At 35.5% G+C, this 134,291-nt stretch overlaps 6 protein-coding genes across 10 annotated transcripts; 3 read left to right on the forward strand and 3 right to left on the reverse strand.

The window, feature by feature from the left end:
* Positions 1–7,351: 7,351 nt before the first annotated feature.
* On the forward strand, positions 7,352–17,708 carry LOC132276201 (agamous-like MADS-box protein MADS4). The gene is made up of 8 exons (XM_059777529.1): positions 7,352–7,563; positions 10,099–10,180; positions 14,705–14,769; positions 14,925–15,024; positions 16,640–16,681; positions 16,795–16,836; positions 17,037–17,179; positions 17,336–17,708. Exons 1-8 carry the CDS (start codon positions 7,379–7,381, stop codon positions 17,433–17,435), a joined length of 759 nt encoding a protein of 252 aa, XP_059633512.1. The 5' UTR covers positions 7,352–7,378; the 3' UTR covers positions 17,436–17,708.
* Positions 11,926–12,966, reverse strand: LOC132280038 (AP2/ERF and B3 domain-containing transcription factor At1g50680-like). Its single transcript, XM_059782141.1, has one exon. The coding sequence runs from the start codon at positions 12,964–12,966 to the stop codon at positions 11,926–11,928; it is 1,041 nt and encodes a 346-aa protein (XP_059638124.1).
* A 4,081-nt stretch (positions 17,709–21,789) lies between the features above and the next one.
* On the forward strand, positions 21,790–26,081 carry LOC132276202 (uncharacterized). Of its 5 annotated transcripts, none has more exons than XR_009470851.1 (3): positions 21,790–22,484; positions 24,645–24,786; positions 24,890–25,401. XR_009470851.1 is itself a non-coding variant. In XM_059777530.1 (2 exons), the coding sequence occupies exons 1-2, from the start codon at positions 22,085–22,087 to the stop codon at positions 25,504–25,506; spliced, it is 432 nt and encodes a 143-aa protein (XP_059633513.1). In that variant the 5' UTR covers positions 21,790–22,084; the 3' UTR covers positions 25,507–26,081. The 5 variants fall into 5 exon arrangements, 3 of the variants coding, with proteins under 3 accessions (XP_059633513.1, XP_059633515.1, XP_059633514.1); XR_009470852.1 differs by having other exon boundaries at positions 24,938–25,401; XM_059777530.1 differs by lacking the exons at positions 24,645–24,786; positions 24,890–25,401 and adding an exon at positions 25,475–26,081.
* Positions 26,082–29,174: 3,093 nt separating this feature from the next.
* LOC132276203 (uncharacterized) lies at positions 29,175–29,804 on the reverse strand. Its single transcript, XM_059777533.1, has one exon. It carries the CDS (start codon positions 29,562–29,564, stop codon positions 29,355–29,357), a length of 210 nt encoding a protein of 69 aa, XP_059633516.1. The 5' UTR covers positions 29,565–29,804; the 3' UTR covers positions 29,175–29,354.
* A 6,505-nt stretch (positions 29,805–36,309) lies between these two features.
* LOC132276205 (calmodulin-binding transcription activator 4) lies at positions 36,310–60,163 on the forward strand. Its single transcript, XM_059777534.1, has 13 exons — positions 36,310–36,692; positions 39,610–39,735; positions 39,855–39,970; positions 42,501–42,589; positions 42,818–42,863; positions 43,483–43,924; positions 50,070–50,227; positions 50,789–50,879; positions 51,032–51,249; positions 53,707–54,386; positions 56,728–57,310; positions 58,363–58,656; positions 59,807–60,163. The coding sequence occupies exons 1-13, from the start codon at positions 36,683–36,685 to the stop codon at positions 59,897–59,899; spliced, it is 2,946 nt and encodes a 981-aa protein (XP_059633517.1). The 5' UTR covers positions 36,310–36,682; the 3' UTR covers positions 59,900–60,163.
* Positions 60,164–60,901: 738 nt separating this feature from the next.
* LOC132276206 (nuclear transport factor 2A) lies at positions 60,902–68,304 on the reverse strand. Its single transcript, XM_059777535.1, has 2 exons — positions 67,903–68,304; positions 60,902–61,195 (listed from the first exon to the last, which is right to left on the reverse strand). The coding sequence occupies exons 1-2, from the start codon at positions 68,197–68,199 to the stop codon at positions 61,124–61,126; spliced, it is 369 nt and encodes a 122-aa protein (XP_059633518.1). The 5' UTR covers positions 68,200–68,304; the 3' UTR covers positions 60,902–61,123.
* Between the last annotated feature and the right edge of the window lie 65,987 nt (positions 68,305–134,291).

Here is a 134,291-nt window from a genome sequence, read left to right on the forward strand (position 1 = left end):
TTAACTCCCCAATTTCACTTCCTCATTCCATAATACCTTATTTGTCAAAAAAAAAAACTTGAACATGCCAAGACTAATTGCATTTTAAGCATATTTTCCTCTAGTTTTCATTGCCTCCATTCTAATATATATAGCTCTAACTATATAAATATCCTAAAATTGTCTTGTTAGCTTGGAACATAGATATTGCAAAAAAAAAAAAATGTACCTTATGGGTCAAATTTTACATTTAACGAACGAAAATAAGATATATCGTAATTGATTTGTGGAGGATATTAGATAAAATTCAAAATACACACATTTAAAAAAAAAACACCTAAGATTGTTTTCTGTTCGGAGAGATATTGTGCACATCATCGATCCTATATCGGTTGTACAAAATCTTTTGACTTTGTATCTTTTGACTTTGTATCTATACATCAAAACGACGTAATTTGATGTTGGGGACCTACTTCTGGAAAATAAAAAATAAAAATAAAAAATAAAAAATAAAAAAACTCACATAACTTCACTAGGGTATACATACGTTTGTGATTTTAGATCAAACCTTGTATATTATTTGGTTGATGCATATATGTACGTCATTCACGTGTGAACATTAGTGCTTATCTACGTCCAATCCTTGTCTATATCTTTAGTGGCGTGAGGGAAGTGCTTTAACCAACTTAGGTTCTCATCCATGAATTAGTACATTGCTTTCAAAAGGACTTTTGAATAATCTCTGTGAGTTCAACTTTTTCCATTTCTGACCATTAGACTCTACAAGTTCAAAAGAGACTTTTTACTTTTTCCACATATTTCACAATGACATTACATTGCCCGAGTGGAGCGTACAAGAACCACCACTTCCGTCATTCAAACTTCTCTCAACTCTGTGTTTTGGAAGTATTCCCAAGAAAGTCCTTCCATCAAAACATTTGTACATTACATTTTCGGATTAGTACTTCAACTAGTCACCAACATTTTTACTCCGTATTCATAACCTGCCTAATTTCATCACTGTACCTAATATTTCTTTAGATCTGTTTGTTCCCTAGATTTCTCTCATCACACATGCATACACATGACCCAATTAGGTAATATACGATACATTTTATTATTATTATTTTTGCTATGGTTGATCATTTGTATTTCTAACCTTAATTTTACTCTACCGTTATATATATATATATATATATATATATATATATATTTTCAATTTGACGGAATTTGGTCAAAATTACTGAGTCTATATTCGGCTGTATAAAATTGAAAACTTAAAATTGAAATTGCTAAAATTAGAGAAAAGTTTAGTACAAAAAAAGACAGATCTACTGTGAGTTTAATGTGGCATCCGTCCCCACTTATATATATATATTTGGTATTATATACCACTAAATTATTATTTTTTGTGTTACATACCCATATAATTTTAAAATTACTACCACTGAAATGATAGAAAACCCAACTATATAACTTTTATTTTTTTTTAAGGGTTAGCTTTAATAAAATAAAAATATGTACATAGGAGTCATTTACGCGTAGCCAAGGAACAAGCTCCAAGGCAAGCACCACATGACTAAACCAAGCTTAACAAAAGACAAAATACAAACCGGAAGACTAAGGACCTATATCCTTAATTGACCAAGTGAACTAGAAGATCGGTGTCGTAGCGACAGCATAGTGAACACGAAACCATTTATAGGTCTATTGTTGGTACAAAGTTACACCAATTTTTTTTTTTTATTTCACCTATTCTAATTTCATGCAACTAAACATAATCTGAGAGATCAATGAAATCAAATGATGACGTGATTAAGTTGTTAATACACAAAAGCTGCTCATGGAACACGTCGATCATGCAATGACTTATAATATAGAGGAGAATAGAAGATACAATATACTTGTTTTGGTAGAACTTTAAATTGTTGCTTACATAGAAGTCACAGAACTATTAATCAATTGTTCGGAATGATTATTTACCATTTATGCCCATACACGAAAACAATGTACCTTTCTAATTATTTATTTATTTATTTGTTTACTAATTCATGTTTGAACTTTTAAAGATTAGTTTGTATCTATATGTGTTTTTAACAGTCTGTTTTGATGGAAATGAGCAGGGATGTCAATTTTTACAGTCCCGCCGGGGCTCCGCCCGTCCCGCCCCGTTAATAACGGATATTGAAACACTTTTTATACCGTTGAGGTAAGCATGGATACAAATTTTGTACCCGTCGCGGGTCATGGGGCAGGTAAGGATTCAGTATACATATCTTAGGGGCCCGCCCTGCCCCACCCCGCTAAGCATATAACTATATTTAATATATATATATAATATAAATAACTTATTTTAGCGGTTTACCTATTTACCCATCTCTTACCATCATAATTTGGGATGTAAATTTGGTATTAAATTTACTTTAAATTTGGTTGTGGTGGAAGTTGGAGCTTAGAACTTCTTGTGATTTAGTTGTATTAAACTTTTATTTTTATTTATTATGTTGTCTGAATTATGTTATGTGCATGTTATTTTTTTATTTTTGTTGAGATACATAATTTCATTTATATTGTGCCATTCTCAGGCTTTCCACATTTAAATAGCAGGAGTTTAAGTTCCAAAAAGTGGGAAAAAAAAATTTGTTTGCGGGGCAGGCATGAGGGCACAGTATTTCCCAACGGGGCGGGGCTGGACATGAAAATCCAACCCGTTACGAGTCTCGGGGCGGGCATGGACTTGACAAAAATTAAAAGGGGCGGGGCGGGATTTAAGGAAACCCGCTCCAAACCCACCCTGTTGCCATCCTTATAAATGAGACGGAAAAGGAATGATAAAAAAGAAAAAGAAAAGGGGAATGATATGGGCCAATTAGTAATTACCTCTTTTGTCCCTTCCGCAGTGACTTTCTTTTTCTTACCCTTTCTGGAAGTAGTGAGAACTAGAGGGAAATGATAGGACAATTAGTAATTACCTCTTTTGTCCCTTTTTTAAAAAAAATTTAAACTTTTTTTATTTATTATCCTAATATTGTATTTGGAAATGAAAATGAAGAGGAAAACAAAAAATAGGAAGGAAAAGAAAAGGAGAGGGATGCTAAGTTATTTCTTTTCCTTCAATTTTTTTTATTTTTTTATTTTTTTTTTCTCACTTTTCCTTCATTAGTCAATCAATCCTAACACTATCATTTCATTTCATAAAATATCATTTGAGAACCTATTTATTACCATTCATAATCGGTTAGAAATCAGGATCGATCCCATACCATATATTAGAAAAGGGGAAAAAAATAATATTAAATAGTTGTCATTAAACCACACCCTAATTTCACACTAAAATGGTAAAATGTAAAAATCCCTATTCAATTTTCTCAAATTTGCAAATAACCACTCTGAATTATCAATTTAGAATACAGGCCCTTACAATATTAAGGCCTTACTTGATTTGTCACTCTGAAAATTATTTTCTATTTTTAGAGAACTGAAAATTAGAAAACACAATTTTTTGAAATTCAATAATAATAAAATCTACTTTAAATAATTGTCTTTTATAATTTTTTAAAAATTATTCTTTATTTTTTGAGTTTCTGAGAACTATTTTTAGGATTACAAACCAAGCATGTCAAAAAATGAAAACAAAGTACTCCAATGGACTCTCAAACAAATGGAATGGTTATTGTGTCAAAAAATAGCATTTTAGATGAAATGCATATGGACGAATCTATTTTTAGTACTAAAAATAGATCATTAGAGTAGAATTGTAAAAATATAACATTTTGACATTATAATTTCTCTCAAAATATAGATTTGGTATGTAAATATAGCATTTTGTATTAAAGATGCTCTTATAGGGCCAATGTAACCTTTCAAGACCAAATTAGTCCGTACAATAATAGTATATGGACGGATCTATTTTTAGTACTAAAAAATCATGAAATCAGTTGGGTTATTTCAATAGTAGATCCTATGGTCTCAATTCAATTTTAGATAATTTTTCATTTCAAAATCAATTTTCTAACTTGATTTTTTCATTCTCATTTTTAAAGGCTGGTTATGGGATTTCATCACAAAGAGGAGTTGATGTGCAAATCTTTTATAGTTCAGGATGGTTTTTGAAGTTCAAAGAGTTATTCATAAATGCAGAATAATTCATGAGGGATAAAGTCACTAATATATAGGGGAAATAACATTGACCACCCTTAAGGTTTAGGCAAATTACACCTAGATAGGTTGTTCAGTATTTATTTTTTGACCTCCCCAAAATTTTAGCACATGTGCTCAACGACACTCCTAGCGTTCTCTTTTCGACAAAACTGTTGACCAAATTTTATAAAATGATAATTTTACCCTTCCCCTATATGAAAAGACAATATGATAAATTATACTGACCTCTCTGGATGTTTGGACAAATTACATATTGGTCACGTGATTTTTCAGATTAACAAATATATATATCTTTTTCAAAAGTTTGAGCAAAAATACACACCCACTATATATATTTTGCATCCACCGAGGCTCGAATATTACTCAACCTCCCAATTTGGGAAGGCTAACGCCCGTTGGCAGATTAACAAATATTTGCAATATAATATAATGATAAATAAATATAAGCAAATTATTGATTTTTTTACATTCAAAGTCATATTCCGACACAAACGAACATGATTAGAGAAGGTCAAGTAATAAATGTTGAACGCTATATCCATATTAAATTTGCACAAACCTCAGAGAGATCCAACATAATTTACCCTAATATCTATATGTCTCACCTTGTGTTTACAAGCAAAAGATACCAAGAATTTGCTCACTAACCAAGCAATTTTTTTATTTTTATTTTTTTGAAAATAAAAATGGTTTATTGAAAAGGAGAAACTGTACAAGGAGGTCTCAAGGACACTTTGTATTGGTTGCATTCATTGCCAGAATTAGCTGTACAACTTACGCCCCCACATATTATGAGCCAAATTTGTATCAAATATGTATTATCTAGCTATACAAGTAATCAATTGAAACCTGCAGATATGCCATTATTGTATTCAAATATTTGGCTCAACTAGGGCAAATGGTCTTTTCTCCATTGAGGAGGGTACTGGTCAACTTGGGGTGGTGTAGTCACACTACTTTGGCCAATGTTAACATTTTATTGCCTAATATGTAAAAGCAATATTGTTTGTTAATTTATATTGCTAATTGAGTTTTAAATATACCACAGATGACTTGACATTCAAAGAAATTGAAAGAAAAGAGTGCTCTCAACTGCTAAAGGAAAGGACAGAGAAGCTTACCTCATTGTTTGATTTGATTTTGAGACCTAGCGAGCATCCACACACATACAACAGTTTCACATGTGACATTAGAAAATAGTCTTGCATGATTAATAATTGCTCTATTTTTTTTCTTCTTTTAATTATAATTTCATAATTCACACCACCACCACCTATAGCATTATGTAAAGAAATTATATGCTATTTTCTTCTTACAAAAAAATAGTGAAGTTTGCATTTTAGCTCCAATTGATATTTCAATCTATAATTGTATAACAAAATCTATTTACTAAGTCCATATTTCTTTAAGGGAAGTCTTGAGTTTGAGCTTCATGTCTTTCGTAAAAAAATAAAAAATAAAAGAAAAGAAAAAGATCTACCAACTTTATCAATTGTGCTCTAAATATAGAGTTAAATTTGTTTTGATTAAAAAAATATATTATTATTATTATTTAGACACTAACCAGCTTTCGCGGTGTCTTAATATTTCTTAAATTTATCGACTTTAACCATTAGGGTTAGTTTGATTAGCGTGAACTAGCGAGAAAAGAAAAGAAATATAAAATTTTTAAGATTTTTAGCCGTTTGGTTAGCATGAAAATGAAAGTTTTCAGGAAAGTAATATTCCTGCAACTGCTTGATTTTTCTCAAAATGTTTCCTCTATAAAACACGCAAAAATTTTAGTTTGGCGTGAAGGTTATATCATTATATATTAATTTCCTCTTATATCCTTGTATAAAATGTTCTTTTTATTTCTTCATACTCACAAAAGGAAAGTTTTCTTACACAAATTAATACTCCTTAATTGATTACAACTCTTTTACTCTTGAAATTAAAATTCTTTGCTACACCTACAAAATATAGTAAACTAATCCAATAACAGATTCCTAATATAAAATGAAAACTTCCAAAAAAAAAAAAAAAAAACTATATAAAGAGACACATACATATCTAGACATATATATTTATTTATAAATCCAATTATATATATTATTTTATGACTATTATTATTATTATTAAATTCATAAGGGTAATTTAATTGTATATATTATTTTACTAATATTATTATTATTTAATTGTATATATTATTATTATTTTACTATTAAATTCATAAGGGTAATTTTGACATATAAAATCATTTTCCCGAAAAATTTCTTACTAACCAAATGCCCCGAAAAATTTCTTACTAACCAAATGCATAATAGAAAACTAATTTTCTTTTCTTTCACCTCACTTTCCTTTCTTTTACTTTTCATCATCAATTTCTAACTAACTAAACGAATCCTTAACGAATATATGAATTATTAAAACGTAATGAAAATATGAAATCCAATGTCTTACCATTGAAATTAGATTTTCATCCCTCCCAGTCCTGTTAGGCAAGAGTCTTAATTTGACATTGATTTTATCGGGCCAAATTTATGATGGGAACATGCCATGTGATCACAGAAAAGGGGTTAACTCTAGAAATGGTTAAGCATTAATTTTTTTATTTTTATTTTTTATTTTTTATTTTTTTTGGGAATAACAAGAAAAATAAATCGAAGGGCATTATGGTCAATAAATGACACAAGGGGGCGTTTCCGTAAATATATGAACCCAATGAGGTTTAACTTGTTTAAGGTTAGGTCACATGATTGCCCGGACCATCCTCGTTAAGAACTCGTCAGGATCCCTTAAGCTCTCGACACGTAGCACTTTACATTCAGTAACTCATCGGTTTCAAGGTTTCTCGCACTTTACACAAATCCTTTCCACTGCTTCGATTCCACACTTCATCACCGTCCGATTCACCGCCTAATCGAATCACAACCACTCGTCATGCAATGCATAACGTACAACTGAGAAGCACCACATTATCGCTTATTCCAATTTGCTTAATTAGAGTGTCTTATCATTGTTAGTGTCTTAAATATTCACTACTAAGAGAGAGAGGGGGAGTTTTAGAGAGAGAGAGAATCTTAGAGAGAGAAACATAACATTATAGTAGACTTCTAGGGTACTCTCGCATACTATGTACATTGCATATATATAGCGATACAAGGTAAGAAAACCTAAAAGCAGAGTGAGCAGCTGAAAAATCTGTGTGTGCATTTTAGTGAGAGAAATTGATAAAAAAAGGGGTTAGAGAGAGAAAATGGGAAGAGGGAGAGTTGAGTTGAAGAGGATAGAGAACAAAATTAACAGGCAAGTGACCTTCGCTAAGCGAAGAAATGGCCTTTTGAAGAAAGCCTACGAGCTTTCGGTCCTCTGCGATGCCGAAGTCGCGCTCATCATCTTCTCCAATAGAGGAAAGCTGTACGAGTTCTGCAGTAGCTCCAGGTACATATATATATATATGTGTGTGTGTATGTATGTCTGTGTGTATATATATATGTATTGACCTACAAAAAAACTAGACTTCAAAGCTCTCTCTTTTTCGTTCGTTTTATCATTCCATTTCTCTTTATATATGGCGATTTCTTGTTTCTTTTTGTTTTTTTTTTTCCTGACTGGATCTGCTTTTAGATCTAATTTGTTTAGTGAAAATATGTTTTTTTTTTAGATTTTTTGCTGGTTCAGGTGTTGTTAAAATTGTGAAATGAAAAGTTTAATCTCTTTTGCCGTTGAATTTTCCGTTTCTGTGATTGTTTTGGTGTTTTTAGAATTTTGTGCTTGTGTTGTTGTTAGATCTGCAAGTGGAAACCATGAAAAGTAGATGGACATAGCATTATATAACATAAGTTATAATTTGTGATGCGTCCTTTGTTCTAAGTACTTCTCTTAACCTTCTCTTTTAATTTCTTTATTATATATATATATATATATTCTCAATATTGATCTGAATTAGCAAAAAGAAAAAAAGTGATCTGATCTAATATTTTCTTTGGACATCTCTGAGAGTCGATGAAGCTAATTGAAAATTTTGATTTTGGTAAAAGAAAGCCTTAACATATTGCACTATCAAGGTCTCAGCTTGACTTTTTTATTCTTCTCAAAACAGATCAATTTTTCTTACTATTCTTTCCTGATCACATAACTCTTACTATCTGTTAAGATAATTTTGGATTATGTGTATCAGATATTTTATGATTTCCATGTTTTTAGGGTTTTCACTCTATTTATACTGTATTTTTCTCTTGTATTATCGTCCTTGATTTATTAGGGTTTTGTTTCTTAAGATTCTGTTCTAAATTCTTTTGTTTATTTTCTCTCTTTATATATATATATATATATATATATATATATATTATTTCCTTTGCTCAATGGAGTCATTTCAATAGCTGCATCTGAAGTTTGGCTTCCTTTGGTCCACCTAATCTCCTAATAGCCTTGATTAGTTCTCTTTCTCCGTAAAGGTTTAATCTTTCCAAAAAGATTCGACTGGTTTTTTTTCTTCTTCCAGATTTCCTTCTTTCCCCACCAAAGACAAAAGTTAATTGCTCGTATTTTCAATTCCTTTCTGTGGTTTTTATGTACATCTCTCTTGTTTGAAGTAGTTCCAGTTTCGCTAATATCTGGATTCATATCAGTAACAAAAAAATTAAATCGGTATTTTGGATGACTTTGAGTTAAAGAATTGTTCAGACTGAAACGATTTGACGTCTGTACCAAAAACTCTAAGTTCTCCTGTTACTAAATTTAACAGGAATTGTCTCTTTATTTTTTTAGGCATAAAATATTATTAGAACTATATATATATATATATATAGATATATGTTCATGATTATGGATTAACTAAAATGTTCAAGCACGTTTTACTTTTGGGTGTATTTTGAGTGTCTGTAGCATAGATATGGTAGTGTTATGCTTTGAATTTCGTAAATGGAGACCCAATTATCCCCCCTTCTTTTTTCTTTTTTTTTTTCCTTTTTTTTGATAGTATACAATACATCTAGTAGGACTTAGTGTTTGATTAAACTGAATTTGAAGTGCAGAAAATTTTAAGAACTAAATTTTGAACGCTAGCTATAAATTCAAATTTTAAATGCTAATTTAAGGGTTGAATAAGGTTATCAAACAACACTTAAGTGTTAAAGGATGATTAAAATAAGTAAAGAAGAGAATTTAATAGAACAACTTCAAAGGAAATCATGAATAAATAATAAGCAGTATACTCTCATTGTTCAGCAACTTCAGTTATATTTTTACAATAATACAATAAATTACCTTATCCAAAAATAATTCTAAACAAAGTAGTTCCATCATTTAAATAATTCTAAACAAAGTAGTTCCATCATTTTCTTTTCTTTTTATTTTCATCTACTGCTTTTTATGATATATATTTGCTGCAACCTTTTTTTTTTTTCTCTCTCTATTCTTCTTATTTAAATTTATTATTGCAATAAAATTCTGTATATATTTTATATTTTTGAATTTTAATTATTGTAATATTTTTACTAGCAATGACATACTATTTGAGTCTTGATTACTGTACTTCTATTTTTCAACTTGTGTCTTGTTGAATTGTTAATTGTCATGTTAGTTGAAAAAAATTACTTTTCATGTTCAATATGCCCCTGAAATAAATTTCTAGCTCCTTTGCTGCTTTCACCCCTATATATAGGTTAACTCACTAGAATAAATGCTCTCACTCATGTGTTTTATGAAAAAGAAAAAAGAAAAACCTTAACTAAAGCAACTCTAGTATAAACAGTACAAAGTGAATGAGAATTTATTTAACTACAAGTATAACATGTTAGAACTTTCCAACAATGTTAAAATGCAATCTGCTTTGTTATATATAGCCCATATTTCTAATGTACTTTTTATTTCTTTGAAGCAAGCGTTAGTTCTTAACTTCATTTGCATCTATATATATTTATGAACATATACAATTTTTCCATTTCTTCGAAATTGAAATGTTTTCTTCTAAAGTAGCATGCTCAAAACACTTGAGAGGTATCAAAAGTGTAACTATGGAGCACCAGAGCCAAATGTATCCGCGAGGGAAGCCCTGGTAATATTCATCTCTCCTACATTAAACTTTTAAATTGATCGATCATTATCATTTCTCTACTACATTTTCTTTTCCCTTAAAAATTGAATGACAACATAGATAAATAAAGGACATAAAACCTGCATAATGGATGTATAGTAGAGAATTGCTGAAACCACTTTGTATGACAAGTAGACTATTACACTAGTTTTGATCGAGTGATCGAATGTAATTCAATGTTCCTAGCTTTGTGATGTTTTTTTTTTTTTTTTTTTGTTAAAAGGTAAGCTTGTGAACAAATAATGGAGAATTGTACAAGAAGCCCCAATTATAGTAGGGACTAAAACAAGAAACGACACAGCTAATAATTACAACCAGCAACACATAGGAACACAAGATCAATAGCAACAACAAACAAAGTGGACAATACACCACCAAGATAGACAAGTGACAGCAACAGCATTTTAAACTTCACGTTAGCAACCAGCTTTGAGAATGGGAGGTAAAACAGGCCTGCAGGAAAAGATAATAGAGGTCTTGCTCTGTGGAAATGAGAGACAGATCAGAGGTCCTTCTTAGGTTGATTGAAGCAAGTTTTGCTCTGGTGCAAGACTTAATCTGAGAGTTTATATGTTGTGGAGGTGCTCCAACGTTTCTGAACACCCTTGCATTTCTTTCCTGCCAAAGGAAATAGATTGCACCAGACAACAGCAGCTTATGTGTCAAAAAACTTTGAGATTTCCAGTGGTTTGAACACCACTTAACCAGGTCTGACCAACAATTAAGGAGGATGTAAAAGCCTGCAATGTGCTGGATGAATCTCCAAACTTGAGTACTATAAGGACAGTTAAAAAACAAGTGATCCATGGATTCACAATCTGAGCAATACAAATAACACTTACTGACATAATGTTGGTTGATCATTGGCTTCGAGTCAAAAGTGTAAAGCCTTCGTCTCACAGCAAGCCAAAAAATACAACTGTGTTTGGGTATATTATGCTTAAACCAAACAAGATCATTCCATTCAAATGAAGGAGATGGAGGAGAGAAGTAAGACATGGTGTGAGAGAGAGTATTCTCCTGTGGAGCAAGGTAACCATACAATGCTGGTTAAATGATGGTGGAGGAAGAGAATGAAGCTGATCCAGGAAGTCGCGTGACTGGAAGAAATGTGGGTATTGCATTGAGTGTGGAATTAACCAATGATTTGTGAAAATTAGCCTATCAACTGTGGCAAGGCTGTCCAGTTGAAGAATTTCCATATCATTAAGGCCTAATTGAGTGACAATAGGACCATTGGGTAACCAGAAGTCCATCCATAAACTTGTAAAAGCTCCATTCCCAACCTTATGCCTTATGACACCTAGCTTTGTGATGTTCTTTATATACCTGACCTACAAACTGTTCCTAGTCTATTGGTCAAGTTCATATCTGAAAATTGTAGTAGGCTACTAGGTAATCTTTTGAGGAGCAAAATAGATCATAATTAGCTGCCAAAAGAATGAGTTCACAGCTGAATTAAGATTGCGTATCACTTTAAAAATGCAAAAGTTGCACATGGTTCTTCTTGCTTCAATTTTAAAAGAACCCTTCATACATGCAGTCCGACTGCAAAACTTTGACATTAGTGATCCACCACATTAGAGTGAATTTTCCACTTCACTTCTATAACAATCCAAATAAATAATAAGCTAGTACGTTGCACGCAGAGGTTCCATTGAGCAAAAAAACTAAAACCCTAGAACCAAAAAAGGGAAAAGAAACACCTAATCTATCTGAACCCCAAAAAGCCTAACACCTTTTTTCTCCACATTGGGTGTTGGCACTATATCTTTAAAGTCTTCTTTTTCTTGATTGACTAATATGCAGTTGAATTTTTGTCCCAACCTTAGACATAGATCGGCCTGTAACCCAACATTTTGGTTGAATCCTGCAGCCATGCCATTGTTGCTCGAGTCCCCCTTGTAACCTACATCTATGATGCAGAATGCTTGCCCTTCTTTTTCTCTTTCTCCAACTTCACACATGTAGAAGGCTACTATGTCATTTGTCTTTAATTCCTTTTCTTTGACAAATCGATTCCATCCCCTGGTGAATACAAAACTCTGGCTACTCTTCCAGTAGCAATACCTAAATTTCCACGACCTCATCAGCCGATCGTAAAATACAAGTTGAACATCATCCACCTTCCCACCAATCACATTTTCTTCTGGATTTTCAGGAATATAAGGGAAATACTTAACAGCATATTTCTTTGGAATGACAAGTCTATTCAGCTTACCCACATCACTTGGAGTTAGCTCCTTTTGAAAAAGTAGTTTACAAGAAAACCCCTCATTTCCATGCACTTTTGCCAAGTTTAGATGTAATTCTTTTTCTGCCTTTTCACTTGTCAAAAAATCTGCAAACTTTGACGGATAAGACCCATCCTTGATCATGTTCAAAATTTTATCTGTACTATAATGGCTTTGAAAGCTTGGTTCATGAATAGTAGAACTGGTCCATGGAAAGTTTCTATGAAAGTCTCCACTCCGAAGCTTTAGGGCAGCGCTGTCATAAGCCATTGCTGCATCCATCTCCGATTTAAAAGTCCCAAGCCAAATTCGTTGGTGATTGGCATAGATTTGTGCTCCCCAGTGTCCGTTTGCCTGCTGCACAACTCCTTTGAATTTTGCCGAAGATGGATAACCATCCGGTCTTGACCGATTGAGTGCATAAGATGAATAAGTGAAGTTGCTTGAATCAAAAGCTTCTGCAATCACATTTGTTTTGGCGTTGGAAATTGTGCTGTGCATGTCTTCTTCCATTGTAATACTGAAAAATTACATAGGCACAATATCAATAGAAGATAAAGAAAGAAAGGTAAGAAAAAAATTAAAAAGGGGCTGTTACAAAATTATATATATGATATCCGTTCATGTTACGAACTTATTTTCTGTTAGAAAAACAATAACTAACTACAAGAGAAGATGAAAAATATAATGCCTTTTAATTTTGGATGATGGTATTGAGATAGAAAATCAGTAAAACTGTGTAAAAATAACAATTTCTAAACCATGGCAAACCTGATTTCACTGGATGGGGAGACCTTTTGGGAAATGTTCAAAGAGAAGCACCGGCTAGGGTTTTAAACATGGTTGAGAGAAGGACAGAGATTAAATATTTACGGAGAAAATTTTGGAGAAAATCCGGCAATCAGAGATTTGCTGTTGCATGAAAAAGGTAGGTCATTATTTGGTAGGAAGAGGATTTGAGAAACTGGAACTAATTTAGTTATTGTTTGACAGCAAAGTTAACACATAGACTCCCATATTTGGTTATAGGTTAGTAAAGTTTGAAACGAATAAAACCACTTTTTGGCTTAGCTCTAGGCTATAGACATTGATTTTGATCAGGTGATCTAAAATTCTAATTCTTGTTAATAATATCATCATATACATACATATTACCTCCGTCATTCGAGCCTTGGCAACTTGGCACTGAATCATGAATGATGAGACTTCCTACTTAAATTACTTAATTAATATGCCCAATTAATTAACCCTTAACGTACCCACGAGGAGCACTAGACTTGTATCATCCCACGTAAGTAATTCTATTTGAGATATAGAGGACAATTGTACCAGATTGGCTACCTTAATTTGTGGTTCAGATCCATTGTTTAATTGTGTAATTTATTTGACCAAGAAAACTTATTCTTCACGCTAACTCGAAATAAGACTCCAGACACACAATTAAAATCCAAAAATATATATATTAATAAATAAAAAAATAAAATCTCAATTTAGAACCGCACCTAAAAATTCAATACTTAATATTGATGGAATTCGAGTTAGAATTTATTTTATAAATTTAAAATTCAGATAACAATATAAATAAAGGATGAAGAAAGATCTGTAAACTTTGTTGAATTGGAAACACCCCTAATATCAGTATTCAGTAATATACCAAATCTTCAATGATCTCGAAAATATTAACCACGCATCAATCTAAGATTTGAATAAACAAAAGTATTTCAATTTTAAAAAATTTGAATGAGAGATAAAAAGCATTTAGGTTTCAAACACAAATCTATTTATAAACAACATTTAGGAAGTAGTTGGTTGAGCAACAAACTCAAGTAGTTAAACCTTTTTAGGATTCTCGATCAATTCCAAGCGACATCATCGGACAACAAATGGACACATAATAGAGTCCTCTTTTAACACTCTAGTAGTCTCTGTTCTTTCATCAGTGAATTAACCTCAATCCATCTTTTGCCTGGTTGGGTTGCTTCTTCCTGGGCGTGTTTTTCTTTTGGGTTATGTTTATTTTGGTTAGCCTGGGCTAACTTGGAATATTTTTTTAAAAAACAAAAAAAAAAAAAAAAAAAAAACCTCAATCGATCCCGAAGTTTCCAAACCAATAATTAAAAAATAAAAAATAAAAAAAATTTACCAATAATCAATTGAAAGATATATTTACATCCTATCAGCATTATTTGCTTTTTGTTATTCAGATTTTAATTATTAAATTCCTGTAAAATATTTACACTGGTTTTAGGAGCTGAGTAGCCAACAGGAGTATTTGAAACTTAAAGCACGTTATGAAGCCCTACAAAGATCTCAGAGGTAAGTCATCTCACTATGTACATATATGCATCATATTGATTGAAATTGTCCAACTGTTTGAACAAATTATACGATAGAGAGAGATCTCATTCATTAAATAGACAAAAGAATTAAACTTGAAAATTTTGTCTGTCTTTTGACTGTTATGACATCAGGAATCTTCTTGGTGAGGATCTTGGCCCTCTAAACAGCAAGGAGCTTGAGTCACTAGAAAGGCAGCTGGATATGTCACTGAAGCAGATAAGATCAACACGGGTACTTGACCTAACCATGTTCAAATTAATTTAAAAATATACTAATTGATTCCTTATTTTTATGCTATCAATTATTTTCTATTTATTTTGTATGGATAAATCGAGAAAGTCATATTGTCAAAAGAGTAGAAAGGCCTTACGTAACTTGATATCCCTAATGTATGCCCTTCTACCCCTCTGCCTGCAGAATCTGATGAGCACCTTTTCTTTCATTGACCTTTTGCCCATTCCATATATTGGGCTATTTTCAAAATTCAAGTGGCTTCCATAAATACATATATTTCAGAATTGTATACATGAGAGTAATATTTAGTTATTTATAGGGGTCCATGATCTGATTGGGCTTGGGTTGGACATACCCAACCAGTCCAAACAAACCTACAATACAAGTAAAGAGAGAGAACCAACCCACACTAGACGCCCAAACTGAAGGAATCAGAGGCCCAACCCATACTTGAGTCCCAAACTAAAGGAATCAGAGGCCCAACCCATACTTGAAGCCCAAACGAAAGGAATTACAGTCCCAAACTTCGGTGTTCTGTCCACTGCTCTTCTCATTTCAAATCTAACAAATCAGCTTGACAAGAAATTAATTTGTTGGTGCTTGTGTTTATGGCATAATATGGAGGGAAAGAAATTAATGGTAGGATTTTTAGTTTTTAAAGCTTCTCTAATGTTCCTCTTGTAGTCTGTCCATTTTTAATCTCATCAGACGTAGACTTCTTAATTTCTGTTAAAATGGAACTGTGCAACAGCTAGATCCATTGCCTCGAATTGGAGACTCCCAAGCTCTTTCATCCGGCAAATGGGTCTCCATATTCTGTATGGAGGCTGGTATCATCTAGTTTTGATTGCTTTCCTGCTGAGAGGCTTTGGCTTCTGCTTTCTGTGCTTGATCATTTCTGCCTAGTTGCTTCTCTCCAGTTTTGGCTAGTTCTATCTCGCTGCTGTTTTGGTTAAAAAATATAGCTGCTGTCTTGTGGTTCTTCTCATTTTCTAGTTTGACAGGTTTTGCTGCCATATTTGGCTCCTATATTGGCAGTAGTGGCTGGCACGTTGCAGCTCTTTTTGTCGGCCTTTGAGGCTTCTTTTGGTGGTGGTTTTTCTTTCTATACATCTATATTGGGGGAATGCCCCCTTGATCCTCTATGGTTGTTTTCTCTTATAATCTTACCCTTTTACTGAGGAAATAGAAACCCTAAATCATACACTGAGATCCATAGACATCGTTAAAGCCCAAGGATACTCATTTTTAGTGCTATGAAATACTAAAGATAACAGAGGTCAGCTGCCAATTCAACTGAAGATATTTGTTAACTGGTGAATTAGCAACCCCTGAAGTGAAATTGTGCACCTCTGATACCATAAAAATTGGCAATTTAGATATTTGTTTTGGAAGATAAGGTACTGTAAATTAAGAATTAAATCAAGTGACTTCAACGTGCTTTTAGCTTTTAACAGGACAATTGAATTCATTATAAATGCCTTCACCAATAAAATGTGCAGTCTGATGTGAACACTGGACAATACAAGTAAGTGGTCTGGTGATGGACTCATGTACAAAAAAAAATACTAAAAAAAAAAGCTAATAACTTTTATATCCCTTCTTTGTTCAGACGCAATACATGCTGGATACACTCACAGATCTGCAAAGAAAGGTAAACAACATCTTGACGCTTCCTCATCTTTTATGCAGTTTATTCTCCTAATTTACGCATTCGTAATTTGTTTTTCTTTTCTTTTGGATAATAATACTCATCTATAATTACAGGAACACGCGCTAAATGAAGCAAACAACAGCCTGAAACAAAGGGTACGTAACGTTATCAACCATTTGCATACTATATAAATTGCTGAGGGAGATGAATTTTTGTAATTGATTTGGTGCAACAGAGCTGGGAAAGGCAAAATGGGCTTAAAAATGATCATTTATATTCTTTTATGTTTTTGGCTTGCTAACATTATCAACCACTTGGGGCTTGCTAACATAACTCTTTGAATGATGGTTGGCAGTTGATGGAAGGAAACCAAGTAAGTTCGCTCAACTGGAATGCAACTCATGCCCAAGATTTGGGGTATGGGCGACAACCAGCTCAATCTCAGGGTGAAGCTAATTTCTTTCATCACTTGGAGTGTGAACCCACGTTACAAATTGGGTAAGCCCTCCTCAACCTTGAACACGAACTAAAAGTATTAACCTTTGTTTATATATATTCTGTGCCCCAAGTGTTATATATATCTAGCTCATGTACTTCGGTTAGAATTTTAGAATCAGAGTATTTCTCTATTAGTTGAATTGTTTTGAATTTCAGATACCACCAGACTGATCCAATGGCTGCAGCGGCAGCGGCAGCGGCAGCGGCAGCGGCAGGCCCCAGTGTGAATAATTACATGCTAGGATGGTTGCCGTGATAAGAAGAGTAAAAGGATCAGACTTGATCATTTGCATAAATTCCTGTCATGGGAATCAGCAAATTTTATCTTTGATATGTTATTTGACAAAAAAACTAAGTACTTTCTAATTAATGGTGTGGATTTCTTCTCATAAACCATAGACTTGTTGTCTATTACTAGCTACTATTAGTCTGCATCATGAGAGAGAACCGTATGTAAAGTTGTGGCGTGCTCAAACATTGCGCTTGTTTGTGTTTCCATTATTCAGATGCAAGCTAGCTCCGTTTGTAAAGAAACAATATTATATTTCTTATGTCAAAGCATGCATGGCTCGTCTGTGAATATATGGTTAATTGCAATATATATATATATATATATATATATAAATGCATACATACGTGCATACATTACATAAACGTGTGTGAAGGAGTGGTTTAATATTTGGTTATACATGACTAGACAAAGATACATTTTTAGAGTTGAGCTGACTAATACATTTTTAAAGTTGCTTGGGAGGTGGGTGTGTAGGCCAAAAATCAATGGAGGGCCGGGCTTTCCAAACATTGAGCTGACTAATTCAATTGCTAATTTGAAACACATCTGGAAATTATTTGCTAGAAAGAAGGAAAGCCTCTGGGTTGCTTGGACACAGGTATTTAATTAAGAACAAGAGCTTTTGGTCTGTTAAGCCCACAGCTCTAAGCTCTGGACTGTGGAGAAGGTTACTGAAATTGAGAGATATGGCAAGGGGTCTGCTGAGGCACAAGGTTGGGAAGGGTACTGACACTATGATGCGGCTGGATTATTGGTTGCCAAATGGACCTATTTTGAACCAAATCAACCTTAATGAGAAGGAAATTCTTCAACTGGACTTGAGAGTCAAAGTTGATAGCCTAATTTCCTTTAATCGTTGGGTGGTCCCTGACTCACTTGCTCACATTCCATTTTTTTCAATCACAAAATTTTCTATCCCAATTAAATAAGATTCATCAACCTTCCAATGAAACTGATACAGTTGCATGGTTACCCTCATCAAATTGTAATTTCTCCCTTGCCTCTACAATCAAATACCTGCTACCTCCCACTTTCATTTTCCCATGGCACAAGATCATTTGGTTTATAACTTGGCTGGCCACAAAAGGTAGACTGTACACACTTGATAGAAAACCAATGAGGCACAAGCACCACATCAATGCATGTTACCTATGCCTTGCCAACAATGAATCGTTGGATCATTTATTCTTCCAGTGTGAGTACTCAAAAGGAGATTTAGTCATTTATTCAGCACACAATTGGACTTTACATTCAGCCTTCTTCATGGAGTGATTTGATCTTTTGGTGCTCGGCACATTGGAGCTCAAAAGGTTTCTTGGTTCATAAATTATTGCTCTCTGCTGTTGTTTACTTCCTTTGGCTGGAGAGGAACAATAGGGCCTTCAGGAATGCATTATCATCTCCATCCACAATCATTGGTCAGATCAGGAAATGTATCAGAGGTAGGCTGGCATCAATCAAATTGAGGAAAGCTTCGGACTTGAGGAATATCAGCAGGCTTGAAGACCTTCAGCAGCTATTCATGGATGGTTGTATCTATGCCAATGCACAGGCTTTTACTTCCTCTTAAGCTACTGCCTCTTCTAGTACTTTTGCCTTCTTATTGTTGACAGCTGTTTGGGTGTGTATTGCTGTAGCTAGTTACTAGACGTTTTGTTCTGGATGTTGTTCCATGTTGTATATCTTGCCTTGTACATTTTTGTTCCAATTAATTCAAGCTTTCCCTTCTTTTCTTTTCTTTTTTAAAAAAAAAAAAAGATACATTTTTAAACCATACATGAATTCCTTTCCTAAAAATGCCATTACTGTTCGGCAACCAAAAATCTTGTGTTCTTCCTGGTCAAGGAAGTCCCACTGGTTATGCCAAAAATATTTGGCAACAAAAAAAAAAATTGTGTTCTTCATGTCAGCCAAAGAAATTTCACTGCTCGTGCCAAAAATGTTTGGGAAACAAAAATCTTGTGCTCTTTCTGGTCAAAGAAGTCCCACTGGTTATGCCAAAAATATTTGGCAACAAAAAAAAAATATTCGTGTTCTTCGTGTCAGCCAAAGATATCCCATATATTAGACGTGCCAAAAATGTTTGGCAACAAAAAAAAAAACTCGTGTTCTTTCTGTCGGCAGGGAAATCCCACCGGATCAACTTGCCAAAAAAGTGTGGAGCACAAAAGAGCACAGCAAAAACCCATGTGTTTCAAATGCTAAAACCGTTGTCAAAGATTTATTTATTTTTATTTTTTTTATTTTCTAGAAAATGTGATAATACCTCTTGAATGGAGAGAGACAACAAATCCACTCCCGCAACAAAAGTGGGATGGGGCTTGATCTCATTCACAATTCACAAACACATGTGACAGGTTTTAAGCCTTTAAAATAATGAATAATATTTTATCTCTTACACGACCGAGAAAAGTAAGTTGTATTTGATTAAATGATTTGGGAAGATTCTCGATTAAAAATTTAATATAATTCTGTCGTTTAATGCATGGATGCTAATGAGATTCTTCCACGTAGTAACTCAAAATCAATAATTAGAGTTTCAAAAGTAATAATAAAGATTTTGAATATTGCCGCATACTATAATTAAATGGCGCTCCACATGTTTGTTTTGTAATCAATCCTTTAAGACAGAAATTCACATTATCTAGTTTTTGATAATTACATTGACTAATAAAATTATATTAGAAACAGCCACGAGAAGAAGTTAGAAATAAAATAAAGATTTAACCCAGCTCGGAGTCAAAACATGAGAAAAACTACGCAAGTTTCAACTACTATTACTGTAGCAAGCTCATTGTCAAGGTCATTGTTTCATGATTCGATTTAAAAATTATTAAGTAAAATTAATACTTATTTTTATATGTCTAAAACTTTTCACAATTCAAATTCAATGTTGAACAAGAATTTCATGACACTATGCCCCTTTTACACGTTTGGATTCGAAGGTTGTATTACAACTCATAAAAATATTGCTTTAAAATCCGATACGTTACTTGTTTGATGACGAAAAATATTTGAGTAATTGTCCTAAAAGAAGAAAAAACCCCAAGGGTGAACTTTTCAATTAGCTTTGGGTAAACATGGCGTGGAGCAGATGTGTTTTGTTATTTTTTTACCCTTTTTAAAATAGGAAACTATATGGACAATGGAGAAATTCAATGAAAGAAAAATCAACGAATGTATAAATCATTTAATAGAAAATGTCCCTAATAAAGGGTCCATTTGGTTAATGCTTTTGTTTTGTATTTTTTACTTTGTTAATGTACTGTAGCGAAGTAAAAATATGAAACATGTTTGGTATTATTTGTTGTCATTTAAATAGTACCGAAGCGTTTTCAAAATTAAAGTCAAAATCGGAAGAATTAAAATGATGCTTTTTTTTTTACTTCCGCACTATAACAAAGCACTGTTCAAAAAAAAAATTCTAAAATAACATTTTTAACTAACCATTCAAATTTTCAAACTATTAACACTTTATACCAAACATATTTTCATGTTTTTATTTCTAAAATCTTATAACAAATTTATATTACCAAATAAGTTTTAAAGTAGTATTGAGCACACTCTAAAGCAGAAATATTACTTTTACTTTGGATTAAAGTAAAAGTACAAAATAATTATAATTGTGAAACGGCTCTAACAATTCTATTATATAAAAAAAAAATTGCCAACTTGAATCTGTACTTTTCTTTTATTATCAATGCAAATCTGAACTTGGGAAAGAAATAGCGTGCTCTTTCTTTCAATTTTATACAAAAACTCCCTTATGTCCAATTGAATTTTAAATTTAACAGATAACACTATTACATCATCATATATAAATTTGTCATTTTACCCCAAATGAGAAGGAAAAATGAAGAGGCCTTGGGGGCATACTAATCAAAAAAGAGTGAAAAGAGACACCGTCTTTTGATCCCCACACTACATTATTTCTTGACTTTTAAAGCTTAAGAAAATGATGAGGAGGACCCACCTAATAAATATTAACCAACAAGCAAGTGTACAAGCAAAAGCAAAAGCAACGATGTGGGGTCCTCCTTGTAATTTCAACAAGAAAGTGTATGTATTACTTATATTTAATATGTATAGAATCTTCCTACCTACGTCATTCCACGCATTTCAAAGTCATCCACGCGCTTTTCTTGTGTTTAAAGTGAACGTGTGTTAAAATCCCAATCCGAAACAAGAAGTGCCACATCATCTGGTAACGTGTTAAACACGCGCGACTAATACGTGTCAGTCTTATCTGACCCGACCCATCCACTGACCACAATCCTTTATCTCTTAAGATAAAAACTGCCTATTCATACAACAACACAGCCGCGTCTTCTGCTATCTGCCCCCTATTACTTTCTCTCTCTACAATTCCACAACTTTTTCCCCAGAAACAAACAAACCCTTCCCTGTTGCAACTCTCCACATGTAATAAAAGCCTCTCCAACCAAACGGCGCACGGATAAAGCTTGACGGATAACATTGAGAAATCCTGTCAGCATAGTTTATCCATTTGCCTCGATTTAGCAATTCGATTTTCTTTTTCTTTCTCTTTCATTTTGCTCGGAATTTTTTTTTCCCTGGGGATAGGGTTATCTGTAATTTCATTTCATTTCAAAATGATGAGACGACAAGAACAGCAGTCGAGGGTTTTCTACGAGCTATCTACTCTCATTTTTAACCTCCTCCGATCTCCTCCTACGCCGATTTCTTTTTCCGATGACTCGCCGGTGATGCCAACACCGCCGCCGGCGGTATCTTCCTCGAGGAGGCGGCCGCCGCCGTCGGCGCCTCCACAGATCACGCCGGCGGGTTTTGCGTCGTTGCTTTTGGGGATATCGCTGGCTCTAATGCTATGTGGATCGGTCACTTTCTTTATTGGATTCATGTTGATGCCATGGGTTCTTGGTTTGGTGATTGTTTTCTACCTGGTTGGGATTGTATCGAGTTTATCGATGCTGGGACGAGCAATTCTTTGTTATACCACGGCACCCCCCTCGCCGAGGAAGGAAGTTCCAGGTAAAGGTTTCGTTTTTCAATCTCAAGGTCCTGTTAATAAAATCATGACATATCACATATCTGTTTGTTCTTGCGTAATTGTTTCTTTATTTTGTTTGAATAGTGGTCTCTTTGTTAATTTTATATAAATCTTCCTGCAATCTTAGCTCTGATCATCAGAAGTTATTGTGGTTATGAAGTTTTGTTTTGTTTTGTTTTGATTTTCCATCCTGTTAATTAGATGCCCTGAGTTCATATTTGGTTATGTTAGAAAGTAATCTGCAAGTTCTTTCTTTTGGACAATTTAGGTGATTAATCAGATTTTTTTTTTTGGGCAAGTATTAATCAGAATGATATGTTTGAGACGTGTAAAGAATGGGAAATGCTACCACGAGAACTATCTGATCTACCTATCCATGAGCTCTCTATTTGGTAAATCTGTGTACATAAAGGAAACTGTTGATAAAGGATTGCATAAGGATCGAAAGATTTCACAACAATTTATTGGGATATATTGCGCTGGTCAAACTTCTATTTTCTCTCTCTTTTGACTATATTCACCCCAACTCACATTTTAAGCTAAGTCGATTTGATCTTTTTTCTAGTTGGGCCATTTTAGTATGGACTAGATGGTGATCGCATGGTGCATGAATTCTGACAATAAGGGAAACTCATAAGTAAAACTTTGAGGTCAGCACTTTTTAATAATCTATGTACATTTGTTTTAAATAGGCTTTCATTCCTAAATGGTTTGGTTGGAAATAGGTGTGTAAGAAATATAGATGTTCTACAATTTGTAGCTATCTAGTGTTTGGTAATGGAAGGGAGGAAAGACCAAAAAAAAAATAAAGAAAGGGAAAACGAGAGTGGGAAGGGGGGTCATTTATTTTCACCTGTCAAAGCTTTAACCATCAAGAACCAGAGAAACCAACTCTGACTCACAACAAAAGCAGAGTGAACTTGAGTAAGCTCAATGAATTAAAGTGCAAAATGGAGGTGGATTATATAGAGCCAGGCTCCAAAGACAACTATTATTTCACAATTCAAGTAAATTTTAGAGTTGTTCCATAATTTTGAAATACTGGTCAGATATCTCTAGTTTGTCCTCTGGCATACATCCTTCTGATCTCTATGACTGACATATTTGTTTGTCAAAAAAGAATTTTTCTGTTGATGGCTTTTTTCATCTGCTTGATCCAGTATCCTGGGTTTGAAGACTAGTTTTTTAGTTTTTTTTAGTCATTTCCAACTTGTAAATCCTCTGTTCGTTTTGTTGTAGATCCTTCATAGAGCTATAACCTGAAAGTTGACCTTTTGAAGGTTTAATACTTTGATTGCCTTTGGCTTTTGCATTATGACTGTTCCACTTTATTTGGACTGTATGAAGCATTTGCTATTAATGCCTCCATATAAGGTACTCATGACATCTAGTTTGGTTTGTTAGCCAACTCAGCCTACCATTTTGAACTTTTTATATAAAGTGCCTACAAGCTAAACCCGATGCTTGAGATTTATATGGTTGGACTCTTGAATGGTTAATTTAAGTTTAGATGTTATTAATTTCAGTTCATTACAATATTTTCCAAGAGAGACCTCGTTATGGATTCTGGTGCATGCAAACATAATGAGTTGAATCAAATAGGGTAGCTGAATATCAGAAAAGGAAATATGGAATGTCTTGTGAAAGGCGCCTTGGACGTGGCACCACCATTTTTGGCAAGTGGATGAGAAGAATGATGTTGAAATTTGAAGTTTTGAAAGAGTACTAAATTTTCAAGTTGAGTGATTCTGATTAGTTCTTATAGTTCTCTGATTCTTTAGGATAAAAAACCCATAAAATGGGATCTGTATCATACAAATTTAATCATCGTGTTGTCACTTTCAAACATGATGTTCTGGGTAGTTGCCTCTGGTTTTAACTGTGGGATGTTTTTCTTTGAAAAAATATGAGGTTTTTCCAGACTTGCTCGTTTGAATGAGCAGAGTTCAACCAAGCTTAATCATGAATAATTTGCTACCCAACTATTTACATTCTTAAATTTGGTCGACTCAAGCCTGCTACTTAACTTGTTTACGCCTGCAATCTGTGTGAGGTTTATGCGTAGGAGGTGATTGTATTCAACTTAGTATTTTCAGCTTGAGAATTACGCGCTAATGTAGCAATTCTTTGAATTTTTGTAGTGCATAAAAAGTGGTTCTGAGGTTCCCTTCCCCCAACCCCCGGCACAAAGCGGAACAAAGAAAAAGGAAAAGAAAAGAATATTTCAATGAGCACTTTTCTCTACATATACACAGAAAGTGAACATACTGTGTTTTTTTTAAGGTGGTTGATCCATTTTTGAACCTAGTATGTTTTATTAAGGTGGTTGATACATATTTTAACTTATCCTTTTGCATGGCTTAACAAATATTTTTTATCTCTGTAGAAATTTGGTCTGATTAACTCCTTACACTTTCAACTTGGAATGGTGCAGCGTGGAAATTTTTGTGAATGTGTTGAGGGGTGGTTGGATTACCCATGGGTGGAGGACCAAGCAGCACTAGTGCTCTTTGTATAATGAATTGTCCAAGCTCCTAAAAGGATTGATACAGGAACTATGGATGGATTACAGTTTCTTAAATTATTACTGGAACACGTGGAACTTTTTATAGTTAATCGAGTATAATAGAACTGTTGAAGGTCTCCAAGAAAAGTAATGTTCCTATTAGTGATTACACTTTTAAGAAACAGAAACACACTGTTCTCTGTTTCTACTCCTATTTTACCTCCCCCCTTCAATATGTTATTGTTTTTGTGCTAATGGGGATATGTAAAACTTAACTAGGCATTGTATGTATATGTTGTTTGATCTGAGTATTTTCTACTTGCTTAGATTGTTTGATCCGAGTTCATTTCGTAATAAAAATGCAAGAAAAGAGAATTCCTTTATTTACATTACACATTTCTCTAATGTGGTAAATTCCTTTCATTTTGTTATTTATTTATTTATTATTATTTCAAAATTGGGCAGGTGGATCTCAAAGATTTCAGATTTCTGTCTGAAATCTGTTCGTCGGAACTCTTCTCTCTTCAATTATTAGAGCTGTTCCATAGCTGTCCTTTCTTTAAATGATTTGGAATTATTAGGTAAGGGATGAGGATGAAGATTGTAGTGGCACACGTCACACTCTTGAATTCTGTTTTTGTACGTAATAAAAGATGTGGATGGTAGTTTCAGTGGCTATGAAGCCGCATGGGTTGCAACTACCCCTTTATTGTGAACAGAGTTGATCAAGTCTTTTGATAGCGTTTGAACTTTTTTAGTTCTTCTGACAAGGGAAGGACCTGGGGTCCCTTCTGCAAGCCAAAAGAAAGAACTTATATTTTGGGGTGGTTAGACCACCATCGGTCTTTAGCACAGGGCATTCAACCTTCTAAACTAAGGTGTATAGTTATATTAATGAAGTATTTATGGCCTACTTATGTGGATTTATCTGTGTTGTGTTGAGAAGAAACTGACTTCAAGTCATGACTCTAATGCTCTGTTTGGTTGGAGCAAAAAATGGATGGAAGGGAGAGGGATGGAAAAGACATCTCTGGGAAAGAAATTGTGTTTCTTTTTGCTTGATTTGATGAAAGGAATGATAGAATGAATGGATTTTTTCTATTTGGTTAGAAGGAAAAGAAGGAGTGTTTGTATAATTTTTATCAACATACACAATTTCAGTAGAGAGTTCAACAAGTTATTTAATAAATAACTAATAAATAGCTAAAGGTTAAAATTGGCATCTCTCTTTTTTGGGTAGGTTATTCTTTCTTTTCCTCCTCTCTTCCGATCAAGAAACAACTTGCTTTCTCTTTATTCTCTTCCCTCCAACCAAATGGGAAAAGTTTCATCTATCACCCCCCCCCCCCCCCAATCCTTCCTCCCAACCAAACACTGCAAGGGAACAATGTCTTTTTCTTTTAGCCCAGTCTAAGAAAGTTATTGTCCCATATTGAATCCGGATGGGCAACCAAATGGGAAAAGTTTCATCTATCACCCCCCCCCCCCCCCCCCCCCCAATCCTTCCTCCCAACCAAACACTGCAAGGGAACAATGTCTTTTTCTTTTAGCCCAGTCTAAGAAAGTTATTGTCCCATATTGAATCCGGATGGGGAGGATCTTGTTATATAAATTGTCAATACATATAATATGAATTCCCAATAGAGAGAGATGGATTCTCCCTCCCTTGAGGTTCTTCCTAAACATAAGATTTTGCAGGTGATTGTTGTAAGCCAATCCACTAGTTATAAACATTTCGGTGCCTTGAAATTAGAATGGCTGAAATTTAATTCAAACATTAAACTATTTTTTCTCCGCCAATTCCGTGCCTCCAAACACAATATAAGTGTCATCCTGACACAAATCAAAACCTCATATAGACGCTATTGATGATCAAACACCAGCATTTCTGTGTGATTTCAATCTCAATTCGTCCTTGCTTTTCGCATGTCAGGTTACACGATCACATCATTACTTCTGAAAACATGAAAGAAATTGCATGATCTTGCAAATAAATGGTGGATGTTTTGCTTTCAAAAAAAAAAAATGTGAGAGTATTTTGGTAGTAAAAAAGTTAAGCCATATGCAGCCTGTTTCCAACTAAAGTTGTTCCAAGTTTTACTGAAACAATCTACAGTTTGCCAGCAGTTAAGCTATCTGATGGCCTTCAAGATGAATGCACTCTTGGAAGACACTAACGATACTCAAATTATCACATAGTTAGTTTCCTATACATTGCACCAGAACCCCCTTCAACGACTCTTGGTTTCAGAGACTTTCTTACTTGCTCTAAATACCTGTGACCTCGCAAGTGACAACGGTATATTCTGAAGAAGCAAGACAATGGTTTATTCTAAAGAAGTAATCAAGCTGACTCAACCTAACATGTTTTTGATAGCTTAATAAATCCATGGCATCACTCTTAAAAATCTCACCCAGAATTTTACTTGGAAGACCTGGCACAGTCTAGTGAATGTTATTACAATCTAATAACAGTAAGGTCAAAAGCAAAGGGGAAAACAAATTCACTTCTAAAGATAACGCATGATGGAACATTGAGAATATATCAACTCTATAAGTTCCACAATTAATGACAGTCAAGAGCAGTAACCTTTGCTATAAATACAATGCCATGATAACAATGGTGTAGGCATGGGAAGTCTACGACTACAAGGTTGCCTTGTCAAGATATATACTAGCAGCAAAGCATGGCTGTTGGAGAAGTGAAGTTTCACGTACATAGACATAGTTAATAGCAGTACCATTTTCATTACAATAGAACAAAATTGTGAGTTTTGTTGATAGAAGATTTAGCTGCAACTTGTAAGTTTTTTAAATCCAATTCCTACATATATTTTCCTAAGACAAACAGAGCAGCTGTACTTTACAAAAAGAACCAGACTACCATGAATTATGAATTTACAAGAAACTTAAAAGAGTTGGTAGCTCGTACATGTTTGCATTAGTAGATCTCGGATGCTTTATTGTATGTCTGGCACATTGGAGTTCCGAGTTACAGCTTTACCTTACCCATCCTCAAAACGGCTCCAACATACAAAATAACCCTGGCAGTCCTAGTCTAGGAAGAACAGGTTAATACTTTCTTAAACTGGATTTGATCTAAATTAGATATAATAAACAACTACTAGTCTAGGAAGAACAGGTTAATAGTGGAGATTGTGGAATAAATGGTGAAGAAATCTTGACAATGATTATGTGACATGATGGTGGCAATAGTTACAGAAGTTGTGGGTCATTGAGAGAGATTGTAAACAATTATATGATGTTGGAAGTAGAGATGGTGATGGTGGCGGCAACGACAGAGGAAATGATACCAACAGTGTGACAGCATGAAGGCAGTAGCAAATGGGGATTGTGGAATAAATGGTGAAGAAATCTTGACAATGATTATGTGACGTTAATAGTGACAATAGTTACAGAAGTTGTGGGTCATTGAGAGAGATCGTAAACAATTATATGATGTTGGAAGTTGAGATGGTGATGGTGGCGGCAACAACAGAGGAAATGATACCAACAGTGTGACAGCATGAAGGCGGCAGCAAATGGGGTTGGCAATGGTGGTTGAGATGACGGCAGTTATGACAGGTGGGTATTAGCAATGACAGTATCACATAGTGGTGATGGTGAGCAGAAATGGCTGGTGAGAGCAAAATTAAACAATGACAATGGGTGAAGCTGTAACAATTTTGAACTGCTGCTGTGAGTAGTGGCAGCAACAAATGTGGTAGCGAGGATGAAGACAGTGGTGGTGGCGGTGGTTGTGATATTGTGCTGGAAATGTTGTTGTCTTTTGTTTCTTTATTAGAAATAGATAATGGCAGTGTGATTTGTCTATGGTGGTGCTAGTAACATTGATGTTTTTTAACTTCTTTTTTTTCATCCATTTCTGCTGTAATTGCAGACCCTAAAGTTTGTAGATCTTGTTCTAATAACTAAAATGCAAATCTTGAGTTTTGAGAGGCTTCTCAAATTTGGAGGAAAAATTGCACCCCGAACACAAATGCAAACTACAGTACTATCAAGATCATTAAACTGCCAAAGAGTTACGAAAGATGTGTAGCCTAGTGGTATCTCTTCTACCTCAACCTCGTGCACTGGTATAGCCGTTAGCTAGCTTTATATTAAGCCAGATTAGAACAATCAACAAATTTGAAAGAAAAGTAGATAATGCTGAAAAGATTGCTTAAGTTTGCAATTGAAAAGATGAATTCTCAAGCCAAATACAACAAACCCCATATGATAAACACAAAGTAATCAAGATTATTGCCCAAAGAAAGACAGATCACAAATTTGTTACAACAGCAGATAACAGTAATACGAATAATGTGAGAAGCAAAAAGTGACATCAGCCAAGGTACAAGTGAAGTTTAATAGCTAGCAAGAAGACGGAGATGATAGCGAAATAGAGCAAGGAATGAACCATAATGGAGGCACCACTGGTGTGGAAGTTGCCGAAGTCCACACATCGATGGTGTCCAGGCACTTGAAACAGCAGTCCCGGAGATAACAGAACGAACAGCACCACGGCTACAAACACTGGGCCCCAGTCCGACATCTCCACTTCGTTCTCTCTCTATATATATGTATGTATGTATCGGTGACGGTGGTGGAAGGGAGAGAGAAGAGGAGGGACTGATTAATCGAAAAGATGAGAGGGCAATTGTGAGGGAGGATTGAGAGGGGTTTATGTAATTGGGGGAGACGAACAGAGGAGGATTTGGTGGGAAGAAAAGGTGGATAGAATGAGAGAGAGAGAGAGCGGGTGGGGCGGGGGTTATGGAATCAAGCCACTTGGATTCACTCCTGCCGTCCCATTTCTCTATATATCCACATCCCCGCACGTGACTATGTCGTTGGTGTTGTGGGTTTTGCACAATCTAATTTTGATGAATTTTTTTATGTTTTGAGAGGGAGATTGAAATCCTCAAACCTTTTGTTTGTGTTAAATTATTTAGGATTTGTTTGGTTTACTACTCATAAAATAAAAATAAAAATTAAACTAAAATTTCAAATTTTAATTCTCTAAACTATTAATAAATAATTTTTTATAAAAAAATTTTATTTTCAAAAAATTATATAACTGAATTAGTCAATAAGAGGATAACTATTGATCATTAATATTGGAATTTCTACTTGGGACACTGATTTTATTAGCTTGTTTGATCTCTGAGGTTGTCTATGGACTATAGATGGAATTAAAATCCTTTTCACTAATAATTTTATATTGTTACGTGAGATTGATGAAGTTTATAGATTTCAATAATAAAATTTACCATTATATTGGTAAAATTTCATCTATTTTATTGGATTATTTGTGGAATTTCAATATTATAATGATGAAATTTATCATTTTTCAATGGTGAATTTCACCAATGGAATATAATTATTGACGTGGATTTGAGTTTCTACAGAGCTACTTATCGGTAGTAGAATTTACATTGTTCTTATTAAAAGCAACCTAATTCTTGCATGTATTTCAAAGATACCTAACCACTGTATATTTCCTTTTAAATGAGAATAAGTATATAACCAAATTTTCAAAGAATTAATATTCGGACCCAAGTCTTTTAAAATGAGAATAAGTATATACTTCTTTCGTTTCAATTTAAGTGTGGTTTTTGGAGAATAATAATTTTTAAAGGGACATATGAGACGTGCATTGTCTCCCTGTAAGGTTACTAACTTGCCTTTTTGTGTTTTAAATATTGAAGTTTGAAATTTTAAACTTCAAATGTATATATGGAAAAATTAGAATAAATTATTTTGAAAATTTTACCAAAAGCTACAATGGTATGGTTTTGAAATTTGAATTATTATTATTTATTTATTATTGACCAACAGGTAATTTTTATCTTTAATGTAGATATAAGCGTTCCAATAATTAGGGGTATAATGGGAAAGAAAAAAAAATGATTTAGGGACCCGTAGGAATATAATCTGGCACGTGATTAGGCATGTACCATTCATACAAAACGAAAGAGAGAGAAAGATAAATGCAGTCTCCGTTGAAAGCAACTTCGTCGTCTAAACAACAAACAAATTAGAGTTTATATACACGTTGTCCCAAAATCAAAGCATAGGTGTGCACAGGCATGCCATAGAGCTTCCTTTCAAACCTACAATGCAACACGAGCAGGGGCGGAGCCAAGGGGGGAACTGGGGGTGGCCATGGCCCCCCCTAATTTTTTGGAATTTATTTTTTAGTATAGGTAAAAATAAAAATAATATAACATAAATAGTATAAAATCTATACTTGGCCCCCCTAAGAAAAAACAAAAAAAAAAATTTATTTCTTTAATTAGCATTTAAAAGATAAGGAGTAATACAAAAAATGACATATAAAAATTTAATGTGACTATCTTAAAATTTTAACTCAAACAGAGTTCTTTCCATAATGTTCTATCTTAAAATCTTTCCAACTAAATCACGATTCTTTCCATAATCTTATTATCCTAAAATTCCAACTCAATCACGATTCTTTCCATAACCTTGTTTGACCTAAGGAATCACTTTTTTCTCATGAATGTAGATAATTTTTATGCACACTGCAGTCAGGTTAATCTCAAAGCTTTTTTTTTTTTTTGTTCCTCTCTCTATATAAATTTTGTATGTATATATGTATTTTTGTGTGTGTGTGTCTTTTTTTTAAATAAAAAAAAAAAAAAAAAATAGATAGATATATTTTTGTATGAATATAATAAATAGTAAAATGTTTTTGCCTACGTAATATTTTTTTTTTTTTCTCTATAAGTTCTAGCTAAGTAGTGTTACTTATAATTTTGACCTCCCAAACCTCAAGATCATGGCTCCGCCCCTGAGCACAAGTTCTTTCTATAACCTTATTAAGAAAGAAATGAAGGAAGTAATGAATTTGTTCAGACCTAAGTCTTTAATAAGAATAAGAATATTTGTTCTCAACTAGCTAAATAACGCAAACCAATTATTTACCCACTCATAACATATCGTTATCTCAATCTCAGGCTTTCTGAACAAATTTTCGAAATGCTAAGTTGAGCCTGGAGGATAGAATTGCAAATTTAGTGAAGTAATCCCAACAGCAAAGTCTAGCCATTTGATCCCATCTTCATTTTTCTTCAATCCTTAAACCCATATCTTAAGCTTTGTGAGGAACTGACGCCTTTTGGTGTAACCGTCCCAACTCACGTAAGTTTGTTTAGTATATAAATTAGCATAGCATATAATTCGAATTGAACTCATTTAAACGTATTTTGAAATCAAAATTATCTTTTAAAAAAATTAGAACAAAATTGAATTGTGGAATCAAAGGAACCCAACCACTTGTGGGACCGTTTTAGATCTTTTACATATCTGGGCTTTTTTTATTCAACGGCAACGGATTTTGTTCAAAATTGTTTCGAGAAAGAGATGGATTAAAAACTGTGGGTAGGACTAAAGCTACAACAATGGCATGTTAAAATTCACGTTTTTCTTACCGAGCTTAACAAAATAATTTCTTTTATGTATTTTATTGGTTTGTGTCATTTTTTTCAAAAAGGGTTCCCTGTCATTGAATAGGGGTGCTTTTAACGTGAAGTTGACGCAAGCACTCTGACTCTCTAACATTTTGACGTGAGTAACAACAAAAAGACGATTGGGTATATTGTACGGACATTGTAATACCCAAAATCCTAAAAAATATTCTCAATCGGAATTTGGAGTTCTATTATTTGATGCAGCGTTGCGTAGTTTATATTTTATGTACAAGTCATTTTACGCCAATTGAATAGAGCATTCAACAAAAATGTAGTCTCTACCCTACACAAAACCCTTTTAACTAATGGGGACTTTGATGCTCTTCTGTGCGCACTGTTTATATAGATATACAAAAGATATAGACCATATCCTAAGGATTTTCATAATTTTTAAAGTCTCTAGGCGAATTTTTAAATGTGAGACCATACCTAAGATTTCACACGAGTAAAAAAATTATATGAGTGCGAAATTTTTATTAAAATCAAACAATAAACATATAATGACTTCTCTTAATATTTGAACAAATTTCACACAAGTAGAATTTTTAAAATTTAGGGTTAATTTCACTTACACCCTCTGACGTTTGTTCATATTTCACTTACACTCTCTCTATGTTTCAATATTCCACCGACCGCAAATTACCCCCTGCCGTTAAGTAGCTCACATTGTATGCTGATGTCAACATCAGCGAATTGTTAAAAAGTCAATTTTACCCTTCTAATGTCTAAAATGACATCTTTAACCTCATTTCACTAATACACTATTATAAAACTGCCCTTCATTCGTTAATTCAAGTGTACAAGAATATCCTACCTTTCACTTCAATATATATATATATATATATATATATATATATCATCTTCTTCCTTCCACACACAAATCCATTAATTTAATTAAAAAATAAAATTTTAATTTTAATAAATTTAAATGGTGCAATTAAATTAAATTTATTTTAATTTCTTTTTAAATTTTTAATTAAATTATATTTTTCAATTTGCCCAAGGGTAAAGGCTTATATAATAGTCCTGTTAATCATCAATGAATAAAAATTTCATCCATGAATAATGATCATTCGATATAACTATAGTTGAATTTCTTATTCACTTTATGAGTAAAAGATTATTACGTTGCAGATATTATCCACACACTGTGTATGCATGTATCCAACCAAAGAATGATTAAATAGAGTGAGAAAATCCAAGCATAAACCGGCCTCCCTTCACTTAAGATACTTTTTGTCCCCTGAAAAATTGTGCAATGTGCATGCAATCATGTGGGTGATGTTATATACCATTATATATAGATATATATATATATATATACCAAAAAGTCAAGATCGAGGGTTCCGGCGCCGACGACGTTGATCAACAGCGCAATGTTGGAGAGGCTGTAAAGGTTGGGTCCGGTCTCCCGTCGAAGCACGAGATGCTGATTTTTGCCGCCGATTACGATGCCATCGAGCCGTTCGGATGGTGAGAAAGTTACAGAGCTAGGCCGAATTCTTCTACAGAGCTCTGGCGTGTCTATGGCCGTTTTGAATTGGGTTTCACCGAGGTGGGTTGAGGAATCTCTGCTCGCCGGACTGAACTGGGTTTGGTCGAACTTAGTTCATTCTAGCTTTGAGAACGACTGAATCGCTGAATTGGGTTTCGCACAACTGAATCGCTGCTTGCCGGACTGAAAAAGGAGGAATCCTTAGTTCAGTCCAAACACCGGACTTCAACTCCGTCGAATCTATGGCCGTGTATTCACCGTCGTAACGCTGGACAAGAACAAGGTAAGCCGGATCAAAGACAACGGCGGCGAAGTTCACAGCTACCTCGACCGAGTTCAGTCCGGCGATCCCAAGTCCGGTGAAGGTCAGTTCAGTCCGGTGGTCTCGCCGGCAACAATGAAGAAGAAAGGGCAAAAAAAAAAAGAAAAAGAAAAAAGAAATAAATAAATATATATATATAATGTGTGTGTGTGAGGAGAGAGAGAGAAATTTAATTTAAACTGAGGTCTTAAAAGTCTTTTTCATTGGGTTATAAATTTTAATATATAATTCAAGGGTAAAACAGTAAAATTACACATTTCTGTTAGGAAACTAAACTGTGCTTACTGACAGGGGGTGCAGGTAGAATTATAAAACGTATAGGAGGTGTGTGTAGAATATAGACAAACGTCAGGGGGTGTAGATTGAATTATGAAACTTAGAGGGGGTGTGTGTGAAATATAGACAAACGTCAGGGAGTGTAGGTGAAATTATGAAACGTAAAGGGAGCGTGTGTAGAATATAGGCAAACGTCAGGAGGTGTAGGTGGAATTAACTCTAAAATTTATTGTTTTAACCTCTCTTGAGGTTTGTGTGACCTCCCCTGTCCATGAAAACTTTTAAAAAAAAATTTCATAAAATGATCAAGTTGCTATTACACTCATTTATTTATTTTTATTAATTCACAAGATTTTTTTTAGGAGACGGTAACAGTGATGGAGAGGAGGGATAAAGTAATAAGGGAGATGAAATATAATAATTGATTTTTTTAGATTTTATAATATATTTTATATTATAAAAATATATTTCATATAAGGGTATAACTGACTTTTTATAATTAACATGAGGGAAAGTAAGTGTAATTTATCCTAGAATATATTAAGATTGAAAACACACAAAGCAAAAATCGGTCTTGATACTTTACAAAGAACACAATCCAATTTAAATTTAAAAAGTTTAAAATATTCAATACAACTTAGTCAAAAAAATTAAAATTCAACTCCATATCAAAGTAAATATGACCGTTTTACATTTTGAGAAGCAAAATTATAAATAAATCAGTTTCTTCTTTAAATATAAAAAATTATTTTTTCTTTTGAAAGAAAGGGAAATAAGCAAATTGTTTTTACCATACAAATTATTGTATTACACATATAAATTGAAATTATAAGTATGTGTTTATTTTGTCATAATTTTTTTTTTTTAAAGTTATTTATTACCATAATTCTACATGATATATGATTGTGTATTATTTTTTAATTACGAGAATTGTAGTTTGAAATGAATGTCTTTTAATTAATTAAAAAACTAGTTACATTCAATTATGAAAAGTAGGTATATTTCATACATATATTATTATATTACATTATGTTACTAAATTTGAGAGTCTAACCTTAATTGCCTTGCCCAAGTCCTCTGTTTACACCGTAATGATCTTATTTTATCACTAACAAGCAAATTGTGATCTAACTCAATTTAAAAAATAAAAAAAATTTAATTAAAAGAATTAATTAAAATAATAATAATAAAATATCATAAAAATTTTGTCCATAAGTTTTGATTCAACAAACCATATGATTTTTTCAAGGCCATTTAATAAATTTTCAGGGTGGCTTATGTTGACCAACGCCGGATTGCGACCCTGTTGAAGTGGCAAGGGCACTAAGCTATATACTATATATATGTATATATACACACACACACACTATATATATATATACATGTTTATAGTTTCTCTCACATGTGTGAGGTGCGAGGCACCTGTTCCACGTTTCCACGAGAATATACTAAAATTTTCTACGAAACCTTAAAAGTTAATCACAATCAATTTTTATCTTTATAGGATAGGAATATACTTGGCTGGAGGCGAGCCACATTTCCACGTCCCTTCGAATTAGGTTTCAATTGTGACCAAATTCAACTTTTTATCTCAACCCACTCCAAATTTTATGCCAATAATTTCTCGCCACGTCATGGTAACAAGAAAAGTCTTCTGTGATGCGTAGCACTATATACTCCCCTTGTTTCTCTGACATCCTCCTTCCTACTCTGTCCGTTTTATGCTCTTTCGTTACACTACTTCAGTTGTTTTAAAGACGGTGGAGTCCGTCAAGGTCAAGTCGTCTCTCTCTCTCCCCCCTCTCTCTTTCTCTCTCTACGATTCTTCGTTGTCCGCGACTGTCTTATGAACTAAAGCACTTGTTCGAGTGGTGATCCAGTTAGGGATTGATTCACTGATCATCGGGGGTTTGTAATTCTCCGGCACCGTCCGATCCTTTTCCGGCGGAGTCCCCAAACGAACTTTACCGTTCCATTTTGTGTACTGAGTAGAAATTTCACAATCGTCTCCGGAATTCCAACAATTGTTATGAAGTGATTTATCTGCAATTCCCCCAGTTTCGAGTCTAAAGAAAAGTTTCTGAACGATGCAATCAGGTAAGGACATTACGTTTCTTCACTTTTTTTATTTTTAGTTTTTCTTCTTCCTCTTCCATTTACTCTTCTCTCTCTCTCTTCAATTAACATTGTGACTTTAAAATGCTTCAATTGTAGATTTAACTAAATGATGTGTAAAGGATCTGTGTGAATTTAGTGATAATCCAGTCTTTGGAAGATGCGACTGTTTTGAATCTTTACGTTGTATAGTGGTGTTCAGCCTAGGCCTAGGTTTAGGACTGTGGTTTACGTAAGTTGCTCTAGTATAGCAATGAGCCAGTATTGGTCTAATCAATTCAACTACAGATATTTATCAGCTGCTCTTATAACTTAAATATCATCAGTCCATAACATCACTATAAGAATAGGTTTTCAATAATCTACAAAAACATGGATTCTTTCTTCTCTCTCTTTATATTTTGTCATTAGTCTTCTCAGTGAATATATAGGTTAGTGGTTGACTTTATAGCTTGCATAGTTGTGGTCCACTAAAGTGGGCGGCATACTTTGAAGGATTTTGGAGTGTAACATTTTCATGACAAGAGAAAGCTTTTTCTGCACTGAATGTGTGTCTCTATCTACAGGAGGCTTCTCTTTTCCATCTCTTGCCAGGATCTAATCCAAGCTTCTTGCAGTGATTTCATGGATTGTGTTCCTGATATTATAACGACATCATAGTATTTGTCTGTGAGAGTGAGCTCTGTTAGGTTGTGCACAGTTGGACTATTCTTGCGAATTTACAACTTCTATTGTTGTAATTTTTTCCACTCTTATTGAATTACCTCTCACTCAGATTACACCTTACTCGCATATTGATGTAGGACTTTAAGAACAGCCTTAAAGACCTGAAATTTCAAGAATTTAGTGGCTGAAATTTCAAACGATGGGGGCTGAAGGTTGGTGGTAGATATGTATAATTTACAATCGAGGAGAAAGGAAATGAACTAAGTGCATCCTATTGAAGTTACACCAACAGGTCTAGGCATCACACTACAGAAGCTCTCACACCCTCATAATTTGTGAATCACTCATACTGGAATTCCATAGACAATTTGTTTATTCATTCATTGAGTCAACAAAGATTGCACCCCATCCCTTTATAGGATTTCTACTAATGACTCTTAGAGTTACCTGGAGGTTAGCTCATGACTTTTGGACTCTTCAAATTAGGTTAATTGCATCATAATGTCCATCAAATTATCAAACTCGTAAACGATGCACCCTGATCAAAACCCCCAATTATTCAAGACTCCAAGTGGACCCCACAACATCTAGCATTTTCCAAATCAAGATTACAATGTTGATTTTGTACAAGTTTTTACAGAGTCTACAGACATTTGCGAGTTTCAATTTGCATTCTTTATCCAATTTCATTACTGTAATATATAGCTATCTATGTGCTCAAAAGAAGTATTATTTGTCATTCCAGTTTCATGTTCGGTTTTGACTTCTGAATTACGACGTTAAAACACGTTGACTAAAACCCCTAGCCTTCCAAGCTAACGCATGGATTTTTTTTCTTATGTTATGAAAATTAGTATCAATTGTGCTCTCACATTTCAATATTTGCTTGGCTGCTGTAAATAATTTTTGTAGTTCTAGTGTTCCTATCCCTTAAGAAAAGATTTGTGGAACAATTAGGTCTTTCCTTTGTTAAATTTGGACTAGAATTCATGATACATAATCTTTGGGGTAAAGGCTCTTGACTGAAGTTGATCTCTCATGTTCTAGCTGTTGACACCCATTTTGGGGTTTGGGTTTGGGCTCCAATTGGGTTTGATGAACAGTGAGATAGTAGTAGTATGGGCCAAGAATGTAAAGCCTGTTGAACAATGATGTGTTAGAAGTCTGGGCTGAATAAATATTGGGCTGAAGGATAACTATAATGCAATGATATGGCAAGAGATTGGGCTGAAAGAGATTGAGTTCGTGGGCCAAGAACATGGAAGTAGACTCCAAGAGAAGAAGCAAAGGCGTGGCAGATTTCACACAAGGGCATTGCTGATCGGATGGAATAGTTTTTGAATTTAAATATGATGGATAAGGATTAAACGTAGCATTTATCCTTCATTTGTATTTTAATTAAGAATTAGTATTTAGTTAGGATTAGTTCAATTTGAATAATTTTTCAGTTGTATTATAGAGTTACAATACAATTGGAATGCTTGTATTTAGGAAATTGTTTTATAGTTTATTCTATAAATAAACAAAGGAGCCTGCTGAGGACGAGGTCCAGCACCCTCAGAATCCTTTAATTTATTTGTTTGCTTTCTCAAGCTCTTTCCTAGAATAGCTTCCTTGCTATTTCTTTTCTATCTCTATCTCTCTCAATATCTCGCTCTATCTCTTTCTCTCTCCCTCTCGATCTTTCTCTCCTTATATTCCTTTCTATATCTACTTCTTCCCCTTTCTATTCTCTTAACTATTACTATAAATTATTTACTGCAAAGTACTCTTAACTAAGGCAAGTAGAACTCATTAAGGAGTTTATTTGTTCTCTTTCTCCTATAATCACCTGAAGTCAACTATTCCTAAGAGATTGCAAGTTGACAATTCACATTCGGACCATATATTTGGTTCTAGCACGCCCGCAACATCTCAATTTAAGATCGGCTCTAGTCGGCCGATTTTAGCGTCAACACTAGCACAAATGCAAACATCTATTGCTTTAATTTTTTATAAGTTCTAAGCTATAATTTTCTTAAAGTTCTAAGCTTCGACGCATCCACTTCAATGTGACCGACCTTTTCATGAAGACCATCTTGTAAAATACAACATACTCTGTTCTTATTCCTGCCTCTCTGTCATTCTTTGCTTGAAAACATGTAAAATACACCTGATGATAGCATTTTCAGAACCCAAAGATAGAAATTTGTTGATTGAAAAATCACGAGTGATGTTGTATGTCCAATTGCAGGATATAATATTAAGGATCTGGTTCAAGAAGCTCAATCCCGGTGGCTGAAGCCTGCAGAAGTGCTTTTTGTTTTACAGAACTATGAGGAGTGTCAGCTCACTCACGAACCCCCTCAAAGGCCAGCAGGTAACCTTCTTATCCCTTGTATCTTATCGTGAGATTTCATTGGAAAAACTTTCACATTTGTCAGGTTTACTGCATATTATTGCTTTGTTTTCTATCTCATTGACCGAATGTGTAAACAGGTGGATCTTTGTTTCTTTTTAACAAGAGAGTCCTCCGATTTTTTCGTAGAGATGGTCATAGTTGGCGAAAGAAGAAGGATGGAAGAACTGTTGGAGAAGCACATGAACGTCTTAAGGTTTGTTAAAGATGTAGTTATACTGTTAGCCTTCTTGTGAAAAGTCTGTCTGTCATAACATTTATGTTATAGTCTGATATGCTAATCTTAGGAGTAATGAAGTCACTTCTCTGGACTGCTTTTATATTTGCAGACTTTTTATTTGTACACCCAGCGTGTCGTTCCTTTACTCTCGAATGTATTATGGTGGATGTAGGCCTAAGAAGAACAAACACTTCTTTTAGGGGTGACATGGCGGTATCGGACACGCGGACACTGACACTTGTCCAACACGGCTAGCAGTGTCCTGGAATTTGAATATTTTATATTCTGGTTGAACACAGCGGGTGTATCTAGGACAATTTCAGGACATGGTGGGGGTAGTTTTTTAATTATTTTCCTAGAAGAATGTGATTTCAACACTATGATTTAGTTGATACTTCTCTTCACATGCCAACACATGACACTTGGACCTAACAAGTGCCACCTACTTTCTTTACATAAGAATTGGCTTAATTATTTTAATTCTTGAATGATCATAAAATGCCACAAATTGCGATGAGATGGAAATATAATTTTTAAAGCTTATAATAATTGAAGTATTAGCAATAGTAAGCAAAATAAGATTTTCCAAAATGGAGTTCCTCTTTATAGCAATGGATTTCAAATGACATGGATATAGTTATATAACAGGATAAATTAGTATTAGATGGATTAACCTTTTGGGTACAAAGCTTGGGTTATTCTTCTTCAAAAACCTGAAAGGATGAGTGAGACACAAAAAGTGTTTGTAATTACAGCTTTTAAAAAGGAATATCCGAGAACTTGAATGTAAATATAATATATAGATACTAAAAAAGGGGGCCTTTTGCTCTGGTTTACCATGCCACACACACTTCATGGAGACCTCTTTAAGCAAACATGACCAATATAGCCTTTCAATTTGGCTCATTTGGCTCCTTTATGGTGGGTGCATCCATACCCAATGCAGTCCATTGACCCCACCCCTGAAGTTGTGCCGTGTTGAATAGTGTAGAATTATCAAGCCCTCTCATGACAAGTCATATGAGCTATCTTTGTTGACCATTGGGCTGCGAGATTTATAAAAATATTCATTTTACTTTTCATGAATCTCAAAAGCTGTCTCAATCCAGTCACTAAGAAAGAGAGCTCATTGTTTTTGTCACGAGAGGACTTTCTTGATAGCCTTACTCTGTTGAATGTCAGTTCAGCATATGGTATTATTCTCTGGTAATTATATCATCATGATGTATATATGTTATAGAAATATACATTGATTGCTTTATATCTTCAATATAAGATGTACCCTTATAGTTGAAATGAGCAAGAATCTTCTGAAAACACCAAATTCATGATATTTGATGGACAAAAATTTTTGTCCAAAAATTCTGAGCTAGTGCCTACTTATCAGATGATGAAAGGAAAATCTGAGATAGAGACTGAAGCTTAATTTTTCCTTTCACTGCACCATCTTCCAAGTCCAACAAAACAAAATTCATCTTGATTATATCATGACATGGTAAAAATCGGAGCCTCTTTCTTCAATTTATATTGGAAGACATTAGAAGTTCTAATGCCTTAAATTTGATATATATATATATATATTTTCCCCGTTAAGTGATAATATATATATATATATATATATATATTTTGACAAGTAAGTTAAGTGGTATTTGAATTTTCAATGCATTTTATATGAGGGTTTTGTAGTGGGAATTACTACTAATGAATGAATGGCTTGTAATAGAAAAGAGTAGATAAAGTGAATTCATGTGACCAACCCCGTTCCTTCGGGATAAAAGCAAGGATGATGACAAATTACTTGTTACGACAAATGCAGCGAATCAAGAACAATTCACGAATCAATACAGAAAAGTAAGCATGACACGCACAAAGAACCATATTTCACGTGGTTGGACACAAGTTGTTTCTACGTCCATGGTGAATATCCGGCGAAAGTTTTTTTCACTATGCAAAAAACAGGAGAATACAAGTTTCAGCCTTCAGCCCCCAAACCCTAGCTCTCGCTCTCACCCTCTTTCTCTACGATTTTCAGTGTTCTCTCAATATCCCACTCCAAACCCTAAACGCCCTTATATATCGGGCTACAAGAGAGTACTAAACAGGGTCCACGACCAGCAAGCAAAAAATGGGTCAAAAAATTTTCCGACCTGGGACCAAATTTGGGCCACAACATCACATTACTGAATGATTTTCTTACTGATTTTTGTTTAATGTGACGCATCAGCTCTCATCTACCCGTTCAGCTAAGCTCAGGTCTGAACTTTGTGAATCAGAAGAATCTTCTTTGTCTGCCCTAAACAACTTTCAATTAGAATATTTATATATATTATAGTGTTAGCATGCATTCAAGAGCTTAAAGGTTGTGTGTGTAATGTGAATCACTTCTTGCTCTCATGCTCTGTTAATGAAGTTAAGGGCTTTGTTCCATGTTCAATGGAGTTCTCCTTTTTATGATGTCTTCAGCTTGAGGACAGACATTTTACCAGCTACTTTCCTGTATGGCTAGGTTGGAAATGCTGAAGCTTTAAATTGTTACTATGCACATGGGGAGCAGAATTCCAATTTTCAGAGACGTAGCTATTGGATGTTGGATCCGTGAGTATGCTTGTATCTTTTAGTTGATTGCATACTTATTATATGTCCGAGTCTTTTTCTATAATTTGTTCTTATCATCCTTGTGCTTATTTGTACCAATGTGCAAACAACATTTATTTTGGGGTTCCCTACACTTTATTGACTTATTTTATGTAATTAAAAAGTAAAAACGGATTGTGTCACATATCATGTAGCTACTTCGCTCACCTTTGCCTCTCTTTTTCTCAGGGCATACGAGCACATTGTTCTTGTTCATTATAGAGAGATCAGTGAGGTGAGTTATGTGGACATAACTAGACAAAGCAGATCTCATAGCAATTATACTCACGGATACTTTTAACAAGACCTCTTTATCAACCAAAATGCTAATTTTTTTTTTTTATTATCCGCATGAATATCCATAGCTTAGATAGAACATTTTACAATTTCTTCTTCTTTGCATTTCATTCATTTGCTTAGTATTCAATGCTTTTCAGCTAGAGGTTGTTTTTTCGCTAGAGGGGTCAATGTTCCAGGCCTGCACCCTGGTTGAATTTTCTGGGACTGAAATTGCCACTTTTAATGGGAAACTTTATGCTAGAAATGGATTTTACTTTGAACTGCTGCTTGACCTTAGATACATTAGAAGCAGGATGGATTGATTCCAGAACTTTTCTATTAGGTTAGGCACTTGTTTCTAAACCTTCCACTGAGTTTGAGGGTATTTTTTCAGCATTGCAGATTCTCCTATTTAGCACCTGGTCAAATTTGACCAAAAACCTAGATGTAATTCTTCTATCAAAGAAATATGTCTTCTTCTTTGCATGATTGTTTTGAGAGCATTTTCAGTAATTGCTAGTGATCCATAACTTGAACTTCAATTTGACATCACCATTTGCATTCATGAGTTGCAGGGAAGGCAAAATTCTGGATTTTCACGTTTGTCACCAGGGTCCCCTGCTTCTTTCAGTCAGAGTCCCAGCTCTTACACTGCTCAACATCCAGGCTCTAAAGCTGTGATTAGTGAATTATGCGAACCATATCAGACTCTATCTAGTCCAGGATCTGTAGAAGTTAGTTCTGACATAGTCATCAAGAGTAATGGGATGGATCAGTTGGACGGGATAGAAACAAAAGGTGATAATAGTAGTTCATCTGAGCTTGAGGTTAGCCAAGCATTACGACGACTTGAGGAGCAGCTAAGTTTAAATGATGAAAGCTTGGAAGAAATCGCTCCACTCTATAGTGAGAATGAGACTTCAAATGATTTAAAATATTTTATGCATGATCAGAGTTATAGTGCATCCGCTGGGATAGAAGATGATGCAAACAATTTTGTGCTACAAAGAGATGCAGGTTTGTGCTATTTGTTTTTGTTCAGATTCGTCAAAATCCAGTCTTATGTTTTGATTTGTCTCGTTTTGCCAATACTTCATGCTAATCATGTAGGCTTTCTATTCTTTTCAATAATTTATCCGACTCATATTCACATTTCCTGTTTGATATCAATGATCTTAGTTGGTGGATCTGATAGGATGTTATATGTTCTAGACTTAATAGTATGGATTCTTAGCATCATCAGCTGGTTTAATCTGTTTTCATTTGCATCGACAGTTCTACATCATTCTATTTGGATGTGTTATAATTGCTTTGTTTTACTTATCAGAAAAAAATAAATTGCTTTGTTTTCCTGGAAAGCCAATCCACATTAGCGCATACCTTGCAAGCTATTTTACATGAACTCTTCAATAGTACGTGAAATACCCGTGTTAGACATACGATACCTAGACAACAGTATGGGATAGGCGTCCCATGCCAACCAGTTGGACATGTACCTAAAAGTATATCCCTAAAAGTATATCTACTGATTCAATTTATTAGATTATTGGTTCAAAATGAGTTAAATGTTTATTTTGAGCACAATTTTACATAGAAATGTTATTTTACTCTAAAAAATAAAATAAAAAAATTAAGTAATATGAATATTTAGCAATGTTACTTTATCCTTCTATTTGGAGATTTGATGCATTCGAGACACTGACACACACTCCATTGCATAGTATGATATTGTCCGCTTTGGGCCCGAGCTTGCATGGCTTTGTTCTTGGGTTTTATCCCAAAATGCCTCATACCATTTGGAGTGTACTAGGGGTAGCAAACGGTCGGGTCGGGCCGGGCCGGGCCAAATATGGCTTGGGTCAACCCGTAAAAATCCAATGACCCATTTTCCTGTCTTTCTTTATTTTTCATTTTTTTGAAAAAAAAACATTCTTACTATTTTTTAGTCTAATTTCATCTTTATTTATTAAAAAATTTGAAAAAAAAAACTACCATACAAGTGGGTTGAGAGGGTCAATAGGTTGACAAATCCACTTGATCCATATATATTCTACAATCTTTTGTTAAAAAATCTTTAAATTTTATACAGTTTTATGAAATTTAAGTCAAATTAGTATGGGTTGTCTGTTTCATGAAACCCGGCCCGTTTTGCACAACACGATTTTGAACTTTTTTTAATCATAGGAACTTTTCTTCAAAGCGATATATCCAAGTTGGCACGGGCTTACCCATTTATAAAGACTGACCCGGTTAGAAAATTGATCTGTTACTATAACATGACCCATCTAATGCAACCTGACCCATTTTCTGAAATTGAACGGCTCACTGTTTCTCTCTTTCATAATAATCTGGCTCTTATATACGGAATGACTACTTTTTAAAAAAATATAATATATAGAGAGAGACCTATGGGTATTTTAGAGAGAGAGAGAGAGATCTGTTGAGGCTTTTCTGTTCTATTCTATATTGGAAAGAAAGAGCATCAGTTAACTCTCTGCATGCCATTGGCCATGACCTTTTATAAAGTTCAACAAATGTTTGATTTTGTTAACATATTTTAAATTAAAAGTAATATTGTTGTTTGTCTAATCATAAGGAGTTCTATTGTACAAAATTGAATTAATAAGGCCTTGGATACAAAGATGTGACACTTTTTTTTGGGACCCGCCGAAGTTAGTTTACTGTGGTAAGATATATATTTTCTTATAGATTTATATGTGATCAATTTTCGAATATTTCTATTTTATATATTTCCTATTTTTCGGATCCATGTGAAAAGATTTATGCTTTATCAATTCATATTAAACTAAGAAATGTTATACGTCCATCGTTGTATACAAACCCAGAAGAACCAACCCATTTAGAGAGAGAGGATGAGGCATAATGAATCTTAGAGATTTTTTTAGAGAGAGAGGGATGTGTGAGAGATGAAGAGAGAATTTTAGAGAGAGGGGGATGTGAGAGAACCAAAGAGGGAATCTTAGAGAGAGAGAGAGAGAGAAAAGGGGGGGGGGGGGGGGGCATAATGATCCGGAGAAAATTTTATAGGGAGAGGATGAGGTTTTATTTTTTTTTTTCTTTGTCTAGGTCTCTTATTTAATGAGTGAAATATGGGTACCCATATCCAACCCGTGTAACCCTTTATAAATATGGGTGTTTAACTCGTATTTTAATATGGTTCACCCATATCCATTAAAACATGGGCGGATATAAGCGGGTTAGGAACCATTTTGCCACCCCTAGAGTGTACCAATCCTACATTTATAACACTTCCCCTATGCACAACCAAACGATGTGAGATTGTGCACTGGTAGAACCTCCCCCCCCCCCCCCCCCCCCAACCCAGGTCTCCAACCCAGGTCTCCACAATGGATGTTCCAGTTTAGGAGTTACTTTCAGGACTGGGAGATTGAGGAGATCACTCGTTTTTTGGAGTTGTTATATCGTCAGGTGATTGTGGTTGGGGATTCTGATTATTGGCTTTGGGATCCTAACTCTCAGGGTTGTTTCGAGGTTCGGTCCTTCTTCAAGTGTCTTACGGTTGGTTCTGGAGGCCCTTTCCCTTGGAAGTCTGTTCGGCGCTTCGAGGCTCCACTCAAGGTGGCCTTCTTTGTTTGGACATCTGTCTTGGGTAGGATTTGAACCAGGATAATTTGAGGTGGAGGAATCAGGTGGTGGTTAATCATTGTTACTTGTGCCTGCGTGATGAGGAGACAATGCATCACTTTCTTTTACATTGTAGTATGGCTAGGGACTGTTGGGATTTGATGTTTGGGTTATTTGGGATTCCCTGGGTCATGCTTAGATCCTCTAGAGAGTTGATTGAGGCTTAGAGAGGTTTTTCAGTGGGTGGCTCTCATTCGAGATGCTTGGAGGGCTACGTCTTTTTGTATTCGGTGGTGCATTTGGCTCGAGAGAAATCGGAGATATTTCGACGGAAAAGAGAAGCCTGTTTCTATGCTTAAGTTCTCTATTATTTTCACTTTTTTTTTGTTGGGTTTCAGGGAGAGATTATAGATCTGTAGAGGAGATTGTTGTTTTTTTGGCCTCTTTGAAGGCTTGAGGCGTTTTTTGGCCTTGTGTGTTTCTTTGGGATTCGCTCCCCTTTTGAGTGCCTTTTATAAATTTTTTACTTATAAAAAAAAAAAGAAAAAAGCTCGCCACAATGGGGAAGTGTTATATATGTAGGATAAGTACACTTCAAATGGTACGAGGCCTTTTGGGGTAGAACCCAAGAACAAAACTGTGTAGGCTTGGGTCCAAAGCGGACAATATCATACCATGTGGTGGAGTGAGCCGTTACAAATAGTATCAAAGCCTGACCCAGCTGGAAGTGTGGCCAACGAGGACGTTGGGTCCCTTTTGGGGGGGGGGGTGATTGTGGTGACCTTGTGGGCGGGTGCGAGACTTTAGTATGCTGGCAAGCTATGGGTGCATAATCCCACATCGCTTGGTTGTGGAAAAGGGAAGGGCTATATATGTAGGATTGGTACATTCCAATTGGTATGACGTTTTTTTGGAGTAAAATTCAAGAACAAAATTGTGCAGGCTTTGGTCCAAAACGGACAATATCATACCATGTGGTGGAGTGGGTTGTTACACACACCGACACTTGAGTCCAGGCAGTATAGCTTCCAAGTCACTGCCGAATTCTATTGTAGAATTATTTATGAAGCGTTTGAAGATAAAGATGCACAATCAGAGAACTTTCTGGAGTTCTAAGTCACTACTGTTCTATTGTAGAATAAATCTGTCACCAAGCGGACATGTAGACTGGTCGCAAATTTTCTAGGATTTATAGATAAGGATGTAGAAAAATAGAGGCTTTCCTTTCTTTCCTACCCCTAGTCGAATATGTAATCGAGGAGTGCTAGATACTTTCTTATTCTATGTGTTAACTGTTAACAACCATCTACTCTAAAAGTTTAAGCTGTTAGAGATGGTGTAACTTTAATATTTATCTCTTTTAACACGCCCTCTCGCATGTGGCCTTCTTTTTGGTCCAACGCCTATTGTCAATTTTTAGTCACCGACGGTGAGCTTTGAACTTGAGACCTTTGGCGCTGATATCATGTTAACAACCATCAACTCTAAACTCTTAAACCATTAAGAGGATGTAACTTGAATAGTTATATCAACATTAACTATTCATGGAAGGCTAGCAAATCACCATAAATGAATCAAGAAAAGACTGCAGTTAAGCTGTTGTGCCTTTCATATTTGTTTTAAAAGTGACTCAGACTCACACTTGTATGTACTAGTAAACACGTGCGATGCCCATGAGCTAAAGTGTGGGTATAAATGTAAAGTAAAAAATTTGTAAAGGATAAAATATATATATATATATATAATAAATAATATTATTGAAATAACTAACATTCTAAAATTTTAAAATAAATTATAAAAATAATTGTTTTTATATAGAATTCATAGTTTAGGATTTTATTGGTATATTTTGATTTAGAATTGTTGTTATGTATTTATTGAAATAAATTTTATATTTTATTCTCTACTTAGATTTCCTTTTATTGAATTTCAGTATTTTTTACTAATATATTATTAGTAGTAGTAGTATTAGTATTTCTCCTCTAATTTGATCTCCTTTTATTGAATTAAATATCTAATTTTTTAATATTATATATTTCCTTTTCTAATTAGATTTCCTTTTATTGAATTTTAGTAATTCAGTTTCTAAATATTATATATTTCATTCTCTAATTAGATTTCCTACTACTGTATTATTATTAGTATTTTCTACTACTATATTATTATTATTTTTATTATTAGTTTTTCATTCTCTAATAAAATTTCCTTTTATTGAATTAAATAAATAAGTTTTTTTTTTTTAATATTATAGATTTCCTTTTATTGAATTTTAGTAGTTTAATTTTTTAATATAATATATTTACTTCTCTAATTAGATTATATTTTATTGAATTTCAATATTTCCTACTACTATATTATTAAATAAATTAATGTACTGAAATACTGAAATTCAATATTGATATATTTTGATATAGAATTGTTGTTATGTATTTATTGAAATAAATTATATATATCATTCTCTAATTGGATTTCCTTTTATTGTTTTTATTATTAGTATTTCTCCTCTAAGTAGATTTTCTTTTATTGAATTAAATAAATAAGTTTTTTAATATTATATATTTTGTTCTCTAATTAGATTTCCTTTTATTGAAATTCAGTATTTTAGTTTTTTCATTATATATATTTTCTTATCTAATTAGATTTAGTAGTATGTCCTACTACTATATTATTAAATAAGTTGTTTAGTATTATATATTTCATTCTCTAATTATATTTCCATTTATTGAATTTCAGTATTTCCTACTACTATATTATTAATATTTCCTTCTCTAATTGGATTTCATTTTATTAAAATAAATAAAAAAGTTTTTTATTATTATTAGTGTATGCTTCTCTAATTAGATTTATTTTTATTGATTTTCAGTTGGTTAATTTTTTAATATTATATATTTCATTCTTTAATTAGATTTTCATTTATTGAATTTCATTATTTCCTAATACTATATTATTATTATTAGTATTTCCTTCTCTAATTAGATTTCCTTTTATTGAATTAAATAAATAAGTTATATAGGTAAATGATTTGAAACACTTTGTACTTTTAATAATAGTATAGATATGTGATTGGTTGGTTCACATTTTCTAAGGTTTTGGGTCAGATCAGCTCACTGATACTTTCCATTCCTTCCAAGTAGCCTTGATTTTCTTGTCTTGTATATTATTATTTCCTATTTATTTTTTTCCTTTTGTCAAGCTATCGTGCCTTTCATATTTGTTTTAAAAGCAACTCAGACACGCACTTATATGCGTATGTGATTGTTTAGTTCACATTTTCTAAGGTTTTGGGTAGGATCAGCTTGCTGATACTTTCCTTTCCTTCCAAGTAGCCGCCTTGATCTTCTTGTCTTGTATATTATTATTATTATTATTTTTCTTTCTTTCCATTTTTATGTTGTCATAGTTTATGGGCTAATTTGGGTTACTTTGCCTAGTACACAAGCATTGCACTCTTAGTTTTCTTTTTATAGTTTTCCATTTATTTTTTTTCCTTTTCTTTATAAATAGTATATAAACATGAAATGGAGCAACTATTCTAATTGAGGTGTTACTTTTGTAGGTGATGATGGGGTGCATTACCATGATCCTTTGGGGCATAATTTTGCAATTGAGAGTAAAGAACCTTTATATTGGGAAGACATGCTAGATTTATGTAAGAATTCGCCTGATATAGAGTCCGAACTCCAAGAGAAACCTTTCTACACATTGGACAGAAATGTGAGAAGAACATTATGTTATATTATATATCTGTGTGCACTTTTATATAATCCTCTTGAATTACACTTCTAGACTATCTTTTCTTCTCAAAATATTTTATGGTTCTTCTGCAACATTACACCTATAATCAGATTGTGGCTTAGTTGTGATCGGCAAATAAAATCATCATGCATAGGGAAACATTCACAAGCACAGTGCACACACAACCAACTTCTATAAAATTTAGGGTTACTTTTATAAAAAAAAAACACCATGTATTGTACAAGTTTTGCAAGCTTACCCTGGATTGAAATTTGCCCCCGCAACTATTGAAAATTTTGTAAGATACCCGCCTCTGGAAGACAGTATCAATCATTGTTGATAATTGAAGGTGGTGATATGCATCTTTAGTTCAAGGGGGTAAATTGCCAAAGCTTGTATACTAGATTTTTTTTTTTTTGCAACTAACCCTAAAATTTATTAATTAGATAATCCTTTTCCAAAATCCTTCCATCTTTTTGTTCATCTAAGGTGAATCTTAGTGTTTCTTCTGCAACGGTAACACCTTCATATTGACAATAGGGAATGCTAGTACCTCCATCAAGAGCAGAACCAGTAGAAGAGCTGGAACATTCTCAATGGGTGAATTTTGGCGGAACTGGTGCTCAAAAGTGTAATGACTTACCTATTCCTGACAGCAATTTAAATATGCAACTATCATTTTATATGTGTGTGTGTGTGTAAAAATCAATGAGCAATTCAAAACTGCAACTTTCAGATTCTGGCAAATTTCTATCAAAATCTTACAGCCCTCTTGAATTACAGCTCTGTTGCCGCCTCAAGGAGTTGAAAGTCTCAACTTTCCTGGACATACTCCAGTATTTACTCATGAAAGCAACTCCAACTATTATGCAACATTGTTTGGCCATGGTCAGATTGGAATGTCTCTTGAAGCAGATTCAAGTTTAACCATTGCACAAACACAGAAATTTGCAATTCGAGAAATGTCCCCAGATTGGGGTTATGCCTCTGAGGTTACGAAGGTTTGTGCTATGAAATTTTATGTTCATTAGTTTATTTTATTAAAGATACATTTATGTTGATTCCTTTGTGATGGTAATATTTTTGTAGAATCTCAGTGATGGCTTATGAGTTCTGCAGATGATTGAATGTTGATTCTGTTGCTTACTGAATTTTTTTTTTTTTTTTGGGGGGGGGGGGGGGGGGGGGGTGGGAAGGGGTGGGGGAGGGGGTTGATATTTGATTAATATACTGATTCAATGCTCTAGAATATTTTTAAAATGGGCTGCTGCTTTGCTGATGCGTCTGAAGTAATTTTCTATCTAATGATTGTCAAGTTATTTTTTTATCCTTTTTCTTAATAATTCACTATTATATGATCAATAATGCATCACACAGGGCTTTATGATTCCCCGTACACCTTAAGTGCATGCTTTCTTGCCTTTGTGATTTTCCCTTCTAATACTTCAGATTATCCTTTTTTATATTAATTCCGTCAACTTCCTTTCTTATCATTAAAGTTATGGTTTAGACATAAATCTGTTTTTTTATTTTATTTCATTTTTTTTTTATTATTTTAAATGAAACCAAAGTTCTAAATTGGCAAAGAGGGTTGCTATTTCCACATCCCCAAAGGCTGCAATCACAACCCCTTTCCTCATGCACGTGTTTCCCAAATTGTGAGAGGGGGTTGTCCTAGGGTCGACTAGATGAATCCTATTTTTCCATTTAGCTCTATCTAAGGCCTTGCCTCAGCCAAACCACATATTATCGTATAGTTCCTTACTAATTCTACCCACATTACTTTTGGTCTACCCCTTTCCCCTAGTATTACCCCCAATGTAGACCATGTCACTCTTCCTAACTAGCACACTTAAAGGTATTTTGTGCACATATCCAAACCATCGAAACCAATTTTTTTCACATTTTATCTCCAATTGATGCTACTTCCACCATCTCACGAATGCGATCATTTCTAATTCTATTCTTTCTTTGTCTTACTGCACATCCATCTCAACATTTGCATTTGTGCCACACACTTTATACACATGTTTCCCAGTTGCTTAACATCCTGGTCAATAAGGTACAGTTGGTCTAATTCTTGTTCAATAGAACTTCCCTTTCAATTTTAATGGGATACGCCGATCACACAATATACTAGATGCACTCCTCCATTTAACCCATCAAGTCATGATTCTATTATTCACATCATCTCCAATTTCTCCTTCATTATGGATAATTGAGCCTAAATAACGAAAATGTTCACCTTTTTTTTTTCTTCCTAAATAACGGATGTAGCCATTATGGCTTCTGAAATAGAATTTAGTGCTTAAATAGTATGTTAAAAAAGTGTTAAAAGGTTATAATATCTAAAGTATAAATTTATTGATTAACTTGACACAGCACCATGTCAGGCTTGAGTGAAAAAGGCAAAAGATAAACTAATAAAGTTGCAGAAAGAAAAAACATGTGGCAAGTCAGAAATACATGGTTCAACCAAAGAAGGTTTGCATCCACAGATGAAAGTTAAAAGAGCTTTTTAGTGTTTGGTGGTGGACATTTCCGAAACTTGAACATGAAAAGGAATTTTAAGTGTCCAAGTCCTCTAGTGTAATAACCATATATTGTTCCAAATAAGAGATCATATCTACCAAAATAAGCTTGAGTTTCTTGTGAAAACTTCATGGGTTAGTTTCATGGTGGGAAAACCTCCTCTGGAGTGTCTTGTGTTAGTTTCACAACTTCACCAAATTTTTGTCATTATCAATCTCTGTCTCTCATCTCACTATTTCGTCTTATCAGTTTTTATTGAGTTGCCTATCCATAGGAGTATAATCTTTCTTCCTCGTAAAACTTAGTGAATTGTCAATTATAAAATCCTGCCGATATCATGGTGTGAGCCATAACGTCACGAAATAAAATAGTTTCACTATGATGAAAAAGAACTTTAAAAGTGAAATAGCTTGGTGTTGAAAAAGATTTACAGTTACTTGTATCAGACAAGTCTTGAGATTCACTGAAAATTTACCCAAAAGACGCTTTTTGCGGATGCTTCCAGAAGGGCATGCTCATGTTTGTACATGCACACCCACACACGTGCACGTATAAACCTTTCAATCTGGATTTGATAATGGTCTATCACCTGATGACTGGATTTAGTGTCCGTATTCACCATTCACAAACCTTCTTGCCAGTTGTAACTTTTAATATGATAAGGTAAAAAGAACTTTCTGAATTTGAGCATGTGAACTGATTTTATTATTAACATGGATTTTGTTCCTCAATCCATGTGGAGATGGTCCATTACCTCAATTTTTGGGCTTGGTATAAATTTGATTACACCAACAGCTCATAGGGCTGTCGTTAGTATGATGTAGTAAGTGCTTTTATCTCTTCTTTTTTTTTTTTTTCTTATCTTTTTCTGAAGTGGATTTTATTTTTGGAGGTACTAGTTCAAAGTTTAAACTTACTTGATGCAGGTCTTCATTATTGGATCTTTTCTCTGTGATCCATCAGAATGTTCCTGGACTTGCATGTTTGGTGACATTGAAGTTCCTCTCCAGATCATTCAGGAAGGTGTCATATGCTGCCAGGCTCCTGTTCACGTTCCTGGAAAAGTCACTCTTTGCATTACTTCTGGAAACCGGGAGTCTTGCAGTGAGGTCCGAGAGTTTGAGTTCCGTGTTAAACCAACTAGTTGTGCGCACTGTAGTTTACCACAAACAGAGGCAACTAAGAGTCCAGAGGAACTGTTATTACTCGTCAGATTTGTGCAAATACTTTTATCTGATCCAATGATGCAGAAAGGAGACAGTAGTGAATCAGGAATTGATCTATTGGGCAAATCCAGAGCTGGTGAAGATTTGTGGGGCCACGTAATTGAGGCTCTTTTAGTTGGCAGCTGGACTTGGTCTGACACAACAGATTGGCTTCTGCAAGAACTTCTAAAAGACAAGTTGCAGCAGTGGCTTTCTTCTAGATCAGAAGGGCAAGAACAGCCAGATTGTCCATTGTCCAAGAAAGAGCAAGGGATAATCCACATGATTGCTGGATGGGGCTTTGAGTGGGCCTTAAACCCAATTCTCAATTCTGGAGTCAGCATAAATTTCCGTGACATCAATGGCTGGACCGCCCTTCATTGGGCTGCCCGTTTTGGAAGGTAATGGAACTTCTGGTTTCTTTTTCTTGAAATGTTTACAGGATGACTTGGCGTAAGTCACAGAGCAATAAGACACCATTACATTCTTATTGGGATGCATAAAATCAAGAATGTGAAATGCATAAAAACCTGCAAATTTGGAATGTTCTGGAATTGAATTGATTCCACAAATACTCTCAAATGGATTTCCGCACAAAGAGTGGGAATGACGTTGTGCCCTTGTTGATGTTCGAACAGGACTTGGCCCAAAGAAAAAGGCCTAATTTGGCAAGAAGATGAGTAGTTTATAGTATTCATTAGAATGTTGGAAGTACAAGATAGATTGAATTGACTCCCTTCCAGTGGTCTTGGCGTACTTACTTTTATATGGAAGTTAGGGTATAAGATTCGTAAGAAAGAAAGGGTCTTAGCTTACTGGTTGCCTTTCAGAGCGTTAAAGCCAACTAATATAGTTGATACGAATACATGCTAATCTACAATTAAGCTTTACTCGGCACTGAATTATGGTAGCATATACTTTCTTTCAAGATTTGAGGACGTAGATCAGTTAATATAAGTACTAATCATGCTCAAAAATTAGGTTAGTGGACTATGAGAGATGGGAAAAGAAGAGACTTTCTTTTACAATTAGAGAAACAGTGGATAACATATTGTAGTTGGTGTTTTCTTTCCACGCATAGTTAACTGCTCTATATCTCAACAATACGTGAGTGATTATAATTTGGGTTTTGGTTGACTTGAAGACCTTGGTGTCTAATCACAAACCAGTTAAAAACAAGGAGGTATCCAGTCAGATAAACTTGCTCCCTCTGTTTATCATTTGACTTTGTTTGCTTTCTATCATATTTGCTACTGTCTCTGAAATAAAAATGGTTATCTGCGACCATCAATTATCAAGCTGGGTTTCTTTAGCTAAACTGGTCATGTGCTGTAACAGTAGAGCAATTAACTGGAACATAATGCAGCATTCTGTTCGGTTTGCTGGAGCTTTTTAGAGTAATGTGGGTGTTATCATTTTTTGTTGTTAAATTCAGAAACTACACTGTTTTAAGTAGGGTCATAGGTTTGTCTTACTTTGTTATAAATTCTAAACTCACTCTCTCTCTCTCTCTCTCTCTCTCATTTGTCGTAACATCCACAGATTGCAATGTAAGTGAAGTGAATGACCAGCAACCTAGATACGTGAAGTGAATAGGTCTTTCAAAATTTAAAATGACAAATATAAAAATTGAAAAATGCAAATAAGCAGTTAAATACCAGAAAATTTAGATAAGTGCATCCATACAAAAACACAAAGACTTTCTTGGAAATCCCAATAGAGTAAAATCCACAGGACCATGACCAGGCAGATCAAATCCACTAGGAGAAAAGGTAATATGATCCTACGTCTCAGATTCTAATCCCATAGAACTACCTAAGGGGGCATTTAGTAACCTAAGAGCAAAATGTGAAATGCTCTACCTTTTGAATTTCCTTTTCATTTGTTTTTTTGTTCTTTCTTATTTAATGGTCGTGGGACAAAAAGAGATACAACTGCCTAGGTTCAATGATTGTGGCTGGAAATTTCCTGTTATAGAGCAAAAATAGCTGAGAAGATGGTAAATGAGGATGAAGACTAAAGGAAAGAATGTAGTATCATTGGACTGAAAGAAAGCAAAGAAGGCATTTGAAAAAACTCATGTTTGATGGAAATTTAGCTTGATGTAGGATTTGCGATGTCTTTAGTATTCAATTTTCCTGAAGTTCTTAGCTTGCAAGCATTCTCTGTACTTGATGTTAAATGCTAAATGGGTATATTAATTAACTTCCTCAATTCTTCAGCCTACATATTGGAGGAGGGAAGGAACGGGGAGGAAAGAGGAGGAATGGAGCAAGCTTCCGTTGTTTGGTAGAGAGAGAGGAAGAGTAGAATTCTGGGAGGAGGGATGAGGCATCCCTCTGGGCCCACCATTTTGTTCCATCCAAAAGTTGGTGGAAGAGGAGAGAGAAAAAAATGGTATTTGATAAATAAAATTAAAATGACATTATTAACCTCATCTCAATGTATCAATTTATATATCAAAGGGCCTAATGGTAAAATGACAAAAAAAATTATTTCCTTCTTTTCACCAACCAAACAAAAGGAGGGATGGATGCTCTCCCTTCCCAAGGATTGCCCCATCCATCCCTCTTCTTCCATCCATCCTACCAAATGGAGCATTAGTAAGGTTTTTCCTCATGTTACGCACAGGTAGTAGGAACTGGTTTGTCTTCTATTCCTTCCTAACTTATTTACTTGTACACCATGATTTTGATAAAATGACGATAACCATATTTGTGTTTTATGCTCTTTCTGTAACAGGGAAAAGATGGTTGCTGCCCTCATAGCATCTGGTGCATCAGCTGGGGCAGTGACAGATCCCAATTCACAAGATCCAATAGGTAAGACGGCAGCATCCATTGCTGCAGCAAGTGGACACAAGGGACTTGCAGGTTATCTTTCAGAGGTGGCACTAACTAGCCATCTTACATCCCTCACAATTGAAGAATGTGAGCTGTCAAAAGATTCTGCTGATTTGGAAGCAGAAATAACTGTAGATAGTATCTCGAACAGGAGCTTGCATGCAAGTGAGGATCAGATTTCTCTGAAGCAAACCTTAGCTGCAGTCCGGAATGCAGCTCAGGCAGCTGCACGTATACAATCTGCTTTTCGTGCACATTCTTTCAGGAGAAGGCAACACAGAGAAGTTGTTGATACTGCCTCTGGTGTAGATGAGTACAGTATACTTTCAAATGAGATTCATGAGCTTTCAGCTGTATCAAAATTGGCATTCCGCAATGCTCGTGATTACAACACTGCTGCTCTGTCTATTCAGAAGAAATATAGAGGTTGGAAAGGTCGGAAGGATTTCCTAGCATTTCGTCAGAAAGTAGTGAAGATACAGGTTCCATGCTTCTCTATCTCAGTTCTCTAATTTTTTTGGGAGCCACACAATGGTTTTGAATATTTATACATATACCAAAATACTGTTGAAAAAATAATTGCAGATGTAGGAAGATTAACAAACCCCAGCGGGCCCTTCCTTTATCATCTTCAGCTCTGCAATTCCCCTTCCCTTTCTGCCATTTTTAAAAGAAGTTTTCTAGGAACTTATATGTGTCTGTGTGAGAGAGAGAGAGATGAGCGCTGATTGTAGAGAGAGTACTGCTGGTTTGAGAGAGAGATAAGGGCTGGTTTCACACACACACACACACAGATGAGCTTTTAGCGAAACCCAAAATCACCAAAAAAAACTGCTTGTATCCATATTAACCATGGTGGAGTTATCTTTATGTGGTTAGAAAGTATGTGCAGTGTTTGGGAAATTGTTCCATATTACATTTTCCTTCCGGGAAAAAAAAATTTTGTTCCACTATTATACAATTACAGACATATAGTAATATATATATATATATATATATATATATATATGTCAAACAACACATTTCTATTGTTCATTAATCTAGTAAAATGTCTAAAGTATCAAGTCTTCACACTGTCAACGGCGCCCATGTGCGAGGTTAAAAAAGTTCACAACCGCGGTACTTGTTTCCGTTACGTTATGCCCATTATAGCCCACCATCCGTTACACAGCGTCCGTGTATGTGAACGATGGTAATGACCCTATAAATTTCTGCGAAAATTCCCAGTTCTTTTGAAATATAATATTGAATTTGGCACAATTCATAATATCAGAGCATTCACATAAATACACATCTCATGTATCTATTAGTGCAATGAAGGAACCAAATTGTAATACAGCAGATCTCTCTCCCTCCCTCCCTCCCTCTCTCTCTCTCTCTCTCTCTCTCTCTCTCTTGCCAACATGGTGGAACTTACAATTGGAAGTGCACAAGACATAAATACCGTGTGAAAATCACTAAAACTATGCCAATTATTAAAAGTGCAAGGGGTATTGAACATAGTACCGCTCTGATGCAATTTCTTGTTTTTCAGGCTCATGTGAGAGGTCACCAGGTAAGGAAGAATTATAAGGTAATCTGTTGGGCTGTTGGTGTTCTAGAAAAGGTTGTACTAAGGTGGCGACGTAGGGGAGTTGGTTTGCGGGGATTTCGGCCCGAGTCAGAGTCCATTAATGAAAGTGAAGATGAAGACATTGTCAAGGTGTTCCGCAAGGAGAAAGTGAAGGTAGCTATTGATGAGGCTGTCTCAAGGGTGCTCTCCATGGTTGAAATTCCAGAGGCACGGCAGCAATATCGTCGCATGCTAGAAAGATACCGCCAAGCTAAGGTGAGCCTCATAGCTTTAATTTGATAATAAACGCAAGTGACGTTTACGTTGTCTGAACAAGTTGAAAATGTGAATTTTTAATCTCAGCCTAGGAGTTTTTGCCTAAATATCAGTGCCATTTTACAAATTGAAGGTGTGTAAATAATTCCTCTTGTCAACCACGGGTGATAAGCATTAAACCTGCCCTGGTTGGAGTGCTTCATATAGGGATTTATGCATAATACTTTTTAGGTATACTAGAAAGTAAGTCAGGGCCTGCTTGGTTCATTTTTTCGAAAAATGAGAAAAAAAAAATGATGCTAGACTTTAGAAGGCAATCTTCTTATGGTTCCCTGGACATTTCTCAGTTTTCTTAAAATCTAAAAACAGATAATTGAATCAAACTAATTCAGATAGTTCATTTTGCATTTATGTAGCTTTAGTTAAGTGATGCAGTTTGGTTGGCTCATTTTGCACCTATTTGTTCTCTCAAGTATGCATGTGGTGTTAAGCCTATAGCATGGGCCATCTGATTTGGCGACCACTTAAAAAATCGTTTCTTTAAACAGCTTACATTTTTCAGAGGACTTATGTTTGTGTTGACACTCATCAGATGCGATGCATACTCAACATGTAATTTACATGATCCTCATAGGTCCGTGATTTTGAATTATATTTTTCAGTTTTGGACATGCAGCTCCCACATTGCAATTACTTCATTGAGGCATTTTAGTAAATGTTCTCTTTGTCTTTATTTTTGAAGAATTTGCTTAATTTTTTACTGTATCATATTGGAATTGTGTCATGTGTCTGTGTCCACGAAACCAAGTTCACTCATGTGGTTTTGGTTTCCCTAGCAGATGCGTGTTTGTCTTAATTGGGGTGGAGATTGTGTTTCCTATGGGGTCCAAAATTTTATGGACGATTTATCACGTTATAAAGAGTCTACCACCCGGTACATGTAAATGACAGTAAATTTTTAGCTCCATTTGACCCATAAACATTATGAAGAAATTATGGCTGAGTTGATTTTCTTGGAGTATAGACATTCGTCATTTTTGTCTTTGGCTCCATTGTCTTTATATCATCTACTCTCACAAAAAAGATTCATCCCTAACGTTAAGTATGTGACTAAACAACTTTCATTAACCTACTTACATTACCTCTGCAGGCTGAACGTGAAGGTGCTGGAAGTGAAGTAGGGTCATCTGTTCAAGGTGATGTTTGCAATATGGAAAATGATGATATATGGCAGCCGCAATAGATGAAACCTCTAATCATCCTTTCTACTGTTCCTTCGGTATACCAAATTTAACATGAGCTAGTAGTTGGGTTTGGATTATATGTGTATTTTCGTTTTGGTTTCTTTTTCCCGTAAATTCGTTTTTTTATTTTAGAGTTTCTGCAAATGATGATCATTTATGATCCTCAAGTTGGCGTACATAGATATTGTATATACCTTGTAATTTCTGTAAAATGCTTACTGACAGGATTGGTAGATCTCTCTCACCTCTATTTCTATCCCAAATAGATTGTGTGGAATGATATATTGATTACATGCATTAATAGTCAGGAAAATAAAAACTTAATAATGATAAATATATATACATATCTGGTTTATTCTCCCTACCTTCAAGCCTTCCATCCATTCTGCTTTTCAAAAACGAATATGCAAGCTTTACACATTGGCGTTGACATTTTCTAGGCTATATAAATCATTGGTCAAAGTTTTAACAATAATTGTTTTTAAAAACAACTCTTGGCATTGAACATGTTTCAAGTGGACACAAATAAAATAGAGAATGCAAACTCAATAAATCTCTCTCTAAATCTCAACCCCCAAATATGCAAATTATAACACTGAAAAACATTATAAGACCGCAAATGTCATCATTTGCAATGAAGTACAACATGTATACCACAATTTCACTTTTAAGGGACATGTTATACTCTATAAGACACGACATTACTAATCCCGTGTATCAACTTTAAATCTGAAGACCAAAATAATAAAATACAGAGTACGAAAAGCAATGTGTGAGAGTGAGAGCTACACATCCAACCTGCATGGTTCGTAACATCACGTAGAGGGCCATAGGCAGATCTCAGTGCCTCACAACTACATAGAAGTAATTTTTTCAATCTTGAATCCAGGCCGCCAATCCGGTGCTTCCAAACATAGCATTAAGGTAAAATTGTTCTCAATTCACTAAACAAATATGCAGCTTTGAAATTTTGGTCAAAGTCATTAACTCAAGTCTTAAAATATCCCGCAACCAATCCATTTATAAAAGAACCAAAACGGATATGAGAGAGCATCTTTCAAAGATCATCCAACCACAAGCAGCAATCCCTTAACATAACCAATTCAAAAGAAAGAGGAAAAAAATATATCATCAATCTCACTATAAATGTCTGGAACTTTAACACAAGTGAGGGGAATTCAGGCGAGTATTATCCGCCCTCTGTTTTGAGCTATTCATTGTCTTCATGCATAGTTCAACCGGAATATGTCATTGAACACATAAAAGCTACCCTGTGCTGGCATCAGATGGAACATCTGGGAACAAAAAAGATTATGATAAATTTGATGAGAGTAGCATAAAGAATAAGTAAATAAAACAATTCACAGTAATTTCAAACAAAAAATTAAAAGCATAAGCTAGCCTACTTATAAGGGTTACTACAACGTTAAAAATAAAAATAAAAAGTCATCGTTGCCATCGCTTCATAGTCACCGCGAGCCAAAAAATTAAATGTTTATAAACCAGCACTTGGAAATATTGGTAAACATAATATGCACATGCTAGAACAATAAATATTTTTCTTGTAATTTGTTGACTATTATTGGGCTAGCTTAGCTAAGAATTAGTTTGTGGGAGACTGACAAGGTATATATAACATGTACATATGGATCAAAAAAATAAGACACGAAAAACGACAGGGATATGGTAATAAAATAATAATAAATATATTATTATACATTAAAATATATATATTTTCTCTCATTTTATCCACTAACCATGAATGTAATCACTAATTTGAAAAGTCAGATGTGAACCTTTAAAAAATCGTAGCGGACTCGTATAACATTATGGGGAGAAAAATAAAGATACGGTACAAATAGCATAATTTCATGTGTGTGTGTAATTTCTTTTCATTTTTTCATTTGTTTGTGAATCAACAAATTACTCTCCATTTCACTGTAATTTCTTTCCAGCCATGAATATGTTGTTTTTGTATTGACCCATGACACGTTTAAAAATTAAATTTGAAGCCCTGTATTTTAAAAAGAATAATTGCAAAAAGTACCCCACCGTGTCCCAAACATGTTCTAGACATCATTACCGTATCCCTGCCATGTCCAAACCGTGTCCAACCAAAAATAAATAAACAAATAAAACCATACTACCAACGGACCAGTGGCCTAACGGTATCAGGCCCTTACTTCCCAAAGGGAGGTTAAGGGTTCAAGCCTCCATAGAGGCATGTGTGTGTGAGTATTGACTATGAAAAATAAAAAATAAAACCACACTCCAAGTCTCCAAGGGAGTGTCGGACATGTGTCCAGCCCTCGAAGCCGACACCCCATAGGGGGGATCCGTGCTACAGAGACACATACCAAATGAAAGTACCAATCAGAAAATTGGCCAATATTTGGACAGAAGTACATGACAAAAATAGAATACCTCCCAAACTCTCATTGTACCCAACTGGAAAACCATTTAAACTCCAAGTGTGCCTTTTCCAACAGAAAGCACCAAATAGTTATCACACGAACAATTCAAACTCAAGAGCAACTGAATTGAGGATCCCAAGTAGGGCATTATGAAACAATACAAGAAACCACCAAAATTAGTGTAAGTGCTTTTTCTAATAAAGATCCTTAAGAAAACATAGTTCATTATATAAAAGTGGAAAGGACAGTTGCATAATACGGTTAAAAGTGGAAAAGATCTTTAAGAAGGAATGCCAGCGTACACTAATATTACTCAATAACATGTTTCATAGAAGTTGTAATGCTCTTAGTAGAGGTCCATTTCAGGTAAAACATCAATCAACATGTTAGCACTACACATATAACAGAGATTGGATGTGAAAATTTTACTATCCCCATAATCTAGTTTAAGCGTGTGAAATATCAAAGGAAAGGAAAAAAGTATAATTTAGGTAAATGCATACTACATGTCTATGTGCCGGTATCCACCTTTTGAATACATATCCCCATATCCTTATATTTGGATTCCAGTAGGTCCAACACTTAGACACACTTGCACAGGAAGAAAGGAACATGATTAGGTGAGCACTAATAATAAAAATTGAAGATATGGTTACAGAAGCTAAAATCCACACTCATTAGTGCATAAGGAAAATAAGACGTCGAAGTATCTATGAACTGTTTTACAAGTGTGCAAATATCACCAGAATGAACATACAACTAAGAGGATACCTATGAACTGTTTTACAGTTGGGTTGTCATGGTTAACAAGATTGTTTAATAAAATAACAACTAAGAAGATGCCTCATCAGTGGCGCCAAAGTATTCTAGTGCCTACATATAAAAATAAAGGGGGCCTACAAAGTTGTAATAATTACAGTGGTATTTAATTATGAGTCACACTATGAAACTTCGGGAGAGTGAATGAACAAAGCCCAAGACGAGAGATTGAATTGTCAGAAAATCAATTTGGATCAATGTCGGGAAGGTCAACATAGAGACTATTTAGAGCCCATTTGAGATTGCTTCGCTATTGCTTAAAAGTGCTTTTATTTGGAAAATTTGCGTTTAGATGTGTTTGGTAACCATTAAAAGCACTTTTAATGGTTACCAAATTTGGCTCAGTAGGGCGTTTGAATAAAGCTAGAATTTGGAGCTTTTAAAACTGCGTTCTGAGTAGAAGTTTAATATTTTAGGTAACTTTTTTCATTAGTCAATTATGTCCTTTTTATTTTTTATAAAGACAATTACACTCCTTCCTTAATAAAATTGCTATTATCAAATGTGGTAACATTCTATTAAAGAATATTATTGTAAAATTAACAATAGAAATGTTTTAAAAAATATTGTTACAAAATAAATTAAAAAATAATTTAATTATAAAAAAACTTATAATAATGTGTCACCAAACACCTAACATGCTTTTTACAAACCGCAATTTTTTGACAGCTCTATTGATAAAAGAGCTTTTTTTATTCCAACAACAACCCCAAACGGACTCTTACTTATTGAGGAGACTAACAGAAAGATACAGAGAGATCTCTATATGGTTTTATTGATTTGGAGAAAGCATATAACAAAGGAAAAAAAGACTATGATAGGGTACCTAGAGATCTACTATGGAAGATCTTACAAAATAAAGGAGTCACAAAAGGTTACATTGACATAATAAAAGACATATATAATGGTTGTGACTATAGTTAGAGCGCGTGTAGGGGAAACAAGTGAATTCCCAATTACTATAGACTTACGGGTCAACATTAAGCCCATACCTTTTTTCCCTTGGTCATGGATGAGCTGATAGGACACATCTAAGATGAGATCCATGGTGTATGTTATATACCAATGATATTATTTTAGTCGATGAGACTAAAGAATAAGTTAATACCAAATTAAAGGTAACTTTAGTAAATCTACAAATACAAAAGGATGTAGTGAGGACTGAGAATCAAGAGGTACAAAAAGTGAACATTTTCGCTATTTAGGCTCAATTATTTATAATAAAGGAGAAATTGGAAATGACGTTAATCATAGAATCCAGGCAGGATGGGTTAAATGGAGGAGTGCATCTAGTATATCGTATGAAAGGCATATCGCCTTAGAAATTAGAATTTAAAGGGATGTTCTATCGAAAAGCTATTAGACCAGCCATTCTTTATGGCATAGAATGTTGGGCAACTAGAAAACAACATATACGTAAAGTGAGTAATCAAAATGCGTATGTTGAGATGCATGTGCGGTAAGACTAGAAAGGATAAAATTAAAAATAATCACATTCGGGAGATGGTTGGAGTAGCACAAATTGGTAATAAAATGAGAGAAAATCGATTAATAGGTTTGGACATGTGCAAAGAATACCTTTAAATGTGCCAGTTAAAAAACAGTGATATAATCCACATTGATAGTAATACTAGAGGAAGAGGAAGACCAAAGTTAATGCGGGAAGACTTAGTAAGGAAGAATATGGTAGCATGTGGATTAATTGAGGCTATGACCTTAAATAGAGTAGAATGGAAACATTGAATTCATGTAGTTGACCCCAAGTAGTTGGGAAAAGGTCTGGGTATAAATATGGGGTGGCAACGGGCGGGTTGGGTTAGGTTTAGGCAGGGTCAAATATGGGTTATGACCCATATTCAACCCGCTTGCAACGGGTTAAATATAGGTTGGGTCAAAATGGTTCGGCTTAACCCATATTCAACCCACTTGCAACGGGTTAATTATAGTTTTTGATTTTAGATGAATAAAAACTTGTATATGGATGGATAATTGTAAATTCTCCAATTTATTTTAGAAATTTTTTTAATTTATATTATTTTATTTTATGACTGGACATGCATGAAGGTAAGATATATATATATATATTATATGAAATCATCTGTTAAGCTTTTTATAAAATAAATAATTAAATGAATAAATCAGGTCTTCTTACTATGAAATACAGATGTAAACATAGGTTTGTTTTGAGCCGTAATATTACATACACAAGGAGTCCATGATCTGGGAGATGCTTCAGTAGATTAACACTATTCTCTATTAGAATTTGGGGAACAATCCACTGCTTGAAGCTGCATAATTGACTTACAGTTTCCCTCAATGTCAACCTCTTTGTAAACCCATGGGGCTGAGAGAGAAAATGATTCCCTCAAGACAAATGCCTACGTTGTTTTTGCAATAGATAAACCAAAAAAGAAGATTGATGCAACTCTAAAACACATTCCCAAAGAATCCCTTAGGATCATTACACCCCTCCCTCTCTAGACCATCGATGATAAGAAGCACCGATATTCAATTTCAACATCCTATATATGTTTGCATATGTATATGCACAGGTAGAGAGAGAGAAGGGGATGGACCATTAGATATTGTCGCAAGAATTACCAAAAGAAGCAAAGGATATTGTTGGTAGGAAAGCTGAGCAGATATAATACACACGGATACATTGTATATGTATTGTGGATGTAGCAGAGCAACACTATAGTACTACAAAGAATTTTAGAGAGAGAAAGAGGATAATGTAGAGAGAATCTTAGAGATAGTGTGGGAGAGAGAGAATTTGGGATCGTGCGAGGGAATTTGAGAAAGGAAGAAGGGGTGACTTTGAGTCAAATAGAGGAGGTTAAACAGGGTCTCTCATATAATGAGTGAAACATGGGTCAAAATGGGTGACCCATATTCAACCCATGTTATAGGTCACCCATTTTGACCCATATTTTAAAATAGTTCATCCATATCCATTTTAATGCGGACGAATATGGGCGGGTTGGTGGGTCACGATCCAATTTGCCACCCTCGATAAATATACAACATTATCTATTTTGGCTTTCTTCTTATTTATTTTACTTTTTCTTTTGTTTATTTGGAGGGGAAGGGGAGGAGGGTAAGGGGGTGAGTTATCAACATAGATTATTAATATAACCTGCGATCTAGCACTTAAAAGATTCAATGTAAAAATTAAGGATAACTATGTACAAAGCAAGTGACTTATCAAATATCACCACCATCAACATGCAAAATTATTAGATTCAATATCCCATCAAGCTACCACTATGGCAAGAAAGGACGTTCAAGAGCAATGAAGAATATGCATTAAAAACAAAAAGAAATACAGTTGTTCAATAGTAACAATTCTTGTCATTTCTCTCATTCAAAAAAGGGATATTAAACCCCCCACCCACCATAACAAACCCAAATGTCAATCCTAAACTTTTAAAATTATATATGATAAGTGGAATCCTCTCTTTCTACTTTTATCTCGCACGTGGAAAGAAACACCAGTCTACTACTTACGATTGAATCCGTCAAACAAATTAGTGAGAAGCTTTGGTGAAACCAATGTTAAGTAATATTGCAATATGATTTAGATCAGAACACATTCAAAAGTACTTTAACAAAAGTAGAACATTAGGAAGGAATAACACAAATATGCACAAAAATTGTGGCTTTTGTTTCAAACCTTCAAAAGGTTGTGACGGAATACTCGGGTGAGGCGGAGAAACAACAAGAAAAGACAAAAGAGTATGTCCAATCAAATTATAAATGAAAACCTCTCAACACACACACACACACATATATATACATAATATTGCAATATGATTTAGATCAGAACACATTCAAAAGTACTTTAACGAAGGTAGAACATATGGAACGAACAACACAAAATATGCACAAAACTTGTGGCTTTTGTTTCAAACCTTCAAAAAGTTGTGACGGATTACTGAGGTGAGGGGGAGAAACAACAAGGCAAGAGAGTATGTCAAATCAAATTATAAATGAAAACCTCTCAACACAGATATATATATATGCAAATGTTTAAAACACTAATTAGATTAAAACTTCTGAAAATGAGGGATACGCGTCATTTAAAAATTACAGTTTATAAGAACGTGAAATTCCAATTTCAATTTGACAGAGAACATGCAATTTCAATTTGACAGAAAACGACATGAAATTCTAATTTCATTAAAAACGCAATTGGTCATAAAGCCTAGAAAGATTTTAACGAGATAAAATGTTTGGGGCCAAGAGATCTCAGTCAGTGAGCTTAATAAGACAAGAAGGGATCAAAACAGTGGAGCAAAACAAACAAACAAAAACCCTAGATCTACCAAGGAAATTATCAATTAGCGAAGTGCACGGTCAAAGCATCACAAGCATTCGAATCAGCCACTACATCAAAAGCACGATTCAAATTAGAATTTCAAGTTCTAAATTCCATTGAAATATCCAGTGAGTGAAAACTCCAATTCTAGAGAAAATCAAATCCACAAGTTCAAATCAATAGCGCACACAGCTAAAAACCCCAACTCCTCAAATTCTATACAACCGTACATATGAACAAATTTCAGACAAATCGATAAATAGATCAGTCAATAAAACAGTAAATACACACGAAATACTATGAACATTAAACCTATCTCCAAAATAATATGATCAGAATAAATATATGTAAATGTAAGAGACAAATGTCTACATATATATACAGATATGCAAACGTAAGCTCTCTCTGGAGGAATCACGTGTATATACAAATATATGTATATGAATACCTGGCTGAACTTGAGGGCGTGTTGTTCGCCGGCGAGTTGGAGGTTGCCGCTGACGAAGACGAGCACACCACCGTCGGGGCCAGAGGGTTGGCAATCGACGGTGGTGATGCTGTGCTTGCACTGCTGGAAGGGAAGGCTGGTGAGTTTGGCGACTATGTTTTGAGAGCCTTGGATCTTCTGACCTTCGAAGGTTAACATCGATGACTCCTGGTACAAGTTAGCAAGTCCCGCCCGATTCGCATCGAAAGTGGTGTAGTAGTGGTCCACGAACGCCTTCGCCACCGCGTCTGGATCCATCGCCGCCGTACCTGATTCTTCGCCTAACCTCGCTTACAACTCACGCCACAGCGCACACAATGTTGAGACAATGAGACTTGAGAGAGAAAATTGGGAAAGTGGGGGGTTTTTAATAGAATTATAGTATTTATTTACACTAAAATGTACTACGGAGTAATATTATACTACCGAGTATTTAGGAAAATTTACATATAAGTGGTAGCAGCAAAGGTACATTATCCGTATATGAACGCAGTTTGCTTATTTACCATCGTATGAATTAAAAGTCAAAACATTTTATTTAAACCCTTTAGTACATTAAAATTATATTAAAGATAACCATTTTAGTTTATGAATAGAATAGATTTTAATAATTTAGATAACTCTATAAAATGGCTAGGAGATTATCTTGATTATATTAAAGAACAAGTAGTACAGAATTTTAGTTCAAATAATTTGAATAACAAGATAATATTAGTCGCAATTACAGATATCAACATTGATATTAAAAATATTGCGGAAAATCAAAAGATAATTATAGACTACCTAAAATCTCTTAAAACCGATATCCAAAGGTTATTACAATAGTTTTATGAGCACTAGTAATCCTGATTATCTAACGGTGTTAACTGAACTTTACAAAATTGATAAAGAACTCATATGATTTACAAGTTTTAAAACAGACGTACAATCAACTAATATACATATTAGACAAAATAACTTTTTAATCCAGTTATTACTCCAGTTATCTGATAAAGTTAATAAACTTGAAGAGAAATTAGAAGTGATACAAGAAAGTATTCCCATAGAATCCTCTAAAGAATTATCTCAGATAAAATAAAGGAGATAAAATTGTCAAATCAATACTCACCTGCAACGACCAAGCGTATAAATTTACTACAACTTCAACCTTATAAGCAAATACCACAATGGCCATTATCCTTAGAAAAGCAAAAGAAATAATGAGAGTAGAAGATTTATATGATACTGAACATGATGCTATAAAATATATAGAATAAGGAATGGAGAAGGTAAAATATAAAGTTAATATTTATTCCAATAATTTATTAGACTTCCAGAGCAAGATATACAATTATTTTAGCCAAAGAAAAATAAGTACAGTTAACAATCAAGTTATTTTAGACTTTATAACACCCGAAGCATGTCAAGAACTAAATGATAATAATTTAGAACTCATGCATTTAGGCGTCATAATGATAAGATTAATGGGATTAAACAGAGCAGAAATATAAATTAGAGCACTTGCTTATATTTATGATGACTGATGGAATAACCATCAACAAACACAAATAACCAGCGCCGAAATAGATTTAGCCGACAATGCAGTAACAGTAGGATGTATTCCAAATTACACAATGACTAATAGAGAATTCAGTAAACATATTAAGATAGTTATATCTACAAAAAGATACAATATGACAGGACAATTTGAAAAGCTATTAGTTAATACTTTATTTATGGGAAAAGCAGTTAATCAGTATAACTTAAAATTTAAAGCCCAATTTAGTGAGATAGTTAAACCTTTTAGTAGCAAATATATCCAGATGATAGAAGCCAGAAAAGTAAGTAGTATTACTCATGAAGGAACAGAGTAGAAATTACCTAAACTTACTACAATACCTAAAAAGATCCTCGAAAATAATATGATATATGTTACAAATAGCGGATAAGCTAGTATAAGGTTTAGTAATTATAAAAGACAAGACAATTTAGTAGATGATACCCAAAAAGACTTTTTAACTACACTGATAGAAATAGAATCTCCCAAAGAGATAAATATCCTTTATGATAGATTAGAAGACGAAATTCTAGATAAAATAATGTACGATTTTGATAATTTATAGTTAAAAGCGTTACAAGACAAGTATCCAGAACCTAAATACAAACTTATAGAAAGTATTTACTTAGGACAAAGAAATAATGATGATATTAAAAAAAATATTCTAAGCGTAGGATTTGAATCCTTCTATACAACATCAGAGTTAAACACAGTAAAAAAAGAGTTAAATGTAATAGAACATAGAGAAGGAAAAGCACCAGAAGGATTAGAATCTCAGTCAATTGACCAAGAAATGATTGACCAAAAAAAGACTAACGCCTCAAGTAGTGATACCATAAATGACGATTATACTACTGGACAAAGATTAAATCCCTCACGTGAAACTTATGTAGAAAATAGAAATATACTAAATATGTACACATTGACACAATATCGTAGAGAATATGAAAATATACCAGCACAACAAGTAGGAACAATATTAGACATAGCAAGACATGATCCCCAAGATTGGGCAAAAGTAATCGAAAATTGGGAACAAGATTGTATTAGGCAATCTATTTTGACCAATTTTGACAATAGAACTCAAGCCTTAACCTATTGTGAAACCTTATTAAAAGGAACCATACATGACTGGTGGCAGTCTTATAAAATAACTTATCCCAATGATTATACCCTCTTACGAGATAATTTTACAATTCAAGGCTCACCAGCCTAATAAAAAAGGTATTAGTTGGCGAAGATAGATTATTGATGACACCTTAATAAAGCAAAACGAAGCTTTACGTAATTTAGAATTATTGCAGATTTGTGATTTTAGATATATAAAAGATTATACCAATAAGTTTTTTGAGTATTTTGTAGCCACTGGTAAAACAGGCGATAAAACATTACTCGGTAGGTGTCTTCAGAAATTACCAGGAAGTGTAGGAACTAAAATATGGAAAAAATGGTTAGAAAATCTTAGACGTGATACACTAACCATAGGAGATAGAGTTAATCATGTGTATAATATATTAAAAGCAGAATGTAGACAACATAAAGACAACGTAAAGAATCCAAACAAATCAAAAAATAATTTTATTATACGTTTAGACAAATAGATTTTCCACCCCAGTATGGTTGTATGCCTCAGAAAAATTATAATTATAAGCGTAATAAACTTAAAAAATATAATCTACACAAAAGTAAGACCTACAAGAACTATCGTAATAAAAAACCTTATGTCAAAACTAACCCTAGTCAATTTAGAAAGCGGCCTTGGTATAAAAAGTAAAGAATAAAAAAAGATAATAAAAAGGATAATAAAGATAACAAAGATAATAAAGTAAACACATTACCCACAAAAGAAAGAAAATTCAAATGTTTTATTTGTGGAAATCTAGGACATATAAGACCAAATTGCCCTTATAGATACAAACAAAATCCAGTCAAAATGATACAAGAACAGATAGAAAAATTATATGAACTAGAAAGTATTTATGATTCCGACGATGATAATGAGAGTATATATAGTATTGAAAGTTTATATAACAACTTTGCTAATGATGAAGATTTTAAACAATGACTTCATTCAATCGAAAATTTTGTTTATACTGTAAGCAATCCATCATGCCAATATAGTTTAGTTAATTTTCATTTTTCATCCTACAATTGTAAACAATGTAATGCATCTATTAAAGAAGGTCATTACTGTAAAAATCATTGTAAAACCTTATTATATCATGATTGCTATACAAAATATGAAGATAAGTAAGAAGATATTCTAGTCGAATCTATAAACTTAATATATAAATCATTTATTCTAATTCAATTCCCGGTAACATTAGAATTTAGAGAAAAATTAGTTCAAACATCAGCTATACTTGATACTAGAGCATCCAAAAGCATAATTCAAAAACATTTAGTACCAGACGAAGCCTTAGTAAAGTTAAACTATAATGTTAACATGAACCAATATAATAATAAAAAACTTCCAATAACCCATTGTGTCCAAAACATTCCTATATTAATTAATAATGAAAAGTTTGTTTTACCTCAGACTTGTGTAGTTAATAATATTCCTAACACCTATGATTTTATTTTAGGATTAAATTTTATAAATTCACTCACTGGAGGATTCATGTATACCCCTACAGGTTTACAGTTTTTTAAGAAATGAACCTTTATTCCATCTAGAGATCCTTGTATTCCTCAAAAAGAAAATGAAGCCATTACTTATGTTAATACCTTACCTATGACAGAAGAAACTACAGAAAATTTATTTGATGCATCCGAATTTTTAGAAGACGTTTCTGAAGCCTTAATATTTCTTAGTCACTTAGATGAACTGTAATACCCCTAATTTCAAAAGGATAGTCCTGGTATTTAATTTATTCTTTTAATTAAATTTTTAATTATTTAATTGTTTATTTGACATATTTGTTACTTGTTTAAATTGGTGTTTAAGTTGCATGACGTGTTTAAATATTTTATTACTTGAATTATGACTTGTTTTTTATTGTTGTATTTAATTCATTATTTTTGTTTAAGTGGTTTAATTTAGTTGTTTTAATTGAATTAATTTAATTAAATATAATGGTTTAATTATTTTAATTTAATTGTTAATTGTCTTGTTTTAATTTTATTTAATTAGGGTTTTATTTTTAGAAGTCACGTTTGTAGCCGACGTAGGGTTTTTATTAAGTATCTTTGGGCCGATTAGGATTCAGCTTGGGGGCTTGGAATTACTTTAGGGTTTGGTACAACTCTATAAATATATAGATTACCTCTGTTTAGGGTTTTAGGAAAAGAAAAATAAACCTGTATACGTCTATGGAGGCAGAGGAGGAACAGATGAGTTTTTCAGTAAGAATTGCCGGGAACCTTCGAAGACGGCGTAGAGATTTTGAACAAAAGTCTCAAAGGCAAGTTCTATCCTTACTCTCTCCCTTAGGCTTCGTGTTCTTTGCATTCTTAAACAATTTTAGGATTAATTGAATCAATTAAAAACATTCTCTGTTCGTGCTTAAACTGAAACTTGTCAGTATGTTTTATGCTTTGTAAAACTGTTAAAAACATAATGTTTGCTTGTATAAATCCCTGTTTAAAGCTATGTATGTAATGTTAACTGGACTTAGGCATGGATTGGGAGTGTACTGGAATTGGGTTGCAGCCTCTGGAAGTCATGGCGTGGGGTAGCAGAGGTGTAAAATGGAGACAGAAGGCGAAGAGACGAGGAAGAGAAGGGGAGAGCCGGCTCCCTTTGATGGGAGGAGGCTCCCAAGGGTGTGGGAGCCAGCTCCAAGGGTAAAAGAGCCAGCTCCACACTTGTTTGGAGCAGGCTCTTGCTCCAGTTTTCTTTACTTTTCGTTTTTTGCTACTTTTTGCATGCAGTAATGTTTTCTGGAGTTTTCAGATGTGTTTAGGACTGGATGTGGAAGGTCTAGTTGAAGCATATGGTTGAATTAAGGTTCTAGATGTAGTGTTAATAAATCTAATTACCTTGAATTGCTTGGATAGTAGAGGAATTAATCAGATAATTACACTGTGTTAAGATTTGGAAAACTAGTAAAGTTTAACTCTCTGCATTAGTAATCTTTTGAGACGGATAATATAATTGTAGCATGTTTAACTGTGTACCATGATCATGTAATTGAATTATACATGGGTAGGATGTGTTAGTGTTGAATGGAATTAAGTTTTAAATTTAACACTAATGGGATTTTGGTAAAACAATCTAAACTAAGCCTGTATATATACATACTGTGTTTCTGTCTTGATGCTTGCATTAATACTGTTAGTATCAACTGTTGGGGGAATGGACTTTGTTGATATTTACTCTAAATGTTTGTAATATCAACTGTTAAGTGTTGAATGATAATTTGAAATAATTCTATCATTATATCATATTTAATGAAACAACCTAAACTGAGTAGGTTTGTATATATATATATGGGGACTGTATTTCTTGATGCTCACATTATGACTGTTAGTATCAGTGTTGGATATACAACTGAACATGTTTATGTATATAGCTGATTCTGTTTATTAATGCCTACACTATGCTTGTTCGTATCAGTAATGGAGATATGGATTTGGTTGATGTTTATTGTAATTATTGATATTATCAACTGCTGGATAATTGGATAGTATACACCGGTATGGGGCGGTGGTATGCTAGGGATGGTTTGGTTTCAAAATACCAAAACCTACCTACTCTGGATTAAGAATTGGATTAACTAGAAGTTAAGTCCTATTGGTTGTAGTGTCATGGCAACGACTAGTTGAGCGGCATTACTAGGATTCAGGATGGATTTTAAATATATTGTTATGGTACCTCGATATGAGCTTGAGTCTCAGGATGGATTTTAAATATATTGTTATGGTACCTCGATATGAGCTTGAGTCTCAGGATCGACGGTTAGGGAGCGTATATGCATTGGGATGCATAACTGGATACGATGGTTAGAGGTGTACCTTGTTTAGGTTTAGGTACACATGCCCACTTCGTATGCGTTTTAGCATGTTACCTCTATTCAGGATGAGACCGACCTGTAGTCCAGTGAGAGTCCTTTAGTGTGACTATATATATATTTACAGACTATTAGTTAATGTTGAATTGTTTAGAGTGTACATGCGTATCGGGCCTTTGTTTGGATTGTAGCAGTATAGAACTTGCGTGTGGGCTTGACCCACTTCTATTTTTCAGGTACACGACAGTTCTAGACTTAGACGTGTTCGTGCTGAGCAGAGGTTTCTATTCACTCTACCGACGATGTAGGACTTCTTTCCAAATAATATATTTGGATTTTTTCTTCAGCTTTTCTTTCATTCAGTTTGGGATTTTTTTTTAGGGGTCCACTGGAGATGGATTCCCGTGTTGTTAACTTATGAAGTTTTGGATTATCGAATTTTAAGTATTTAAATTATTAGGGATTATCTTTTAGTTTCCTTTCAGCTCGTTATATTATTTCTTTAATTCAATTTGTATTCCGTGTTCGCTTTTAAAATATTAATTGTTTGATATTCCTCGAGTTTGGGTCTGGGCCTGATCAACCCGTGTCTCGAATCCGAGGGGTATCACGTGAACCAAAGATTTTCTTTAATAATAAAGTTATATTAAAAAATTCCAAATTAAACATTGATAATCTTATAAAACTAGCTGAAACTACTGAAATTTTAGGAGAAGATCCCCAGAAACACTGGTACAAAAATAAAATCGAAGCCAAATTAAATATAATAAATCATTTTATAACTATAAAAATATAAGATAATCCTCATACCTTAGATGATCAAGAAGAATTCCAAAAACAAATTAAAAAACTTTTATTGCTAAAAGTAATACGAAAAAATAATAATAGACATAGGCGTCTAGTCTTCATGGTTAGAAATCATGCCGAAATAAAAAGAGGAAAAGCTCGTATGGTTATAAATTATAAAAGATTAAATAATAATACTTATGATGATAGTTATAAAATCCCTAATAAAGAAGTTTTAATAAATCGAATCCAAGATAGAAAATGGTTTTCTAAATTTGACTGTAAATCAGAATTTTGGCAAATCCGTATGGCTGATGAATCTATTGAATGAACAGCGTTCACATGTCTTGAAGGACATTATGAGTGGTTTTTCATGCCTTTTGGATTAAAAAATACACCACAAGAATTTCAACGAAAAATGGATACTATTCAATAAACATTCAAAGTTCTGTTGTGTTTACATGGACGATATTAATCATGCCAAAATAAAAAGAGGAAAAACTCGTATGGTTATAAATTATAAAAGATTAAATGATAATACCTATGATGATAGTTATAAAATCTCTAATAAAGATGTTTTAATAAATCGAATCCAAGATAGAAAATGGTTTTCTAAATTTGACTGTAAATCAGGATTTTGGCAAATCCGTATGACTGATGAATCCATTGAATAGACAGCGTTCATATGTCCTGAAGGACATAATTAGTGGTTTGTCATGCCTTTTGGATTAAAAAATGCACCACAAGAATTTCAACGAAAATGGATACTATATTTAATAAACATTCAAAGTTCTGTTGTGTTTACATAGACGATATCTTAATTTTCAGTCAAACTAAAAAAGAGCATAGAAAATATCTTGAAAATATTTTCAACGAATTTATAACATAGGGATTCATTATAAGTAGTAAAATGATGATATTAGAAAAACAAGACATTGAATTTTTAGGTTTATACATAAAAGACGGAAAAGTAGAATTACAATCTCATATTGTCAAAAAGATTTTAGACTTTCATGATAAATTAGAAGAAACCAAGTTGTTACAAGCATTTTTAGAATTACTAAACTATGGTTGCAATTTTATTCCAAAATTAGGACAGTTAGTAGGACCATTGTATTCAAAGTTGGGGTAAACATGGTCAAAAATATTTTAATATTCAAGATATAGAACTAATTAAGAAAATTAAATCTCTAGTCACCCAGTTAAAACCCTTACAACTCCTACTGGAAATAGTTATAAAATAATCCAGACAGACGCATCAGCTAAAGGATGGGCAGATTTACTTCTTCAAAGACCTACAAAAGAATTTTCTCGAGATGAAGAACAAATTTGTCGCCATGTTGTGGAACTTTTAATAAAGCACAATCTACTTTACCCTCTATAGATCTAGAAATTTTAGGAGTAACCAACTCTATTGAAAAATTTCAGATATTCCTTGATAAAGAATTTTTTATACGAACAAATTATGATAATATAGTTAAATTTGCAAACAAAGCAAAGCAGCAGCGGATGTCTGCAAAAAGATGGATTTCCTTTTTTGACTGTATTACTAGAAGAGGTTTTAAACATATATTTGAACATGTTAAAGGAAAAGATAACTATTTAGCAGATATTCTATCCCGTTTACTAATCGATTGTTAAATTTTGCAGGAATGGAAACAAAGAGCAACAACAGTTATAGCCCTATACCATGCACTTCTAATCCTTTTTTGATTATCCAAAACCTATCTCAACAGTTCCGCACTAGACATAATCTTTTTCCTAACCAAAAACTTATTTTAGATAATATTTGGTTTTCTAGAAACAACCCTGATAGAACCCTCGTCAGAAATCTAAATACTTTAAGTGAATATTTTGTATCATCTAATAAAACATATCAGAATTTACAGCAAGAACATGAGACGCTTATATCTCATTATAAAAAGTTGAATCTGGCTTATCAAAAAACAACAGCAAATCTCACAGAGCTAACTATTTATGAGCATAAGACTGATGAAGATGAAAATCTTCAGAAAGTTCAATTCTGTAGGTACAAACCAAGCATACCAAGTTATTACCCATGTTTTCTCCCACATACAGAGAAATCCTGAGACAATAAGTTGAGCTCTTTCCTGAAGACATTAAAGAACTTATCGTTGAAGAAATTAAGTCAGATGGGCTCAAGGAATGGGTTGATATCCAAAATTACCTCAGAAATAATAGTCCACGCAAAGAAACCCGTTATAACTATTTTTTCCTACGGTTTATACAAACAGGAAACCTAGTACCCATGGCTATTATCTTATTAGATGTAAACATTATTTTCTTCTATCATTTTGAAATAACCAGAAAAACTCTTTTCTCTACAAAAACAACCATCTGTTATTTAAGCAAGCTGTTAGAATTAGGAATGATCTATAGCATCACCATACCAAAAGATATGCCATTAGAATATCTAAATTCCTTAAGTAACTTTCCTAACCGTTTAAACCAAGCCATTGCTTTCGAACATAAACTAACCTAAAATTTCATACCAGAAAATCCAGTTCTCCTTTAAATCCACAGTATTCCCCCAGAATGGGTAAAAGATGGAGCTATAATTCTGGGACAACATCGAATTTACATTCACTCTGATCCTACAGAAGTCAAAGTTCTTACCCGACATATTGATTTTGTAAATAAATTTCGTAATGAAATTGAATCAGCTACCTTTAACCATCTGGTATACTATAAAGCCTATCGTCAAGTTAACCTAACCTACAATCCTGGTTTCAGACTCTACGATCATAATATCAACATGAAAATTTTTATTAAAACAAGAATTCCTCATGTCATTAAGTCTCCTCCAGAGATTGAGATGTCCCCAGAAGTTGAAGAAATAATATATGAAAAAAAAAATGTTGTTAGAACAGTTCGATCTTGCCTACAGAAATGAAGAAACCAGCTCACCAGATAGTACTGATGAATACTTGACTCGCGGTATGCAAGAACAAGAGTTGACAGTCCAACAAATAGCACTACCGACAGAAATTTGTTCAATATGCAAGATTTCTAGAGAAAAAACAAATTCGCCACAGTGTACAGATAAAAGCAGATCCACCGAAAGTAGATTCTCAATAGTAAAAGTTGATAAGACTATTATTCAGAAGCCGACATCAACAGTTCAACAATAATTCAAGACCATCTTATCTCTAAAGCATCTTTCATCTCAACCGTCTATGCAACATCTGCAATCTCAGCCAAAAATTCATCCGTCTCCTCTTCTATAAAAGAAACTTCTCTACTCAAACAAAGATGATCGAGTTTTAGAGCAATCAAGTCTAGAACCATAAGCATTTCAGCCTTCAGTTTCCAGTGTGTTTTCTTTTATGACTTCTTTCTGTTTCCTTTGTACAATAGTGTGTGAGAGTGTATTAATGTATAAACACTGTGTATCCATGTATATAATTTCCATGAAATAAATCATCCAGTTTGCTCCTGTTCAAAAATTTTCTTTTCTTTATCTAGTATTTTTTGTACTTTCGAGCAAAGGACTTCTGTCGACAAAAATGTCTAATATATAGATTTTATTTAGCCAGACAGTGTAAATCCTAGAAATTTTCTTGAATCCAACCAATACAAGCAGCCTCAGTATTAAATTAGCAATTTCTTCTGTTAGTTAACTCGAACTGTTGGCTTGTTGGCCCATTCTTGTCTGTGTTCAGGCGATTTTACAAGGCGTTATCAGGTTCGGCAGTCATTTCTGTGATTGAATTGTTAAATTTATTCTATGTTATTTTGCATGCTTCTATCTGGTTAGATCCAACTCAATTTTGGTACCAGAACTTATACTGTTTCGTTAAATTTAATTTATATATAAGATCTTTTGTCTAAAGAAGTCTATAAGTCCATATTAATCTATTGCGAATTTTAATTTAGTGAGAAAAATATTAAAAGTTTATCCAAGGATCTTTCAGTAAGCTTATTTTATGTTTTAAAGCCTTATGATATAATCATATATTCAGTTGGGTCAAAGTGACAATATAACTTGTTGTATGGTCTAAAGTAGAATATCATTTCATTTTAGAGAAATAATTGTGTGGTCCTTTCATTTGTAAGAAAAAGTTTGTGTGGTTCCCTAATTTTATTGATAAATCAAGAAGTTGACATCATTGCATTATAGTATTTGGGCTTAAGCCCATGTATTGGTAAAAATCCCGAGTATTTATTATGTAACTTAAGACAAAAATGTAAATACGAGAGAAAAATGTGGAAGAGATGGGCTTTAAATATAATAATATAGATACTGCACTACTATAGTGTATTATTATTATTATTATTATTATTATTATTATTATTATAAGTTATTATAGTGTATTGTTGTATACACTGGGTATGTTTGCTACATGTTTTGTTTTTTTGTGTGTTTTTATTTTTGATGTATAGCTGTGAATAGTGAAAAAAACACCTTTGATAAAAAAATATTTTGTTTTACACATTGTTGAAACGTTTCGTGAATAGTGATAAAAAATCGAAACACTAATTTGATATTTTTTCTTGTTTATTGTCACAACAGGTACTGTGGTAATGAACAGTAAAAAAAAATTTATTTTGAAAAATATTTTTAAATTATTCATTATATTTTCTAAACTTCCAATGCTTCTTTACCAAACATGTGTTTTATATTTTTGTTACTAAAAATCTTACAACAAATGGACGTTACCAAACATATTTTTCGATTACTATTTAAAACACTCAACAACAAAACACTTGTTTTATTTTGGATTAAAACAATAATGCAAAAGCAAAACGCGTACCAAATAGCCCCTATATAATTCAAGGGTTGCAAATGAATCTATTTGGGCTCGCCTCATTCATTTACAGTACTAACTCGGGCTCGATTTTGGGAGCATGTACTTAACTCGTCATTATTTTGAAAAGTTCAAGCTTGGCTCATTTAATAACAAAAGTCATTCAAACTTGATTTTGAACTCGTGTGCATAATCGTTTTGGTTTGTTTAAGCCTTAGTTCATAAACTTGTAGAATCCTATGTTTATGAACTTGTTCATGAGTCCTATATGAACCTATGTTCACAACCATATACAAGCAGTCGGCCTAATATTGTTCAGGATCAACTCGTTTACTAGGGAACCTAAAAATTGAGTTCAAGGTTTGCTCGTTTACTAAGTAAACCTAAGCCAAGTTGAGCTAAGCTTAATGTCACGGACTTGGACCTTTCCAAGCTCACGTGCGGCCTTAAACACTTTTAAGCCCCCTTGAAGTGCTAAGTCAACCTACCTGAGTGTGCTAGCTTAGTGAAGCTAAGGCTAGACAAGTGTTTTGCTTACTTGGGTGTGTAGGAAAAGATTAAGCAAATGAGTAAGAGAGTTTGGGAATGTATGAACACTTGTATTACTTGAGAGGAGATTATAATTTAGGTTGTTTGGTAAGGAGCAAATGAACTCCCACCTCCTATTTATAGGTCTTTGGCCCTTACAAGAACATTCTAGATGTGTACAAATGTGTGGCCTAGAATAAGTGTCTAGAATCTTCCAAAGAACTATCTACACAATTCTAGAACTATATACAATGTACAAGACAAGTCTAGAGAATTCTATACAACTCTAGACAAGTCCATAAAAGGTTAGACAACTCCACACTAATATAGAGAATTTCGGAAAGTTCCATACTTGTGTAGAGAAGTCTAGAAAGCTCTCGGTCCAGGCAGGCTCCATGTCATCGTTTGCTGTGCGTCTGTGTGGCGCTTGCGTGGCATAGCCTCTTGGTTGCAGGGCGTGACATTCTCCCCCACCTAAGCTCGCTACGCCCTCTGTGACTGCCCAAGGTTTTTCAACCCTGTGCGTCAGTGATGAACCGGAAGATGACTCGATAACGGATCCGAATTGAGGAAGCAAAAGATGAAATGACATCCTTAGGGACACAACATGTTTCTAGGACACCAAAGAGACCCTCAATGAGATCACGGAACCCAAAGAAAACAAATGCGGAAACAAGATCTAAAAAATGGACAAAAGGAACCCAAGGGTAAAATGGTCATTTCCATCCTAAAAGTGAGTACTACCAAGCACACCGTTGGAAAGACAATGAAAAATAAATGAATTTACACTCAAGAATCACTTGATTCGGAGTCCGGACGGCAGAGATATCAAGTCTTGAAGTCGAAGGAAGAAAAACCCTATCCCGGTTCGAGCCAAAAACTGACACCCTTCCACTAAAACCTGAATAACTTGAGCTACCAAAGGAATCAAAAACTCTAATTGGTACCATTGGAAAGCTTATTTCAATGCGGTCAGTTTAGACTCAAGAATGGACCAATTCGGAGTTAAAACAAGGAAGATATAACAACTTGAAGTTGGAGGTGCAGTACTGAACCAAGACACACAAACACACCCTATGAACAGTACTTCGAGCGCTCGAACTAGGACTTCGAGTGCTCGAATAGTACATGCCCAAGGCCAAAACTTTCTGCCCAAACTTCAAGCACTTGAACTCCCTTTTAGAGCGCTCGAACTCCTGTAGCTGCATCTGAAATGCAACCTTGAAATGCAATTTTGAGGACTTTCTGGGTCTTTTTTGGAAAAAAGTTGTGAAGTAACCCCCCTTAAAATCATGTTTTCTGGTCAACCATTTTAAGACCAACATTTATTTTTCAAATAAAATACCAAAAATGCCCTTGAGGTCTGATTTAACAAAAATATGCAAATGAATGCTACTCTAAGTGTTCATTTCATCAAGAATGGTGTTGTGTGCCAAAGTAAACATGCACACATATGTAAAATGAGTAAATACACGTGTTCCAATAGCTCATGGTTATATAACATGTCATATACAAAATACAACCTGTCAAACCTCGAATTCTCATCATTTCATAAGACAACTATGGGATTAAACTAGCATACATGTGATATAAATGTACATGGCACTTGACCTCATGTTATACATATAAAACAAGTATCAAATAGAGTACTTAGATATACATTACATGAAGGAATCCATCTTAGCTTCTAAAATACCATACATCCATGGTACACAAAAGTATTACATCCAAAAGATAAAACATGCTAAACAAGTGCACGCTAATATACAAAAATGCTTCAACTAGCTCAAAAGCTTCTAAGGATGATGAACATCCATGAACATGGTCTCTTTACCTGAAAAACAACCCAAACCACTAGGGTGAGTAATCAAGTTACTCGTAGGAGAAACATATACATATACTCTAAAGTTTCAATATCATTGCGAGATGAATATAGACGAATATAAGGGAGCATTCCACTTAACGTCCATGTTCAAGGTGTGCTAAGGGATCATCTTAAGCTAACTTAAATGATTCTTAAACAACACATAACAATGTCAATGTACTTAACAACATCAATTCGTAATCAACCAAAAATTACAAGTTACAATTAAACATTGGTTGTCAACTTGAAATTTAATGCGAAATCACATAATGGAAAACTTGGACATCTCGTCTTGGACTAAACCAAGATCAATATGGTTATTTCGGGCATTAACCCGCTGGGAAGACCACCCTAATGCGCACTATCTCAATTGGGAAGAACTCATACCTCCCGCACTAAGGCCAAACTTTAGCCATGTCACTTGTAACACAATGTCCCAAGAGAATCCTGTAATACCCCTAATTTTCAAAAGGATAGTCTCGGTATTTTGTTTAATTGTTTTCTGTTCATTAATTGTTTTTGGTTCATTAATTGTTTTGAATTATGTTTTAATTGACTTTTTAATTATTTGATTTACTTGACTTATTTGTGTTATTTGAATTAATTAGTTGGTTTATTTGTTTTCTTTGGTTTAATTAATTATTTGAATTATTTACATTAATTGTGATAATTGTGATTATTTAAGTTAATTGGTTAGTTATGTGTTTAATTGTAATGGTGTTATATTTAATTCTTTATTGTAAATTTAAATTGGTAATTGTCTTGATTTAATAATTAGGGTTAAATTGGTAATTGTCTTGATTTAATAAGTAGGGTTTTACTTTTAATCAGTTTGTAAGCCGTCATAGGTTTCTCAGTATGTTGGATGGGCCGGTTAGGATTTCAGTTGGGGCTCGAATTAATTTAGGGTTTAGTAAAATCCTATAAATATATGTTAGATGTTTGGTTAGGGTTTGAGAAACATAACAAAACCAAGTATACGACTGTGGAGACAAAGGAAGAACAGAGAGTGTTCACGTTGGTTTTCGTCGGAACTTTAGAGGCGGCGTAGAGATTTTTGGACAAAGATCTCAAAAGGCAAGTTCTAACCTTACTCTCTCCCTTATACTCGTGTTCTTTGCATACTCAATAGTTCCAGGATGAATTACATGTTTAAAAATAAAAACGTTATCTGTTTCATGTTTAGAGTTTAACTGAAACTGAATTTGTTTTAAAATTGTTAAACTGGTTAACTTTGAACTTTCTTGTTAATTCTTGGTTTAATCCATATTAGTAGCATAATAAGGACTGAATTAAGGGTTGGAATCTTCTGGGATTAAGTTAAATTCTCTGAAAACCTATACTGTGAAGTGTCGGAGGCGTAAACGACGACTGGAGAGGAGAACACGAAGAAGAGGAGGGAGAGAGCCAGCTCCTATTGGGTTGGAGCCGGCTCTTCTTGGATTGGAGGCGGCTCCAATGGTCTAGGAGCCGGCTCCAAGGCCATTGGAGGCGGCTCCAATCCAAGAAGAGCCGGCTCCTCTGGAGCCGGCTCCAGGTTGTTTTCTACGTGGGTTTTTGGTTCTGTTGTTTGTTTTTCCACTTTTCAGTGATTAGGCTTCATAGTGATTGTTTTAATATGTTTTAGTGGAGAATGAATACTGTAATGGATGGTTTAGGAGTGGTTTAGAGTAAACATAAATATTCAAAGATCAGATTAACATAGAATTGGACACAAAGCATTAATCATTAGGATTACATGGAGTTAATTACGAATGTCTTGTAGACTTGTGTGGATTTGGAGTTTCTAACTTCTAGATTATAATGTAAAATTTCTTGTGAGAGTTTGTAACTTGTTCGTGGGCCTGACCCACTCTTATTTTTCAGGTGTACGTCAGTTCCAGGCTTGAGCTTGTTCGTGCTGAGGAGAGACGATCTTCCATTCTACCGACGATGTAGGATTTCTTTCCAGATCTTGGATTTGGATTTTATCTTTCATTTTACTCTCATTCAGTGTGAGATTTTTATTAGGGGTCCACTAGAGATGGATTCCCGAGTTGTAAACTTATGGAGTTTTGGATTATCAGATTTCAACAATTTTATTTCAAGGTTTATTAATTTAGTTTCTTCCAACTATTTAATCTTATTTCTTATTTCATTTTGTATTCCGTGTTCGATTTAAAATACTTTAATTGTTTGATATCTCTCGGGTTTGGGCTCGGACCTGATCAACCCGCGTCTCGGATCCGAGGGGTGTCACAGTTGGTATCAGAGCACTCCAGGTTCAAATGTCTCTAGGATTCTATCGTATAAGACTTCCGCGTAGCGTTTTCTCTTATTTAGAGCTTTAGGATTAGGATTCGTTGAATTCATTTACGGTTCATTTAGGAAGTATTGATGTCAAGTGTATTCTGTAATTGCAGAATGTTTGGCACTAGGAAGAGGATGAGGGCCACGATGAAAGCAAAGAAGGTCCCAAGGTCGAGGAAGGTTACTCCGGTGATTCCCCTACGAAGGCCGACCAAAAAGGCAGAATTGGAGACCAGGGAGTTGATTCCAATAGGCGTTGCATCGGAGTACAAGTCAAGGAAAGTTTCTTGCGTGCCAGATTGGCTACCATACTGTAGACCTAGCACAACTTCGGTGGTGCTCGAGGCTGAGCCAAGTAGAGAGGAAGACCCCGAAGAAGATCAGGATGGAGATGATACTGGAGTGTCCAAGATGAAGGTTATTGGGGTTCAAGAATAAATGCTCTTCTAGGAGTGATATGATTTTCATTACTAGTAGGAGTGGGAGTATTATTTAATGAGTAGTACTGTTTAACTGTCATACACTAGTATGTTCAAGAATATTTTATGATTATTCTTTTGACAGTTTATGATTTAAAGAAGTTTTTTTAATAAAGTAAACTAGTGGTTTTGGCTATCTCTGTTGTGGATTATGATGGTCTTGTTAGATTTATTCACCTATGGTTTATTTAAACTATAGTGGATTGTATATGATGTGATAATAATGGAAAGTCACAGTAGAGTGATTTATTTTTGAGCAAGCACACAAAGCTTTGTTTATAGGTTCGTTGTGTTAGAATGGAATGATTACCAAGGAGTTTGTAAAAGAACTTGTGTAAATCAATATGATAAATTGGATATTAAATGAGGAATTCTCAAAAAAAGAGTGCCGCTCTAACTATGAGTTGATTTTGGAGTATTTTGTGTATCCTTTGTGCTTTGCTCTACGGAGTATTTAGCATTGGGTTTAGATAATTTGGTTAGGACACTGGCTATTTGCAGGCTCGAATTCTTAGCCAATCTAGTGGTTTTAGACATGTACATTTATACGATGTTATTTGGGATGGATTAGTTATCACACCACCATGTCCAAGTTAATGGTTGTGATAGGTCTGTTGTTTTCACCATACCTGGTCAGGATATGTTGTCGCTATGCCATGTTCTAAAAAGCTAGTACTACTTGTACCTTACGGAGGAGGAAACGGAGGAAGGGATTACTGTACCATTGGGTTGTATACCAATTGTGCAGGATTTTTCCAGTTGTATTTTAGGAGATTCTAGGGTTGTCTTTCTGCTTTGTTTCTGGGTCACGTGGTGTTAGAAAAGGGGAATAGCAGTAGATCCAGCCAAGGTTTCAGCTATGGTTGAGTGGGGACAGCCTACTTCACCTATCGAGATTCGGAGTTTCCTTAGTTTGGCGGGATATTATCGGAGGTTCATCCAGGGGTTTTCCAAGATAGCGGGACCACTTACTCATTTGACTAAGAAGGGTGTACAGTTCATGTGGGATGAGCACTGTCAGCAAGCTTTTGATGAGCTGAAAAGAAAGTTGACTTCTGCACCGGTTCTGGCTACTCCACAGAGTGGGATCGAGTATCTTGTTTACACGGATGCTTCGTTTCAGGGTCTTAGCTGTGTTTTGATGCAGGATATAAAACGGCAGTTTTGGTGGGCAGGTATGAAGAGGGATATTGCTTTATTTGTCTCTCAGTATAGTACTTGTCAGATGGTCAAGATTGATCATCAGAGGCCGTTAGAAGTTCTACGGCCACTACCGATACCAGAGTGGAAATGGAAGGGCATTTCTATGGATTTGTGAAGCTTGCTCTTATTAGGGATCGCATGCGTACTGCTCAGAGTAGGCAGAAAAGTTATGCTGATCAGCGTACTCGTACTTTGGAGTTTAGGGTTGGAGATCAGGTTCTACTCAAGGTGTCACCTATGAAAGGTGTTATGCAGTTTGGGAAGAAAGGGAAGTAGTCACCGCGGTTTGTCGGTCCATTCATGATTACGGATCGAGTTGGAGCTGTCGCTTATCGGTTGGCACTTCCAGATACTTTGGATCGCGTTCACAACGTGTTTCATGTTTCCATGTTGCGGAAATTTCTGCGAGATGAGGATCGGTATCAGCATATCGATGTTGGGGAGATTGAGTTGCAACCGGATGTAACTTATTTAGAGCCACCGTGTCGTATTGTCGACCGACGAGATCAGATTCTTCGTAATAAGGTTATTCCTTTGGTTCGTGTTCAGTGGAGTCATCACAATGAGGCTGAGTCTACTTGGGAACGGGAAGATGTCATTCGCTCGCAGTTTCCTGGAATTTTGGAAGAAGGTAAGAGCGAATTCCGAGAACGGAATTCCTTTTGTTAGGGGGGAAGAATGTAATACCCCTAATTTCAAAAGGATAGTCTCGGTATTTTGTTTAATTGTTTTCTGTTCATTAATTGTTTTTGGTTCATTAATTGTTTTGAATTATGTTTTAATTGACTTTTTAATTATTTGATTTACTTGACTTATTTGTGTTATTTGAATTAATTAGTTGGTTTATTTGTTTTCTTTGGTTTAATTAATTATTTGAATTATTTACATTAATTGTGATAATTGTGATTATTTAAGTTAATTGGTTAGTTATGTGTTTAATTGTAATGGTGTTATATTTAATTCTTTATTGTAAATTTAAATTGGTAATTGTCTTGATTTAATAATTAGGGTTAAATTGGTAATTGTCTTGATTTAATAATTAGGGTTAAATTGGTAATTGTCTTGATTTAATAAGTAGGGTTTTACTTTTAATCAGTTTGTAAGCCGTCGTAGGTTTCTCAGTATGTTGGATGGGCCGGTTAGGATTTCAGTTGGGGCTTGAATTAATTTAGGGTTTAGTAAAATCCTATAAATATATGTTAGATGTTTGGTTAGGGTTTGAGAAACATAACAAAACCAAGTATACGACTGTGGAGACAAAGGAAGAACAGAGAGTGTTCACGTTGGTTTTCGTCGGAACTTTAGAGATGGCGTAGAGATTTTTGGACAAAGATCTCAAAAGGCAAGTTCTAACCTTACTCTCTCCCTTATACTCGTGTTCTTTGCATACTCAATAGTTCCAGGATAAATTACATGTTTAAAAATAAAAACGTTATCTGTTTCATGTTTAGAGTTTAACTGAAATTGAATTTGTTTTAAAATTGTTAAACTGGTTAACTTTGAACTTTCTTGTTAATTCTTGGTTTAATCCATATTAGTAGCATAATAAGGACTGAATTAAGGGTTGGAATCTTCTGGGATTAAGTTAAATTCTCTGAAAACCTATACTGTGAAGTGTCGAAGGCGTAAACGACGACTGGAGAGGAGAACACGAAGAAGAGGAGGGAGAGAGCCGGCTCCTATTGGGTTGGAGTCGGCTCTCCTTGGATTGGAGGCGGCTCCAATGGTCTAGGAGCCGGCTCCAAGGCCATTGGAGGCGGCTCCAATATTCTGGAGCCGGCTCCAGGTTGTTTTCTACGTGGGTTTTTGGTTCTGTTGTTTGTTTTTCCACTTTTCAGTGATTAGGCTTCATAGTGATTGTTTTAATATGTTTTAGTGGAGAATGAATACTGTAATGGATGGTTTAGGAGTGGTTTAGAGTAAACATAAATATTCAAAGATCAGATTAACATAGAATTGGACACAAAGCATTAATCATTAAGATTACATGGAGTTAATTACGAATGTCTTGTAGACTTGTGTGGATTTGGAGTTTCTAACTTCTAGATTATAATGTAAAATTTCTTGTGAGAGTTTGTGCACTGCTAATTGCAAATTCTTAGAATATACATACATACAAGGAATCGTCAATTTTGTTGAATAGGAGCTTAACAGTATGATAAATTGTCTAGATTTATTATGCATGCCATGGAAATAAATATTAAAACATTTGTTTAAGCTCTGTTAATTATGGATACTGGGAATAAACTTATATTTACAGACACAGTCCTGTGGGTGATCAGGTAATGGCTTATTGTTGGATTAATTAAGCATGTTTTTCTAGTATACTTTAATGTGCTTAGTTTGGAACTGTGGGTTTTGACACTGATACTGTTAGTACTTAATCAATGATTGGATTTATTAAAGCATGATGGTTAATCTATTCTAACATGGTTAGGTTGGAATTATTGGTTTTGGCATTTATAAATTATTTAAATGCGTGGAATAGAGTAATTAATATTGATATTTATGTTTCCAATGTTAATCAATTTGTTGGGACTATTCAAGAACGGTTGTTAATACATTCTGATATGCTTGATATGGACTCGTTGATATTGTTATGTACTTGTATATGCTTTATCAACTATTGGACGGATTGGATTGTATGTACCGGTATGGGACGGTGACATACTAGGTTTGGATTAGCTCAAATTGTTAAGTCCTACCTATTTTGGGGTAAGGGCACGGGTTATAAAATACAATCCTCCTTATATATATAAGTCGGTACGGTTAAATACGCCGAGTGACTTACTGGATTTCTTGTGGATGGTTAGAAACGGAGTTTAGATATATTTTTATGTTACCGTGTCATGAGCTTGAGTCTCAGGGTCGACGGTTAGGGTGCGTATATGCAGTTGGATGTGTAGCTGACTATGAAGGTTGAGGTATACCCTGTTTAGGTTTAGGTACTCATGCCCACTCAGATGCGTATTGTGTGATGCCTTCTATCCAGGTTGAGACCCCCTTCATGGCCTAGCGAGAGTCCAGTAGTGTGGATATATTTATGTACGGATTATTAGTTATTGTTGAACTATTTAGTATGTACATGCGTATCGAGTCTCTGCTTGGATTGTAGTAGGAAAGAACTTGTTTGTGGGCCTGACGCACTCCTATTTTTCAGGTGTACGTCAGTTCCAGGCTTGAGCTTGTTCGTGCTGAGCAGAGACGATCTTCCATTCTACCGATGATGTAGGATTTCTTTCCAGATCTTGGATTTGGATTTTATCTTTCATTTTACTTTTATTCAGTGTGAGATTTTTATTAGGGGTCCACTAGAGATGGATTCTCGAGTTGTTCAAATTATGGATATTTAGTTTATCAAATTTAAGTATTTAATTATTTAAGGATTATCTTTTAGTTTTCTTTCCAGCTTTAAACTTTCATTTCTTAATTCATTTTGTATTCCGTGTTCGTTATAAAATATTAATTGTTTGATATTCCCTCGGGTTTGGACCTGGGCCTAATCAACCCGTGTCTTGGATCCGAGGGGTGTCACAAATCCAAAATATATCAAGTTCAAAACTTATATATCATAATTTAAGGCATATAAAACACCTTCCATGCACAAGTATCTTTGAAACCACACAAAGCATGTAATTGGGTTCCAAATCTAGAATGGCATAATAAATGACAAGTTCTTAACATGATATAATGTGCAATATAATACCACAACTCATCAATTTAAACCATGTCTCAACAATAAGCTTTGTATACTAGATTACAACATTTATAGTATTAAGCTTCTAAAATAATTACAATCACCAATAGTAATCAACTTGAATGTAGAATTATCATCACAATAGTATAGTAATTCAAATCAATAAGAGTTATATACAACATCAATAATCCTACACAAGATACATACACAATATACATGCTTAAATCAAATAAACCCTAAGTCAATCATAAGGATTTCCTATAATATGCAAGACTATCATATTAGAAGCATGTACACAATATATATTAAACCCCAAAGGATTATAAAACACTTAAAATATAAACATACTACCACCCCTACCTCAATAGAGAATTGAATCTCTATAATCCAAGCAACCAAGCACTAAATGGAAAACAAGCTTAGGGTTAATAAAGAGGAGAATGAGAGGAAACTTTTACTAGTTAAGGTTTTTAGTCTAAGATAAATGGAAGGGCACCAAAATTGAAGAAGAAAGCTATTAACCAAGCTTTTCTCCAATGGTGGCTAGGTTAGAACTTTGAAGAACTAAAGAAAATGAAGAGGATAAGTGAAAAATGGTGAGTGGAAGGGCTAGAGATCCTCCACTCACTATGTGCTCTTACACTACCTCTCACACACACACACAATGCAAGACTAGATCATGGCCTTACACTTGTCACTAATCCAATACCTCTTCCAAGACTTAATCCTAAGCTTATACTTGTCAACAATCCAATGCCTCTTCCAAGATTTAATCCTAAGCTTACACTTGTCAATAATCCAATGGTTACATGTGCACCAATCTAAGGCCAACACATGGATGAATCTCCACCCACCAAATGTCAAGAGGTCATGGTGCTAAGTTTCTTCACCTAAATGCCAACAAATGGCTCCATGAGAGTGTGACACTTGTCACACTTTCCAAAAATTACAAAATGGTTTTTTTTTCAAAATATCTTCTAAAATAAATTGCAAAAAGGTCCCCCAAACGAAAAATAATAATTTTGCATAATTACACTAAAATCCCAAAAGTTATGAATAATTACACTAAAGTATGCATTCATGCCCTTTATGAAAAATAAAAGTAACTAGCATGCTTTTCAACAAAAGTGAAAATACCAATGTCATGAAAATCGAGTATCATGAATGCATGCAAAACCGGAATCAAATCCGAACACCCGAAGTGAGGTTAAGCAAGGAAAAATGATAAACGAGTAAAAGACAAAATAAGAAAAAGGCAAAAAAAAAAAAGAAAATCACCAAAAATGAAAAAGGAGGAAAAAGTCCGGGTCATTACACTCTCGTCGCGTCTTCTTACTTAAACCGCTGGATATGCTTCGCGAACTGCCAAAGTGGATCCTCATGCTCCGAGCTTGCCTCGTTATCTGGCAGGTTCTTCCATTTCACTAAATACTATATATACTTGGGCACGCCTCTCTTGCTCATCATACGATCCGCAAGGATGAAATCAACTTCCTTGTTGAAGGATGTGACAACGGCCGTGGGTGCCCTCTGCGATATACCCCGAGTAAGGTTTTCCGCGTTTCCATGATAAGGCTTGAGCATGTTGATGTGGAAGACTGGATGTATCTTCAACTTAAGTGGAAGATCCACCACGTAGGAGACCTTGCCTACCCACTTGACAATAGGGAACAGGCCCTCGTACCTCCTTACTAGCCCCTTATGCACGCTCTGTAGAGACTTGAATTGTTGGGGTAGTAACTTAACCATCACCTGGTTTGCCACTATGTACTCCACCTGCCTTCGTTTGGCATTGGCCTACTTCTTTATCTTCTTTATTGCCTTGTCAAGGTACGCCCTAGCTAAGTTGGACTGCTTGTGCCACCTCTTGGCAAACTTTTAGGCCGCCAAACTTTTACCATCGCAAGTCAAAGTAATGGCGTTGGGTGTCATAGGCTGCTGTCCAATAATAACCTCAAATGGACTGTGATTGGTAGCCTCACTCCACTACAAGTTGTAAGAAAACTGTGCCACCCCAAGGAGTTTAGCCCAATCTCGCTGGTTGGCACTTACATAGTACCGCAAGTATAGTTCCAGGAAAGTATTGATGTGCTCCGTCTGCCCATCTGATTGAGGGTGGAAACTCGTAGAGAAGCTGAGATCTATACCCGTCTTCTTGAAAAGCCCCGTCCAAAACCTACCCATGAAACGTGGGTCTCTGTCACTGACAATGTTCAGCGGCACTCCTCAAAGCTTGACAACATGGTCAACAAATAATTCTGCTGCCCTTTCCGTCGTGCAATCCATTGGTGCGGGTATGAAGGTGGCATACTTGCTGAACTGATCTACCACCACTATAATGCTCCCGCAACCCTCTGACTTGGGCAAGCAAGTGATAAAATCCATAGAGACGCTCTTCCATGGTCTCTCTGGAATAGGCAGTGGCTCCAGTAGGCCTGTAGGATGCTATTGCTCTATGTTGTCTTGTTGGCACACAAAGCAAGTCCTCAGATATGTCTCCACATCATCACGCATCCGAGGCCAATAGTAAAAATCTTCTAGGAGTGTTGGTGTACGCCGCATACCTGGGTAACCAGCCCATTTGGTGTCATGGCACTCCCGTATTAGCTCTTTCAGCAAGTTGCCCCACCTAGGCACAAAGAGTCGGTCCCCTTTGGTGAGAAGTAAGTTATCCCTTAGCCAAAAGCGCAGAGTATTTCCTTCTTTAGCCAATTGAATGAGGCTTTTGGCTAGAGGGTCATGCTGTAACCCCTCCTTGATTCGATCCACAAGAGGGTACTGGGGCCGACTAATAGCTGCGAGCTTGGCCTTGCGACTAAGCGCATCTGCTACAACATTGGCCTTATCCGGCTTGTACTCAAAATGGTAAGTGAACTCCGCTAGGAAGTCTTGCCATCGTGCTTACTTGGGGCTAAGCTTTTTCTGTGTCTGGAAGTAACTGGTGGCAACATTATCCATCTTGATCACAAATTATGCCCCGAGCAAATAGTGTCTCCAAGTACGTAGGCAATGGATGACCGCCGTCATCTATTTCTCCTGCACCGTATAACGCCGCTCGGTGTCATTAAGCTTACGAATCTCATAGGCTATGGGGTGCTCTTCCTGCATCAATATGCCCCTAATAGCAAAATCTGATGCATCGTGTGCACCTCATATGGCTTGGAGTGGTCGAGCAAGCTAAGTACCGACTTCTCTATGACTACCCTCTTCAAGTCATCAAATGCCCCCTGACATGACTCTGTCCAACTCCAAGCACGCACCTTCTTGAGAAGATCTGTCATTGGGGCTGCTCTTGCCGAGTAACCCTTGATAAAACGGCGGTAGTAGTTGACAAGCCCAAGAATTGAGCGTAGCTCTGTTACTTTAGTGCGTGACTCCCACTCTTGAATGGCCTTCACCTTTGCCTCATCCATCATTAGCTTGCCATCCCGTATCTTATGCACTTGGAACAACACCTCCTCTTAGGCAAATGAGCATTTATCCGTCTTTACATATAGGTCGTTCTCCTATAAGACTTAGAAGACCGCCCTCAAGTGTTGCACGTGCTCCTCTAGAGTGGTGTTATACACAACAATATCATCCAAGTATACTACCACAAAGCGATCCAAGTATGGATGGAAGAGCTTGTTCATCAAAGTACAGAAAAGTAGCAGGTGCATTGGTGAGACCAAATGGTACAAGAAACTCATAGGAGCCATACCTCGTCGCACATGTAGTCTTAGGTTTATCCCTGTCTGCTATCCGCACCTGGTAGTACCCCGAGCGCAAGTCTAGCTTAGTAAAGTAGCAGGTTCCACCAAGCTGATCAAAAAGATCGACAATGAGAGGGATGGGGTACTTGTTCTTGAGAGTCACCTTATTTAGTGCCTGGTAGTCGATGCACATGCGCAAGGACCCGTCATTCTTCCTCTGGAATAGCACCGGTGCGCCATACGGGGCCTTCGAAAGTCAAATATAGCCTACATCTAATAACTCCTTGAGTTGCCTCCACAACTCCTCTAACTCTAGGGGTGTCATTTGGTAAGGCACCAAAGTAGGGGGTTTGGACCCCGGTTCCAGTTCAATCTTATGATCCACCTCCCTCCTAGGTGGTTTCTTGGGTAACTCCTTAGGCATTACGTCCGTATACTCGTCTAGTACAACACGTATCTCCTTAGGCAACTCTTCTTGTGGGGAAAGGATTAGCTCATCATCGGGCGTCTCCAGCAACGTAGCAAGGTAGCTAGTCTCTCATTTCTTAAAGCCCTTCTTGAACTGCATGGCTGACAAGGCTTGGGCTTCCAACTTGGCGCCTCGCTCCACCGGCAATATGCATGCTGTGTTGCCTTCTATAATATACATAGTGTTAGTAAAAGGAATGAGGAAGGCTCTCACCTTGTCCAAGAACTCCAGCCCAATGACTAGTTTGAAGTCGTCCATGGGTACACCGATAGGTCCATGTGGCCACCCCACTTGCCAATGCATGCTTTGACGCCATGTATAGTCTTTGCCGCTGAGTTAACTGCTTTCACGAAGCCCCCTTCTTTGCTATACTTGAGGCCCAACCTCTTGGCCTCATCAATGCTCACAAAGTTATGGGATGCACCCGTGTCCACCAAAGCACGTGTGGGTGTCCCGTTGATGTTCGCTTCCACGAATATTAGCCCCTTAGCCGCCGCCTTAGGGACTTCCGTCTTAGCCTTGATGGCATTAAGGATTTGCAGTGATCCCATCTGCACCTCCTCTTGTAGCTGCTCCTCGTAGTGGCTTGTCATGGTATTGAGGGTCTTCCTCTTTGGGCAATCTTTTACCCAATGTGGCCCATCACATAGGAAGCAAGACCCTTAGGCTTAGATGTTCCCTCCTTGTTCTCCCTTCCTTCTTGCCACCATGGCCACTACTTGGCTTATGGGACAAATCCTTGTGTGGCGCAGCGCCTTTGTCTTACCCACCTTTGCCGACATATCGTCCATTATCCTTGTCCTTGTCTTTGTCCTTTGGCTTGGACAAAGGATCCTTCTTGGAGCTGAAATCAATAAAGGATTTTGCCTTTGCAATAGTCGTGGCAAGGTCTTGCATATTACACCGACTCAACTTCGTTTTAGCCCACAACTGCAGGCCATCCGTGAAGAAGAAAATAGAGTCCTTGTCGGATAGATTTGGGATCTCAAGAGTCAAGTTAGTGAATTCCTTCACATAATCTCGGATCGATCCAACCTGTTTTAGCCTTTGGAGTATGCCCCTGGCTACATCCTCGGTATTCTCAGGATAGAAGTGTTTCTTAATTTCTCTTGTGAAATTAGCCCAAATATCAATAGAGACTGTACTTTTGCCCATGTCACCATACTTTTTCCTCCACTATAGCATGGCATGGTCAGTAAGGTAAAGGGTCACTGTGCGTATCTTGATGGTCTCATCCGTCATACCCGTAACCTCAAAGTACTACTCCATGTTGACTAGGAAGTTCTCCAACTCCCTTGCTGCCCGGTTCCCACCATAGCACTTAGGCTTGGGAATATCAACCTAGGGTACTACTACCCCTGTAGTAGCTGTGCCGAACACCACCGCCTGCTTGCATAATGCCCAATCTGCTCGCATTTCCTCCATTTGCTCGCGGAAAGTGCCAACTTCTCGATCAACATAGCCACATAGGGTGACAAACTCGCCCAACATAAGTTCCCGAAATGTTTGGAGCTCCTGCTAAAAGTCACCACTTAGGGCATTGAGTGAACCTTTGACGGCATTCTGGACCTCAGCGTCCTCCGACTCCAACTCGTCCATGCGTTGGTGAGCGTCCTCAAGCTGTCTCATCACGTTGGTCATGGACTCCTCTATGTTTGCCAAGCATGCCTCTAAGCCCGCAATGATGTCCTTCTACCTAACCCTTGTCCTCGGTCCGACTGGAAGGCGACTTTCCTCCCTACAACGCGGCTCATCCTCTGGGACATTAGTCATGTCTAAATGCTCCGCCATAGCTTCCTTTACACAAGGTGTGACGCCTCACGACTTTAGCTCTGATACCAACTGTCACGGACTTGGACCTTTCCAAGCTCACGTGCGGCCTTAGACACTTTCAAGCCCCCTTGAAGTGCTAAGTCAGCCTAACTGAGTGTGCTAGCTTTGTGAAGACTAAGGCTAGACAAGTTCTTTGCTTACTTGGGTGTGTAAGAAGAGATTAAACAAGTGAGCAAGAGAGTTTGGGAATGTATGAACACTTGTCTTACTTGAGAGGAGATTACAACTTAGGTTGCTTAGTGAGGAGCAAATGAACTCCCACCTCCTATTTATAGGCCTTTGGCTCTTACAAGAACATCCTAGATATGTACAAATGTGTGGCCTAGAATAAGTGTCTAAAATCCTCCAAAGAACTATCTACACATTTCTAGAACTATATGTAATGTACAAGACAAGTCTAGAAAATTCTATACAATTCTAGACAAGTCCAGAAAAGGCTAGACAACTCCACACTAATATAGAGAATTTCGGAAAGTTCCATACTTGTGTAGAGAAGTCTAGAAAGCTCTCGGTCCATGCAGGCTCCATGTCATCGTCTGCTGGGCGTCTGTGCGGCATAGCCTCTTGGTTGCGGGGCGTGACATTTTGATTCGTTTACAGCCTTAAAGTCAAAATAGAGATGTAAATTTTATCATTTTTTTATAAAATCATTTAAAAGAAAAAACTATTAGATAATATTGGATCATAAGTCAATTAATTGAATTAATTAGAATCATAAGAATTTTGGAAAAGATTTCCAAAAGTTAAAGGTATTTTAGGTCATTACTTTTCAAATAATATACGCAATATGAGTAATGCTATTACGAGAGCCCTTTCATGACATGAGGTATGGGCTCTCATAAGAAGACTTTACCAAATAAAAATAAATTATGCATATGCAAATAAGCTAGATATATACACTAACAAGTTTTATTTTATTTAGTTACGATTAAGTTTATCTTTTGTGTATAAAAAATTGAACAATGTCCTTTTAAGAATCTAAAATAAATGTATATGTTTCTTGACTTACATTTCTTTAAAATATAAAAATGTTTAGTACAAAATTTTTATATTTTAGGTTATTACTCACGATTAATATAATTATAAACTCCAGCTATTCAAACCAAGCGAATTCAAGTAGGGAATTGTTTCAAGGGGAGATTTGTGTTACTACTATTTAATAAAAATAAAAATATTATTAAATTATTATTATTATCATTATTATTATTTTTTTTATTACCATTACTATTTTATTTAAATTTTGTATTGATGATACAAAAGAGTTACAAGTTCAAAAGTTATATAAAAAAAAAAAAAAAAAAACCTATACCATATTTTGGGATATACTAGAGAGACACTTTGGTGTGAGAAATGTGTAAGGCTATGAGCCTATTTATTCTTAAAAAAAAACTATTAGTGTATGTCTTTATTTATTGAGTGTACATGAGAATATTTTCTATTAAGTTTAAGGCAATTTTTTTTTTTGAATAGTTAAGGGCAATTTTGAAGACAAGACCATTACAATTGTCTCACTTCAGACGTGCTTAGAGAAGACCACTAGCGGATATGGGTTGTACCTTAGAGCCGTATTGGACACCTATTACCTGCGCGTAGGGAGGCCACACGACTTTAGGATAGTGATTAATTTTGTGTGACGGAGGGAGTTAGCATGTGATTGCCCTAGTTCTCTTTCCGATGTGGTGTGTGTGTTTGTGTATGTGCACGCGTATATATGTTTACTCATGGGGCTATAGGATCCATACTTTAGGCATATTCTACTAAGCGGTGATTCTTACCCCTTAATTTAAACAGTTTTAGGGCTTAGGAGTGAAGTGGTAGATGGCATATCGTTACGAGCTTAGGAACAGTTATAGAATCCATTTTCGTCACCTTGGTCATATACTTGTATTAGTTGTAATCATTACAATGGCAATGTAAAAGTATGGATTTGGAAGTGTAAACTTGTTATCTTTGCAATGTCATTTCCTAACTTTTGGTTATTTCGGGTATGAATGATGATAGTCGTTATTGTATGATTTTAAAATAATATTTGATGAAGTCATTGCATGATTTCCAATTTAAAAAAGGAGTATTTTCATCAAATGATCTACATTTTCAAGCATTTGACATTTTACTCACTTTATAAGGGCTTTGGAACCGGTTTAAAGTCATATAGATATTCACTAATGAGCCAAAGGAGGATGCCAAAGGGTTTAGATCACCAGACGGGCCTTAAAGGCCATTTTAGCACAAACAGGTCGACGTGTGGAGCCTTAGGCATCGATCGATATCTCTGTCTTCACTTCTTCTCCTCTTATGTCAAATTATGGCCTATCCGTTGAGGCCATTGTACACTATGAATCATAATATGCTGTACTAATTATATTCCAACCTTGGAAATGACCACATTGCTCCTAGATGACCTCGGGTCTGGGCAAGGACCCGGTTAATGATTCGGATCCCGGGTTCGAGTCATTACAGAAGGGGGTTTTTACCCTGAATAAATTCAAGGCGGGCATACTCTCGTAGGGTATAGGTCACATATACCCTCGGAGGATTCACCAAAGTGAGAGCGTCGTGGGGCCACGACTTTGTGAATTGGGCTGTTCCAGAGAGCTCTCATGAAAAACAAGATACTAGCGCATGGTTATCAATAACGCTAACCCGCGTACCAAGTTTATTGTCAATACTATATGTGTGACATGTTGAAAATTTGTTTAAGGGATCGAGTTCAAGACATTGTCTCTCTAATTCATCAAATAAACACTGTTTACACTAAGTGTAAGTTCAAGTTCGAAAGACTCCTGCATCCATTATATTTTATATAATTTGATTTTTTATCAAATAGGTGGGGACTGTTACTACTATTTAATAAAAATAAAAATATTATTAAATTATTATTATTATTATTAAAGTCACGGTTCCCTAAACACGACATTCTTTCTGGGATAGAGGAAGTATTATTTTATTTAAATTTTGTATTGATGATACAAAAGAGTTACAAGTTGAAAAGTTATAAAAATGAACCTATAACATATTTTGGGATATACTACAGAGACACTTTGGTGTGAGAAATGTGTAAGGCTGTGAGCCTATTTATTCTTAAAAAAAAAACTATTACTATATCTCTTTATTTATTGAATGTATGTGAGAATATTTTATATTGAGTTTCGGGCAATTTTGAAGACAAAACTAGTACAACAGTGTCTCTCTTCGGACGTGCCTGAAGATGACCACCGGCGAATATGGGTTTTATTTTGGAGCCGTATTAGAGCGCTATCACCTGCACGTAGGCAGGCTATACGACTTTAGGACATTGCTTGCATGCCTTTCATTATCCAGGCCAGTTCTTTCCTTTTTATTTTATTTTCATTGTTTTATTATCTTAATTTCTATTGTTGATATTATAGTATAGATTAATATTGTATAATTATTTAGGAAAAAAGAAAATATTGTATGATTCATTGTTGTATTCATAATGTTCAAATTGATGTATTAGTCATGTTAATATATAATCCACGATGTTTTATTTGTAAGAAAATTCTAACATAAATAGAAACATGGTTCCAATGCATAAATTTGATAAAGAAAACATACTCGATATGAAAATCTATTTAAGGGAATTACAGCTGAAACCTTCCTTGTATCATATAGGAGACGACCTTCAACCCTCTTATCTTTCATTGCATACAGGATGATGGACTCCAGACTTCTACGTATATATATAGATGAGGGTTGGGACCGTTCTAGTAGACGTTAAGAGGTGTGTTGGTTCCATCAACCAGCACAACTCTTCATATGTAACTCTTCAACAAAACAACACAATTCTTAAATATATAGGTATTCATTCAAATATATGGATAACTAAATATTAATTAATTATTGTTAGACTATTAATTTTTTGCTTACATTCTCCCACTTAGTCTAATGATAATTAATTCTGATAACGTCAAGATCAAAATGATCATTGAGTGTACTCTAAAAGTTAATCCATATATATAAGAAACACATCTTCCATCAATTTGGAGTACCTTTGAGTCTACTAATATGGGATCAAGGGCGTTATTATATCATCAATGATATAAAACACCAATGATCACTGATATTAACAAACTCAACTCTAAAGTTACATATATACCGCATATGCATATATTCAACACAATATTTATGCAATGCATCGGTCCTACCGTATCTCAACAAGGACACACCGTGTCTCAAAACAAGACACTTAAATCACAATTTTTCATACACATGTGCACCAGTATGGAAAATATCTAGTAAATGAGGATAATAAATGTGATCACAAAATAAAACTGTCTTTTCCTGAGCCAAATACAACCTCCCACTAAGTAAGTAAATTAATGTTGTCAAGGAGAAATATGCATGCTTATTATACAACATTAGCGGCAAACCCTTAGTCATAGGATCAACAATGTTTTGTTGTGTATCAATGTGCTCAATCAGACATTAGTTGGTTCTGATTCCTCTATTTCACAACAAGATATTAGCAGTCATATTTTAGACTTCCTTAAACCATTGTTGCTTCTTTAATACAATACTGTAGCGGGATTATTGACGTGAAGTACAAAACTGATATTTTATAATGCATGAAACGTGGCCTTATAATATGCAAATAAAATCCACTTCCATCACTTATCATGTGATACCCCTCGATTCTAGAGCCACGGGTGATCAAGTCCGAGCACAGATCCGAGGGAATATCAAACAATTAATATTTTTAAAGCGAACACAGATGACAAAATGAATTTAATAAATAAAGTTTAAGCTAGAAGAAACTAAAAGTAAAATCCTTTATAATTAAATACTTAGAATCTGATAATCCAAAACTCCATTAGTTTAACAACTCGGGAATCCATCTCTAGTGGACCCCTAATAAAAATCCCAAACTGAATGAAAGTAAAAACTGAAAATAAAATCCAAATCTAACATTTAACTTAATTCAAATAAATACTAACTAACATAAACAACCAATTTAAAATAAAACAAATAATCAATTTAAGCAATTAAAGCAAAACAAAAATTTAACTAAATAACAATTTAAATAAACAAACAAACACAACAACTACAAATAACCAACTAAATAAACTAAAAACACAAATAAACATTTACATAAATTCCAGAACTATCCTTTTAAAATTAGGGGTAGTACATTCTTCCCCCCTAACAAAAGGAATTCCGTCCTCGGAATTCGCTCTTACCTTCTTCCCATAATCCAGGGAACTGCGAGCGAATGACTTCCTCCTGTTCCCAAGTGGACTCAGCCTCATTGGGATGACTCCACTGGACACACACTAAAGGGATAACCTTGTTACGAAGGATTTAATCCCGACGAGCTACAATACGACACAGTGGCTCCAAATAAGTTGCATCCGGCTGCAACTCAATCTCCCCAACATCGATATGCTGATACCGATTCTCATCTTGCAGAAAGTTCCGCAACATGAAAACATGGAACACATTGTGCATGCGATCCAAATTATCCGGCAATGCCAACCTATAAAATACAGTGCCAAGTCGATCCGTAATCATGAATGGATCGACAAATCGTGGAGACAACTCCCTTTCTTCCCAAAGCGCATAACACCCTTCATAGGAGATACTTTGAGAAAAACCTGATCCCCAACCCGAAACTCCAAAGCACGAGTACGACGATCAGCATAGCTCTTCTGCCTACTTTGGGCAGTACGCATGCGATCTCGAATAAGAGCAATCTTTTCAGAGGTATCCTTGATGAACTCAGGACCTAAGAATCGATTCTCTCCAACCTCCATCCAACAAACAGGTGATCGACACGGTCGACCGTATAACGCCTCAAAAGGTGCCATCCCAATAGTCTTCTGGAAACTATTGTTATAAGCAAACTCCACAAGTGGCAAATATTCCTCCCAGTGGCCCTTGAAATCCAGAACACATGACCGAAACATATCTTCCATAATTTGATTCACCCTCTCAGTCTGTCCGTCAGTCTGAGGATGATAAGCAGTACTAAGGTGTAACTCCGTACCTAAAGCCTGCTAAAAACTCTTCCAAAATCCAGATACAAAGCTCGAATCCCTGTCCGATATAATAGACAATGGAATGCCATGTAGCTTCACAATCTCTGAAATGTAAAGCCTCGCCAACTGCTCCGAAGTGTAGTCAGTGCAAATAGGCAAGAAATGAGTTGATTTCGTCTGTCTGTCCACGATAACCCAAATAGAGTTATGATCCTTGAAGGAATTTGACAACCCTTCCACAAAGTTCATAGAAATGCTCTCCCATTTCCACTCCGATATCAGTAGTGGCTGTAGAGCTCCTGGCGACCTCTGATGATCAATCTTGTCCATCTGACAAGTACTACATCGCGAGACAAAAAAAGCAATGTCCCTCTTCATACTTGCCCACCAAAATTGTCGCTTCATATCTTGATACATCTTATCGCCTCCTGGATAAACAGAGAACTCAGAGTGGTGAGTCTCAGTCATCACATCCTTCCTCAAATCATCAGCAAAAATTACCACTAACCGTCCCTTGTACCTTAAACCTCCGTTAGCCCCAACACAGTAAAATGGAACCTCTCCGGAAGCTATCTCTGCGACCTTGTCGACACACTACTGATCGGTGAGTTGTGCTTGTAAAACCTTGCGAATGATGGAAGGTGTAACCACCATGCAAGCCATAAAAGCGTCTGACGACTCATCTACATTTTTCAAAGCATTCCACTCAGTAGTGAATAGAGCAGAAAGACTACCAACAGGTCGGCGACTGAGTGCATCCGCCACCACATTCGCTCTCCCTGGATGGTACTGTATAGAAAAATGATAGTCTTTTACAAACTCCAACCATCTGCGCTGTCTCATATTCAGCTCCCGCTGAGTGAACAAGTACTACAGACTCTTGTGATCACTGAATAATCTGAAGGACTCACCCAACAGATAATGCCTCCAAATACGCAAGGCAAAGACCACTGCTGCCAACTCTAAATCATGTGTTGGATAATTAAGCTTATGAGGCTTAAGTTTCCGAGATCCAGAAGAAATTGGTCGCTCCTCCTGCATCAAAACAAATCCTAGACCCTGCAACGAAGCATCCGTGTAAACAAGATACTCTATCCCGCTCTGCGGAGTAGCCAGAACCGATGCAGAAGTCAGCTTCCTTTCCAGCTCATCAAAAGCTCGCTGACAGTGTTCATCCCACACGAACTGCACACCTTTCTTGGTCAGATGAGTGAGTGGTCCTGCTATCTTTGAGAACCCCTGGATGAATCTCTTGTAATATCCTGCCAGACCGAAAAACTCCGAATCTCAGTAAGTGATGTAGGCTGTCCCCACTCAACCACCGCTGAAACCTTGGCCGGATCCTCTGCTATCCCCTTTTCTGACACCACGTGACCCAGAAATTTCACCTTTCGCTGCCAAAATTCACATTTCTCGAACTTGGCATATAATTGGTGCTCACGAAACGTCTGCAAGACTATCCGAAGATGTCTAGCATGATCGTCCTCTGACCTCGAGTAAATCAATATGTCATCAATGAAGATAATAACAAATTGATCCAAGTATGCCCTGAAAACTCGATTTATTAAATCCATAAAAACCGCTGGCGCATTAGTCGTCCCAAACGGCATAACACGAAACTCATAAGAACCATATCTCGTGAGAAATGCTGTCTTAGGAACATCCTGCTCCCTAACCCTCAGCTGATGATACCCAGAATGCAGATCAATCTTGGAGAAGTATGTGGCTCCCCTTAACTGATCAAACAAGTCATCAATCCTGGGCAAAGGATACTTGTTACGAATCGTAACCTTATTCAACTCCCTGTAATCTATACATAAGCGGAGTGAACCATCCTTCTTCTTCACAAATAGCACTAGTGCTCCCCAGGGTAAAATACTCCTGCGAATGAAACCCTGGCTAAATAGCTGCTGAATCTGATCCCTCAGCTCTCGCATCTCCACCGGTGCCATCCCATACGGTGCCCTATCAATAGGTGTAGTGCCCGAAGCAAAGTTTATCATAAAGTCGATTTCGTGACTACTCGACAACCCTAAAATCTCCTGAAATACATCCGGGAAATCCTGTACAATTGGTATGTTATCCAATGATACAGTAGTTCCCCCTTCCGTTTCCTCCTCCACATGGAACAAATAAGTGTTATTGACCCCGCTAGAATGCGGTATAGCGACGACATACAATATCCTGACTAGGTATGGTGAACACAATAGACCTTTCCAATACAAATAGCTTGAGCATGGCAGTGATAACCAATCCATCTCAAGTATCATGTCATACGTGTGCATGTCCAGGACCAAAAGATTTGCTAGAAATCTGAGTCTACCAATATCTAGTGTCACAGGCCCTTCTCTCTCATGATCAATGGTAGTATTGCCCAACGGGGTAAAAATATCCTGAGGTCTATTGCATATGTATGTCCACAACCAATCTATGAAAATTCCCCTGTTTCTAAATACTCCGTAGAGCAAAACACAAAAGGTAAAACAAAATGCTCCGCAATCGTCCTATTTTTTTTAGATTATTATTTTATCCTGGGAATTCCTCTTTCTAAACCAAACCTAACATAATGATTTACACAAGTTCTTTTATAACTCCTTGGTAATCATCCTATTTCAAGAAAATGAACCTATAAGCAAAACTTTGTTTGCTTGTCCCAAAAACCAATCACCCTACTGTGACTGACTTCATTTCCTTATCGCAACGTACACATTCTAATACAGTTTAATAAAACCATTCATGTATACATCACAACACAACTTCCAATAAACAAAATTGAGATAGCCAAAACCACAAGTTTACTTATTAAGAACTTTTCAAACCAAAACTGTCAAACAAATAACCGTAAGGTGTTCTTTAACATAATCCTAATGTACGTGATTAAATCCATACTACATTCTTACTAATACCTCCTCCACTACTAGTAATTAAAAGTACTCTTAAAAGAGCAGTCATCTTTGAACTTCGGTGCCCTCCATCTCGGATGCTCCGGTATCTCCTCCATCCTGATCTTCTTCGGGGTCTTCCTCTCCCCTTGGCTCAGCTTCGAGCACCACCGAAGTTGTGTTAGGTCCATAGTATGGTGGCCAATCCCGCACGCAAGAAACTTTCCTTGACTTATCCTCCGATACAACGCCTATTGGAATCAACTCCCTGGTCTCCAATCCCGTCTTCTTGGTCGGCCTTCGTAGGGGAATCACCGGAATAACCTTCCTCGACCTTGGGCCCTTCTTTGCTTTCATCGTGGCCCTCATCCTCTTCCTAGTGCCAAACATTCTGTAATTACAGAATACACTTGACATCAGTACTTCCTAAACGAACCGTAAAGGAATTCAACGAATCCTAAACTTAAGCTCTAATCAAGAGGAAACGCTACGCGGAAAACTTAATACGAAACATCCTAGAGACACTTGAACCTGGAGTGCTCTGATACCAACTGTGATACCCCTCGATTCTAGAGCCACGGGTGATCAAGTCCGAGCACAAATCCGAGGGAATATCAAACAATTAATATTTTTAAAGCGAACACAGATGACAAAATGAATTTAATAAATAAAGTTTAAGCTGGAAGAAACTAAAAGTAAAATCCTTTATAATTAAATACTTAGAATCTGATAATCCAAAACTTCATCAGTTTAACAACTCGGGAATCCATTTCTAGTGGACCCCTAATAAAAATTCCAAACTGAATAAAAGTAAAAACTGAAAATAAAATCCAAATCTAACATTTAACTTAATTCAAATAAATATTAACTAACATAAACAACCAATTTAAAATAAAATAATTTAAAATAAAATAATTAATCAATTTAAGCAATTAAAGCAAAACAAAAATTTAACTAAATAACAATTTAAATAAACAAACAAACACAACAACTACAAATAACCAACTAAATAAACTAAAAACACAAATAAACATTTACATAAATTCCAGAACTATCCTTTTAAAATTAGGGGTATTACATATCATGTAGTAAAACAATACTTGAAGTGGATTTGTATACTGTCTTGACAACTAGCAAAGTTAGTTTTTACCACTCTTATAAAGATATGGTTCTTAACTATTTTGAGATACCTTATAAATTTTTTTACTTCTTATTGTGGATCCAAACCAGGATCAATGTGATATCTGCCTATCATATGCTATTTTATAGTTAACTATATACAAAACCTGAGCATACATTAGAATTCCAAAGGCGTAGAAAATGCATTTTACCTAATTCTACTCTAGATATTTTCTTGATCCTTGGATTACCAAATTTCTCAACTTTTAAAGTAGGTATAATTAGGTAAAATGCATTATCAAATTTGTAAGGTTATATGCCAAATACTTTCAGAACTTTATCAAAGTAGGCTCTTTAATTATGACAATTCAAAATTTCATGAGATTTATTTAGGTGAAACTTAATGCCAATAAAAAGGCTTCACCAACACCTTTATCTCAAATGTTTGAGAAGTTAAATTGTTTGATCTCATGTACAATAATGTCACTGTCATCTACATTTAACACTAAAGATGAATTTTACTCCCACTGACTTTGAGAATAACTAAGGTCACATATTTACAGTTTAATTGATGGGAAAGTCAACTAAACTTTTTAGAATTAATTAAATAATGCCTCGAAACAATTCACTCTGAATGGGATCAACATAACATATAATTATCTTTCCTTTGGGCCAAAATTATCATATGTTAGTCTCCCACTGGTAACATAATTTTCACCTTTGAAGCTAATTAATCATAAAAAACACAATAATAACTTATACTCATTTGGGTGTAATAAGTCATCAATTATGTATTCTACATTAATTACCCTAATTCGCTTTGTTGGACAAAATCAATGACCCACCTTTGGTTTTGATCATTGTTTATCTCTACTAAACGCCAACACAGTCCTTCAACTTTAGTAAAATAATAATTTTACCACTAACTACAAATACCATTAAAATTTTTATGAGTGTGCCACTTTGGTGACCAAACACTCAATCAAACTTAACGGCATTGTGTTTAGGATTGCAAAATGATTCAATTGTCCCGAATGAATCAAAATACCATATACATATTATGCAATAATATGAAACATGAAGTACATGCATAATTATGTATATAATTTCAATAACATGTATAATTACATAATTCATATATGCTATGAGACCAAATATTTAATCATTAATTATGCCATGTATATCATTAAAAATATAAAACATTCAACTAGTGTGATACCCCTCGATTCTAAAGCCACGGATGATCAAGTTCGAGCACAGATCCGAGGGATACCAACCAATTAATATTTAACCTAACACAGAATACAAAATGAATTTAATAAATAAAAGTTTAAAAGCTGAAAAGAATACTAAACATAATCCTTAAAATTAAAATACTTGAAATCCAATTATCCAAAACCTTCTTAGAAAGAATCCTTCAATAACTTTATAACTCGGGAATCCATCTCTAGTAGACCCCTAATAACAATCCCAAACTGAAGGTAATTAAATAACTGAAGATAAAATCTAAATCTAACATAAATAAATAAAGTCCTACATCGTCGGTAGAATGGAAGATCGTCTGTGCTCAGCTCGAACAATCCCTAGACTGGAAATGCCCGTCACCTGAAAAATGATAAGTGGGTCAGGCCCACTAGTAAGTTCTATACTACTACTACCCAAGCAGAGACCCGATACGCATGTACATCCTAACCAATCCAACAGTAATATATATATATATATATATATATATATATATATATATATATATATAATCACACTACATGACTCTCACTGGACTACAGGCCCGTCTCAACCTGACTAGTAGGCACCATGCAAAACACACCCGAGGTGGGCATGACTACCTAGACCTAGCCGGGTACACATATAACCATCATAGCCAGCTATGCATCCCAATGCATATATACTCCCTAGCCAACGACTCTGAGACTCAGGCTCATATCGTGGCACCATAAAAATATATTTAAATTCCGTTTCAAACCAAAGTGTCACTCAACTATTTAGTGATCTGACACAAAACACAGGTAGGACTTAACTTTTGTAGTTAATCCATCCCTTAATCCAGAGTAGGTAGGACTTAACATTCTTTTGAGCTAATCCCCCTAGTATGTCACCGTCCCATACCGGTGCATACAAACCATCCATTCAGTATTGATAATATATATAACAGCATAACATATCAATATCAACATATCCAATCATAAGCATAACAAGAATGTTTAACTAGCATGCTTGTTCAATACATCCAGTACCTGATTCTCTAACATGTTTTAAATGCAGAGAATAAATATAACTATCCTGTAACTCACAACAAGCATAATAATAATAATAGAATTAACACGCTTATTGATACCAACTCCACAACATCCAATAAGTTGATATAAAGAACTCTTTGTAAACATCAACTAATTTCTGATTATATGATAACAGAATTTTTATAAACTGACATGTTTAAACTCATACCATTGTTACATGATTTAAACATAAAACTCTTAATTCAATTGCTAATTTAGAATTAAACAACTTGAATCGTCTGCAAAATTTCAACCATGTAAACTTCCTTAAAAGTGACTTACTATCATTTATTCCGATTATAATCATTCTGTAATCTAATATGCTTAATTTAAATTACAGAAACATGATTAAAAAATATTCCCATTCCCAGATAAAATTGCAACTCATAAGGTTATGCACTTAAAATCCTCTGTCTCCAAAACAGTCCACAAGTTCACTTGAAACTATAACGGTTTAAAACTACCAATTTTTTTGTAATTTATTATGTATTATCACTCCCTCAGAATTTTTAATAGGACTTAGATGCTACTGGAACATCCCTGTATAGCTCCTAATAGCATCTGGAAACACCAAATTCTAAAACCCGTAACCAAAACCATCACTGAAAAGGCAAAAAACTGAAAACCATTGAAGGAGCCGCCTCCAAAATGATGGAGCCGGCTCCAAACATTGTTGAAGACGCCTCCAACCTTCTTTGATCCGGCTCCATGTTTCCATGGAGCCGCATCTTCTTCCCCCTCTCTCTCTGATTGCTTGTTTCGTCTCCTGTGAGCTCCATTGTTTCCGTTTCTCTCTGTTACAGCCTCTAACGCTTTTAATTATACTTTGACTGACTAAACTAAATCCTAGGGTGATCCAGAGTTAATTAAATTCATTATTTATTAACCAAAGTCAATTGGAATAAGAATTTAGCAAAAACAGTTTCCGCAAGCCAAAACCAAAACCATGAATACATACTGTATAGATTTTGTTTAATCCTTCAAACCAACTTTCTTTTTAGTTAAAACCAAATCCCAAGGTGCTCCAGAGTAATTTAAATTCATTAGTCACTAATTAAATTCGATTGGAACAAGAATTACGCATGACAGAATAACAACAAGCAAAAACAGTTTAAAAACAATTAACATTCACATAGAGAAAGACATACTGCTTTGAAGTAAATAACAGGGCAACCAAATTCATTCATATTAATCTCTTCCTGGGACTGTATTAGGAATGCAAAGAACATAGGCCAAAGAGATAGAGTTAGTATAAAACTTGCCTGTGAGATTCGGTTCAAAATCTCAACATCTTCTCCTAAGCTTTTCCGGTGATCCTTTGGTTTTCCCTCTCTGTTCTCTCCCAGACTCCTCTATACTTCTCTCTGTTCTCTTTATGTCGTGAATAGGGTTCTAAAACCCTAAACCGAACGTAAGACATATATTTATAGGTTTACACCAAAACCCTAGTTTAACTAAACCCTAAACTGAAAACTCGGCCCATGGAAAACCTAGTTAATGTTTAGTTATGTCGGCTACCTATATGACCTCTAAAAACCTAATTTAATAAACACATCTAACGAAAAATATAATTAAGTCAAATAAAATAAAATAAATCCAATTAAACAACAATTAAATAAATATATGCAATTAAACAATTAAATAAATTAATTAAATCACCAAATTCTCAAATAAAATAAATTAAATCACAATTAAACAATTAAATAAATACCCAGACTATCCTTTTAAAATTAGGGGTATTACATTTTTCCCCCCTAACAAAAGGAATTCCGTCTTCAGAATTCGCTCTTACCTTCTTCCCATAATTCAGGAAATTGCGAGCGAATGACATCCTCCCGTTCCCACGTAGACCTAACCTCATTGTGATGACTCCACTGAGCACGGACCAAAGGGATAACCTTGTTACGAAGGATTTCATCCCGACGGTCAACAATACGACATGGTGGCTCCAAATAAGTTGCATCCGGTTGCAACTCAATCTCTCCAATATCGATATGCTAATACCGATCCTCATCTCGCAGAAATTTCTGCAACATAGAAACATGGAAGATGTTGTGCACGTGATCCAAATTATCCGGAAGTGCCAACCGATAAACAACAGCTCTAACTCGATCCGGAATCATGAATGGACCTATAAATCACAGAGACAACTTCCCTTTATTCCAAAAGCGCATTATTCCCCTCATAGGAGACACTTTGAGTATAACTTGATCCCCAACCTGAAACCCCAAAGCACGAGTGCGATGATCCGCATAACTCTGCTACCTACTCTGTGCAGTACGCATGTGATCCCTAATAAGAGCGATCTTCTCAGAAGTATCCTTAATGAACTCTGTACCCAAGAATCTTCTCGCACCAACCTCCATCCAACAAATAGGCGATCGACACGGTCGGCCGTATAACGCCTTAAATGGTGCCATCCCAATAGTCTTATGAAAACTATTGTTATAAGCAAACTCCACCAGTGGTAAGTAATCCTTCCAGTAGCCCTTGAAACCAAGAACACATGACCAGAGCATATCCTCCATGATCTGATTTACCCGCTCAGTCTGTCCATCCGTTTGAGGATGATAAGCAGTACTAAGGTATAATTCTGTGCCCAAAGTCTGCTGAAAACTTTTCCAAAATTCCGACACAAAGCTCGAATCCCTGTCCAATACAATAGACAATGGAATGCCATGCAACTTTACAATCTCTGAAATGTAAAGTCTCGCCAACTGCGGTATCCCATTTCCACTCTGGTATCGGCAGTGTCTGTAGAGCTCCTGGCGGCCTCTGATGATCATCCTTGACCATCTGACAAGTACTACATCGTGAGACAAAAAGAGCAATATCCCTCTTCATACCTGTCCACCAAAACTGCCGCTTCATAATGATCGATTGATCAACTATACATCAACCTTCGCAATAGCACGAATCATTGTAAAATAGGGCTATTGGTCGGGTAAGTCGAACCACTGGGACTGCGCTAGTCTAATACAACCTAAATGTCTAGAATCATTCTTAGAATGATGAAGGGTTTATAGAGGTTTTGTTGGATGTCACTTAAGCTAGGAAATTAAAAATGCATAAAATAATAAATTGCAAGAATTCAAGGGAGTGAAGTACAAGTAAAGAAGGCTAGGGAAATGAATCCACCTCCATCCCTATACACATGCTAGGTTAAGATTAATTTAAGGGAAAAACAACATATATGATAGTCATGATACATAACAATACTAGGTTGCTATAATATCCTCAAGAAGTTCATTTAAATAGAAAGGCAAGAATAAACCATCAAAGGTTCACATGATTAACTACCTAAACTAAAATGTAGCTTAGAACATGCTTACTAAGTCAAGGATTATCAAGCCCTAATTTAAATGGTGAATGCACATAAAGCTAAGAATCAAGTATAGACCATCAAAGGGAAACCCTAAGCCATGAACTATCTAGGTTCTCCAACTCCATGCCATTAAATCCATTCCATGATCTAACTTCCATTGTCACCATGGAAGTGCAAGTAATATGATTAAGAAAAGTAACCATCCAAGACAAAATGAATAACTCACAATAATCATTTATAAACATTCAACATTCATTACAACAAAAATGAGGCTCTTGATCATGGAAAGACTATCAAAAATACATTGTAATCCCCAAAAATAAACTATACTAACACATGCTTACAAAGGAGGGGTTTCATTACCTCCCTAGATGAGGTTTAGTTGCCCATTGGTGAGCTAGAAGAAGGAAGAAGCATCATCCTCATCTCCATTTTCGTGCACCCTCTTTGGAGCTTGAAGAACACACCTTTCTTTTGCTCTCTTCTCTCTCCTCCCTCTTGTCAAAATGAAGGATAGCTAAGATATGTGTGGCTCCCCTCCTTTGTAGACATCTTATTCACCCAAAAAGGCCACCAACCAACATCTCCAACCAACCATTAAAGAGGAAAATTAGAATTAAGGAACCCAAGATGCAAGTGGCTGAAAATGGGCCATTTCTGGATGCAATTCTGCCCCAATTTCGAGCACTCACAATAAGGGCTCGAGCACTCGAAATTGGAGCAGAATGCTCCATTCTTGCCTTGCTCCCCCCGGACCTACTTTGGTAAAATAGCCATAACTTTGCACTCCAAACTCCGAATGATGAACCGTTTGAAGATTTGGAAATTTAATTCAGAGCTCTAAAAACTTTATGTTTTGGTAGAGATCCAATTCTCAAGTCTGGTTGGTCGAAATTGAAGAACAAGGCAGAACTTCATTGCTGCCAGGCAGTTCTGAGCACCTATGATAAGAAGATCATAACTCTCTGCTCCGAACTATGAATGACGAACCACTTGAAGATTTGGAAAGCTGATTCAGAGCTCTAAATATGTCATGTTATGATGGAAGTCCAGTTCTCAAGTTTTCAAGGTCAAAATGGTGAGCAAAGTTTAGGATCTACTACTGCCAGAAATTCAGCCTTGCGCCTTTTGATGGCCAAAACTCCACAAAGCATCCTTCTTGCTTCTTTTTGGCCAATGGACCTGAAAATATATAAAAACATGCAAATGAAAGTAATCTACATAATATAAGCAAACAATGGACTTAAATAATGCAATTAAGGGCGCTTGAATATGTAATATTCGGCGCTTATCACACCCCCAAACTTACATTTTGCTAGTCCCTTAGCAAAACTAGAATGAAAATACTTAATGAAATGACAACAAATCTCCTCTTTCATGAGAGCGACGGTTGCATTTAGCATATGCTACAAGCCTTTTAAACCCCTAGGCATCCCTAGAGGACGAGTAAAGTCTCGTGAGGGTTTAACAGAAATGATACCCACAAACATCAACATGGTGCGTGAAGATGTACGAAGCTCATTTGAAAACTTAGAATATAGAGAACACTGGAGATGGAATCATTATGAAGACTACCTTGTGTATATGAAGCATTGATAGAACAAAATGGTTATTCAAGTTTCAACTTTTATGCATTAGCATCATAGTCTATATAAATACTTCAATTGTCATATCTATAATAGAAATCATCTCAAGCTTCAGTGAAAGTGGATTGGATTCTCAACATGCGGCTTTTACTTTCTTTTCCAATTCCAAGGCACAAGTTTTCAAATCATTGAATTCCCTTTTAAATGAAGTCCCTAAGGCATGAATTTATTACAGAACAAAGTTGACAATTTATTGTAACTCAGAAGTGAAACATAGAATGGTTGTGCAATGCTGAAATCCTTTAAGCTTTCTAACCAACCAATGTAGCAAGCGTTAGGCCAACAGCTCCCAAACCAGATGGCTTTAGGGTGTTAAGTGAAGAGACACTCCAAAGGGCTTAATAGCTCAAGTTGGAAAGGCTACGAACTCCAGCGAACCATGCTTATTACAATTTTTTTGAATGACCGTGCAATGTTTAAGTCCTTTAAGCTTTCTAACCAACCCCTGTAACAAGCGTTAGGCCAACAACTCCCAAACCAGACGGCTTTAGGGTGCTAAGTGTAGAGACACTCCTAGGGCTTAATAGCTCGAGTTGGAAAGGCTACGAACGTCAACTGGTCATTATTTTCTTTCTTTCTCAGTTTTTTTTTTTTTTTTTCTTTCTTTCTTTTAATAGATACATGCCAAAGGTATCCATCTATCAGGTTCATCAAATCAGATTAACTAGGCCAAGGTCAAGGTCAATCAAGTTACATGCCTCACAGTTAAGTTTCCAATGTGCATCTGTGCATTGTGAAGCATGGAAGAGAATGATACTTGAAGACAATCTAATTGAAGCATTTATACAAACCTTTTTGAATCCATATGTTCATTTCAGATTTTTCTCAATTCAAAACTATCATTTACCTCTATACACAAAGTATTCAACACATGCTTTAATCTCCAACAAATTCCAAAATTCCAAAATCATTGCTTTCATTTTTTTTTTTTAAATTTTCAGTTTTATACAAATCTATTTGAACAAAATAGTAAATGCAAATACTCTACAATATACAATACCGTACATCAACTATACATCAACCTTCGCAATAGCACGAATCATTGTAAAATAGGGCTATTGGTCGGGTAAGTCGAACCACTGGGACTGCGCTAGTCTAATACAACCTAGATGTCTAGAATCATTTTTAGAATGATGAAGGGTTTATAGAGGTTTTGTTGGATGTCACTTAAGTTAAGAAATTAAAAGTGCATAAAACAATAAATTGCAAGAATTCAAGGGAGTGAAGTACAAGTAAAGAAGGCTAGGGAAATGAATCCACCTCCATCCCTATACACATGCTAGGTTAAGATTAATTTAAGGGAAAAACAACATATATGATAGTCATGATACATAACAATACTAGGTTGCTATAATATCCTCAAGAAGTTCATTTAAATAGAAAGGCAAGAATAAACCATCAAAGGTTCACATGATCAACTACCTAAACTAAAATGTAGCTTAGAACATGCTTACTAAGTCAAGGATTATCAAGCCCTAATTTAAATGGTGAATGCACATAAAGCTAAGAATCAAGTATAGACCATCAAAGGGAAACCCTAAGCCATGAACTATCTAGGTTCTCCAACTCCATGCCATTAAATCCATTCCATGATCTAACTTCCATTGTCACCATGGAAGTGCAAGCAATATGATTAAGAAAAGTAACCATCCAAGACAAGATGAATAACTCACAATAATCATTTATAAACATTCAACATTCATTACAACAAAAATAAGGCTCTTGATCATGGAAAGACTATCAAAAATACATTGTGATCCCCAAAAATAAACTATACTAACACATGCTTACAAGGGAGGGGTTTCATCACCTCCCTAGATGAGGTTTAGTTGCCCATTGGTGAGCTAGAAGAAGGAAGAAACATCATCCTCATCTCCATTTTCGTGCACCCTCTTTGGAGCTTGAAGAATACACCTTTCTTTTGCTCTCTTCTCTCTCCTCCCTCTTGTCAAAATGAAGGATAGCTAAGATATGTGTGGCTCCCCTCCTTTGTAGACATCTTATCCACCCAAAAAGGCCACCAACCAACATCTCCAACCAACCATTAAAGAGGAAAATTAGAATTGAGGAACCCAAGATACAAGTGGCTGAAAATAGGCCATTTCCGGATGCAATTCTGCCCCAATTTCGAGCACTCGCAATAAGGGCTCGAGCACTCGAAATTGGAGCAGAATGCTCCATTCTTGCCTTGCTCCGCCCGGACCTACTTTGGTAAAACAGCCATAACTTTGCGCTCCAAACTTCGAATGATGAACCGTTTAAAGATTTGGAAATCTAATTCAGAGCTATAAAACCTTTATGTTTTGGTAGAGATCCAATTCTCAAGTCTAGTTGGTCGAAATTGAAGAACAAGGCAGAACTTCATTGCTGCCAGGCAGTTCTGAGCACCTATGATAAGAAGATCATAACTCTCTGCTCCAAACTCTGAATGATGAACCACTTGAAGATTTGGAAATCTGATTCAGAGCTCTAAATATGTCATGTTATGATGGAAGTCCAGTTCTTGAGTTTTCAAGGTCAAAATGGCGAGCAAAGTTCAGGATCTACTGTTGCCAGAAATTCAGCCTTGTGCCTTTTGATGGCCAAAACTCCACAAAGCATCCTTCTTGCTTCTTTTTGGCCAATGGACCTGAAAATATACAAAAACATGCAAATAAAAGTAATTTACATAATATAAGCAAACAATGGACTTAAATAATGCAATTAAGGGCGCTTGAATATGCAATATTCGGCGCTTATCACATAACCTGATACATTTTGTCGCCTCCTGGATGAACAAAGAACTCAGAGTGGTGAGTCTCAGTCATCACATCCCTCCTCAAATCATTAGCAGAAGGTACCACCAAATGGTTCTTATGATCGCTAAACAACCTGAAGACTCACCCAACAGATAATGCCTCCAAATGCGTAAGGCAAAAATAACTGCTGCCAATTCCAAATCATGCGTTGGATAATTAAGCTCATGCGGCTGAAACTTCCGAGATCCATACGAAATCGGTCGCTCCTCCTACAGTAAAACACATCCAAGACCCTGCAATGAAGCATCTGTGTATACAAGATACTCTATCCCACTCTGTGGGGTAGACAAAACCGGTGCAGAAGTCAACTTAGTCTTCAGCTCATCAAAAACTCGCTGACAGTGTTCATCCCACACGAACTATACACCCTTTTTAGTAAGGTGCGTGAGTGGTCCAGCTATCTTAGAGAACCCCTGGATGAACCTCCGATAATATCCCACCAAACCGAGGAAACTCCAAATCTCGGTAGGTGAAGTAGGCTGTCCCCACTCAACCTCGGCTAAAACCTTGGCTGGATCTACTACTATCCCCTTTTCGGACACCACGTGACCCAGAAACTTCACTTCTCACTGCCAAAACTCACACTTTTCGAACCTGGCAAATAACTGGTGTTCACGAAGCATCTGCAACACAATCCGTAGATGTCTAGCATGGTCGTCCTCTGGCCTCGAGTAAATTAAAATGTCATTTATGAAGTGTAATACCCCGTATTTTATTAAAGAGTTTAGTTTATTTAAATTCATTTATGTGAGGATTTCTTTACTTATTATTGTGCATGCTACATTATTATATTAAGTTCATTTAATGGTGCATGTAAATTAATTGTGTACGTTAAAATAGTAAATTTATTCATTTAATTGTGCATGTATTATTATTAATAATTTTATTTGTTGGTTATGTTTATATTAATCATTATTAGTTAATTAAAGTATTATATTTGTGTTATAAAGTATTATGATGATATAATGTATTCTTATGTAATAATAATAATTATTATAATAGGTTAATAATAATAATAATAATAATATAATAATAATTATAAAAGTTTATTAATAATAATATTAGTAATAATAATAATAATAGTTATAATAATAATAATAGTATTAAATCACAATGTCATGATGAAATTAGAGATTATGATAGGATTTCATTAATGTGTATGGGTAGACTTGAAGCCATATGGTTGGGAAGGTGGTTAGTAAATGTAAAAATTAGATATTTGTAATATTTATATTATATAAATTAGTTAGCCTACCTTAGAAGGAATGGAAGGGAGTTAGAAAAAAATTATAGCTTTTAGTGAGCCATTGTAAAAGTGTGGAAAGGTGAGAGAGAAAGAAAGGAGCTTGGACTGGGTAGGAGAAATTTACCCGACTACGCGCAACCGGCGGATTTATTTTAAATCCAAAAAGGCAAGTTATTATCTACTTTTCCCCTTTGAATTAATAAATTAATTGTTTAGTTTATTTTCATGCATAGAGACCAAGTTATGAAGTTAATAAATTATTAATTTTAGTTTATTAAACTAATAAAATTTTAATTATATAGGATGGTATATATTTATTTAATATCCTATGAAATTAATAATGGCTGAAAATAATTAAATAAGGCATTAGGGATTTTTCTAGAATTTTCTAGATTTTTCCGAGGCTTTTCTGTAATTTCCGGCGACCTTCCGGCGAGTTTTCCGGTCGCCGGCAATGGGGGAGATGACCGGAGTGATCCGGTGTGATGCGGCGCACCATAGGAGGGTATGCGCGCGCATCTGGGCCATTAACAGGAGCGATTGATCCGGTGCACCGCGGTCCATGTTACCGCGGTACACCTGGATCTACGAGCGTTGGATTGAGTGAAGATAGGGTGAGATGATTCAGTGTAGCGCGCCCATAGCAGGATGATGCAGCCAGTGAACCAGGAAGAGCCACGTCATCAGGGGGGCTTAGTGCGCGCGTGGGAGTGCGTGCGCGCGCGTGGAGGATGCCACACGCGCGTAGCGGCGCGTATGAGCCCGTGCACGCGTGGGAAAGCTTGGCGGCGCGTGTGGGGAGCTCTGGGAGGCGCGTGGGGGCGCGTGAAGGGCCTCTACAGCTGCTGGAAAAGTCCAGAATACCCCTAGGGACTGTTTTGTCATTACCAGGACCTTCACTATACATTTTGGGGCCTCGGGTTGGCATTTTTGGAATTAACGGGACATTATATTATTATTTTATTTCTCGTTAACTATTATAATTGTCCGATTAATATTTTTAAATATTAATTGTATCAGTTAAAGTGCGAATCGCTAGTAAACATATGTAATTAATTTAACGACTATTAATGGTATTATTTTATTAAACTGTAATAACCATTAATGTTAAATTAATTAGTGCTTGGTTTTATTCATATAAATAACCCATTATATATTATGGAATATTTATACTGTTAATCGTATATAAACCATGATTATTATGCTGTGTGCATTTCAGGGAATAAATGGACTGTTTATTATGTCGCATTTATATTATATGGATGTGTTGCCATATAGAACCAGGTGAGCTGGCTAATAAGTTTAGATTCATTTATACCTTATGCATTCGTTGCTATAGACAGATGTGTGGCTGTCGGGGTATGTGGTTTAATATTATTGGCATGTGTTGCCTAATTGATATATTTAGTATATTTATTCATATTATTGGCATGTGTTGCCTAATTAACATACTCAGTATATTTAGTATTATTATTGGCATGTATTGCCTAATTGTTACGCTCAGTAACTCATTAGTACATTGAGATGCGTTATTACTGTGTAGTCTTTACAGTCTGTGTTGTCAGTAACGTGCACCTTGTATAATAGCTGATTTCCCGGGTAGGGAAAGGCGACACTTAACCACCTAGTGTGAGTCTAAGTGATCACCGTCTATTCTGGTTGAGGTCATGTTATACATTGGATAGTTCCCTTAGGATGTATACAGATATAGTACTCATCCGGATATAAATGATTAATTTTTTTGATTCTCTGATTTGGGTCATAGTAGAGAGGACTTGCTCGTGGGGTTGACCCACCATTGTTGTTATTTCAGGATACGGTCAGTACCCGTTCCAAGGTTGAGGTTAGCAGTGTGGGACCACCATCCGAACTCATCTACTCTTACGATCCAGTTCAGGGTAGAAGTTTTATGTATTACTTCAGTTTCAGTTTTTATTTACTTTTGACGTTGAACTCTTAGGTTTATATTTAGGGATCCTTGATATAGGATTTCCAAGTTGTAATAGAGTACTGTATTTAAATAAAGGATTGATGGATGTTGTATTATTTAGTGTTCCTTTCCTGTCTAAATTCTTTTATTATCATCATGTTGTATTCCATGCTTGTATATTGCCAATTATTTTTGATATCCCTCGTTTTTCGTGTATAAGCCTGATCAACTTATGCGTGAAAAATCTTGGGGGTGTCACAGTTGGTATCAGAGCATTCCAGGTTCGAGTGTCTTAGGGATCTGTGATTACTATACTTCCGCGTTGTGTATTCTGATAATTAGAGCCTAAGTATTAGGGTTCTTTGTATTTTTTTAGTCGGTCCATTATAATGTACTGACGTTAGATTTTTCTGAATTCAAAAGAAGGATGTCTCGGCGTGGGACAAGGAATGCGAACCAGCATCGCAGTATTTCCCCAACTCAAAATGAGAATCAGGAATTTTCCCCTCAAGTTGCTGATATTATTGCACGAGCTGTAGCAGCAGGAGTAACATCTGCTCTACGAAACCAGCAACCTCCTCTAATAGTACCTGTTCCTGAACCAGTGGCATAGCCAATGTCATGGGACAAAGTTCGTCACTCGTTCATCCGGGGAAATCCACCAACATTTGCAGGGTCCACAGATGTCTTGTTAGCATATCAGTGGAAACAGGAGAACGAGCGTCATCTTCGGATGGTAATCTGTACCGAAGTGCAGAAACAGATGCTAGCTACGTTTATGCTGATAGGCAATGCATTGCAGTGGTGGGAGTCTATTACTACTGTCGAAGAGAGGACCAGATTGACTTATGTTGAATTTCAGACTCGCTTTGACGACAAGTATTTTCCTATGTCAGTAAGATCAGCGATGAAGACTGAATTTCTGGATCTGCAACAGGAGGATATGACTGTGGCTGAGTATGAACAGAAGTTCATTAATTTGTCATTATTTGCACCAGAGGAGGTCAATACTGAAGAAAAGAAGAGAGACCGCTTTGTGAAAGGGTTGATATGGCCGATTAAAGTGGTGATCATAGGTAGTCCTGCATATACTACTTATATCCAGGTGGTTAATGCCGCTTTACAGCACTGCCAGATAAGGATTGATTACCGGAAGTCCAAGGGAGATAAGCGGGCTAACCGAGACTACCAGACGGTGGAGAAAGGAAGCAGCAGTGGTACCAAGTCCAATGATCGGGGCAGATTTCAAGGACATCAACCTTGGAAGAAAAATAAAGGAAACCCAGATGTGCAGAGGGATGAAGTCCCTAATCAGGGTAGACAAGGTGGGGTACCTCAGATCGGACAGGAACAGTTTTCGGGAAGTCAACAGAGGAGGCAGGCAGGTCCTTTTACAGGACGTTGTTATCACTGTAGAGAGATTGGGCATCCGGCCAAGATGTGTCCCAAAGCTAAGCAGGGACAGTATGGGCAGCCGAGACCTAACCAGCCATTACCTCTACCGGCCCCACCGATGCCACGTGGGCAAGTTCAGAATTTTCCAGCCCTTCCAGCACCACCATTTCCTCCGGGACAACCTCCACAGCAGTTGCATCATGGCAGAGTTTATAACTTCATGCCACATAATGCGCAGGCTCCTCAGTCTATTGAGGGTATGTTTTCTATACATGGTAGAACTGCTCGTATACTGTTTGACACTGGTGCGTCACATTCTTTTGTGTCTAGATCTTTTGCTATCTTATCTGGTATGACGACTCAGTTATGTGACCAACCTCTTAATATTTATACACCATTGGGAGTTGGCGCAATTTTACGAGAGTGTAGCGGTGATATCCTTATAGATATGGGCCGGCTTCGATTTCTTGCAAATTTGTTAATATTAGATATGCATTCGTATGATGTTATACTTGGGATGGACTGGTTATCACAGTACCATGCTCAGGTTAACTGTTACGAAAAGTCTATTATATTTGCTATACCAGGACAGGAGATGTATTTTCTGGTTGTACCACAACCTGATAGAGGACCTAACACTTATTTATTCGTTCTTGAAGAGGACTCACAGGAAGCGACTGCGGTATCTCTTGACAGTATTCCGGTAATACAGGAATTCCAGGATGTATTCCAGGAAATTCCAGGCTTGCCACCGAGTCGAGAGATAGACTTTGTCATTGATTTAGCTCCAGGCACTACGCCTATTGCTAAGGCGCCGTACAGAATGGCACCAGTGGAGATGCGAGAGTTGAAAGATCAAATTCAGCAGTTGCTCAGCCAAGGATTTATTCGCAGAAGTACTTCACCATGGGGAGCACCAGTACTGTTTGTCAAGAAGAAGGATGGATCTCTTCGTCTTTGTATTGATTACAGAGAACTGAACAAGGTCACTATTCGCAACAAGTACCCGTTGCCTAGAATTGATGACCTGTTTGATTAGTTGAAGGGAGCTACTTACTTCTCAAAGATCGATTTGAGGTTTGGCTATCATCAGCTACGAGTCAGAGAACAAGATGTTCCAAAGACAGCATTTCTCACAAGGTACGGATCTTATGAGTTTCGTGTTATGCCTTTCGGTTTAACGAACGCTCCAGCTGTCTTTATGGGCTTGATGAATAGAGTATTCAGAGAATACTTAGATCAGTTTGTCATTGTTTTCATTGATGATATTCTGGTTTACTCTAAGTCAGAGAAGGACCATGCCAGACATTTACGCACAGTATTGCAGACACTTCGAGAACATCAGTTGTTTGCGAAGTTTGAGAAGTGTGAATTTTGGCAGAAAGAGGTCAAATTTCTGGGTCATGTAGTGTCAGAAGAAGGGTTAGCAGTAGATCCAGCCAAGGTTGCGGCCGTTATGGAGTGGGGACAGCCTACCTCACCGACAGAGATTCGCAGTTTTCTGGGATTGGCGGGGTATTATCGCAGGTTCATCCAGGGATTTTCCAAAATTGCGGGTCCACTTACTCATCTGACTAAGAAGAATGTACCATTTGTATGGGATGATTCTTGTCAGACTGCTTTTGCTGAATTGAAGAGTAAGTTAACTTCTGCACTTGTCTTAGCCACACCTCAGAGTGGAATCGAGTATTTAGTATTTACTGACGCTTCTCTGAAGGGTTTGGGTTGTGTATTGATGCAAGAAGAGCGACCAGTTTCTTATGGGTCTAGGAAGCTTAAGCCTCATGAGCTTAATTACCCGACTCACGATCTAGAGCTCGCAGCAGTGGTTTTTGCCTTACGTATTTTGAGGCATTATCTTTTGGGGGAGACTTTTCGATTGTTTAGCGATCATAAAAGTCTACAGTATTTGTTCACACAGAGGGAACTGAATATGAGACAGCGCAGATGGTTGGAGTTCGTGAAAGACTATCATTTCTCTATTCAGTATCATCCAGGGAAAGCGAATGTTGTAGCAGACGCACTCAGCCGTCGACCCTATGTCAGCCTTTCAGCTTTGTTTGCAACAGAGTGGGATGCTTTGAAGACTGTTGATGAGTTAGCAGACGCTTTTATGGCATGTATGGTAGTAACTCCTTCTATCATTCATCAGGTCATTCAAGCGCAACTCTCAGATCAACAGTGTATTGATCGGGTTTCGGAGCTAGCCTCCGGAAATGTTCCTTTTTATTCTATAGGGACTGATGAAGGATTGAGGTACAAGGGACGTTTAATTGTGCCTTCAGCTGACAATTTGAGAAATGTTGTGATGAGAGAGACACACACTTCTCAGTTCTCTGTACATCCAGGGGGAGACAAGATGTATAAGGACATAAAACGCCAGTTTTGGTGGGCCGGCATGAAGAGAGACATAGCTATCTTTGTCTCTAAATGTAGCACCTGTCAGATGATTAAGATTGATCATCAGAGACCGCCAGGATCGTTACAGCCACTTCCCATACCAGAGTGGAAATGGGAGAGTATTTCCATGGACTTCATAGAGGGATTACCTACTTCACAGCATAATCACAACTCTATTTGGGTCATTGTTGATAGATTGACCAAGTCCACTCATTTTCTGCCTGTTCGTTCAAACTTTACGTCAGAACAGTATGCTAAGCTTTATATTGCAGAAATGGTGAAACTTCATGGCGTACCATTGTCCATCGTATCAGATAGAGATCCGAAGTTTGTATCAGGATTTTGGAGGAGCTTTCAGCAGGCTTTGGGTATAGAACTTTATCTTAGCACTGCTTATCATCCTCAAACAGATGGACAGATTGAGCGAGTTAATCAAATTTTAGAAGACATGTTGCGGGCATGTGTTCTTGATTTTAAGGGCAATTGGGAGGAATATTTGCCGCTTTCAGAGTTTGCTTATAACAATAGTTATCAGAAAACTATTGGTATGGCACCATTTGAGGCTTTGTACGGTAGACCGTGTAGGTCTCCTGTCTGTTGGCTTGGAGTTGGTGAGAATAGCTTTTTGGGTCCTGAATTTATTAAGGACACGTCAGAAAAGATCGCTATCGTTAGGGATCGGTTGCGTACAGCCCAAAGCAAAAAGAAAAGTTATGCTGACCGTCGAACTCGTGCTTTGGAGTTTAAGGTTGGTGATCAGGTTTTGCTTAAGGTTTCTCCTATGAAGGGAGTAATGCGGTTTGGGTCAAAGGGTAAGTTATCGCCTCGGTTTGTGGGTCCTTTTATGATTACAGATCAGATTGGGGCAGTAGCTTATCGTCTGGCTCTACCAGATAATCTTCATAGGGTACATAATGTTTTTCATGTATCTATGCTGCGGAAATTTCTACGGGAAGAAGATCGATATCAACACATTGATGTGGGTGAGATTGAGTTGCAACCCGATGCAACCTATTTGGAACAACCTTACTGTATTCTCGATCGTAGGAATCAGATACTGCGCACGAAGACTATTCCATTAGTACGTGTACAATGGAGTCATCATAGTGCTACAGAGTCTACTTGGGAACGGGAAGATATTATCCGTGCCAAGTATCCAGAGCTCTTTAATACAGGTATGTAGTGAATTTCGGGGACGAAATTCCTTTATTAGGGGGGGAGAATGTAATACCCCGTATTTTATTAAAGAGCTTAGTTTATTTAAATTCATTTATGTGAGGATTTCTTTACTTATTATTGTGCATGCTACATTATTATATTAAGTTCATTTAATGGTGCATGTAAATTAATTGTGTATGTTAAAATAGTAAATTTATTCATTTAATTGTGCATATATTATTATTAATAATTTTATTTGTTGGTTATGTTTATATTAATCATTATTAGTTAATTAAAGTATTATATTTGTGTTATAAAGTATTATGATGATATAATGTATTCTTATGTAATACTAATAATAATTATAATAGGTTAATAATAATAATAATAATAATATAATAATAATTATAAAAGTTTATTAATAATAATATTAGTAATAATAATAATAATAGTTATAATAATAATAATAGTATTAAATCACAATGTCATGATGAAATTAGAGATTATGATAGGATTTCATTAATGTGTATGGGTAGACTTGAAGCCATATGGTTGGGAAGGTGGTTAGTAAATGTAAAAATTAGATATTTGTAATATTTATATTATATAAATTAGTTAGCCTACCTTAGAAGGAATGGAAGGGAGTTAGAAAAAAATTATAGCTTTTAGTGAGCCATTGTAAAAGTGTGGAAAGGTGAGAGAGAAAGAAAGGAGCGTGGACCGGGTAGGAGAAATTTACCCGACTATGCGCAACCGGCGGATTTATTTTAAATCCAAAAAGGCAAGTTATTATCTACTTTTTCCCTTTGAATTAATAAATTAATTGTTTAGTTTATTTTCATGCATAGAGACCAGGTTATGAAGTTAATAAATTATTAATTTTAGTTTATTAAACTAATAAAATTTTAATTATATAGGATGGTATATATTTATTTAATATCCTATGAAATTAATAATGGCTGAAAATAATTAAATAAGGCTTTAGGGATTTTTCTAGATTTTTTCGGGGCTTTTCTGTAATTTCCGGCGACCTTCCGGCGAGTTTTCCGGTCGCCGGCAATGGGGGAGATGACCGGAGTGATCCGGTGTGATGCGGCGCACCATAGGAGGGTATGCGCCCGCATCTGGGCCATTAACAGGAGCGATTGATCCGGTGCACCGCGGTCCATGTTACCGCGGTACACCCGGATCTATGAGCGTTGGATTGAGTGAAGATAGGGTGAGATGATTCAGTGTAGCGCGCCCATAGCAGGATGATGCAGCCAGCGAACCAGGAAGAGCCACATCATCAGGGGGGGCTTAGTGCGCGCGTGGGAGCGCGTGCGCGGGCGTGGAGGATGCCACACGCGCGTAGCGGCGCGTATGAGCGCGTGCAAGCGTGGGAAAGCTTGGCGGCGCATGTGGGGAGCTCTGGGAGGCGCGTGGGGGCGCGTGAAGGGCCTCTACAGCTGCTGGAAAAGTCCAGAATACCCCTATGGACTGTTTTGTCATTACCAGGACCTTCACTATACATTTTGGGGCCTCGGGTTGGCATTTTTGGAATTAATGGGACATTATATTATTATTTTATTTCTCGTTAACTATTATAATTGTCCGATTAATATTTCTAAATATTAATTGTATCAGTTAAAGTGCGAATCGCTAGTAAACATATGTAATTAATTTAACGACTATTAATGGTATTATTTTATTAAACTGTAATAACCATTAATGTTAAATTAATTAGTGCTTGGTTTTATTCATATAAATAACCCATTATATATTATGGAATATTTATACTGTTAATCGTATATAAACCATGATTATTATGCTGTGTGCATTTCAGGGAATAAATGGACTGTTTATTATGTCGCATTTATATTATATGGATGTGTTGCCATATAGAACCAGGTGAGCTGGCTAATAAGTTTAGACTCATTTATACCTTATACATTCGTTGTTATAGACAGATGTGTGGCTGTCGGGGTATGTGGTTTAATATTATTGGCATGTGTTGCCTAATTGATATATTTAGTATATTTATTCATATTATTGGCATGTGTTGCCTAATTAACATACTCAGTATATTTAGTATTATTATCGGCATGTATTGCCTAATTGTTATGCTCAGTAACTCATTAGTACATTGAGATGCGTTATTACTGTGTAGTCTTTACAGTCTGTGTTGTCAGTAACGTGCACCTTGTATAATAGCTGATTTCCCGGGTAGGGAAAGGCGACACTTAACCACCTAGTGTGAGTCTAAGTGATCACCGTCTATTCTGGTTGAGATCATGTTATACATTGGATAGTTCCCTTAGGATGTATACAGATATAGTACTCATCCGGATATAAATGATTAGTTTTTTTGATTCTCTGATTTGGGTCATAGTAGAGAGGACTTGCTCGTGGGGTTGACCCACCATTTTTGTTATTTCAGGATACGGTCAGTACCCGTTCCAAGGTTGAGGTTAGCAGTGTGGGACCACCATCCGAACTCATCTACTCTTACGATCCAGTTCAGGGTAGAAGTTTTATGTATTACTTCAGTTTCAGTTTTTATTTACTTTTGACGTTGAACTCTTAGGTTTATATTTAGGGATCCTTGATATAGGATTTTCAAGTTGTAATGGAGTACTGTATTTAAATAAAGGATGGATGGATGTTGTATTATTTAGTGTTCCTTTCCTGTCTAAATTCTTTTATTATCATCATGTTGTATTCCATGCTTGTATATTGCCAATTGTTTTTGATATCCCTCGTTTTTCGTGTATAAGCCTGATCAACTTATGCGTGGAAAATGTTGGGGGTGTCACATGAAGACAATGTCAAATTGATCCAAGTAAGCCCTTAAGACTCTGTTCATTAAATCCATAAAGACCACTGGTGCTTTAGTCAACCCGAACGACATCACCCGAAACTCATAAGGTCTATATCTAGTGAGGAACGCTGTCCTCGAAACATCTTGCTCCCAAACTTGAAGTTGATGACATCCAGACCGCAGATCAATCTTATAAAAATAGGTAGCTCCCTTTAATTGATCAAAGAAGTCATAAATCCTGGACAAAGAATACATGTTATGAATAGTAACCTTGTTCAATTCCATGTAATTTATACACAGTCGAAGCGAACCATCCTTCTTCTTCACATCCAAGACCGGTGCTCCCCAGGGTGAAGTACTTCAGCGAATAAAACCCTGGCTGAGTAGCTGCTAAATCTAATCCCTTAGCTCACACATCTCCACGAGAGCCATCCTATAGGGTGCCTCAGCAATAGGCGTAGTGCCGGGAGCTAAGACTTTAATAAGGTCGATCTCACAACTAGTCGGCAACCTTGGAATCTCCTGAAATACATCCGGGAAGTCCTGTACCACTGGTATGCTATCCAATGATACAGTAATTCCCCCCTTTGTTTCCTATTCTATCTGAAACAAATAGGTGTTAGTGTCCCCGTTAAAACGTGGCATAGCAACGACATAAACATCCTGACTAGGTATGGTAACCACAATAGACCCATCCAAAGACAAATAACTTGAGCATGGTAGCGATAACCAACCCATCCCAAGTATCTCGTCATAAGTGTACATGTCCAGGACAAAAGATTGGCTAAAAATCCGAGTCTACCAATATCTAGTGTCACAGGCACATCACTCTCATGAAAATGGCAATATTGCCTAACAATATAGAAATATCCTGAGGTCTACTGCATACGTGTATCACCAACCAATCCGTGAGAATCCCATGTTTCGAAATACTCCGTATTGCATAACACATAAGATAAAACGAGATGCTCCGCAATTGTTTTTTTTTTTTTTTAGATTATTATTCTAACCTAGGAATGCCTCCTTCTAAACCAAACTTACCATATTGATTTACACAAGTTCTCTTATAAACTTCTTGGTAATCAACCTGTCTCCACACCATGTATTTACAAGCAACTATTTGCTTGCCTGTTCCACAAACCCCAAATACTCCACTGGGATAAACATCTACTAATGCAACATAATCACCCAATATAGTTTAATAAAACCATATATGTACATATCACAAAAATGCCATCACAAAACATAATAAAGATAACCAAAACCGCTAGTTCACTTTATAAAGAACTTTTACAAACCATAATTGTCAAACATAAATCGTAAGATAATCTTTAACATACAACTAGTGTACGTGTTCAAATCCATGCCACACTTTAATTAAAATCTCCTCTACTACTAATAACCAACAATGATTCTTAAAAGAGCCATCCTCCTTGTGGTTTGGTACCACCCTGCTGGGACGGCCCGGTACCTCTTCGTCTAGGACACTGCCTAGCAGTGTGACCGTACTCTCCATAAGTATAGCAAGTACCCCTAAAAGTACCAAACGGCCTCTTCTGCTGGTTAGACCGTTATTGATCCCGTTCTGCCTATGGTACCCCATTCTGCTGTCTCTAGGCTATCTCAGGACATTGGTTGAATGTATGCCCATCTTCTCCGCAGCCAAAACAATGAACTTTAACCACATTCTGCACCACTGGTACTGCTTCAAGTGTTTGTTGAACATGTAGCTGACTCTGAAGTACCGTTGCTACGCCTGCAGCTACAGCCAGAACAATGATGTAAACTAAATGAGGAGAATCCTCTGGATCCCTGCCCTGGTTGCAGGCATGATGATGAGACTCCTGAGTATGCTGAACTTCCTCATGCTCTTTCTGTAACTGGCCATCTTCCTCCTGAAACCTAGGCACTTGCTGCTTTTCCCCCATTTGCCGACGTCGCAGGCGTTCTTGCTGCCTACGTGCCAGTCTCCTCAGTCGACAGTTCATGTTCTGTCCTCTTCTAGTGTTAATCATACCGTTAACATAGAAAGACAGACATCAGTACGATTGTAAACGGACCATAAAGGAATTCAACGAATCCTAATCTTAAAACTCTAAACAAGAGAGAACGCTATGCGGAAGTCTTATACGATAGAATCCTAGAGACACTTGAACTTGGAGTGCTCTGTTACCAACTGTGATACCCCTCGATTCTAGAGCCACGGGTGATCAAGTCCGAGCACAGATCCGAGGGATACCAACCAATTAATATTTAACCTAACACAGAATGCAAAATGAATTTAATAAATAAAAGTTTAAAAGCTGAAAAGAATACTAAACATAATCCTTGAAATTAAAATACTTGAAATCCAATTATCCAAAACCTTCTTAGAAAGAATCCTTCAATAATTTTATAACTCGGGAATCCATCTCTAGTAGACCCCTAATAACAATCCCAAACTGAAGGTAATTAAATAACTGAAGATAAAATCTAAATCTAACATAAAGAAATAAAGTCCTACATCGTCGGTAGAATGGAAGATCGTCTCTGCTCAGCCCAAACAATCCCTAGACTGGAAATGCCCGTCACCTGAAAAATGATAAGTGGGTCAGGCCCACTAGCAAGTTCTATACTACTACTACCCAAGCAGAGACCCGATACACATGTACATCCTAACCAATCCAACAGTAACTAATAGTCCGTAGATATATATATATATATATATATATATATATATATATATATATATATATATAATCACACTACATGACTCTCACTGGACTACAGGCCCGTCTCAACCTGACTAGTAGGCACCATGCAAAATGCACCCGAGGTGGGCATGACTACTTAGACCTAGCAGGGTACACATCTAACCATCATAGCCAGCTATGTATCCCAATGCATATACGCTCCCTAGCCAACGACTTTGAGACTCAGGCTCATATCGTGGCACCATAAAAGTATATTAAAATTCCGTTTCAAACCAAAGTGTCACTCAACTATTTAGTGATCTGACACAAAACACAAGTAAGACTTAACTTTTGTAGTTAATCCATCCCTTAATCCAGAGTAGGTAGGACTTAACGTTCTTTTGAGCTAATCCCCCTAATATGTCACAGTCCCATACCGGTGCATACAAACCATCCATTCAGTATTGATAATATATATAACAGCATAACATATCAATATCAACATATCAAATCATAAGCATAACAAGAATGTTTAACTAGCATGCTTGTTCAATACATCCAGTACCTGATTTTCTAACATGTTTTAAATGCAGAGAATAAATATAACCATCCTGTAACTCACAACAAGCATAATAATAATAACAGAATTAACACGCTTATTGATACCTACTCCATAACATCCAATAAGTTGATATAAAGAACTCTTTGTAAACATCAACTAATTTCTGATTATATGATAACAGAATTTATATAAACTGACATGTTTAAACTCATACCATTGTTACATGATTTAAACATAAAACCCCTAATTCAATTGCTAATTTAGAATTAAACAACTTGAATCGTCTGCAAAATTTCAACCATGTAAACTTCCTTAAAAGTGACTTACTGTCATTTATTTCGATTATAATCATTCTGTAATCTAATATGCTTAATTTAAATTACAGAAACATGATTAAACAATATTCCCATTCCCAGATAAAATTGCAACTCATAGGGTTATGCACTTAAAATCCTCTGCCTCTAAAACAGTCCACAAGTTCATTTGAAACTATAACGGTTTAAAACTACCGATTTCTTTGTAATTTATTATGTATTATCACTCCCTCAGAATTTTTAATAGGACTTAGATGCTACTAGAACATCCCTGCATAGCTCCTAATAGTATCTGGAAACACCAAATTCTAAAACCCGTAGCCAAAACCATCACTGAAAAGGCGAAAAACTGAAAACCGTTGAAGGAACCGCCTCCAACCAAGTTGGAGCCGCCTCCAAAATGATGGAGCCGGCTCCAAACATTGTTGGAGCCGCCTCCAACTTTCTTTGAGCCGGCTCTATGTTTCCATTGAGCCCCCTCTTCTTCCCCCTTTCTCTCTGATTGCTTGTTTCGTCTCCGGTGAGCTCCATTGTTTCCGTTCCTCTCTGTTACAGCCTCTAACACTTTTAATTATGATTTGACTGATTAAACTAAATCCTAGGGTGATCTAGAGTTAATTAAATTCATTACTTATTAACCAAAGTCAATTGGAATAAGAATTTAGCAAAAACAGTTTCCGCATGCCAAAACCAAAACCATGAATACGTACTGTATAGATTTTGTTTAATCCTTCAAACCAACTTTCTTTTTAGTTAAAACCAAATCCCAAGGTGCTCCAGAGTAATTTAAATTCATTAGTCACTAATTAAATTCAATTGGAACAAGAATTACGCATGACAGAATAACAATAAGCAAAAACAGTTTATAAACAATTAACATTCACATAGAGAAAGACATACTGCTTTGAAGTAAATAACAGGGCAACCAAATTCATTTATATTAATCTCTTCCTAGGACTGTATTAGGAATGCAAAGAACACAGGCCAAAGAGATAGAGTTAGTATAAAACTTGCCTATGGGATTCGGTTCAAAAATCTCAACATCTTCTCCTAAGCTTTTCCGGTGATCTTTTGGTTTTCCCTCTCTGTTCTCTCCCAGACTCCTCTATGCTTCTCTCTGTTCTCTTTATATCGTGAATAGGGTTCTAAAACCCTAAACCGAATGTAAGACATATATTTATAAGTTTACACCAAAACCCTAGTTTAATTAAACCCTAAACTGAAAACTCGGTCCATGGAAAACCTAGTTAATGTTTAGTTATGTCGGCTACCTACATGACCTCTAAAAACCTAATTTAATAAAACACATCTAACGAAAAATATAATTAAGTCAAATAAAATAAAATAAATCCAATTAAACAACAAATAAATAAATAAATTAAATCACCAAATTCTCAAATAAAATAAAATAAATCGCAATTAAACAATTAAATAAATATCCGGACTATCCTTTTAAAATTAGGGGTATTACAACTAGTGATGATAACTTAATAAAAATGGCATATTTATGAAAATTTATTAAAGTTCTAAATCATATCTCAAGCCTTAAAATTTATACATGCTATAAAATAAAGAATTTCAGGACAAAAATTTGTCATATAATTATTTCTAATTGAGTTTGCTATGGGTCTATAGCAAAATACCTCTAGAATACCACGTGCATAACCAAATCCAAAAGACATGTCTATTGGTTAAAATCCAAAAGACATGCCTATGCCTATTGGTTAAAACCCAAAAGATATGTCTATTGGTTTAAACCCAAAAGACATGACTATTGATTGAAATTCAAAAGACATGACATCTATATATATATATATACGTAACACTAGTTACACTGGTACATGAATGTTAAAAATTCATGTTGCCACCCAACGTAAAGAAGCGACAGTTCTTTCAATAATATGTTCATGTCTTTATAAGTGTCACAGCTTTTGTCCAACATGTGACACTCTTATAGAGACATGAATGCCCAAAATTACATTCACGTTGTTGTTCAACACATCCACGTTAAAACAACTATGATAACAATTGTATAAAAACTATTCATGTATTTCATATTCAGTACCTGCATATGCATTATCTTATTATACAAATGTTTGTCCCAAAATAATAACGTACATATATATATATATATATATATATATATATATATATATATCAATATATTTGCATGCACATAAAACAGAGTATATATCAATATCAATTTTGAAGATCTTGGACATACATGTTTGTAATATAATATAATTGTACTAAAATATTTGATATTTTCCCGCATACATAGTGTGTATATATGCGTGTACATGAAAAACAGAGTATATATATACATATATATCTGTATCCTTTTCCATCTCAAACATGTATTGCATATAAATTTCATACTATACTATTAACAATATATTGTTAACAAATAAATCAAATTTATGCATCAAAGTCTATGTTGGCTCTAATACCACATGTAAGAAAATTCTAACATAAATAGAAAACATGGTTCCAATGCATAAATTTGATAAAGAAGACATACCTGATATGAAAATCTATTTAAGGGAATTACAGCGGAAACCTTACTTATATCATATAGGAGACGACCTTCAACCCTTTTATCTTTCATTGCATACAGGATGATAGACTCCAAACTTCTATGCATATATATAGATGAGGGTTGAGACCGTTCCAGTAGACGTTAAAAGGTGTGTTGGTTCTATTAACCAACACAACTCTTCATATGTGACTCTTCAACAAAACAACACAACTCTTCAATATACAGGTGACTATTCATTCAAATATATGGATAACTAAATATTAATTAATTATTGTTAGACTATTAATTTTTTGCTTACATTAATATCAATTCATGTTGATGTATTATTCATTGTATATGAATAAAAGTAGATGTATTATTCTTAGTGTCTTTTAATTTACGTGCAATTTCTCTAACAATTTGTCCCACATCGGATCCGGATAGGAAAGTAATTGTGTATAAATGGGTGAGTATGTAACATTACCCAACAACTTGAACTTTTTGATAAATGGGCAAGCACCCACCCATTACAGTAGGTATTAGAGTCAGACAAATTCTTGATCCGATGCCACGTCAAGCGCCCAGTCTAGAAGGCATCCAAGTGAGTCACTCTGATAGGTAGGGTGGCCCGACCGCAATAAGGGTGTTCCGAGTTCGAGTGAGGGAGAATGTTATAAAGAGAGATTTGTCCACATTGAATCCAGATGAGAAAGTGATTGAGTATGAATAGGTGGGTATGCAACACTACCAAACAGTTTAAATTTTTAAATAAATGGACAAACGCCTACCGGTTACAGAATAACTACCAACAACACTATTAAAGTTGATTGGATTACTAAATTATTATTCAAGTTGCTCGAGTTAAGAAAATTCCCTAACAAAATCTTATCACAAACCAAACTTGATTGCAATTCTTAAAATTTTTGAAAATTTCATTTAAAACCATAAAATAACTTTATCACCAAAGGTCTAGCTAACAAAATCGTGTTCAAACTTGTGAAATTAAATAGTATTCCTTTATATTAGAATTTGGAAAGAACTAACATTTTATAATTTTCTATTATTTTATTTGTAAATTTAACTTAAAATCAATTATTATATTTTTTATTCCAAACTCTTAAAAGCAATTCTATTCCAAGTTAGATTAATAACCATCAATAACGTTATTCAAGTTACTTGAAATAAGAAAATTTTGTT

The sequence above is a fragment of the Cornus florida genome, unplaced genomic scaffold, assembly GCF_030987335.1.
Source record: "Cornus florida cultivar Cherokee Brave unplaced genomic scaffold, ASM3098733v1 CherokeeBrave_3.0.0_Hap2_Chr10, whole genome shotgun sequence".
NCBI lineage: Eukaryota > Viridiplantae > Streptophyta > Magnoliopsida > Cornales > Cornaceae > Cornus > Cornus florida.

Excerpts from the sequence above, each read along its gene's own strand:
- LOC132276201 (XM_059777529.1), top strand. The coding sequence starts at position 7,379 with ATGGGAAGAGGGAGAGTTGAGTTGAAGAGGATAGAGAACAAAATTAAC. Across the intron at positions 16,837-17,036 it reads ACAACAGCCTGAAACAAAGG|TTGATGGAAGGAAACCAAGT; the intron begins GTACGTAACGTT and ends GATGGTTGGCAG. Across the intron at positions 17,180-17,335 it reads GAACCCACGTTACAAATTGG|ATACCACCAGACTGATCCAA; the intron begins GTAAGCCCTCCT and ends TTTGAATTTCAG.
- LOC132280038 (XM_059782141.1), bottom strand. The coding sequence starts at position 12,966 with ATGGAAGAAGACATGCACAGCACAATTTCCAACGCCAAAACAAATGTG.
- LOC132276202 (XM_059777530.1), top strand. The coding sequence starts at position 22,085 with ATGATGAGACGACAAGAACAGCAGTCGAGGGTTTTCTACGAGCTATCT. Across the intron at positions 22,485-25,474 it reads GCCGAGGAAGGAAGTTCCAG|GTGGATCTCAAAGATTTCAG; the intron begins GTAAAGGTTTCG and ends AAAATTGGGCAG.
- LOC132276203 (XM_059777533.1), bottom strand. The coding sequence starts at position 29,564 with ATGTCGGACTGGGGCCCAGTGTTTGTAGCCGTGGTGCTGTTCGTTCTG.
- LOC132276205 (XM_059777534.1), top strand. Across the intron at positions 42,590-42,817 it reads AGCTATTGGATGTTGGATCC|GGCATACGAGCACATTGTTC; the intron begins GTGAGTATGCTT and ends TCTTTTTCTCAG. Across the intron at positions 51,250-53,706 it reads ATGCCTCTGAGGTTACGAAG|GTCTTCATTATTGGATCTTT; the intron begins GTTTGTGCTATG and ends TACTTGATGCAG.
- LOC132276206 (XM_059777535.1), bottom strand. The coding sequence starts at position 68,199 with ATGGATCCAGACGCGGTGGCGAAGGCGTTCGTGGACCACTACTACACC. Across the intron at positions 61,196-67,902 it reads ACGCCCTCAAGTTCAGCCAG|ATGTTCCATCTGATGCCAGC; the intron begins GTATTCATATAC and ends TTTTGTTCCCAG.